Raw genomic sequence first — 118,006 nt, 5'->3', positions numbered from 1 at the left:
GCCTCTCCACTTGCACACAGCCCCCTCCCTCCCCCCTTGAGCTCCATGTTCCTCCTCCTCTCGGGGCTGGGCTCTTGCAGACCGCTGTAACTGCTGCCAGGATTCTGCTGAAGTGCAGCCTCTTTCACTGCCTTCGCTACAACCCAGGTCAACTGTTAATTACCCCCGCCCTAAGAGTAAGGAATAAATGACCACACACTGCAGACTTGACCACTGTCTATTCTGATGACAAACCAGAACAAGAAACTCAGACAGCACAACCTCAGTCCTGCTGAGTACAATGAGCTGGGAAAATGGAGGAGGTGGTAAGAATGCTGCTGCAGGCGGGGAGGCAGGCGCATACATCTTGTGGCAGGAGGACGTGTGGTCTCCACCTAGAGATGCCCCTTCCAGGGGCAGCCTGAGGTTCAAGCAAGGCAGTTAGTGAGAGGGAAGTTCAGCCAGCGAGGAAGATCGGTGCCCTCCATTCTCACAACGTGGCCAAAGGCAGGAAGCATCTGGTCAGAAGGCCTCATCAGGCCCTTGTCTCTATCATGGATTCCAGCAATCGTGCACTGTTAGTGATGGCTGTTGTCAGGAATATAAACCTGAATCCTAGAAGAAGCAAGAAGAGGAGCAAGTGGAAGTGCAAGGCAAACCATAGTCCCTTCTAGAGGCAACCATGAACAAGCCAGGTGGGTCTCAAAAGGTCTGTCTGTGCACCAGCAAGTGAGATCTGGAAAACTTGCCTATGATAACTGCAGGCCCACTGCCCCTTCCCCAGCAACTGGCCCCCACTTCCACTCTGCTCAGTACCTCTTTCTTTTCCCAGGAAGCGGAGAGCGGAGATTTCAGAGAAGGTGCACCCGCCTAAGAAGACGGCCAGGATGATGCGCTGGAAGTCCCTAGGGTTATCCTCTGTTGCTGTATCTGGATGCCATTAAAAAGTGTACACACACACAAAACACCAATTAAGCAGCAAACACCTCTCCTGGAGGGTCTGGCGAGCGACTCGGGACCCCTGTTCCTCTCCAGGAGATTTATCCTTTAGGGCTTGTCGGAGATCAGGTTGGCCCCTCTACTTTTTAACATCTACCCGAGACCTCAGTAAGTGGTCAAGTAAGCTGGAGCTATGGAGTGTAGTGACATCTGCCTCTGACGACAGACCACTCAAGTTCGCCTTCTGAGTGGATGCAGGAGAAATTCTGAACTGTCGGAATTTCATCGTAGAATACTTGATGAAACAACAAACCGAGTCCAGGCAGGACTGCTCAGGAGAGCAGTGTTGGACTCCAGGCCTAATCTGAAAGTAGGTTTTTATTAATTTAGACCTACTTTTTAATTCTAAGTGGCTTGTTTCTGGATCTTTATATAGCTGTAGAATGCCTTCCATAAATATTGTAACATTTTAAAAACCAACTTTTACTTGCTTAGGCCTGACAGATAGCACAAGTTTTTGACACTGGGCAGCCTATAATGGGAGTGGGTTCCATAACTAAGGGGAAGAAGTGACGCGCTGAGCTACAGGCCTGAGCAATGATCACCAGGCTTAAGGGGCTGCTCTTGGTTGGCTGTAGGGGCTGCAGTGAAATGCAGGCAGCTGCAAGACGCACTTGCCTGTGGCAATGAACTCATTTCCGCTGAGCAGCCGTATCACCTCCTCTAGGCCCAGCCAGCTCCTGCGCTCCAGAACCTGACGGATGAGACATGAATCAGGTGGTGCCGCCAACAGCACTTAACCCACACCCCCATAGACCTGCAAGCAGAATCAACAGAGTCTTAGCAGGCACCTGCTCAACTATCTTGCAACTCAGTGGGATATAGGCACCGCTGAAGACGTAGGCCATGTCGCGGGGGACTTTCAAATCGTACTCTCCAGCCACACGTGGGATCTGGGGGAGAACAGGATCATCATTCCACAATGTCAGCTCCCATCACACCCTCTTTCCCCAAACCATTACCCACCAGCCCCAACTTCTTGCTTAAGGCTCGGAAGTTGCTCTTTCTGGCCAGGGAACTGAAGGCATCTGAGAGCTTCCCTGAAAGACAAGAGCAAAAGGGGAGGAGGTTGGAACTTGACGCAACCAGGAGGAATCTCTCCTGGGCGGTCTGGCGAAGGCCACACACTTCTGGTGCTGCAGCAGAGGTGCTTCCCGTTCCTGCGTCACCTCTTGCAGGAATTCAGCTGTTCAGCAGAAGGTGGCCCTTCCCCCACCCCTCACCTGCCGCTCGGTCAGTCACCAGCTTGCTGACTTTGTTCTCCACTGCTGTCAGGGTCTCCCCAGGCACCTGCTCCATCAGCAGCCCCAGGCGCTTGAGGTTGTGAAAGGTGAGCAAGTGTTCTGGTCCGTAGCTCTGAGGGGGAGGATAGAGACTGCATAAGGGCAAAATGCAGGTACAACACAGGAACACTGAAGAGAAGTACACACCGAAAGGGCAGGCTGCAGTGGGACCATCAGGGGATGATGGCTCAACTGTAAGTGGAGGACTCCAGAAGGGACACTGCCCAAATTCCTCACCAAGAAGGAACAGATTCTGTTCCACCCCCCAGGCCGCCTCACCTGTAGGTACTGGGTTTTGAGGGAGCGGTAGTCCTTGGGGGCAAGTCCTAGAGCAGCCGGACACATACAGAGAAGTCAAGGCACAACTGTGCAGCTGGCATGCCCCCAAGGCACCTCCCTCCCCACACCGTGGCACCTACCATTCTCTGTGATGGACAGCAGGCACAGCAAACGCAGGCTCTCTGTGGGGGAGACCTGCCCAACGGGGGAAGACGACGTGAGCAGACCACTTGGCCCCCCAGCCCTTTCCCCAGATGTGGCCCTACCATCTGCTTGTCCTCACCTGCCGGTTGATGTGCTCTTCGATGAAGCCAATGCTCTCTCGGACATCAAACCCTTCCAAAAGAGCTGCAGGGGGTGGAGGAGACAGAGGTCAGCGTCAGAGCCAGCTTCTAGCAGCCACTTGCAAATGGCTCCTTGTTTCGTCATCCTCCAGCTCCAGTAGAGATGCGGTGCAGGACTCACTTTTGGGAGTCAGATAGGTATCACTTTTGATACCTATCTGCCTCCCAGCAATACCCCTGGGAACAAGCACACCTGAAGATGGCAATAGCCCTTTCCTCCTCAAGGGGCCAGAAAGAGCTCTTGGGCTGCTCTCCAGTCTTGAGGGCAGGAATGGCCCAGAGAAAGATTACCTTCTCTGTAAAGTTCTTTCTCCTAGGAGAATGACCAGTTGCAGTAAGGCATCACTTTTGATACCTAGTGTCAGTGCAAACAGCATGCATGGCGGCTGCCACACAGTTGTGGAACTGTTCCAAAACAAGCCCACCACAGTCAGCACTTGACTGCAGAAAACCAGAACAGACCCCACCCCCCAAAAGAACAGATCTCAAAATATTTAGCCAATCAATGATAATGTTGGAGTTTTAAAGCAACCAACACAGTGACTGTTTTCTGCAAGTGATGTGGACAGTTACGTACACACTAATCTCCTCCAGGCTGGGTATCTTTTAATATGCTCTATGCGGGGCTTCCTTTCAAAACAGGGTGGACGAGTCAATCAATGCATAATGCAGCCAGGCTACTGGCTTGGCTAAGAAACGGGGGGCGGGGGGCTGGGGGGGCATGCCTTGCCCGTTTAAACAGATCCTCACTGTCTGATTTGTGTCTGGCCACAAGTGCCAGGGACTCCTCTCTAATGGTGCCTTGATGCCTGGCCACTCACTGCAAGTGTTCCCTTGGGTACTGAACTGGGTTACTTTCTGTTTATTTATTTACGTCGTTTACAGTCCGCCTTTCTCACTGAGACTCAAGGTGGATTACACAGTATGAGGTTAATACAATCAGTATCAAGGAAGAACATTTCAGTACAATACCATAAGGTAAACATATTCAAGTTTAAAGACATAGCATTAGCAAGGATCCAAGACGTAATAGAAAATACTGAAGCAAAGCATAATCAGTTCTAGGACTAACAGACAACATGGAGCGCTGGTTGTACATAGGAGTACGTATTTAAAGAAGCAGGTAATGTATAAGGCAAAAATGGTGATGAAGTCTAGGATCCCCAACTCGTTCGTGAAGCATCTGAGACCCCCATCCCTACAATGCAGCCCTCCCATGCACCACAGAACGATACCAGCATTTCACACAGACGTTTTCTTGGCTTCTACTTGTAATCTTGTTGGGAACTTTATCTCAACGCTCTTGGTTTACCTTGTTTGCCCAACCTAGGATTTGTTTTTATCTGCTTCTGCTGATTTTTATGAACATGCTGCTCAGACTCCACCCCACCTCCAACCCAGAAGGGTACCATAGCTGCTGAGTGGCCCAGGAAAATTCTGTCTATCATGGAAAACCTGGGCAAGCAAGGCAGTCCCAGTCCTGTAACCAAATAATCTGCTTCATCTAAGAACATCCGATCACTCCTTTCAGGCATCCTTTGCTCCCCTCCACCCCCAAGGGAGCAGCCTACCCTTGCACAAGTCAGAAGGATCCAGTTATGGTTTCATTAGAGAAGGCCTGATCACCGGCAGCAAGGAGATGCCTGCTCCTTCAATTAGGACCCTCGTTACTGAGCTGCCCAAATGGTCAACTTCTCCTAAGTGGCTGTAACTCACCAAGAAGGGCAAGGTTGCAGAGAGTGGGTGGTGGAATGAACCTCGCCATGTTCCCCGAAATGAAATGCCTTGGAATTTGTCTAAAGAATTGCCCTTAGCGAAGTCTAGAGGAGGTTCCAGGGCAGACCACTGTATTAGCCAACCCCCTCGCAAAGCAATCGCGGCTGGCTACGGCTGGTTTTGCAGGGCTAACACTCAGAGAGGCTACATGACATTGCCCCGACATAACACTGGCAGAAATGCGACTTCCTTGTTGCAAGCACGGCCACAGATGGAACCTGGGCATGAACTCCACACCTCATCTGGACTCGTTTGGGGTTTCTCGTTATCTGAGCTCGAGCCCCTTTTCATCTCGAGCAGCTCCTCGAAATACCGAGGAACTGATCGACTTCTTTGTGGAGAAAAAAAGCGGCAAGGAAGGTATGCGTCAAAGCGCAGTACTTGGAGAAGCACTGTTTGGTAGAAACTCCAGAAAGGTCTCCTGGAAACTTACCAAACTCACAGCCTGCGGTGGCAAGCCATCAGAATCCGAGTCTCCCATCTTTGCCAGGGTTTGAGGAGCTACTGAAGCCACCCTCCCTCCCCACCAGGGAATTCTCTGTCGCTGCCTCCCCTGCTTCGGAAACCCTTCTTCCAATCCAGTCCTCCAAATGTTCAATCATGTACGTCACCTGCCAGAGACAGACTGGGGTAGTCCGACAGTAACCAGGACTGCCATAAAGTCCTGAGAGGGGCCAGAATGTGCACATCCCCCACTAGTGGAAGAGACAAGGTTAGGAAAGAACTGCCACTCACCCAAACTACAAGCTCTAAGCTCTGACATCAATTGTCATATGCCAGCAGTTTTTGTATCCCTGTAAACAGCAAGAGTCCAAACAGCCTAGGGAAGCAAAAGAATACGAGTGTACAGGAGGGGCACTCACCATGTTCCGTCTTCAGCAACTCCTGGAAATCTTGTTTGGTTTTCTTCTTCATGATGGATTCACAGGCACCAATATCTGCAGGCAAACCAGGGCTGTGGAATTAGGTCTGCAGTGCCTTGATTCTCCTCCCCTGGTTGCTCCTCTTTATCCACCTTAAATACACCTCCCTATCCTTCCCATTGAGCCGTGAGCCACTGAGCTGTGGCGCAGAGTGGTAAGCTGCAGTACTGCAGTCCAAGCTCTGCTCATGACCTGAGTTCGATCCCGGCCGAAGCCAGGTTCAGGTAGCTGGCTCAAGGTTGACTCAGCCTTCCATCCTTCCGAGGTCGGTAAAATGATTACCCAGTTTCCTGGGGGTAAAGTGTAGATGACTGGGGAACGCAATGGCAAACCACTCTGTTAAAAGTCTGCCAAGAAAACGTCGTGATGCAATGTCCCCCCATGGGTCAGTAATGACTCGGTTGCTTTACCCTTCCCATACCAGTCGAGAGGATGGAGGAACAGAAAGACCTACGTAGGCTCAGCAGGCGATGCTCCTGCTTCAAGCCCTTCAGTTCTTGGGACACAAAAGTCTTCATTTGTTTGATATCCATCCCACGGCGTCGCTACAAGGTAAGAGTGCATCTATCTCACTACCAGGATGCTCAGAGATTGCCCCCCCCATCCCCTCACAAGTCCATCTCCCAGGCACTTGCTTCCCCCTCAATCACTTACGTCATACTGGGCCTGCAAGTTCCGTGCCTTCTGGCTCAGGAAGCCAAAAACATTGGAGAAGTGCTCATTGCGGATCTTGCCGAACACCTTTAGAGGAGACACATACATTTACAGGCTTAACTCATCACCAAGACTTGCTGCAGCAGCAGTGTCTCTACAGGGAGCCAAATCCATACCAGACCCTCATGCAAATTTAGGAGGCCACAGCTTCTCCCCTGCCATCACCAGGTAGCCGTTTTGGCTCTCGCAGACCCCTTGGCTTTCTAGCTAAGCTTGCTGGGGGTTTTGTGTGTGTGTGTGTGTGTGTGCGTGCGTGCGTGCGTGCGCACAGAGCTGCAATAAGGTTTACCTTGTCCTGAGCATTCAGCAGGACTTTGATGCTCCGATCAGAGGAAGTAACATCTGGGCCAAAGTCCACACTCCCTAAAGAGAAAGTAAATGAGCCAGAATATTTTCCCCACATATGGGCTGGCCAGCTGGGTGCTGAATTAGCTGTAATAATTTCAGGAGACAGCTCAACCCCCTACTGCCTCCAAAGAGAAGGGCGGGCAGGCAGCTTCAAGGGCTCAGGGCCAGGGCACTTACCACACTTGATGCGGAAGGTATCATCCACCAGGCCTTCATATACAACCTGAGAGCAGAGGGCTGTGATGTAATCCACATCTGCAAAGAAAACAAGCCAGTGGATGCCCCAAAATTTGTAGCCTCCTGCAGTGCCTCACCCATAAAAGTACTTCAGGGCCACCCTGATTGTCAAGGGCTCTTTCTGCCCTGTAAACTGCTGGGCCCATGAACAGCAAAGAGAAGACCACTCCCCTCTCCCCGTGAGTAGACTTTTCGAGCATCCAGGGACCATGGATTTAGTTAAGACAGTGGTGCTTGCTTCATCCAGCAACTGAGCCTGGCTCTCTCAGAGACTGCCAGCCCTGGTCCTCAAGCCCTACTCCACAATGGGACAGCTGCACCCAGCCCTTGCCGCCCTTGAACCTTCTCTCTGCATCCCATCTGGTGGCCAGCACTCCAGTCCAAACACTCTGGCCCTTTACGACACTCCGTGTATGTGCAGGACAAGAGATGGCTCTTGGGGGGAAGGGGAGCCAGGATGGGGCCGGGCTGCCTTGATACTTAGCAGAGAAAGGGAACGAGCCCTTTAGTGTCTCTTTTGCCACTGGCTCATTTATGAAAGTGCTTGGGGAAAGCAGCAGTTCATTTGTTGTAAGTTTGGAAGCTCCCTCACCAAAGGTACTAGGGGAGCACTCCAGGCTGGGTGACAAGAAATTAGCCGGGGTCCCAGGCTCAAGACCCCACTCCAGCTGCCCAACTATCCAAAAGAGCTCCCAGGCTCTTACCTCGGTCCAGGAGGAAAACCTGGCCAATTTCTGGCTTCCGACCCAAGCTGTCGCCTTCACTCTCCTCCGTGACCTCACGCCAGATTTCATGGACCATCTGGGAGAACATGAGATCCTGCTTGTCATCTCAAGCCCCTCCAGGTGTCCTCCTACCAAAGCCCCCTGTACTAGTCAAAGAACTGCCAGAAGACAGGGGACAATCCTGCCTCTGCCCCTTGTCAAGCTGAGGAAACTCAGCAGACCTTGGTTGTACCAGATCTGAAGTGACAGTGGGGAGAAATGCAAGGTGGGGTTTCCAAAATACGTTACATGTGCTTTCCACAGCCTATAACCTGGCCTGTGCCCTCATCTATCAACATAGTTTTTCAGGATCTGGGCCCCCAACCCTTCTCACAGAGGCTAACATTCTGCCAGACCACACCTTGGAACATCGGCCAATCCCGTAGGTCCTGGTAAATGGTCCAAAGAGCGAGTTCAATAAGTGCAAAGCCTTGGCCACGGTACTGATCCAGCACTGATTCCCTTCCTGCTGGGCACAAGAGCAACAAGCAGTGAGTTCAAAGGCCAGCCACCCCACACCCCTGATCTGGAAAGTGAACAACAGAGAGCCCTCCTCAAAAGTGGATTCTCTGTGACCAAGTTGTGGGCCAGGATAGCCAGAAGTAATGGCATGGGCCAAGGAGGGCTTGGCTAGCAGCTCTTTGACCCTGCCTCTCTTCAGGGACAGGTCAGCCACTAGGAGAAAGGGGAAGGGAAGGCAACGGGCTCAAGACTGACCAGGAAGTAGTCACGGAAAAACTCAGGCAGCTCCATGCTGATGATGTCATCATCCAAAGGGAGCAGGTAAAAGGACCACTCATCCCAGGTTACATCTGCAGAGGGAGGGAAGGGCCTTTGGCCGCGATGGCAACTGCACTGCACTGCCTTTCTCTAGTTGCCTGGCATCACCTCAAAGACTCTGAGCCTGGGAATGAGATGCTGGACAACCAGGCATCAGCCGGGCCTGCCACCACCCCATGTCATGCGCAGCTCTTCTTCCTGCTGCTTTGATCCTCACAATTACACCCTGCACAGGAGACACCTGCAAGCCCTCACCTAAGCCAGGTGACCCTCAAACTTACCCCCATAGATCCCCTCTTCTTCCAGGACCATCTCACACGTATAGAACTGCAAGAGAGGGAGCCAGCAGTCAATACCACATATGTGGCTTTAGCAGACACCCAGCCCATCCTCCTTCTTTTACATTGGATGCCTCGGCATATGTACTCTCCCCCACACGCACAGAGCACAGCCTTCAGAAGCCCATGAAGCATAAGACAGACAGGGACACTATGCTGAACTAGACAGGAAAGAAGTAGACATTATTGCCAGGCCACCCCAATGGATTTTACATCTCATTGGACTTGAGCCACCACCACAAGACTGCCTTGTGACTTCCTCTTTAGTATATCCCCATTGTGGGTCTGTTTTGGACATTTATATTATGACTTGGACAACTGAATTGTATTAACTATATTTATTGTGTTCATTGCATGTTATTTATTTGCACTTTGCATGTTTGCACTATTGAAACATTTATATAAAAGTCAGCATTAATTGCATATTTCCGGACTTGTTGCTTGTAGGCCACCCCACAAGGCAAGCCTCCTCCTATACTGCCCAGCCTCCCAGCCGAGCTTTTGCTCCCAGACCTCACCGACAGCAGTGTGGTGGCTGGCAGCGAGAGAAAGGGCTTTTGCAGTCGTGGCTGTAGCCTTCGGAATGCCCTCCTCCTCGAGGCCCTCCTGATGCCTACTTTAGTCATTATTTAGAAAATGTCACTCTAGAGACCTGCTTGAGGTGGCTCACTTGGCATAAACAGTACTATAAAATAATAAAAACAACAATATGAGAACAGGTAATAAAACAAGATTCAATGGCCTAAAAAGATATTCGTAAAACAATCCTCAGGTTAGAAACAGATCACAGAAACAGCTTAAAAAGATAGAACACTTCACCTAAAAGCCTGGATAAAAAAGAAATGCCAAGGACAGCAGAGTAGCATCCAGGGGGGAAGCATTCCAGTGATGACCCACTAAAAAGCCCAGTCTCTGTTCACCATCCACCTGGCATCTATACGCAGGAGTATAGAGAGGACTTGAGATGAGGACCTTAACTGGTGGGCTTGACAGTAAGGGAGAAGACATCATTTCAAGTCCCCCAAACCACCAGCCATTAAGGGATTTAGAGATAAGAACTAGTATTTTGAATGATGCCTGGAAACAGACCAGCAACCAGGGCAGATCGTTCAACTCAAGGGGCGATTCAATCCCCATAACCACCTCCTGACGACAGCCTGGCTGCTGCAATTTGAACCACCTGATGCTTCCATACTGTTTTCAATGGCAGCCCCACACAAAGGGCATTGTGGTAACCTAACCTGGACGTGACCAGAGCCTGGATCACCGTGGTCAGATCACACTTTTTGAGGAATGGCTGTAGCTGGCATATCCTCTGCAGAATAAGAGACACTGCATGCCATGGAGAACTGAGCCTCCTCCCCAGCTGCACCCCCAAGCTATGAACCTGCCCTCCACGGGGACCGTGACACCCTTTCTCTGGGCCACAGCTCACTGTCCTTCAGGTGCAAAGCTAAAACATTTCTCTTTCTCCAGGCTTTTCAACAGCCATTGTCATGGCTGGTTTAGCCTGAGGGCCATATTATGCAGATCTTTATGTCCCTGGCAAACTTGTTTTGTAGCAGATTTTAATGTTGATAATTTTATAATCTTGATTTAATTGTTATTTTACGAACCATCTTGAGCAGGACTCTGGAAAAGCAGCATATTCTGTTCCTAAATAAATCAAGTCTTGACCTGCAGAGCTTCATGGTAAACGAAATCTCACCTTCTGAGGGCTGAAGATAATCTTGTACTTGCGAGTCCTCCCAGTAGCCTTGTCAGCGTTGACGACGTCTGGAAAGAGACACAAGTCAAGATGGCTGCTCAGACAGCCTCCCCAGCCAGTCCAGCACAGAAGCTCCAGGCTCCACTTGCTGGTCTTTGGCTGTGGCCAGGATACAGTGAAATGCAATGCAGACCGGCAAGCCCAATTCCCCAAAAGGCCCACCAACCAGCATTCCCTCAGCTGTTTGTCAAAGAGAAAGTGGTCAGAAATTTTGTCCAATTTTCCATGAAAACTCCCCTCCCCATCCCTGGAATTGAAATCCTTGTACAGCAGCCATTCACAGTTCAAATCCAAGTAATTTTCTATCCCTTTTCTTAAAGTACCTAATAAAATATTAGGGCCGCTATGTGTATAAAATCATATTTTGATTCTTTTGCATGTATCAATTCCTTCATGGCTTTTCTTGAAATTCTGCAGTTATCATATATGTTGAAATCTATCTCTAGCCCTTTTATTTTCATCTTTTCCTGGCAGCCAGGCCAGATTCCTCCAAAATATTGTTCACAGTCACATTTCTAGTAAAATGTGTGCCTAATCTTGTTGCCACAGAAAATGGACTCTTCCTACCACTGTCATTAAGACTGAAATTTGAAAATCTAACAGCTCAGTCCTAAGGGTGTGTGTGCTTTGGGAGCTGACTAGTCCCCACAATGGCATGCCTGCCTGGTATGCCATTGTAAACGGCGAATCTCTTGGTGTCACTCTGCCCAGGTTTTCCACCAACAGGTAGCTGCAGAGGCCAGGTGCTGGTGGATAGGGAGCGTAACTCCTTGCACCAGGCGCTGGTAAGGATGAGGTGGTCCTGAAGTTGTTCTGCTGCAAAAAAGAGCAGCAGTCCAGTGACATCTTGGAGACTGTAACCCCACTTAGCTTCCCTCGCCCACTCTTCCTCCTCAGACACACTGCTGGGACTGGGGCAGGACTTGGAGTGTTGTCCATGTGTCTGCTGGAGTGGGGCTCTATGGGGAAACTGTGCCTGCAGGCAGTGTTTTCACTCAAAATTATCTGTGCCCAAAGCCAAGACCACCACAAGAGCCCCAAAATGGCTCCTGCCAAAGCTCCTAAACCTGCAACCAACCCCAGAGTCCGGCCCAAACATCTGCTAAGCCAGACAGAGGGGTAGTGTGTATGGGGCGGGGGGCGAGGTTGATACGAAGATGTGGCAAGGGGGAGGTTGTGCAGCAATGTACTGGCCAAACCAATGAATGTCAGGGGTGCCTCATTGGCAAAGCCAGCCCTCTCCCTTTTGCTGTTTGCGAGGGAGGGGTGTGTGTTAGACCTCAGCCTGTAGCCTGCCTCTCTTCCCAACATCATCCTATTGGGGTTCACACCATGAGCACCAGGCATGATGTCCCAGCACCTTTCCACTGCGCCATGCTGATCATCATGATAGTCTCTATCTGGCCCCAAGTAGCTGCAGGCGAAAATAGAGTTCAAGAGAGGTCCCCTGTCCCGCCTGGCCTGTTTCTTGGGAGCAGCCCCTCCGGGCTCTGAGATGGATTTGACCCCAGCCATAGATTTCTGGGTCCTGCTGCCTTCCTGTTTTAATTTCTCCAGGAATAGGGTGTACCTATTTTGGAGCAGCAGTGGGGGCGGGGAGTGTTTGAAAGTGGGAGTCCATCAGCACCACCAAGCTGCAAAGCTGCTCACTGGAGTGTAAACCCATCTGGAACAGGAAGCACCTATAATCCTAGGCCAATCCTCACTCACACCAGCTGCACCTCCATTTGGGCAGGATTAAGCTTCGGCTCATTAATTCTCATCTATCCCCAAAGTGCCTTCAGGCACCAGTTCATGGTTTCCATAGCCATGAGAGTATCATTTGCACATTGATAACCACCCAGTCTAACCCTCCAGATGACCTCTCCCAGCAGTTTCAAGAAGATGTTTAAACACATGGGAAATAAGAAAGAACCTTGAATGGTCCAAGACCAAAGGGCTGAGCAGCAATCCTACACCACTGTCTAAAACTTGCCTTCCAGGCAAGATCAAAACTACCAAAAAACAGTGTCATCCCAGTCCTAACCATGAAAGGAGGATACCATGACTGGTGGTATCAAAAGCCTCTGAGAGGTCCCGGAGAAATAATAGGGTTGCACTCCCCACATCCATCTCCTGGCATAGGCTGCCACTGTTTGAGTTCCATAGCCAGGCCTGAGACCAGACTGAAAAGGATTTACACAATCCACTTCATGCAGTAATGCATGGATTTGTCTAGCTACCACATATTCAATCTCCTTGCTCAGGAATGGCACATATGAAATCAGACAATAATTATTAAGTCTCTTGAGTCCAGAGCAGATTTCTCTGCCTGCCTGCTTCAAAGCAAGGATGTGTGTTGTGTCAGTGGGGTATCTTGCCTGCTAGATGCAGGCTGCTTAACACATTCCAGAGTGGTTCCATAGTTAGAGTGTTGGACAACGACTGGAGAGATCTGGGTTCAAATGCCCTGCTTCCCATGAAACTTACTGGTCCATATTGAGACACTAATTCTCTCTGTCTGACCTACATCACAGTTGGGAGGGTAAACTGGAGGACAGAAGAACTCTGTATACTGCCCTGAGCTCTTCCGAATAGAAAAGAATGGAAACACACTGAATAATTACTGTGTAGTGTTGGGATGGCTGACAGAAACTCAGGCACTCTTCCTCAATTATTTTTCAGCTCCCTTTTGAACTCTGTAGCTGCCAAGGTTGAGGGTCACATGTGAAACAAGACAGTGTTTTGGAGGAGAGACTGCAGCTCAGTGGTAGCACATCTGCTTAGCATGCAGAAGGACCCAGGTTCAATCCCTCACACTGAGGAAAAGGGATTAGGCAGTAGATGATGTGCAAGGCCAGTCAAAGGTGACAATATTGATCAAGGTTAGGCTCAGTAGAAGGCAGTTCACATGCCCCGTAAGACCCAGCCTGGTTAGTCTTTTGCTCTACCTGAGAGCGTTGCTCTAGCCAGACCACTCAAAGGAGGCCTGCCCCACAGTCATTTTCATGGATGTTCATCGCCTGCCCAGATGGGCACCTCCTGCCTGGCTTGCATAAGCAAGAGAACTATATGCATACCTGCAGCCAACTTACCTGCCACATACTTTACGCTCCTGATGCGCGGCCGGATTAAGAAACACAACCTCGGGAGAAAAACAGCGGGGTGAAGGCAGGAAGGAAAGAGGCCCCTGACCCCACCCAGGCCCCCCCTCGGCAAGCGGGCGGGCAGACTCACTGGTCGCTGGAGCTGTGGGCCGGCTTGTTCTCCACGCGGTAGAGCTTGTCCACTTCGTGCTGCTGCTCAAGGAGAGAGGAGTGAGCGGCGCCCGAGCCGCCCCGCCTCCCGCCGCCCCGGCCTCCCGCCAGCCAAGCGCACCTTGAGGAGGGAGACGTTGGCGATGCGGTCCAGCGGGCTCATCAGGTCAGCCTCGATGAACAGGTCCTTCTTCCCGGGCAGCTGAGGAGAGGCGAGAGAGGCCGGGTCAGGGCTGGCAGGGCGGAGCGGGGACCCAGCCGAGGCCCTCGCCGCCGCCTCACCTGCTCCAGCAGATACACGAGCTGGTCCCGGGCGAGGCGCTTCAGGAGGCCGAAGTCGGGCAGCTCCGGTGCGTCGCGGTGCCCGGGGGAGGCCATCCCGGAGCGGAACGGAGGCTCAGGGGAGCCTCCCGGAAGCGCAACACTGCTACGGCCGGAAGTGAGATGTATCCATGGCGACGCGGCCTGATTACTTCCGGCCATCCTCCGCAGGGCGCCGAATCCACCGCTGTGCGCCTGCGTGGTTCGAGCCGGCCGGAAGCGGAGCGGCCTCACCTCAGGTCGGCTCCTCGGCGCCTGCAGAAACGAAACGTTCGTGCCGCTTCTCCCAGCGACACAAAGGCCGACTCGGGGTCAAGCTTTGGATGGAGATCCGCATTTTCGGCGCCAGGAGAAGAGGGCGGACTCCTTAGGCCGCCTGGGCTGGGAAGGAGCAGGGGGCACGCGGAGCCCGAGCTGGGCCGCCTTCTTAGCTCCCCCCTCCCATGTCATCTGCCGAGCGGGCCTCAAGTTCTCCTTTCCGAGGCTAGCCAAGAGAGGCCTGGAGCAGGAAGGGCCGGGTTAAGAGCCAGCGCCAGCTGCAGCCCTGCCTCTTGTCGTCTCTGCACTTGAATCTCCCACGAGAGAAGTTCTCTGGGAAAGGGGCCTCGCGGGGGGCGGGGGGGGGGACTGATTCATTTGAAATGTGGTGCTAGAGGATACCATGGACAGCTCAAAAAGAGAAATAAGGGGGTACTAGATCAAATCTAGTACTGAATTCTCGTAGAAGCTAAAATGACAAAATTGAGGTTATCATACTTTGGTCACATCATGAGAAGTCAAGATTCTCTGGAAAAGTCAATAAAACTAGGAAAAGTGGAAAGCAGTAGAAGAGGAAGACCTAAAACGAGATGGCTTGACTCAATAAAAGAAGCCACGCCCTCCAGTCTGCAGGATCTGAGCAAGCCTGTTAATGATAGGACATTCTGGATGTCTCTCATTCATAGGATCGCCCTAGCTCAGAGGCGACTTGATGGCACGTAACACACACACACATGCACACTACTCAGGGACCACTGGACCGGAGCACAGGGTAAATACTGATGAGAGGGTTAGAACGCAACTGGAAACTATCCCCAACACACACATTGAACACTTTCTTTTAAAAATGTTTTTATTTAAATTAATAAACTCAAAAACATGATCATACAATCACCTAAATCATATGTCTTCTATCATCTACTACTATACATAAAACAACCTGTCCAAAGAAACCGGCAGGTTAGAAGCCAACAACGTATACAGACAAACCTAACAGACTGGTAATATCGGTTAAATCACACAAAAACTCCTATAAAACATAGAAACAAACTAATCATATATATAAACATAAAGTCATTCAAATCATAGAGTTCACATATCTATACAGAACTTGCCCTTTATACCGTACTTTATATATTCTTAATTTTTCACTTCTATTCAGATATCTCTATTCTAACTTTACCATCTGGCTTCATAGCTAATAGTGGTTTTGTTACAAACATTAGAAACATATCGCCAATCTCTTTACTTTCTAATTTAAGTTTAAATTTATTCTTACTTATCCTTGATTTCTAACTTAATAGTAAAAAAAATACTTCCCATTTTACTTGAAATTCTAAGATTGGTCTATTATGTATATACATTGTTAGTTTTGCCATATAATTTGTTCTTCCACTCCTGCACATTTAACATTTTCAATCCAGGAGCAGAGCAAAGTCTGTGGTGTCCAAGTGGGACAAGCGAGTGCTCTGCAACGTTACACAGACAGGCCTCTTGCTTTAAACAGCTGCTGTAGCTTCTCTTCTAGCACTGCATTTGTCCCGCTCAAGCCCTTCACGACCTTTGAAGCCCAAAGAAAGTACTCCTGGACCCGTTCTTCAGACCAACCTGTCCAAAGAAAGCTGCAGGTTAGAAGCCTATAAAATATAGAGACAAACCTGACAGTCTGGCAATGCAGTCCTATATGGAGCTATTCCAGTGTTTTGGGACAGCTCCTCTCCTGTAGACATCTCAACAGCAACTGTCAAACTCCAGCCGGCAGGCTGCACAAAAAATCGGCCTTGTGGAATCCTAAAGACTACCACGCTTATTTACACTTGTGCAAGGCAAAGCCTACATCTTCAGTTGGTAGAAATACACATGGATTACCATCATGCACGTCCTTTTCTGTTTGTACCTGTCTACAGGCTAGGTGTTACCATTTGGGGGTGGGGAGGGGTCTGATGGTCTTTGGCTCATGAAACCCACCATGGATCAAGGACTCAAGCTGTTACCCCTGGGGAGGGGGCCAGAACACTTACAGTCATTTCTGACAAAGGATGTAGATCTTGTATTGAGCTGCGTAGAGCTCTTGGATGCTTTCCAGTTGACAACAGCCTGGCTGTGTCTGGCTGTCCACTAAATAAATGCAGTGTTTCTTGACCAGTACCACACTGCAGGTTTTAATCTCCTAGACTCGTGTTATTATCCACCTTGAGCTCATTCATGGGGAGGGTGGAATAAGTTCAATCAATCCTGCCCCAAGGGCTGCTTCCATAATCATTCACAGGACTTTTGTTTCTGTACCTGAGAAGAGTGTCTAATTTGAAAATGCTAGACTTGGCACATCCTGACCTGGATAGCCCAGGCAAGCCTGTTCTTGTCAGACCTTGGGAGCTAAGCACTGTCAACCTTGCTTAGTAGACCAGGGCTCCTATGTACAGACCGGCAATGGCAAAGCACCTCTGTTAGTCTCTTACCTTTAAAACCCCAGCAGGGTCACCATAAGCCAGCTATGACTTGATGGCACTTTTTACCATCACACAAGCTTGGACTATGCAGACTCAAATAGTTTTTAGGGAGGTTCCATGTTTTATTTTCTCCTGTTTCCTTTGAATTGTGCCTTTTAAAAATATGGTACCCCAACCTGAGTCCTAAAGATGGAGACGGTAAAAGTAATGAAATGTTGTATTTAATTGTTCTAAAAGGAAATAATATGGCGACCAAAGTGGGTGTTCCTTGTGCACAAAAGACTGGGAGTGCTTTTGAATCCAGGCTTGTTAGAAAAGCAGGGTGGAGTAGTTGCTAAGAGTACTTCCTATCAGGTTGTGTGTGAGATTCAGCTGGCTTAGACCCACTAGTTCAGGCTATGGTAACCTCTAGGCAGGACTAGTGAAATAAACAGCCTGGAAACCCAGAATGTGGCTGGGTATCTTTAGAGTAGGGCTACCTGTTTTTGGACTGCTTCACCGACCACCTATTTATTTTTGGTTCTATTTACATTTCAGGAACTTCCCTTTAAAGCCCTTCAGAATGTAGTTCTCACACATCATTTTGTGTGTCACGCTCTTCCTGTTCGACTTGTTCACTCCTCATGGCATGGTTGTGGGCTTTTGGGGGACTGCTCTGATCCCATGGAGCAAGATTGGAGATCTCTTCCTGCCCAGCTTTTAGGCAAGCCTTTGGCTGAGCCTGTAGGGCTGTATTTGGTCTAATACTGCTGAGGGTTTTTATTGTGAAGGTTTGTTTAAAGATCATGGTTGCTTGTGATGCACTTTTATGTGCATTTGTAGGGTTTAACTTTTTTTTTGGTTGTTGGGGGTTTTCCGGGCTGTCTTGCCGTGGTCTTGGCATTGTAGTTCCTGACGTCAGGAACTACAATGCCAAGACCACGGCAAGACAGCCCGGAAAACCCCCAACAACCATCGTTCTCCGGCCGTGAAAGCCTTCGACAATACAACTTTTTTTTTCTTTGTAGACATTTGTGGTGAGCCATCTTGGACCTCTGCAGGGAACTGTGGGATAAAAATACTTTAGATGAATAAGCAAACAAAGCCTGTTCCTTGGCCGGTGCTGCCAGCCCAGCTATTTCCCTACTCTGCGATTCACCTTGAGGTGTGCAGCGGTTCAGGTCCCGCAGGTTATAGAGCTTGTCAGCCAGTTTCACCAGCCTAGCAGCTGGGCTCCTCTGGGCGGCGCACTCCACCTGCAGGCGCTTGCGGTCCACTTTGGGCAGGGCCTTGTCGTCCGTCACCTCCTCCACGATGCCCTTCACCTCCTGGCCGAAGCGCTCCTCGATCTCTGGCAGGGAGGTATCGGTGTCTTCCACCGTGTCGTGCAGAAGTGCAGCCTGGGATGGGAGCGGGGAGGGGGAAAACTGGAATTCGGCCTTTCTACTTTTGTTGTTTGCTATCCGCCAACCTGGACCCAAATGATTACATGTGGGATTGTGCAATTGCAAATGCTCTTTTAAATGTCTACATTGTGCATTGTATTGTGTTTTAATTGGATGTTATCTGCTGTCAGCCTGCTGGCAGGGAGCGCGGACTATAAATTGAATTTAATAATAATAATACGTGTCGGAAGGCGGAGGGGGCCCTTCGCAGGCGCTCAGAGGCACACCCGCTCCCGGGGCCAGGGCGGAGCAAGGGCTGGGGTGGGGACCTTACTTGCAGCACCGCGACGTCCGTGACTCCGGCCTCCTGAGCCAATATCCAGGCCACACCTGCGTGGGGCAGAGAAGGGGGTGAGCGGCGGCAGGGGGGAGCCCAAGGGAGGCGCGCCCCGCCCCGCCCCGGGCCGTTGGCTTCACCGATGGGGTGGTTGATGTAGGGCGTGCCCTCCGGGTCCTTGCGCCGCTGGGCCTTGTGCTTGCGGGCGGCGAAGTCCGCGGCGTCGAGCAGGCGGGCGGCGTCGGAGAAGCTCATGGCGGGGCGCCGCCTTCCTAGCTGCGTCCGGCGGGGGCGTGGAGGTGTTTTTTCGGCGGCGACACGCGCCGGAGAGGAGAGCTCCGCGCTCTCCCTCGGGCTTGAAGGGCGGGCTCGGAGGGCGAGCTTTGCCGCCTCCCCTCTGGGTGCCCGCCCGCCCCGCAGTGCTCCCTCCGGCCCGGTAGGTGGCGGGCGGCGGCGCTCGGACTCCTGCGGTTTCGCCCCGTCCCCTTTCGGTTCCCGTGACTTTCAAGGGGGCCGCTCCGTTCCCAGCAGGAAAGCTGCGGGCCTCGCAGGGCCTCCCTCCGGGCTGCCCTTTCCCGACAAGCTCTAGAGCCGGCCGGCCCAAGGGGGTCTGCAGTCGGGCCTCTTGCCTGACCCAAAGGAACGGCGCCCGCGATTCCACCCCGCTGCACCGCCCGTCAGGAAGGATCCCTGGAGCGGGCCAGCGCCTCTGCTGTGCGCACCGCAGACATGTCAGGGCGGAGGCTGCTGTGCCGTAGTCGTGCCTGGCGTGGTGTTAGACGCACATTGCACACTCCATGTATACAGGGGTGTAGTTGCCAGCTCCAGGTTGGGAAATTCCTGGAGGGGGGTTAGGGGATGGAGCCTGGAGAGGGCGGGGTTTAGAGATGGGAGGTGCCCACGCAGGGGTATAATGCTATATCCACTTTCCAGCCCCATCCTACAGTCACTCCATTGGCTACCTGTCAGTTACTCTGCTCAGGTCAAGGTAATGCTTATTACGCACAAAGCTCTTCGCAGCCTTGGTCCAGCATACTTATGGGGCCACCTCCCTATGTTCCTCCACGGCAGCTTCGCTTATTAGAACAGGGTCTCTTGCAGGTGCCAGCCTGTACTTGGTAGAAATCAACAGCAGGTGGCCCCTATCCTATAGAACAGCCTGCCTGAGGTCAGGAGAGCCCCCACGCTCCTGGCTTTCCGCAAACAACGCAAAACTGAATTATTCAGAAGGCCTTTTTCTCACCTAAGAGGGCAGTATTGTAGGAAAGGGGTTAAGAACCATCGGTTTCAGCATTATGTTGGCTTAAATATTACGTTGCTTTAAATATGTTCTCCTGTATACTACCTGTGCTTCATGTTTAATGTAAAGTCCTAGAATTGATTATGTTCCGTTTCCGCAATTCTTCAACCCCATAGTGGATCCTTGCTAATACTGTGTCTTTGTAAACTTGTATTCATTTACCCTATGACATTGTTTATGGAAATGTTTTTGACAATGTATGGAAATGCCAGCCCTTGTCCTTGCCACTGATTGTACTGATCTCACACTATGTAATCTGCCTTGAGTCTCAATGAGAAAGGCGGAATATAAATGACATAAATGAATAAATGGTTGCCATTTTTTCCAGAGGAACTGATCTCCGTGGCCTGGCGATCACTTCTAATTCCAGGAGATCTCCAGCCACTACCCGGAGGCTGGCAATCCTAACTGGGGTGGACTGGGAACAAAATTGCCCTGCAGTACCATATAAACCAGTGAGTGCTACAGGGGCCACTTGGTTCCAGCCTGGCTAACAATGGCAGCGGGAGGGGGGGTGTCAGTTCAGCCATCACCACCTGCACTGTTGCCAATCAGCTCAGCTGTCTGTTACTGCACTTTGGCTGTGTGGTCTGGCAGTAGCCCCCCAGGGCAGCAGCCCACCAAGAACCTACTAAACGTATCCCGATAGTATAGTCTACAGTCCCTGTCCATTTACCAAACCACCTCTCTGCTCCATTTCTGCACTCCTGAATAATTCAGTCTTGCATAGTTTGCAGAAAGCTGGGTAATTGGAGTTTTCCTGATCTCTTCAGGCAGGCCATTCTAGAAGGTGGGGGCAGCTACATAGAATACACAGCTGTTGGTTTGGCCCAGCTCAGGGTGGCATCCGTAGAAGGCCCTGTTCAGATGAGCAAAGCTGCTGTGGCATAGAGGGAGAGGCAGTCCTGCAGATAGGAGGGCCCAAGGCCATGAAGGGCTTTGTATATGATACCCAGAATCTTGATTTGAGCCAGTAGTGACTGCAGAATGTATCCAGAGGAGTTAGCCGTGTTAGTCTGTAGTAGCAAAATTTTGCAGAATGTATGCAAGCAGCGGCATTCTGTGCCAGCTGGAGTCTCCAAGTTGACTCTGAAGGGAGACATTTGTAAATTACATTACAGTAGTTTATTCTGGTTATAACTGTGGTGTGAATCCTGGTGGCCAGATGGGCCATGCCAAGGTAGGAGGCCACCTTCCAGGCTAGTCTGAGTTGGGAGAAGCCTTCTGTCGCAGCTGTTTTGACATTTCCCTAGCAGTCTTACTGAATCGAGTATGACCCCTAAGCTCTTTTCCAAGTCTGTCAGGTCAGCTGAACCCCATCAGAGTAGGAAGCATGATGTCCTTCAAGATCCCCGCCTTCGTGACCAGCCTCACTTCTGTCTTCTCTGGGTTCAGTTTCAATTTGTTTGCTTTCAGCCATCTGACTACAGCTGTCAAGCAGTGACTCGGGCCCTCTACTGCATCACCAGGGGATTAAGATAACAAGACAGCGGGCTGGGTGTCATCTGTGTATTGATGACATCCCTTTCCATAGCTACAAATGATTTCTCCTAAACATTTTACATACTGGTTAAATAAAATGAGTGCTAAGACTGTGCACTGTGGAATCCCACAAGGTAATTCCACCCTGGTCTCCAACAGCAACCTTCTGAGCCCATTCCATGAGGATCAATTTAACCAGTCCAAGGAACATCCCAACACCTTATATGGCACCGTCTACTGTATCAAAGGCTGTGGTCTTTGTCCGGGGTCCACAACCCAGCCCCTGGACTTACCTGGAGGAGGGGAGGCCCTCGGGAGACAACTGCCCAGCTGCCTCAACAGACAGTTGTGCGGGGCTGAGCAGTCCCGGCACCCCAGCAGTAGATTCAGGGTGCCCAGGCTCCAGAAAAGGCAGCACAGCCAGCAGCAAGTGTGAGAGGGGGAGAGCCAGAGGGGAAAGCCAGCCAGGGAAGGGCAGCATCAAGGGACAGGCAGCCCAGACGCTGGCTGGAGTGGCACTGCATGAGCAAGGCCAGAGAAGCGCAGCCACACCCAGCCCCAATGGATAGGTAGTTCAGAAGCTGGCCAGGGCAGCACCTCATGAGCAGAGGCAGAGACAGCCAAGGCACGTCACCTGGAAAGGCCCTGCCAGCCCTGTCCTGTATGAAAGACTGAGGGAGAAGGGAGGAGGAAGAAAAGGAGGCACGCCTGGGGAAGCCTCAGCTGGGATACATTCGCATTTAACCCCACCCTGCTAGAGAGGCAAGGAAGGCCAGGAGGACTTAGTGAAAGGGAAGGAACACCTGAGGGCAGACACAGCTGGGCAGCATCAGGAGAGGGAAGGAGCTTGGAAGGAAGGGCGGGGGCAGGTAAGGGAAACCCTGTAAAAGCTGGCTCAGGAGCAGGTTCATGGTGGGTTGTGCAGGAGTGATGGAGTAGAGAGAAGGAAAGTTGGCAGAGGCCATGGAGGAGATTGAGCAGGCCAGCAAGCAGACTGAGAGGGAGTCCGGGTGATGTATACCGCCCCTCCTTCCATAGAGCAGGATCCTGTAGTATCCCTGACACCCCTTTGAAGTCACAGCCAGGCATGCCGGTGACCCGCCCAGTGGCGAGCTCTGACAGTCTTCACTTATGCAGTTAGACCAGCATGAAGGCCAAGCGCTGGCAAGGGCAACGAGGTCTCAGGGCCACCATAAAATGGCTGTTTGGATGGGGACTCTTTGCCTTCTCTGGGAGCTGGGGGAAGTCTGCCAGTTCAATATATTGGGGTAGAGCAGGTGTGGGATTTTCCCCAGCCCCCTTGCCTTACACGTATTTTAAAAATAAAACTTTAATTAAATAGCTGGAGTGGGGTGCAGGGGAGAGAGTGAAAGGTTATAGCTTGGAACAGAGCCAAGAAAGCTTTCAGGGCATAGTGTAATTGTCAAGATCTACTAATATCCATGTACCTAGCAGCCAAGAGCAGTCCACATGGTAATAAAATAATTTCCTACGTTTGCAAGAAATCAATGGGGAGGAAACTCCTACCCCACAGTTAAAAGTGAAGTCTGCATAAACCCTGCCTGGGGTTTGGGGGGCAACTGTATGTGAGAGGGACACAGCTCAGGAGAGAGGTGGGAAGGCAGCCCTGCCAGCCGAGTGTGGGGTGAAACAGGAGCCAGCAAGAGGGATGTCGCCTCCCCCCACATCACCTGCTCTTCATTATCCTTTACGTTTTGTCAGGATTTTGGATCTCTGGAAGAGGAATCCTGTTGAAAGTCCGTAAGTCTCGGCACATGACATACTTGATGTTGTGTTTGCGTGGTTGTGGCAGTTACTAGAACAGGTGGCTAGCTAAGGAAACGAGAGAGAAAAGGGAAGGCAGGTGCGACGGTGAGGGGTGACAAACAGCAGAACTGAGGGGAAAAAAACAGCAGAACTGGAGTCCACTGACACCTCAGAGACCAACAAGATTTTCAGGGTGTAAACTTCTGAGAGCCAGAGCTCCCTTTTTCAGAAATGAAGAACTGTGAGGCTTTCTTGGCTGAAGGCTTAAGAAGTATTCTGTGCCCTCCAGCTTCTAGTTCTACCTTCTCCCAGTTTTGTACCTGGATGGTTGGTGGTGGGCAAAAGGTTAGTTTTTGTAATGCATAACCCCTTAGTGGGTGGGCAAACGTCAGCCATGTTGGCACAGATTCAGAGCTTTGGTTCTGCCTCTCTGCTGGGAGTGCATCACCGGTGTCGTCGGACTACTACTGACATCACTACAGCAGGCCTTGACTTTCTCTGAATCTTGAAAAAAACTGTATTATCAACAATACTATTTACAATATGTATATTCTAATTTTCACATATGTACATGTCATTTTCACAATGAGCAATGTTAAGGAGTTATTTGAACTAGTATTACATAAATGAATGTAGAAGATTGCTGGCCCCAGCTCCTCCCCAGACGGCTTAAATGTGTGGCGAGCGGGGAGGCTGAGGATTCTAGTTCCCTAAAAGGAAGGGTTTTCCTCCTCTGGTTTCTCTCCACTTGTCATCTGACATCACCATGTTAAAATCAAGAAGCAGACCAAGAACGTTTCACAGAATATTTGTTCACAGGTGTTCAAGATGTAGTCAGCTGGAAATCCTGGTTACTAAGGGTATCAATACAACAGTGTCTTTGACCCTTTTAGGCTACCCACCATAGTCAATGACTATTGGCCACTGATCAAGAAATGGAACTTTCCTATTTGAGAGGCACTATGACCCTGAATACCAGTCGGTGCAGGGCGACGGCACAGGAGACCTACAGCCTCCCTCGCCTGCTCCAGGGTATCTGACTGGCCCTTGTGCAGAAACAGCCTTGACCAAAAATCATCTTCCTTGCTCTCTACATTCATGGAGTATCATAAGTCTTAATTCATTCCTCTAGCCAAACTTTCACAGGCTAATATTTAAAACAAAATCATTCTCCCCAACTATTTTAATGAATTGTAGAAATAAATACATATAAATGCAGATACTTCAGTGCATTCCCTAGTCGTTTAAATCTCCAATTTCTTTTCTCAAAGAAACTCTGGATCCCTCACCCTAAGTGCGGGGGGGGGGGGGTAAGAAAGCCCCAGCAAGTGGCTACAGCTTCAGCGTTGGCTGTCCATGTGGCAGGCTTTTCAAAATAGATAAGGGGTAGCTGATATTATTTTAAAAGTCCAGGCTATGCACATTCACTAGTTCTTGCAGAGGTATAAATAAAGTTTGTTACAATGGGGGGGGGGGTTACTTAAATAAACGTTAGTTACCATGTAAAAAATAGCATTAGTTGGGCCATAGGAATGGAGTAAGACTTGGTAGAATGATACCCTTTGAATGGAACATAATTTTTGGCCTTGGCTCTTGTTGTACAAGGGCCAGCATTTCAGGATATGGATCCAAGCAGTTATTTCACTTCCCAGTATCTCAGAGGAGAATTATAGGAGAACAAACAACAGCAAAAATTCTCTAAGCCCTTTAAATAATAGCACCCAACAACATCCCTTAGGTGGAAAGTCCAAAAATGCCTTAAGTCATACTTCTCTAAAGGTGTGCTACTTTAATTCAAAGGGATTTTCTTACCTATTTTCTACTCCACCTTATGCAAGTACCTGTCAATCCTCCACTGGCTTGGACAGGGGGAGGGGGCTGGGGTCTTCCTGCCCTCCAGCCACAAAGCCCTGCCTTCCAGGACAGGGTGTGCCTTACAAACCCCCAGGGCCGGAGAAGCTGAGCCATGATTCTGATCACCCTGGGACAAGAGGAGAGCCTGGAAATGATCAGTCGAGCTCTCAAGTGATGTGCTGGGGCCAGAAATCATCAAGGGAGAGCAAACTGCGCATTGGCAGAGGAGGGGAGGCAGGCAGGAACCTCTATTGGGGGCCCACCTCTATTGGGGGCAAAGAGAGTCCGGGGTAGACCCCGGGAGGGCAGCCACCTGGCTGCACTGCAGGTCTTCTTGCCTCTGCTCTTAGGCCGGGATTCGGTAGAGAAAGTTGCCATCCCCGTCCACAAATTCCCGGCCCTTCTGCACTACTCGGAGTCGGGGCTGCGGATCCTCAGCGCTGCGTCTCTGCGGCTGGCCGCCTGCGGGCGCAAGGGTGGCGCAGGGGTCCGCTCGCTTCCTCTGAGCCGCCCCGGAGGCCGCCGCCGCCTGGCCCCCCGTGCGGCAGGCCGGCACTAGCTGGACCGCGGCCTCGCGGGCCAAGAGGCCGCCGCCGCTCCGCTGACCCTGCAGCCGGCCGTCCTGCTTCAGGCTCCGTTCCGGGGAAGGCGAGAAGCGGCTCCTCAGGACCCTGCCGACGACGTCGGGGCTCACCTGGAAGCTCCGGGCCAGGCGGGCCACGGGCCACTCCTCCGGCGAGTCCTGGCGAAGGTGCCTGGTAAGGCAGAGCAGGGCCGTTGCGAGGTCGCCCGGGCCGCGGGCCCCGCGCGCTCCCCTCCCTTCCCCGCTCCGCCCCGCGCCACTCACCGTATCTGCTCCATGGCCTGGTGGCTCAGCGTGCGCTCCGGGGGCCCCGACGGCTCCATCAGCCTCTGCACTCTGCGCAGGCGGGCCGCCTTTGCCCGGCGCTGCAGCTCCAGCCTGGGGATACAAGCCTGGTGAGCGGCCGCAGCTCGGCTGGGGAGGGCCAGCCGCCGCCCGCCCGCCGAGTCCTACCTGGCCGCCGCCTCTTCCTCCGTCTCGAGCTCCGCGGGCAGCGTCCGCCGGCCCATGGCCCGCAGCCGCCCCCAGCGCGCCGCCATCTCCAGGCTGCAGCCCGAGATGCCGCGCGCAGGCGAGGAAGGCGGGGCGGAGCCAGCGCGGCCACGGAAGAGCCCTTCGGCCCCCGCCCCTGCCTCGGGCTGTTCCGCGAGGCGAGAAAGAGCAGGAGGAGCCCGGCGGGTAGAACTGTATAAAACTTTAATACAAAGTCGGTTACAAAAGCGCCCCTTCCCCGTCCGAGGCGCGCCGCAGGGATTCGTTCCCGCTGGAGCGCGGCAGGCCGAGCGGCAGCACAGCCCCGGCTGCCGAAACCTCTGCGCAGAGCTCGCTGTTGCCTTGCGAGGAAAGGGCCTCCGTCGGCCGTGCTGGGCGAGCGGGAGAGTGCTGCTTCCCCGGCCGCCGCCGCCGCGGCCTCAGTCCTGGGATCGCCTCCCTGGCCCTCTCGAGTTCTTCTTGCTCCCGGCAGAGCCCCTCCGCGGAGAGGTCAGGCCTCCTTCCTGCAGGAGGGAAAGGCCAAGGCAAGGGGGGCGCCACTGGCTGGGGGCTTTGCTTCTGAGGACCAGCCAGGCTGCAGCTGTCGGGAGCAGGGGGCTACCTGGGCTGCTTGAGGTGCAGTGTGGCCATGGTGGCAGAGCGGTGCGGGCTTGTGCGCTGCAGGAGCGGGGCCGAGGCAGAATTGATCGCCAGCCCGTGCATGTCAGTTCGGCTGAAGGGAAGGGCCCCGGAAGGGAAGGGGAAGCCGCTGTACAGATGGCTCGGGGCCCTTGCTGGCTGAGACAGGCAGGTCAGAGAGCCGGAGCTCAGGTACAGGGGCCTCCTGCTGGCTGGGCTGCCTGAAAGAGAAGCAAGCAGAAGGCTGGCTGAGTGGGCCTGCCCCCCCATAAACATCCCCTTCATTGATTGTCTCTGGGTGTGCACAAGGGGGTGAGGGGGCAGAGAATGCTGTCAGATCAGTCATTTGGCCCCCTTGGACTCTAGCTTGTGTCTCCAAATGCACACCCACAAGGATTCTTGCTTGCCCTTTCCACACTGCTGGCACTCCCCTCTCCCTTACAACTAAAAATCTGCTTTGGCTGAGCTCTCCTGCTCCTTGCAGTTCCTGAACACACTGCTAGCGAACTCCACTGGGTAGTAAGTTGCAGTTGCAGAGAGCCTGTAATACTTACTGCCTTCCGCCTTGTTCTTGGCACTAGTATATCGCCGCCCTCCTGCCTTCAGCATCCGGGCGAGAGTGCAGGGCTCGCCCCCCATGGTTGTACCCAGCCAGCTCATGTGCTTGGGGGGCTGGATGTGGAACTGCGGCTTGAAGTGTGAGGAGTATGAGGCCTCTGGGGCAGGGCCCAGGCCAGACAGGGCACCCAGCAGGGTTGGAATGAAGCCTTGATTGCCCAGGAGCTGGACCCGCTCCGCAGGGGTCTGCTGTGTCATCTGTTGACCAAGCGCTTGGACGGAGCCTCCGAGGAGGGAGAGGGTAATCAGATTCTTGGCTTCTCGGTTACTAAACATATCCTGAAGAAAGTGGGGCTGGGGAAAAAAAAAGCCTTTTGTTTAGGTGACCCTTCTGCTCCTCCTACTCCCCCTTCCTCACTTTCAATCTATGATGCACAGTGCTGAGAATTGCTTCCTGGGTCCATTTTAAAGCTCTCTGAAGCAGGAGCATTTCCACCCCCAAGGCGAGTTGCTGCTATTAAGCATCTACATAACACTTCCGGTGATTGCGCAACAGTTTGCCCTTGAAGGTCAGGCCCGGGGGTCTCTCTTTTACAAAGAGGAATAGGGGTCATTGAAGCGGAGAGCAATACTGTCAGGAGTGTGGGCTCTGTTAAGAGTCCAAACTCCGAATACAGTCACTCAAAACAAAATGGTCAAAGCTGAGACACCAGACTTAAGATGCACCCCGCCCCCCCATTCAGGAATTAATGGTCACATCAGCAGAACTGACTGATGTGGTGGTGGTAGAGGAATCCTTGAAGGACAGCTACTAGGCAGCAGCAGTAGACCATGGCAAAAGATCTTCCATGGACAACAGCAGTGACACTTCAGGTCAGGCCCAGGGCTGGTTAGTTTTGTGTAGAAGACGGCACATCTGATTGTTTCATACATAAAAAAACCCTATGATAAGACAATCCAAAACAAACGATGATATAGCACTGGAATAGAAAGGCACTCAGTTAGCCACTGCAGAACCATACAGAAGTGATGATAGATTTCTTCAAAGAAGCCTCTAGATAAAGAATTTGTACTTTTAGAAAGAAGTGAAAGCTGCACTGAAAGCACTTGGGAGAAACAAGTTGTAGATGGGATATCAGTAGAGCTATTTCAAGCTACAGAAACGATCACCTTTTTAACAAGAATATGCCAACAAATACAGAAAACAAGGCAATGGCCCACAGACTGGAAACTCAGTCTCCACTGATTCCCAAAAAAGGAGACCACAAAGATTGCAGCAACTATTGACCCATCACATTAACTTTCCATGCAACCAAAGTGATGCTCAGAATTTTTTATAACAGACCCTTACCATATATGGAACAAGAAATGCTAGATATTCAAGCTGGATTTAGAAAAGGAAGAGGTACTAAAGTTCATATTGCAAAGTTATGATGGTTACTGGAGCACACCAGAGAATTCCAGAATTTTTGTGTGTGTGTTTTATAGATTACAGCAAAACTTTTGACTGCATATATCAAGAAAAGCTACGAATGGTGTTAAAAGAAATGGGTGTGTCTTAATATCTGATTGGGTTGAACTTGTACTTCAGAAAAGAGGCTACTGTTAGGATAGAGTATGGGGAAATAGAATCATCTCCAACTGACAAAGGTGTCAGACAAAGATATCTTCCTATCTGTTCAACCTATATGCTGAATATATTATAAGGAAAACTGGATTAGATTTAGATTAAGGTGGAGTGAAATTGGTGGAAGGAACATTAACAATTTGAAATACGTAGATGATCCACATTACTGGTGGAAAATAGTGAAGACCAGGGCTTTTTTTCTGGGAAAAAAGGTGGAACTCCGTGGGTTGCCCTCAGAGAAAATGGTCACATGGCTGGTGGCCCCGCCCCCTGATCTCCAGAAAGAGGGGAGTTGAGATTGCCCTCTGCGCCGCTCAGCGCCGCATAGGGCAATATCAACTCCCCTCTGTCTGGAGATCAGGGGGCGGGGCCACCAGCCATGTGACCATTTTCAAGCGGTTCCAGAACTCCATTCCCCCGCGTTCCCCCTGAAAAAAAGCCCTGGTGAAGACTTGAAATGACAATTGGTGAAGGTTAAGGAAGTGAGTGCCAGTGCAGGATAGATCTGCTAGCCTTGGTGAGTTAAAAGAACCTTCATACCCAGAGACTATCGACCTCTGAAGGCCAGCATTAGCAGGCAACATCCAGGAAAGGCCTTAATCTTTATGCCCTGTTGTTGGTCCTCTAGAATAACTGGTTGGTCGCTGGGTGGAATAGGATGCTGGACTAGATGGGCCACTGATCTGATCCTGCAGGGCTCTTATGATGTGAAACGACAGGGTCAACAGGACCCTAAACAAAATCCACTGTGAATTTGGGGGTCTGAGAAGGGTGTGGCTCTTCCCACCTGGGTTTCGGAGATGTTGACGTGGGGTCTATGCATCTCCACGGTTCGTGGCTCAGTGTTCCGGAGTAGGCGGGTCAGCTGATCTACAATGCCCAGCCCCCGAATGAGGTTCTCACGCCGCAAAAGGGCTTTGACTCTCTCCACTTCCTCTTCCTCCACTATTGCTTGGGGAGTCATGCTGTCATATGGCAAGGTTGACATCTGGGGAAGGAAACAATGGGTTTAATGCTGGATCTCAGTCTCGCTTCATTCATTCTATATATCCTCTTTTCTACCTGCAGATTAAGTAAAACTTCCACCATTCACACTCCTGTTTCATCCCCTTAACAACATATGCCTGCTTTTGTGAGGCGAGGAGTCCCAGCTCTTACAGCCCTCCCCTCAAGCCCACTGGGAACGTAGGCCAGCTCTGCGGCAAGCCACATATGACCAGGGCTGGGCCCCAGCACTGGACCAGCAGTTGAGAGAAGGCTGGAAACAGACCATCTCCACAGCTAACGTAAGCTGAATCAACTGCTTATCTCTGCTGTTCTGCTAAATTTGTATGACATATTCATACAAATGGTTTAATTGCTTTAATACTGGAGGGCCCAGGCAGCCACTGTTGCTCTGGGATGGCTCCCCTGGGGTACCTTTGGGTTCCAGGTCTTGCTGTGGCTGTAAGTTATCCGACTGAGAGCAGGCTTTCCTTTGCCCTTCTCCTGGGATTTCTCCCCTGCAGACTCTCCTTGCAAGTTTTCTTTCGCGTCCCTCCTCTTCTTCCCTCCTGTGCCCTCTCTCTGCTCCTGCTTTTGGCGGATCTCCTCCAACTGTTGCCTAGTAGGGAACACAGCATTGTGGGAGTACACGGTGAGGAAACCAACCCCCCCTGGTGGTGGTGGTGGTGGTGGTGGGATGTCCTTGCTCCGTCTTCCCACGGCCTAGATACCTGGCACACTCTTCTCTGGCCTTTGAGGCAACTGTCTCCTGGAAGAGGGATCCACTGTGCTTGAAGAAAGGAGCATACTTTTCTGTGCCACGTGCTGGGAAGATGCGTCGGTAGCCCCCCAAGTGGCTGTTCTCATATTTTTCTGCCTGGGCCAGCAAGGCAGCCTGGCTATTCTCCATCTGTTCACGCCTGCAGACAACAAAGGAGAGGAGACATCCCAAAGACCCTTGGGAGTGCTGCTTTCAGCCCCTTTGCCTCTCCAGGGGACTGGCACCCAGCTTAGTCTCTCATGAGTGCTTTCTTTCCTCTATCCCCACCCCCTGGACCCAGACCTCGTGCCGAGCCATGTAGCCTCTCTCCAGACCAAGGAACAGCGAGGGCTCCTCTTTGCTGCTTCCAGCATTACTCTGCTTCTGGTCTGGCTGTAGAGTTCTGTGCAATGAAGAGAGGGCAGAGGCCAGGCACAGCCACAAAACAGGGCCCAGGCAGGTACCTGGCTTCCCGCGGAGGCTGGTGGGCTTGGAGAAGGCGCTCCTTGACCCGCCTCTTGTCCTCCTCCAGTACTTTCTTCTTGTCACAGGCACGTAGATTAATGAGGTTGATGGCATCAAAAAGCAGGGCATCTTTTACTTCTCGGTCCAGCCGGGAGTCAGTGGTGAAACTAGGCGAGTGGTTGACCTGGAAGATGAGAGCACCTTAGTCCACAGCACACTTAGATAACAAGCGACCAATCTACATGGTGATTCTCCCTCTAAGCCTCTGCTACTTCGGGCTCCTGCCTTTCCCAAGACAAAGCAGTCTGAGTTGCAAAATCGGTTCTGACTTATTGTTCAAGACTACAAAATGCTGTGTTTCAGACTGAAGTGGTAGAAGCAGTTGGATCAAGGTTGTTCATTATGGCAGAAAGTGTATATTCCCTAAGAAACGCAAGCTCTGCAAATCCCCTGCCTGAAACGGGGTGGTGGAGGAGGAAGTTGAAATTTGGTGCCAGCCAGGTGAGCCTGACTCCATATGAAGCGGCTGCTTAGTTCATCTGTGTTAGTCTGAAGACATCCTACAGATGCACCTCAAAATTTAGGGAGCATATGGTGGCACAGACACTCCACACAAGGACCATGTCAGAAAACAGAGCGAGCTAGGAGAGAAGCAAGGCCGAGGCCTAGTGGGATACCTGCCTGGGAGGCTCGCCTCAGGGCAGGAGTACAGTGGGGCACCCATTCACCTCCAAGAGCCAAGGCTTGAGCTTCCTGTCCAGGAGGATGTCGAAGCCGAGGATCTCGAAGCAGGCACACCCAGAGATGTGGTTGGGGAAGCAAGTGCGGTAGTTGTGCTTCAGCACCGGGTGGGCGGCAATCAGGGTCTTGATGATGATGTCCTCAATGTCCCGCCACAGCTCAGCTGTATCGTAGCTGTGCTCCCGCATCCAGGTATTCAGAGTGGACAGCTTCCTATTGGGAGGGGCAAGTGGATGTCAAAGGCTCCAGCTAATGGAACAGCCCCACCTCTGGCCCAGCTTGGACATACAGAGCCTGATCCCAGATCTGGCTCCAAGAGACTTATTAGGATTGCAGGCCTGGTGCCCACCCAAGAGGGCAGGACGGTGCAGTGCATGAAGTGGTAAGCAGAGATGGCTGTAAAACCAGTGCCCAGCAAATGGCTCACAGGGCACAGACCGATCAATCTAGTCATCAGCTAAGCGGTCACTGGAACCCGTGCCTTTCGCTTCCAGTGCTCCACCTACTTGTCTAGCTGTCGCCCCCGGCCCCTGCAAGGGGCACAGCAGCTCCTGAGCACTGATCACCTGCAAATCCTCCCTCCCCAGCTGCAGAAGGCCTTCCTCTCTGCGCATGCTTTGGCAGTGACAGTACCTCTTGCTGCCTGTGTTCTCATCCCGAACAAAGTTCTCATTGTGCTTGTTGATTGCATAGTTGGTCAAGTGCATGCAGATGTCATCCTGAGTGAAAGACAGCAGGCAGGAAGGTTTACTCTTCCCACTCAAGCTCTTGCCTGTCCTCCGTCCCTGACATTCACCCTCCCACACACCCATACCCCATGCCAGAGCCATTCCAGCAGGCTTCCCACCTTCCTCAGTGTTATGTGTTCCAGCTTGAGGGTTACAGCTGTTTGATGCTGTGCCAGAGGCATAGCCCATTTGTATACCAACAGCTTGGCATATGTCAAAGCTTTCTTTGCCCTGGAAGCTGAGGAGCTTGTGATTCCAGGGATGCTATCTTGGACCCTCTCTGACATGCAAAGGGCAACATGGACATTCCCAGCCAGCCCCCTCCAGTACCATTCGTTATGCTACAAAATCTAGGCCATTCCTGGGAAGTGCTCCTTCTTTACCAGGTTGCTGCTGCTGGGCTCGATGTACCTCATGGTGGCAAAGCGGGCCAACCCTTCCTCGTAGATAAAAATTTTCAGTGGGTCGCAGGAAGTGACCAGGACGTAGATGCGCATGTCAAACTTAAAGCCATCGATGAGGAAGGGCTGCCAGGAGACAAGCCAAGTGGGTAATGGTAGATGGGCACTGTCCCAGCCAGCCCCCCCCCCAGGAGTCTTAGACTGAGGCCAAGCAGCAAGCACCCCCTGACCCGGTAAGTGGGCAACGGCTGCTCTCCGGGCCTACCTTGGTGATGTACTGCTGGCAGATCATGTGCTCGCCATGTTTGATCTCCTTGGGGTTGCGAGTAATGAAGATGCCCCTCCCTTGGCAGCCGCTGTCTGGTTTGCAGATGTAAGTCCTGTTCTTCCTCATGCGCCCATAGGCTTGGAAGTCCCCATAGCTGCAAAGGGACAACAAAGCATCGGTGCTGTGAGAGGCTTCCCATCCCTGCGGGATTCTTGTGCTGTCCAGGTGTCCCCCTCCTAAGCTGGATTCCTTGAGGCAGAGGGCTGCCGCACCCTCTCTCTCTCTAGGTCAGCCTGTATCAGTCACTCACTCAGCTGGCAAGCACCAAGTTCGGGGGAAGATGCTGTATTCCCTGGGGAAAAGCTTGAGCATGCGGTTGAGATTGCGTGCCAGGAGGTCCTTGCGGCAGATCTCAGCCATGCCTGGGAAATGGTTGATTTTCTGAAATAAAGTGAGAACAGGAGAGCTAGGGAAGGAAATGAGCCTGTCCGCTTATCTGGTAAAAGGGATGCAAGACGGAAAGGGATTTTTTTTTAACCTAAAAAAGGAGGTCGTCAGGAAATACCGATGGAGAAATTGAGAGAGTTTGGTCTCTGGCAGGTTTTAAAATAAATGATCAGAACACAAGTGTTGACCAAAAATATGGATATTAAACATCAGGAAGAATTTATGAAAATAACAGGTTTTAAGGTTGGAAAAAAGGTAAAATATTTAGGTATTATGCTGATGGGGATGAACTGTATGCTATTTCAAAACAATTATGTTAAGAAATTAAAAAGATATGTTAAGATGTGATGGAGTGCAGTTGTCCTTGTTGGGAAGAATATCAGTTATTAAGATGAATGTTTTACCTAGAATGTTATTCCTCTTCCAGACAATACCTGTGTTAGCTTCAGATGTACCATTTAAGCAATGGCAAAAGGATATTTCAATATTTATATGGCAAGGGAAAAAAAACAAGGGTCAAATATAAAATTTTACAGGATGTGAAGGAGAGAGGTGGACTTGGTTTACTAGACTTGAAAATGTATTATGCCTCTGCATGTCTAACATGGATGAAGGAATGGATGCTTTTGAGAAATGAGAGATTCTTGACATTGGAAGGTTATGACCTGAGATTTGGATGGCATGCCTATTAATGGTATTACAAAGTAAAGGTCAACGCAGACTCCAAAAATCATTATATTAGGAGAGCTGTTTTGAGAATTTGGAATAAATATAAATTGAAACTAACACAGGAGACACCACTTTGGATTTCAACACAAAGTGTTGTATAAAAGGGAGATGACTGTCAAACAGGGATGCTTGACTTATGGAGATTTAATAGAATTTTCACGAGAAGACTGCAAATTGAAGGCAAGGGAGGGGTTAGTAGCTAAGGGTTATAAATGTCAATGGTTTGTATATGCTCAGCCTTTAGAAAGATTTAAATTAGATAAAAAACTATGGGGCTTTGAGCAGGAAAAGACAGAGTTTGAAAAAGAGCTTTGTTCAAATGATGAACATGTTATTTCTAAAACGTATGTTACTAAAATTTGAAATGGAAGAAGAATCTGTGAAAGACTGTATGGTAAAATGGGCAAAAAAAATTGGGTATAATATAAGGATGGACCAATGGGGAAATATGTGGGTAAAGGGGCTTAAATTTACTTTGACTTAAAGGACATTTTTATAAAATGATGTATTGGTGGTTTATGTCTCCTGATAGATTAGCCAAAATGAGCAAAGTTATGTCAAATAAGTGTTGGAAATGTGAGAAACAAGAAGGAAAATTTTATCATATCTAGTGGATCTGCCGTAAAGCTAAAAAAAATTGGACCCAGATGCATATGGTAATACAAAAAATACTAAAGACTACTGTACAGTTTAAACCAGAAGCCTTTTTGTTGGGACTAACAGAGAAACAGTTGGAATATTAGCATGGGATTTTATTTCTATATATGATTACAGCAGCTAGGCTTTTGTATGCACAGAAATGGAAAAATATGGAAATACCTTCAATAGAGGACTGGACTATGAAAATGACAGAGGAGATGGCAAAACTTACAGCTTTGATCAGAGACAAAACATTATCATTTTGGCTAACTGGAAACCCTTTATTGACTTTCTGCATGAAATGAGGAATAGTGACTTGATGGTTTGTGATTTTGAGGGCCAGTTTGGTGTAGTGGTTAAGAGCGTGGGACTCTAATCTGGAGAACTGGGTTTGATTCCCCACTCCTCCACTTGAAGCCAGCTGGGTGACCGTGGGTCAGTTACAGCTTCTAGGAGCTCTCTCAGCCTCACCCACCTCACAGGGTGTTTTGTTGTGGGGATAATAACATACTTTGTAAACCACTCTGAGTGGGCATTAAGTTGTCCTGAAGGGCGGTATATAAATCTAATATTATTATTAAGAAGATAATGGGGGAATATAAAACAAATAGAAGGGAGACAGTAATGGAAAAGAAAATTTTGGAGAGATTGTAACTTTGTTAAAATTAGACAAGTGTAGAGAAGAATGGAAATGAAATATGTATTGTTATTTTTCTTTTCTCTTGCTTGTAAGCTTTTTTTACTATTTTTTTAACTTTTTCTTTATTCTTGTTTTCTGCCCTTTCTATGGGATTTTATTTCTATTAATAAAATAAACTTTGAAAAAAAGGAAATTGCTAAATTAGAACTGATCAGCAAGCTTGATATTAACCAGTTAGGGTTCTCTTGGTATTTTCACTATAGATGTTAAATGAACTGAGTATTGTCTATTGCTATAAATTGTCATAGCGATCAGTTTGCATTTGTTTGTGTTTTGCAGGAAAGCACTGCTGAATATACTTCTTGTCTTTCAGGATTATCCATCTCACCGTTTACATTTTTCCCTGTATGACCTGGTATATGTATCTACCAAAATAACACAAATTACACGCAAGTGAAGGACTTGCGTGTAATTTGTGTAACTTGCATGCATAAAAGAGTATGTCTCATAATGAATCTATTAATCTGTAAAATGCTGCAATGCTTTTTTGCTTAGCTCTCCCTAGGACACTCAACAATGGTGTTGCTGCAGCCCAGAAGCAAAGACTTCTGGTAAGAACAAAGGTACAGAGACAGCATGAATGGGTCTCTGATAAGTGTATCAGCAGAGACGAACAGCACCAGTCACTCCAGCAGCAAGAAGGATAGGTACCATGGCATTTTAAGACTTGCCTACTAACAGAGACTTGTCGAAACTAGACATTCCGTGCCTGCTCCCTCCAGCTCCATGGCAGGTACCTGAAACCTCTTCATGTCCATAACCCTCTCCAGTGAGACAGAGCAGTCAGTCCAGTAAACGGTCCACTCCTCGTCTTCACCCACTTCTTTCAGGCCACAGCGCCGAGCAGCACGCCTCACTGCACCAAATGAGAAGAAAGAGCACAGGTGACTCCCAGAGGAATTCAGCCTTCAAGGGGTCTTATTACAACAGAGGGGGCTGTGACTGTGCCAACACAGCAGAACTGAAAGTAGCATCCCTGGTGAGCATCCCTGGCACTAGAAACTGTTTCTCTAGGGCAGGAATCCCATTGCTCCTAGTCCCAGCCACCAAACAGCTACCAAGTCCATTCCCTGAAGCAAGGCATGAAGTCGCTGTGGAAAACTGAGGAAGGCCCTGTTCCTGTGCAGGGCTGTCCAGCTAGGGGGGAAAGAGCCAATATGAAGCCCTCACTTACCACTCTCATACTTGCAGTTGGATAGGTTGATGGACAGCAGCCTGGAATCAAGAAAGCAGTAGTTCAATGACTGGGCAGAGCTGCAAGTGGCTCTAGAGAGGCAAAGACTTCAAAGCTGCCCCCCACAACTATGTTGAAGGAGGGAGGGGTGCACTCAAAGGGTCACTGTTGGAGACAGTAGAAATCATAGGTTGCTGCCTGACAACTCCGGTCAAACAGCTGAAAGTGAACACACTGAAACTGAACCCAAGACAATAAAGAAGTGATGCTTGTTGGAAAGGCAGAGATCTTGAAGTGCATTATACTCTCCACTTCCGATATATTCCATTTGCCCCTTGGATCCAGTGCTATTACTAGAGAAGCAAGTTAAGGTAACTGCAAAAACCACTTTCTGCAACCTCAGTCTAGCCTGGAAGATGGCCCCCTACCCTGATATAGCCAGTCTGGCCACCTGGATCCATGTCGTGGTAACATCAAGACTATTGTAATGCACTGTCCATTCTCACCTCATGGAATGTTTTTGTATGGGAGCTGAGCAACTTGGGTTGCTGCCCAATGCATTGCTACTGTATTTTATGATTTCAATGCTGTTTTTATTGTAATTTATTTATTCATGTTGTAATCTGCTCTGAGCCTGTTTACGGGGAAAGCAGATGAAAAAATCCAGTAAATAAATAAAATACATAGGTTTCCCCTCTAGGTTAACTTCAGTTGGTGCAGAATACTGCAGCTTGATTATTATTGGGAGCTAGGAAGAGCATGAATATTACTCCCATTCTGCAGTCACTCCACTGGCTACCTGTAAGTTACCAGGCTCAATTCAAGGTGTTGGCTATCACACACAAAGCTTTTCATAGCCTTGGACTAGCATATCTATGGGACTGCCTCTCTCCCTATGTTCTGTCACAGCAGCTTTGCTTATTTGAATAGGGCCTTCTGTAGGTGCCACCTTGTACATGGGCAAAAGCAACAGCTGCCTGTACATGTGCTTTCTCTGTGGTGGCACCCATCTTATGGAATGGCATACCTGAAGAGATCAGGAAAGCTCCCTCCTGACTTATTCAAGAGGGTTTTTTACTAAGATAGGAGGATTGTACTGTAAGGTGGTGATCTGAGAGATACATCAGTAAAGATATAGGAACCATAGACTTTACTACTATGTGCTACTATGTACTATCTGTTTCTTGAAGTATGATCTTACGGGGTAGTTCTATGTTGTTTAATATGTCAATTTTAGAATTGCTGATGCTCTTTTCCAGTATTTCTTCAACTCTGTGTATTGGATTTCTGATGGTTTTAAATCTTTGCGAGTTTGCATTTATATACCATATCACATTGTTTATTGACATGTCCTTGAAATTGACTGTGTAATCCGCCTCAGTGAGAAAGATGGACTATAAATGACATAAATAAATCCCAGTCCATCTCTATATGTGAAGAGAAGGGAACCCACAGCACGCTCCATGGATACTGTGGTGCCTGAGCGGGAATCCTGGGCAAGGAGAGACCACTCGCCTGTACTTTTTCTTTTTCTTCCTCCTTGACTGTTCCAGATCCCACTCCTCCGCCACCTCTTCCTCCATCTGGATCAGGGACAGCCCTGGCTGGTCCTCCTGGCTGCTGGTCTTTCCTAGCTGCCCTGGGCACGGGGTTGGCGGCTTGCTCGGCGAGGCTTCATTTTCCACCTTCAGTCTCCTCGGACATTCGTTCGCCGACTCGTCTGAAAGGCCCTCGTCTTCCTCCTCGTCGTCTTCCTCCTCCTCCTCATCTTCATCCTCGTCTGTTTCGTTCTCGGACTGGCTGCTTGTGTCCGTGCTGGTCGTCATTCTCTCGGGCGCTCTTGCAAAAGAGCAGAGGGAAGGGGGCGTCACCGGGCCAGAGCCTCGCCTCGCGGAATCCCACTCCCACCCACCACCACCACCACCCTTGGCCGGAAAGCCTCGTCTCCTTCCCTCGCCGGCCGGCTAAGGCGGCTGGCCCGTTCGGGCCCTCTGACCGGCGGCGGCCAACTCAGCCACGCGCTGGCAAGGCCCACGGGCCTCTGCCCTCCAGGGGTGGGGGTCGCAACGGCCCCAAGCTGACAGGCGGGCCGAAGGATCTTTGGGGAGGGGGTCCCCCGGTCTGCCCGAAGCAGCTGCCCCGCTCCTCCGCCCCGACCGGCCACCCCCGGCAAGGCCGGCTTCGGCTCGCCCCTCACCCGGCCCCACAGCTCCCCTGAGGCGCCTGGGCCTCAGGCCCGACGCTGTTGCCAGGCCGACGGCTGGCCCCGCCCCTTCGAAGGGAGGGGGTGGGCGCACTCTCCTCGAGCGCCCTCTCTGCGCTGTTGCGCACGCACCTAGCGGCCGCCCGGCTCTCTGTGACGCAAGCGCCGCCTCGCTGGCTCCCCCCCCTCAATCGCCAGGCACGACGCTCAGCAGCAGGATGGGGACACGTGGCTGGTTTCCAGCAGGTGTCCCGGATGTCCGGGAAGGGCTCGCTCAGACCTCTGTTCCTAAAGGTGGTTTCGTTTCACCCCTGCTGAGATTACCCTTCCCTCTGCTGGAGTTTGAGCCAAGCAGACCCCAAACTTTAAAAGCCAGGCTTAGGCTTTAGTTGATATGACCTGTCGTATTTTAAAGCTGACTTTTGAATTAATTGTAAACCTTTGAAATTCCATGGATTTCCGTTTGCTTGTCTGCAAATTCTTTTACTGTTACAAAAATATTTTTCTTTTGTTTATGAGAAGGTATAAATGTAAGCGCAAACCCTTTAGAGGTATTTTAGCTAAAGTGGTAAAATGCATCAGTTTATTCAAGTGTTCTCTCCAACAAACTCTTATTGCCAATTTTTATCTGCCTTGGTTTAATTTAGAGGCTAGAGCCTTGCTTGGAAACTCCCTAAATTGGGACTTTGTGGGAGAAGTCCCCTCACATGGCACCCAGGAGTTCCAGGCGCTTCTGGGTGCCATGCAAGCCTCCCAGGCCTCAGACAAGCATGATTACCCTCTGAAGGGCAAAACCCCCTCAGCAGGGTCGGCTGTAACACCATGAGGAAGTGGAGGCACTGACAGAAGGATAGGGTTTGCCTTGCTGCAAAGATGAAGCTTTGCTGTCTGTTTTCTCCGCCCCTGCTCTACCCTCAGCCCTCCCTTCTAAGCATCCCATACAGGACCAACTATAGTACAGAAAAGAAGGCTCTTTCCCCCCCACCTATGGCAGCGATGGTCTCCTGGAACACTGATTCATGCTCAATTTTTGTGATTTAATGACCAGCAATGTTGCACTGGAATAGGTCGACGACTGCCAGGAGTCACTCCTTGAGGAGGGCCACGAGTTCACATTGCAACTGTGTAAACTGAGGCTCTGGCAGGAGATGCTTCTCAATGATACGGATAGCTGCTGTCTCTGTGAGACCCTTGAAATCCTGGGCAGTTTTGACAGGCAAGTGGCCAGCTAGCTCACAGAGGGCCACATTGAAGGCCGACTGTTCTTTGGCACCAAAGCAGGGTCTCCTCGGCCAGAGAATGACCCGGAGTCCGGGCCGAGCGCCTGAACCCACAGGCCCCTCTGGTGCGGCACCGCGAGTGGCAAAGAGATTGTGTGCAATCTCCTCTTGAACCAGGTAGCTGGTAAGCCTACAGATCTTGTGTGCCAGCTCCTCCAGCTGCTGCCCTTCACTGTAGAACATGAAGCCCGGGGCCGGGACCCCCTGCAGGAGGTAGAGGCTTGCCTCGGGCAGAAGGGGCTTGCAGGGGGCTGATTCCACCAGCAGCTCCCAGTTCAGGTAAAAACCATGTAGGTGCAAATGATTTACAGAGGCAAAAGCTCCAAGGCTGTTGAAGCCAATGCGGAAGCCAGGGTGGGCACTGAGGAGGACAGCATCCAGGCCGAAGTGGAGGACCTCAGGTGTGAGGACCTGGGGCAAGCAGAGTGCCGGCTCAGGGAGGAGAAGGACGTGACCGAACTCTAGGGGGCTGACGTTAATCACTACCAAGACAGAGGCAGGGTGGGAGCCAGGGGCAGGACAGCACCTGGCCAGGGCAAAAAGGATCTCGGCTGGTCTGATCTGGGTGAAATTGAACTGCTGGCGGTCAAATCTCTGTTGGACACTTTGGATCTCTTGGGGCGGCCTTCTGTCTGAGCCTCTCCGGATGTTCAGTTGGGCCACAAAGCCTGCTTTCCCAGGCAGGATCCGTGTCTGCAGGTCCCCCAGGTGATAGCGGAAAAGCCCCTGCTCCTGTCTGTCTTTCCAGCCCTGCTGCAGAATCCTGTCAAAAGGAGATGGGCTGTTGCTGCTTTGCCCCCTAGGGCTGCTCCCCTTCCACTCAACTCCATGTTGGACAAAGTCCTCTATTGTGTAGGCAAAGACTTCAGTGCAGGAGCCAGCCTGGAGGCAAGGCCCATCCTGCAGTGGCGGGTGCAGAGCGGCTTGGGCTGCCGCTGCCATGCCGAAGCCTCAGTTGGGCTGAAACAAAAAAAAAATGCATGTTATACATCGTCTGCCTTTCTCACTGGAACTCAAGGCAGATTATGCAGGTGTACTGATGCAATGAACAAGATGAGACATCCAATAAACAATACAATAGGATTTGTATTGTAGAAACCTAGAACCAAATTGTAATCTAAACATAGATATCAACACGATGTGTTAAGTGGGGCAAAAATTACATAATAGGATTTTACTTACAATAGACTGCAGGAACTACACATCATAGTATAGACCATAGTCCATTTATTGAAGCATCTTTTTGAAACAGTTTGTTACAGTACAGCCCTAATTAGCTGTGTAAAAAACACCTTTCTGAATATTTTTTTTTACATAGTTCCTGGATAGGCAGAAGGTTCAGAGTCTTCCTGACATCATTAGGGAAGATTTATTTATGTTATTTATAATCCACCTTTCTCACTGAGACTCAAGGCGGATTACAGTGTTACTTAGTACATTCAAGATTCAAAGACATTACAATAAACAATGTAATAGGGTCTATAAATGCAAATTCGCAGATTTAAAACCAGCAGAAATCCAATACACAGAGTTGAAGAAATGCAGGAACAGAGCATATTAAAACTGACATATTAACATAGAACTACCCAGTAGGATCATACTTAAAGCAACAGATAGTACATAGTAGTAAAGTCTATGTTTCCTATCTCTTTGCTGATGCATCTTTTTGAGAACACCACCTTACAGTACAGTCCTCCTGTAAAAAGCTCTCTTGAATAAGTCAGTTTTAAATAGTTTGCTATAGGAGAGTGCCAGCTTTTCTGGCCTGTTTAGATACGCCATTCCATAAGATGGGTGCCACCACAGAGAAAACACTGTACAGGCAGCTGTTGATTTTGCCCCTGCGCAAGGTGGCACCTGCAGAAGGCCCTGTTCAGACGAACAAAGTGGTCCCGAAGATATGAGGGGTCAAAGCCTTGTATGTGATAAGCCAAAACTTTGAATTGAGCCTGGTAACTGATGAGCAGCCAATGGGGCGAGGGCGGAATGGGAGCAATGCGCATGCTCCGCTTAGCTACCGAGGCACGGCTCTCTGCACCCGGCATCTCTGCCCGGCGTCCCAGAGGGCGTCCGCCGGAGCGCTGCATCCCTGCCTGGGCAATGGAGTCCCTGAGCAGCCGTCGAAGACTCAGGGGAGCCCCCAGGCGAGGAATTCTGCCAAGAGCCGGCAGCCAGAATCGCTCGCTCGCTCCCTTTTTGGGGGGCTGCAGCGCTTCGCCCTGCCCCACCCGTCTGTCCTCGCCTCCCTCCCCTCCGTCGGGGCTTCTGCCCGATCCACTCGCTTCCTGACCTTCGAAGGTGACCCCGGCGGCTGATCTCCCAGCAGAGCTGCTCCGCGCCCCGCCGGGCTCCCCAGGAAACTGCGGCGAGCGAGCGCCCGCCCAGGCCCGGCGGGAGAAGGGAGGCGGTCGGAGTCCGCAGACCCGCCCCCTTAGAGGGCCGGGCGCTGAGCCGTCGGCGATGCGGGGTGACGCGTTCGCAGCAACAGCGGAGGAGGAAGCGGAGGGAAGTTCCGCCGCGGGGCAGCCATGGGGGGCTCGGGCAGCCACCTGCCCCGGGACTTGCTGGGCGAGTACCAGGTGCGCGGCGCGGCGGGGGTCCCCGGGAAGGAGGGCAGCCCCGCGGGCACCCGGGCCGCCCACCGACGCCCCTCTCTCCCTTCTCCCTAGGAGCTGACCTTCCTGAGCAAGCAGGAGATTCTACTGTGAGTGGTCCTCGCGCGGGAGAGGCGAGCCCGCGGCTCCCACTCTTCCTCGTGGCTCTGCCCCGGTGCGGAGCCCTGGTGGGTAGCGCCTTGCGCCAGCCTTTGCCTGCCCTCCGAGCTCGTCTGGGGTGGGGTGGCAGGGAGCCTGGCCCGGTCTAACGCTCGTTGATCTTGCAGGGCTCACCGGCGGTTCAGCGAGCTTCTGCCCAAAGAGGAGCGGGACCGCGGGTTCCTGAGCAGGTTACCCAGGAGCAAGATTCTGACGCTGCCCGAGCTGCGGGTAGGCGCGGGGGCTGGGAGCCTCGCCGGGCAAGGGGACAGCGATCTCCGCGGGGAAGGGGAGGCCCGGGCCCCGGGGCTGGGGGGGGGGATCCAGCCGTCGAAGACTTCCACCTTGCTTTGGGCAGAACGGCGTTCACTGGGGAGGATTCCAGCTGCCCTTTGGTCTGTAGATCCAGCTGGGCAGTGGCAGAATGGCTGCTGGGTTTTACAGCCTCCAGGTGGCGGCTGGGGATCTCCCGGAATTACAACTGATCTCCACTCGACAGAGATCAGTTCTCCTAGAGACAATGCTGCTTTGGAGGGTGGGCTCCAAATCTCCCCCACCCCAAATCTCCAGGAATTTCCCAACCTGGAGTTGGCAACCCCCAGCTCAGAGACTCGGCTGGAAAGGGGTTTCCAGAAAGCCACCAGTCTGGCCTGAGGGAGAAGGCATGGGGGGCTGGGAGCTAAAGGTTCTGGAAGCCCCTCTCCAAAGTATGGGCTTTGTGACCTCCCCACACCAGTATAGAGAAAAATGAACACTGCCTTAAATACTTTCAGTGGTCAAATAACACAACCATAAAGCTCAGTAGTATAGTTGGATTGACTGTGGGATCTCAAGTGGATGGGGCGGGACTGATATCTTGCTGGGGCTCTTCTCGCCTTGCTAGGCAAATCCCTTCCGCCATCGGATCTGCCAGGTCTTCTCCACAGCTGATGATGGGGAGGGCAGCATGTCCTTCGAGGACTTCCTTGACATGCTGAGCGTCTTCAGTGACACGGCCACCCCAGAGATCAAGTCTCATTATGCTTTCCGGATCTTTGGTGAGTGGCAACCTGGAGAGGCATCCCAGAAGAGGGGAGAGAGACCCCCCACTCACTGTTTGACCTTAGGCAAAATCTACCTCACAAGGCTGTGATTAGAATAGAATGGGAGGAGGGGATCTCCTACACAGCTTGAGCTTCTTGGAGCAGTAGCAAAGAGCAAGAGTCCAGTAGCACCTGTAAGACTAACAAAACTTGTGGTAGGCTATGAACTTTTGCGAGACACAGCTCTCTTCTTCAGATACCAAGAGTCCAGTAGCACCTATAAGACTAACAAAACTGGTGGTAGGGTATGAGCTTTCATGAGTCACAACTCACTTCTTCAGATACGAAGAAGTGAGTTGCGACTCACTTTAGATGCGTCTGAAGAAGTGAGTTGTGACTCATGAAAGCTCATACCCTACCACCAGTTTTGTTAGTCTTATATGTACTACTGGACTCTTGCTCTTTTCTACACCTACAGACAAACATGGCTATCTTGAGCTTCTTGGAGGAAAAGTGAAAGTAAAATGTGATAAACTTGGGGGCTGGGCGCCTCCAGCGCAGCAGATTGCTCCACCACCACCAATCTGTAGAGTCCATTATACAAGCATCGGTGCCGTTCTAACCATGCTCGTGCAAAGTTCAGTTACAGTACCTCCTGTCCAATGTATGAGCAGCGTTAAAGGAATAAGTCTCTAAAGGAGTAAGTCTCTGAACTCAGCACCTTGTTTACAAAGAACTTAGCAGAGTTAGGGCCTCCGAAAGATCTACCCGCAGCCCCTGCAGGCAGAGCTGTCAAGAAGAGAGGGATGGATGCCTGTGTCCCTCTGCTTCCAACAGGACAGGAATGGTGTGTGTGCAGGAGTACCAGGGGCACCCCCTTCTGTAAGCCGTCTACACAAGTAAATCATGCTTTTTAGCTTAGTGAGTGCAGAACTGCCAATTCTCCTTCTTTCTTATATACCCAGGGTAATGCTGATCGCCACTTTGGGGTCAGGAGGGAATTTACCTGCAGGCCCAATTGGCCAGGGATCCTGGATGTTTTTTGCCTCTCTCTGGGCATACAGCAGGGGTCACTGGGGGAGGGGGGTTAACTGAATTTCCTGTGGTGTGCAGGGGTTGGACTAGATGACCTTTGGGATCCCTTCTAGCTCTATGTTTCCTTTCTTGAGATTTTGATGACGACGGGACTCTGGACAAAAAGGATTTGGAGAATTTGGTGAACTGCCTGACTGGGGAAGGAGAAGAAAGCCGCCTGAACCCTGTGGAGATGGACCAGCTCATCCAGAACGTGAGTGCCGAAGAGGTAGTAGACCAGCCACATTTGTTCTGGCCTGGTGAAGGAGAATTGGGGGGGGGGGCTGCTCTCTCTGCTCTTGATCTCCAGGGTATTCTTATTTCCTGCAGATCCTGGAAGAGTCGGATATTGACAAGGACGGAACAATCAACCTCTCTGAATTCCAGCACATCATTTCACGCTCACCAGACTTCCCAAGGTAATTTCTGCTGCTTTGTCCTTTGGGGTGGGGCTGATGATTTTATTCCTCAGTGGCCTGAGCAGCTCTTGCCTGCTTTCTCTTTCAGTTCCTTCAAAATTGTGCTGTGAGGCCCTGCCGTGTCTCCAGCTGCTTCTTGCCCGCTAGAAGCGGATGTGACTCCTTTCAAATCAAGTAGGATGTAGGCAACTGCTCCAGCTGGATAGGAGGCCAACAGTACACTTTCCTCCTACACACACTTTCTCGTGCCCTGATCAGGCCCTCTTTACCTTGGGAGTCTGGCTGCTTGGGCCTTTGGTCCTCTGTTGAGGTAGGGGGTGGGTGGGGCTGCATCGGGCTGGCAATGAAGCGTGTCACTTGAAGAGGAGGAGAGCTGCCGCCAGAACCACCTGCCCCCCAGAGTCCTGGCCTTGCTGGGTCTGTTGCCCCGGGGTTTTGCTGTAGATCATCGCTCTGTGCCTTAACCTCACCTGTCGTGTTCGGTGCTAGCTTCTCTACCTTCCACTGTGGGGTTATTTCTTACAAGTGAAGCCGGCACCGCTTCCCCTTTGTACAGCTTCAGTCCCGTGTGATTTAAGGGCATTCTTTTTCTAGAAGAGAAAAAAGTGTTGCCTGGGCAACTTGTTTTACACACTCACTTATAACCCTGTCTGGCCTCTGCCCATAACCCAAAATACTAATAAAGCTCAGGAGCTAAACCTGTTGAGTCTCGTCTTTCTCCTGTTCCCAGCCAATCCAGCAGCTGGTGTTGAGTGCCAAGGCTTCATTTGTGATGAAATTTGGGAGGGGGTGTTAACGGCAGAGACGTGACTTCCTTTTTTCACAATCTGAACTAGCTCCAGCCCTAATCGGGGAGGTGCAGGGCTTTTTTTCAGCGGGAACGCGGTGGAACGGAGTTCCGGAACCTCTTGAAAATGGTCACATGGCTGGTGGCCCCGCCCCCTGATCTCCAGACAGAGGGGAGTTGAGATGGCCCTCCGCGCCGCCAAGCGGCGCGGAGGGCAATCTCAACTCCCCTCTGTCTGGAGATCAGGGGGCGGGGCCACCAGCCATGTGACCGTTTTCTCTGAGGGTAACCCACTGAGTTCCACCACCTCTTTTCCCAGAAAAAAAAAGCCCTTTGGAGGTGTATCTGAGGGCTGCTTGAGACAAAAGCAATTGTGGCAGGACACAGGGCTGGGAAAAGCTGCACCTCTTTTCAGGAAAGACAGTCAAAAAGTCATAAGAAGACTCCCCGCCCCCCCCCCCCAAGCAAATGAGTGAGGGTTGGGCCCCAAGAGAAGTTAGGCTCATGCAACTGCCAAAGAAAACGTGCTTGCTTTATGTAAAAACACACAACAAATAAAACCTCTTGTGGAAGATCGTTGGGGGGGGGGCGAAGGGGTGCAGCAGCACCTGCTTGTCTCCTGCCCAAGGTCCTGGAGAGGCTTTGGCCAGGAATAATTCACATTTTGGGACCTTCAAGTAACGAGGCAAGTCAAAGGGGGGCGTACAGCACTTGACATTCCTAGACACAGACTTCACTTGCCCCCCACACACACAAATGCATTTTCTCTCCTACAACAAATCCGCAAACTCGCCAGGCCACCTTCAGCATACGCTCCCCTGTCCCTCCTTCAAAGGGTGCAGCAGCCAGATCTTTCTTAGCAGGGGGGGCCAGGTTGGGTCTTTCCTTCTGTGTAGGTTCCAGGGGCCCTGCAGGATGGGTCGTTTCTCCTGCTGCTGTCCCAGAAGGTGAAGTTTTACCACCCTAGAAGTGCAGCCCTAGAATTTTCCTTTAGGAACTTCAGCTTTCCTTCTTAGCAAAGATGAACGGTTTCCGGTCGGGTGTGTGCTTTCTTGTCCTTAGGGGCGCTGTGGCAGCGGCACAAAAGCCTGGCGCAGTACTAAATCCACTGCCTGACCCTATAGGGGCGCCACAGTTCATTCTAGTGCTGGGCTTGGAGATGCTGGAGGGCACTAGAAGCCCAGCCCCTGGGCAGCACCGCAAGACCGCTTGGAGTTGGGTTTAAGAACGAATCACACAACCGAATCCCGGATCTCAGAGCCAAGGCGCACGCGGAGCCGCTGCGAAGGAACCAACACCTCCACAAAGCTTTCGTGCATGCTGAGCGGCTGCTGGTCAGGCTCCAGAAAGGCCGTGCTGGGGGGGCCCAGGGCGTCACGCACGGGTGTGCTTACCGTGTGCCTGTCGTCAAGGGTCTGGTAGCCTTTGTGGTCTGGCAAGGCAGTGGGCATGTTGGTGCCATTGAGGGGCAGGCTCTCCGTGGGTAGCCCTGCCTTGCGCAGCTTCTTGCCGCGGCTGTTGGTGCCTTTGCCCTGCTTCAGGAAGGCCTTCATGGTGTTGTGGTGCCGGTGCAAGAGGAAGAGCGTCAAGAGAGTCAGAGTGAGGCCAAAGAGCACACACATCACCAGGAACTCCGTCCAGTAGGTTTTCGCCTCCAGCAGGGCTGCAATGCCTCCAGCCGCCACAGGCGAGGTGCTCCGGGACGTGCTGATGGTCTCCAGGGGGTCCTGGGCTGGCACAAGCCAGCCTGGCGCTGCCGGCTCTACCCTCACACAGTAGTTGGCTATCAGCTGGCGGAAGCTGTCCTCCTGAGACCAACACTCGTAGTGCCCGGCTTGGTCTGGCCTGCCCACCAGCACCAGCTCCCCTTTGGGCAGCACCAGAAAGGATGCGTTGAGCGCAGCACCCTTGTGCACCCACTGGCGGGATGCCAGGTTGGAGAGCAGGGGGCACGGGAGCATCTTGACGGCGTTGGAGCTCAGCCACACGGGCTGGCACGTTGCAGCTGAAGGGGCAGAAAAGGGGCATTTAAGGCAGGGTCCTGCTTCAGGCAGGAGTCAGCAAGTCTTGGCCCTCTCTCGATGAGACAAGGAAGTGCCCCCCTTTCTCAGAGCTAGGTTGTGTGCCCCACCCCCTGGCCCGGTTTTTGTACCTGTTGAGTGGTTCAGCCCTGCTCTGCTGCTCCGGCAAAGCTGCATTGCGGCGGCTGTTTCAATATCCTGAGCCCAGGGCCTGGACAGAGAGGGAAGACAACAGAGCCAGTTGAGACAGGTGTGTGTGTGGGGGGGGCAAACAGCACAAAGGGGACAAAAGCCCATTGGTGAGGGAGGGACTGGAGGCCAGTGCCCCAGCTTTGTGGCAGGTCAAGCCTGAAATGCCACCCTGGAGCCCTTGTGGCGGTGAGTGAAGGAGTGACCCTGGATGCCCTCTGAGCACGATGGTTCCCCCCGGGTACTCTGAGGGGGTACCCAGCCAGAGGGGATCAGGCAGCTGCTGCTGTTCATGATCACATTTGGGCCGGGCACCAAGGGACCAAGAATACGTTCGCCTGGATTACAGCCCACTTCTGGCCCACAGTGGCTTGGGACGCCCAGTGGTTCTGCCAGGCATGCCCCGTTTGCCAGCAGGCCTCAAACCTGGCTGCTTCCACTAGCCCCCTTGGCCCCCCCTTCTGGTGATGCAAGACCCCCTTTGAACAAGTTGCAAGGGACTTTATAGGGCCCCTACAGCGAGCCCCACGGCGGTTTAGGTGCAGGAAAGACGCACTTACGTTGTGGGCTCCTTGTGCAGGGCCACAGGCAGGCAAGCTTCCCCGTTCCAGGCACAGTAGGGGTCCCGAGCCAGGATGCATTCCCCACAACTCTGGTACAGGCTGCAGTTGGCAACCGGCAGCTGCACCAGCGCAGAATAGGAAGCAGCGTACAGAAGGCCCTGCAGGGGGGGAAGAGGGGCAGGACTGAGCGGGGCCGGTTCCTGGGGAGCACAGCAGAAGCCCCCTGATCCAAGCCGTCCCTCCTCTGGGCCGAGAGGGCCTGGGAGGAGCTCAGCCCCCTGCCCCGCAAGGAGCCGGGGTAGGGGTGGGCTCTCTTGCTTCGCAGCCTTGCCTTGGTCGGGTCCAGCAGCAGCTTGAGAACAGGCTGCCCTGGGGGGAAGAGCTGGATCTCCTCGATGATATGAACCTGCTGGCCTGTTGTCACCACGGCCTTGTGGAGCCGCCCGTCACCTGCAAAGCACAAGGGCGTCCTGTTTTTATTGTACAGGTGGATGTGCACTGAAAAATATACGTACCCACTACTTTCATAACAAACAGTTCCCACTTTTTAGTCCTCCAAGGAACTCGGCCAAATAGTTCTCCGAGGCAGAAAGGGATCTCTGCTTTCCATTTGATCCTTGGAACAAGAAGCTAAGCTTAGAGTCCGTGACTGGCCCAAGGTAACCTTCTGAACTTTATGGCTGGGTGTGGAGTTGAATTTTGGTCTTCCCAGTCCTACACCGGACACCACGTCACAGTGGCTCTCAATACAGCCTCATCACCCTGCTGGCAGCGTAGTACAGAGTCCCCCCTGGATACCATCTACGCTCAGAAGAGAAAGGGGAGGGTGTGAGAAACAGAACCAACAACTCTATCCTCAGAAATCAGGAAGTACTATCAGGAAGTAGCAGAAAATTACAGGCATGTGTCAGCCTATGAAAAGGATTTTTTTCCCTAATGGATACACATATATGCCTGCAATTTTCTGCTGCTTCCTGTTTTAAATAACAGTAGGGTAGTAGGGTAGCCCAGGTGAGCCTGATCTCAGAAGCTAAGCAGAGTCGGCCTTGGTCAGCAATTGGATGGGAGACCTCCAGTGAAGACCAGGGTTGCAGAGGCAGGCAATGGCAAAACCACCTCTGTTACTTGCCATGAAAACCCTGCCAGGGGTCGCCATAAGTCAGCTATGACTTGAGGGCACTCTCCACAGGGTATTATCTTTTATTATGACCATGACAGTAAGCAAACCTTTGAGCTTCCCCCATCATCTCTCTCCCCAGTGCCGAAGAATGAAATTCAGAAAAGGATGAGACCAGGGGGCGAGTCAGAGCAAATCAACTTTGGACCACAGACTGAACACTGTGTACTTCTGAGTCACTGGAGCATCATCGCCACAGCTTTCAGCAGGTGGCCCCGCTCTGCAGATTCTGTTTCCCTAATGAAGAGAGCTTAGAAAAAACCCCAACACACGAGCTGTTGACTGCACATGTGCAGCAACAGCCTCTCTTGCAATATGGCTCCCCGTGCCTCTCCCAGCCGTGGGGGGAAGCCACCGCTGCTGAACCGGTGAATCTTTGCAGGGGGGAGAGTTGCAGCCACCAAGGGGAAGGAACGTGGGCAGCCAGGAAGTAGAGCGGGAGCGCCGTTGCCACCCCTACCGCATAGGTGAAACGGCAAGGTGACTGAGGAGGTCGCTGCTGTGTTGCAGCTGGTGAAACTGCAGGTGGGCAGACAGGACAGCAGCTAGTCCAGTGGGGGAGGGGGCAGGAGAGTCCCCACTGTGGTGGTAGTGAAGTGGGGGGGTGCCTGGAAATGTCGTTGCTGCCACTTCCTTGGATCTGCAAGGCAGCCGAGAGGTTCACTGCCACGGCGGCAGTAAACCTGGAGGTGGGCTGGGCGGGGAATGCTGCTGTGGTCAGCCGGGCGAGGTGCAGAGGAGCCAGTCACAGTGGTGGAGCTTGAGGTACCTTGGCTGGAGGGGAGGATGCAATCCCACCGCCACAATCATTGCGTCTCCCCATTTGTCTACGCACTAATAGTGCATGGAAAATACACAAGATGAGCTGGAACCCCTAGCGTGGGAAGGGATGGGCTTCCATGACTTGTGCATACAAAGCTGATTGATATACCTTGTTTAAGAATAGGAGGGAGAACAGCATTGTATGTCCAAATGTGAAGCACGGTGGTTAAGTGGTTTGGCTGCGAATCAGCACTCTACTGGTTCGAATCCCACTACCACCAGGAGCTAAGTAGGTGACTTCGGGTAAGCCCCTCCTCTTAGCCCCAGTTCCCCAGCTGCATTGTGGGGATAATAATAACACTAACTTGTTCTCTGCTCTGGGTGGGGCACTAATCTGTCTAGAGGAGCAGTATATAAGCACAGTTGTTGTTGTTGTTATTACATCTGCACAGAAATCCAAGAGGGTGGGACACAGTAGCCCTGTAAACAGTTTCTGGGTAAAAACTCAACAAGAAAACAAGCAAAACAGCATTGTGGCTGTTCAGTACAGAGTGAATGGAGACAATGCTTTCCTGAAACAAATTATTGATATTTCAAGGAACAAGAATCCATGCCCATAACGCTGGCGTTCTTGATCTTATGGAAAGCTGGAGGCAAACACAGTCAAACAAGTTCTTTCACCTTTAGGAAAGCTGATTTTGATACACCAAGATTTCATAACTAGATAATCTCTTAGAAAAAGGAATCCAAGATGGGTGTGACTTCCTGAAAAAGGAGTTGCTGACACAGTGCAGATGACGAAGACAAAAAAGGAAGACGTCTAAAGAAGCTAATTTGGCTACAGAAAAAGTTCAAGGATGAGCTGAACATCAAAAATGGAAGCAGGGACAGGTCACTAGGGGCATCTATGGATTTTTAGCATTAGGGTCAGGAAAGCTCAAGCTAAAAAATACGGTTTTTCCAGGTATGTCTGAAGTAAACGAGGAAGGAAATGGTAGTCCTGTGGCTCAGTGAGGAAGGCGGAATGTTAACAAGTGATAAAGAGAAGGTTGAACAGCTCCACTCATTTGCCTCGGTCTTCTCCGAAAAAGGGGAACTGTGTACAACCTTGCAGAAGAAGCATGAGTGGGTGAGGGGCCAAGATTACAGCTGCAGAACAGTGAGTGAGTCAGGGAAGAGAACTTGGTATAAACACGTTCAAGGCTCAGGGCCGGATCTAGGGCTGCTGGCGCCCAGGGAAACCCAAGTCGCGCGTGTGCTCCTGGCGCTGCGTGATGATGTCACTTCTGTGATGCAGGGTGGAGCACGCTGCCCCACAGCAAGCCAGCTGCCCTAGCATGCTGTGGAGCTGGCGGTGGCGGCGGCAGCTAGGTGGCCGCCCATGCCATTCACCTGCCCCACTGAGGGGGCAGCCGGCTTGCCACGCGCCCCCTGTCCTGCGGGCCAGGCGAATGGCGCGGGTGGCCTCCCAGCCACCCACGCTGCTGTTGCTACTGCCAGCTACGCGGCGCACCGGGACAGCAGGCTTGCCGCACGCCCCCTGCCCTTGGGGCAGGCGAATGGCGCAAGCTGGCTCTCAACCCTCTGCTCAGCCGCCCGCACGCTCCTGGCAGCTGCGCCCGGTGCCCCCTCTCTGGCGGCGGTGGGGGCAAACTACCCCCCTTGTCCCCCCGTCGATCCGGCCCTGTCTAGGCTGGATGAATGGTCTTCTTGGATACTAAAGGAACTTGATGGTGTGTTCTCAGAACTTCCCTCCATCATATCTGAGAAACACTGGATGGCCAGGGAGGCTGCAGAAAAGCAAAGTTGGCCAAATCTTCAAAAGGAGAAAAAAAGGTGGATCCTGGGAACAACAGACCAGTTGGTCTGACTTCAGTCCCAAGGTGTGGAGAAACACCCTCCACCCAAGAATTCACCTTAAACATTTCAATTATTATGACTGCTCTCCGCCCATGGACAGCAGCCCTGCTGCAGGAGGAGAGCTGGCAGAAAGGAGGGGGATTCGAAATAGTACCCTTTAAGCTCTTGGTGATGCTAACGGCTTACTACCCCAAGCCCTGCTAGTAGGTCACACCTAGAGCTGCAAAGTTAGGAAAACGAAGAGCTAAACTACACGAGACGCCCAGCACATGTTTTTCACGTGTTGGGTTCCCACACGTTTACCTGGGAAGTGTAGTCGGGCCTTGTGTTTGGGGCAGGGCATGTCAGAGCAGTAGCGACAGAGCCAGAAGGACGGGGGGGGGGGGGAACAGTCAGCAAGGGGAGCCCAAAGACAGCCAAGCCCGAAGCTGACAGGCGGCGGAGCCCGACTACATTTCCCAAGTAAACTTGCGGGAACCTGAAACATGAAGAACACGTGCCAGGCGTCTTGTGTAGTTTAGCTCTAAAGTGACAGAAGGAAAATTCTTCCATTGGCACAGGAAGGCCATGGGGGCGGACTTTATAAAGACTCTCATATCCTGCAAACTCACCTCCTATGGACAAGAGTTCCCCAGGAAGAGTGCCACATCTTGGAAAGCCCTATCCCTGGCAAGTCACTCACTTAACCTTCTATTGTCCCTGGAGCAAGTCTTTTGACTGGTGTATAGGATTGGTGTGGCCCTTTCAAAGGCAAGTCCGGCGCCTCTATCCGCTCATTCCGTCATTCACCTGAACCCCTCATCCCTCAAGGGCCTTGTCCATTCCACTTTCTAACTACAAGACTTTTTTTCTAATCTGGCCACCCACCTGTACCCAGGAAGAGGACGTCGTAGACGCGGTGCAGGCCCTGCACTCGCTGCACGCTGATTTGCTGGTAGCGGGCATGGCTCTGCAGCAGAAGCGGCTGGCTCCGTACAGCGCTGTCCATCAGGAAGTGGTCTTTCAGGTAGTTGAGCACCCGGTCTGGCATCTGAAGTGAGGAGGTGATCTTCAGGTGGCGGGCATGGCTGGTGATGCACTGTGGAGGGATTATGGAGAGGGCTGGATCAGTGGCTGCGCAGGGCACAGCTGTCCCCGCCCTCCCAGGTCTAAAGCAGCCATGTAATTGTCATCTAGAATTGGTGGGGAATGTCACAGGCAGAAGAGGGCAGGGCGAAAAGAGACAGCAAGAGCCACCCACTTCAGTGCCCAAAGGATAGGGGACCTATGAAAGCTACGCACCGCTCCAGGCCGGGGCTCTGGCACCGGGTGGGTGTCTGTGTACCACTGCTGTGTCTCTCGGTTGACTTCCTTGTACAGGCCATTGAAGGCTTCCTTCACATCAGACATGGAGAAGGCACACACGGCAGTACCCACACTGCCCTTCCTATCCCTGGAGGAAAGGAACAGAGGTCCCGATCAGGCAATTAGGTGCCCCCAGAAAGCACGGAGCCCCAAATATCCCTCTTGCTGACACCCGCAAACTGGGAGCCAATAACGTCTCTGAGCCATTGCCCTGATATGCCCACCACATGGCCCGCATGCTCCATTCTCGACTCACACCTCAGTGCCCCCACCCACTTCCTGGTGGAGAGACCGTGATCACCTCTGCTCCCACGTCTCACCACTGAGAGGAGAAGATCCCGTAAAAGACCGTCTCCGGCCAGTGCTCGCCCGGAGTCAATGTAAACATGTCCTGCAGCACATTGAAGGGGAAGCCATCTCCGGGACGCGAGCACAGTAGCTGGGCTTTCAGGAAGCTTGTCCACCGCCTCTGGAGCACACGTTCTCCTCCCACATCTCCCTAGCAGGAAGGAGGAAAGGGCAGGAAAGACAGCAAAGGTGAAACAGCCCAACATCAGAGCAACAGAACCTACATTTCAGAATACCTCCAAAGATGACTGGGGAAGACTGGGCCCAGGCAAGATTTCGATAAAAGGTTTTTCCGTATCTTAAGTGTAGGGAGGGGGTCTCAGATGCTTCGTTAATGAGTTAGGGACCACAGACTTCACCACTATGTTGCCTTGCATATTTTGTATTGCTTTGAATATGTATTGCTATATACTACCTGTGCTTCATGTTATCTAAGTCAGTCCTAGAACTGATTGTGTTCTGTTTCAGCAATTCTTCAACTTTGTCTTGGTTCTTTGCTAATGCTATATCTTAGTAAAATCCTATGGCATTGTTTCTGGAAATGTCCTTGATACTGATTGTACTAATCTCACACTATGTAATCCACCCTGAGTCCCAGTGAGAAAGGCGGACTATAAATGACATAAATAAATACATAAAATAAACTTGGAACTAAGCTGGGGCCAAAGTTCCAATGAGAACTCCAGGGTCACCAGCACTCAGCACCTCTATGAGAACCCTGCTCAGCTGCCACTGTTGAGGGCTGGTGGAGTCCTTTGGATGAAGTTCTACCATCTGTCTCTATAATCTGTAATTACTATACTTTTGTAGATGCAGCTCCAAAATCACATTTGCCTTTTTTAGCTACCGCAACATTTTCATTGAGCTTTCTGCTACAAACCCAAGTTTAGTCTTCCCTAGCGTTACTCACACTGAATCTCATTTGGAAAGATCCTTTAGGAGCTCTTCACATGCCACTTCAGGTTCCTGAATAATTCCTCTGTACTCATCAGAATGTGGTTTTACATAGAGAGTCACCCATTACCATGGCCAAATTCCAAAAAGCTTGCTTACCATCAGCACACATGGCCCTCACCTTGCACACACGTGCGATGCGCGACACAATGGTGTCCTCAAAGAAGTCAAACTCCTTGCCGCTCTCGCTGAAGAAGAAGTAGATCTTGTCATCGTCTCCCTGGGGATCAGTGGGTGGGAGACTCTCACGTAGGAAAGCTGAGCCCACGAAGGAAGGATCTATGCCCCAACCACAGCAAAGATAGGCCTGTAAGGAGCTGCTCCCCTCCAAATGCCAAGAGCCCCACCAAAAGAGGTCCCCACCCAGGGCAAAACACTTGGCTAGCTCAACAGAAGGGCCACAACTCATTGATCACCATGCCTGATCAGTACCACCTTTAAGACTAACTCACTTTATTGGAGCATAAACTTTAGAGAACCACAGCTCTCTTTGTCAGATGCAACCGTCAGGTTGCACCTGACGAAGAGAGCTGTGGTTCTCGAAAGCTTAAGCTCCAATAAAGTTGCACCTGACGAAGAGAGCTGTGGTTCTCGAAAGCTTATGCTCCAATAAAGTTGCACCTGATGAAGAGAGCTGTGGTTCTCGAAAGCTTATGCTCCAATAAAGTTGCACCTGATGAAGAGAGCTGTGGTTCTCAAAAGCTTATGCTACAATAAAGTTGCATCTGATGAAGAGAGCTGTGGTTCTCAAAAGCTTATGCTCCAATAAAGTTGCACCTGATGAAGAGAGCTGTGGTTCTCGAAAGCTTATGCTCCAATAAAGTTGCACCTGACGAAGAGAGCTGTGGTTCTCAAAAAAGCTTATGCTACAATAAAGTTGCATCTGATGAAGAGAGCTGTGGTTCTCAAAAGCTTATGCTACAATAAAGTTGCACCTGATGAAGAGAGCTGTGGTTCTCGAAAGCTTATGCTACAATAAAGTTGCACCTGACGAAGAGAGCTGTGGTTCTCGAAAGCTTATGCTCCAATAAAGTGGGTTAGTCTTAAAGGTGCTACTGTACTCTTTACTATTTTGCAACTACAAACGAACACAGCTAACTCCTCTGGATCTATGACCATGCCTGATCTGACCATCGCCGGCCGCTCTGACAGCTGAGCGGTGGGCCTTTTTGGTTCCCCATCACCTTTCCCAACACACACCTTGTAGCCAGCTGAGGGAGTTTTCCGTCTTGACAGCCACACGGCTGCTGTGACTGCGGGAGATGGTTGGCTCGTTGCCCTGGAAGTTGCTTACTGTCCCCGTGTACAGTTCCCCATCTGCGGAAAATATCCCCATTAGAGCCCGTGGAATCGGCCCCTGCGCCTCCCTCCCACTCACTCTTCACAGCAGAGCCGCTTATCCATGGGATGCCAGGTCTTCCCTGCAAGGCGAAGAAGGCCGATGGGCGAGAAATCTAGGAGGGGTGAAAATAGCTCTCAGCCCCAGCCTGCCCCACCCCACAGCTTGGCTACCTTCTCTTGTCCTTCTTGTTCCCAGGTGGCCTGGTCCCCCTATTCCCTTGTCCCCAGGATGAGGGCCAGCCGTCCACCTGGAGCACCTTACCAGCTAGGAGGGCTGTGGATTTGTATTCAGGATCAAACGGGCATCGGCCTTTCCCGTCCTCCAGTAGGAGCTTCCCAGAAGTCTCCCGTATCAGGCTGAAGTCTGGAATGCTCTGTAAGGGAGACAGTGTGGAGGAAAAGTTACCCAGAAGGACAAGATGGGCTCTGGTAGGCCCAGAAATCGCTTTCTCATGAACCCACTGTGGAATCCCAATGCTAAGACATTCTGCACAAGTTCAGAGGCCCTGCTCTGTTCTTTCTTAATGCTTCTAATGACTGAGACCTGGCATCAAAACAGGTTAGGGACGCAACCACTGGCTCAAAAACACTGGGCAGAGGTCATGCAAGGGCAGGCAAGGCTTTTCTCTTCCCCCCTACATCTTTGGGGGCAGCCTGTGCTCCTTGGCCACGGATGGAGAGAAACTCTTCCCTTGCAAATCCTGCTAGCCTGATGGGGGACCGAAGAGAGTATTTAGGGCTGGAGCTTCTCAGAAATGGGCTTCAGGCCAGCATCTCTCCCCTGCAGCAGCTCAACGCTGCCACTGGAAACGGGCTCTGTCCAACGCAAGGCACTCAGCACTAGAGTAAACATCCCCAAGGATTGGGGGGGGGGGAGATGAGCTACATGGCCCAGTTCAGCAGTCCTCCAGGTCTACTATTCTAGGAGATCACTTAGACCCCCACCCACCCACCCCCACCCAGTCCTCACAATGTAGGTGCAGGCAGGGCTGAAGGCGCTGGTGCCACAGGTGTAGAGGTGGGTGTCGTTCATCTGTAGCAGGATCTTGATATAGTTGTGGCAGTCTTTCTGCAAGGGACAGCAGAGCACAGGGGTTCAGCCCGTCAGCTGCCCACACTCCCTGTGCCCTTCTGCCCAGCCCCAGCCTTTCAATGCCCAAAGTGGCCACTGCCCATCTGGTGCTGGACTGGCAGCCTCAACTCCACCCCAGCCAGGCAGGTGGGAGAAGCACTCACCTGAGGGTCCTTGCCCTTGAAGACACACTGTTGCTTCTTTTCCTCCTCAGCAGCCCACGGCAGCTGGAGACAAGAAAGGACACTGATCACAAGGCCCTAGGCAGGTGCTGTTGCCCTCGCCTGTCTCCCTTGGAGCGTTTCCTCGCATGGCATGGGAAGAGATTTCTCCAGCTCCCAAATCTGCCTCAATTCTATGTCAAGAACACCATAACAACAACAACAACAACAACAACGCTAACTCCGAGATTCTTGGATAAAATCCGAATCAGTGAAGGTCTCACAGTGAACACCTGGTGGACTGTGATAACATTACATAATAATAGAAATAAGAAAACAGGAGTATGTTCTTTCTGCTTCCATCTTGCCAGGGGTAAGGAAAAGGAAGGCGCGCTCTCAAACCAACTCCCCTGAAAGTGCAGCCTATGCTCTCTGGGAAACAAAATACATTTTCTGGCTGCAGGACCCAAAATCAAAGTTTTATGCTGAAGCAAGGAGACTGCAGAGACACAGAGCAGGTGCCGCCCAGGCAACTCCTGGAGGGTGAAGGCCAGAGAGCACCGACAAGCTCCAGCCTCACTCTTGCTACCCAGATTTGTCCCAGGACGACGACAGCATTTGGAAAAGAACCAGCCCACTGGGCCCTGCAGAAGTCTTCGCCAACACAGCAGGGGGGATAAGCCAGGGAAGGCAGAGAAATGGTTGCCTCATACTTACGCTTCGCTGTTGGGGCCCGGGGGAGAAGGAGGTGGTGCTGAGGGCGAGGAGTGTCTCGCGGGCCCCCACGTACAAGGTGCTTCCATCCCGACTCAGCAGCATCGTGGTGTAGTTGGCGACGCCAGGCATTTCAAAGCGGTTCAGGAGCCGGCCAGGGGAGTCTGGAAGAAGGCACACAAAGGCCAGCTTGACTGCTGGTTGCCCATGCAATCCTTTGCCCTGCCCAGCCCAGCCCACGAAAGCCCCAGGCCTTCCTTGAATGCCCCCATTGCCCCACCACCAGGAACAGTGGCCAGGGTGGCCTGAGACAATACAGCACTCTGATCAGTTCCCATCCTGTTTTCCCTTTCCTCAAGGCTTCTTTTCTGGGAAAAGAGGTGGTGGAACTCAGTGGGTTGCCCTTGGAGAAAATGGTCACATGGCTGTTGGCCCCGCCCCCTGATCTCCAGACAGAGGGGAGTTGAGATTGCCCTCCGCGCCACCAAGCTCCCCTCTGTCTGGAGATCAGGGGACGGGGCCGCCGGCCATGTGACCATTTTCAAGAGGTTCCAGAACTCTGTTCCCCCGCGTTCCTGCTGAAAAAAAGCCCTGCCTTTCCTTATCTACTCTGGTCTGCTGAGGGGCTCAACATAAGTTCTGCCAGATGGGGCTCATTGCTGCTTTCAAAGGCACCTGCCCCCTGTACGTGCCCTGGGGGGCTGGCTCTGAAAGGAGGGGGACTGTGGGAGCAGGCCCCTTCTGATTCCTTCCATTTGCTGGGCCCTTGGCTCACAGCCAGAGACCTTGAGTGGATTCAGGAAAGCCTGTCATGTTTGTTTATCTCAGTTGTTTTGGTGTTTTGCGTAAGCCCTTTGGATCCTGCCCTGACCTGGATAGCCCAAGTGAACCCGATCTTGTCAGCTCAGGGAAGCTAAGCAGGGTCGGCCTTGGTTAATAATTGGAGGGGAGACCTCCAATGAAGACGAGGGTTGCAGAGGCGGGCAATGGCAAGCCACCTCTGTTAGTCTCTTGCCATGAAAACTCCGCCAGGGGTCGCCATTATGCCAGCTATGGTTTGAGGGCAGGATTTCATTTAGAGCCCTGACCTGGATCTATCATGTGAGAATACCTTTTCTTTTTGACATTATTTATTTATTACTAAGACTCAAACCAGATTACACAATGTAAGTCAATAAAATCAACAAACGGGACATCCAAGGAAGAATGCAATAGGGTTTGGGTTGCAGAGTGGGGATTCGAACCTGGGTCTCCCAGATCCTAGCCCAGCACTCTAAGCACTACTCCATGCTGGCTACTCCCGTCCATCAGGAGGGGCATCTTCTGCCCAGCCTCGAGCTTCTTCTACGGAAAGCAAGTCTTGTTAATGGGCCATTCTTGTGATGTCTTAGCAATTCAGGCAGCAGGCAGGGGAGCAAGGAAGGAGTTCTCCCTCCCAAGCAAAAGTGAAGAAAGGAGGCCCAGCTGCGGTGGTTCTGGGACCGGCCCGCCCAGGTGTGGCACCCATCCCCAAACCCACACTGGGAGTTTGCTTCAGGAGCCTGGGAACCGCCCAGCCCCAATGACCTCGGGTGACCTTCCCTGGCACATGCAAAGCCTGTTCTGTTTGCTCAAAGCAAGTTTGTGCCTGATCCCGGCATGGGAACTTGCTCCAGCCTGCTGCCGCCGCCGCTGTTTACAGAAGGCAGCTGATGAAAAACTCTTCCTGGATGGCAAAGAAGTGGCTCTCCGACACCCCGAGCAGGAACAGCTGCCAAGCACTAAACTTGCCCACCCCAACAGAGCCTGGGGGAGCCCTGCTGTCTCAGCCTGGCCCCCCCCCACAAAGTTCAGAAGACCCTCCTGTCTCTACCTCCCTTTGCCAAGGAGACCCCAAGGAAGAGCAGCTTGTTTGAGGGCCAAGCTGGGAAACTCCTGCCAGTGTGGGAAGGCCACAGCCTCACCCCTCCCATCCAGGCCTCTGCACTACCACCAGGTCTCCCCTTCACACACCATCTCTCCTCGCTCAGTCCCCTTGGGTCCCACATCCCCCTCGCACAATGCAAGCCTCCTCCCGCCATGTCCCACTGCAGGGCGCTGCAGAAGACCATTTCCTTGAATGTAGCGCAAATCTGAGACGGGAAAAATGAGACAGACCCCTTGAACACCACTGTGAGCCAAGCTACAAGTGACGCCTGACACAGCTTGGACACTTGTCAGCTTCCCTCAAGTTTTGATGGGAAATGTAGGCGTCCTGGTTTTACAGCTTGGCTCTCCATTACAGCTGCAAGACCAGGATGCCTACATTTCCCATCAAAACTTGAGGGAAGCTGACAAGTGTCCAACCTGTGTAAGGCGTTACTTGTAGCTTGGCTCTGAGAAGCCAATGAGATGTGTTTCCCTATCAGCTGCGGCCAGCACAAGGCTCCTGGGGGAAGGGGAGACAGCTGGTTCTAGGCAGGGCTCAAGGGGACAGCCCAGATTTGGAGTCTAGGCTTCCATCTCCCTTGTCAAATGCCCAGCAGGGAGCTTGGACTGAGGCCTAGTCCTGAGTGAGAAAAAGCCTGCTGGTGGGAGCCTTGCCTCAGCAGAAAAGATCGTGGTGTGTGGGGCAGCACTCTATTTGGCTTCCTTGTGTGAAAGAGCTGATTTACGTGCTGAAGTGAAGGAGAGAGGGGCTGCGCCAGGGCTGCTGACTTGGTGAAGAGGCCCTTGGCCAAAACAGGACAAGGGGGCCCTATCATTCCCCTTTGGACAGGTACAACCACCAGAGAGTCCCTGCCTCTTGCCTCCTCCTCCTCCTTCATAAACTCAGGCCAACACACATTTCCTCATGCCCACTAGGGACACCCTTCCCTGCCAGCTCTGGAACTAGGAGAAGCAGCGCTCCAGGGCTAGGAGGTCAGCCCTGATGCCCCCCGTCTGCCACCTTCCTCTGCCTTAAAAAGTAGTACCAGCTGCACTGAAGCTGACTGCTCACTTCTGTGGCACCCTCCTTTTCGGCACACAGTGGCTGGACCTGTACTGGCCATCAGTGGCTTCCCGACTCACCTGTTAGCAGCCTAGCACGTATACCAGCCGGGCAATTTGGGCCTGCTCTCCCCTCTAAGAATCTTGCCACAAAAGGAATGTAGGTAGCCAGGAATGTCAGGCAAGTGACAGGCTTGGTGTAGGCCATGAAGCCAGCAGCAACAGACTAAGCTGGGGGCAGACTCCTTTGCACATCATAGTAAAGAGTCCAGTAGCACCTTTAAGACTACCCAACTTTATTGTAGCATAAGCTTGCAAAAAACACAGCTCTCTTTGTCAGATGCATTTGACGAACAGAGCTGTGGTTCTCAAAAGCTTATGCTACAATAAAGTTGGGTAGTCTTAAAGGTGCTACTGGACTCTTTACTATTTTTGCAACTACAGACTAACATGGCTAACTCCTCTGGACCTTTACACATTAGAGGGAGAAGGTTGCAGCTGACCCCTTGTTCATTAGAGCCAACCAATCCATTGGCACACCCAAGGGGAACAGTAGTGTATAGTGGTTAAAGTATCAGACTACGATCTGGGAGACCCAGGTCTGAATCCCCACTTGGCCACGGACACATGCTACATAACCTTGGGCCAGTCACACACACACACACAATCAGCTTAACCCACCTCACAGGGTTGTTCCCGAAAGCATAAAATGGAGAAAGAGAAGTTATATACAGGATCCGCAGGGGAGAGAGAAGTGGGGTACAAACAGGGCTTTTTTTCTGGGAAAAGAGGTGGTGGAACTCAGCGGGTCGCCCTCGGAGAAAATGGTCACATGGGTGGTGGCCCCGCCCCCTGATCTCCAGACAGAGGGGGGTTGAGATTGCCCTCTGCGCCATGGCGCAGAGAGCAATCTCAACTCCCCTCTGTCTGGAGATCAGGGGGCGGGGCCACCAGCCATGTGACCATTTCCAAGATGTTCCGGAACTCCGGAACTCTGTTCCACCGCGTTCCAGCTGAAAAAAAGCTCTGGGTGCAAATATCTCAAAAAATAATCTGGATGAATGCTCATCTCTCCCATGGAACCGCTAAGGACGATCTCAGGACCAGGCAAACCTTGCCACCTGGCAACAGATTGGCAAGCCAAGAGCACTGCCCAAGTTTTGCTCCGAACAGTGCTCTTCTTGGCATGCTGATGAGCACATGGGATCGAGCATGGGGGCTGGACCGGCATGAAGCTTGGGAGGCTACAGGAACGGAGCCCCAAAAGTTGCGACAGCTGCTGCAGCTTCTCCGTCTACTTTTTTCCCCAAGGTAGATTCTCCTGCTGGCTGTATTCCACATGAAGCAGCAGATCGGGATTTGGTTATTCAAGAACTCCCACACTAGAGATGTGTTAACACTTGGGTGCAAACATGGCCAGAGAAGAGGACTCAGGACATGAAAGAGAAGGAAGTGTTTACTCGTCATTTCCCAGCAACAGCTCCTGCGAAGGCTCTCTGGGGAAGGGTGATGCCGGCCCAATTCTAATCTCAAAAGCATAGCATAGAGGGACTCTGTTGTATCCTTACCAGGCCAGGGATAGTCCTGCTATTTCTGAACAGGGTCTCCTGCAGGTGCCACCACCAGCTAAATCAACAGCATCCCATACACAGGCTTTCTCTGTGGTGGCCCCCTACCCTGTGGAACAGCCTGCCTGAGGAGGTCAGGAGAGCCCCCACTTTCCTGGCTTTCCGCAAAGGATGCAAAACCGAATTATTCAAATTCGGCTTTTTACTCAGATAGGAGGGCTGTATTGTAGGGAGGGGAAACTCAGATGACCCGCTAATGAGTTAGACTTCACCACTATGTTGTATTGGATTCCTGCTAATGCTTGTGTCTTTGTGAACTTGTATCTATTTACCCTACGGCATTGTTTGTGGAATTGTTCTTGATACTGACTGTACTAATCTCACACTGTATAATCCGCCTCGAGTCTCCGTGAGATAATAAAAATAAATAAATACTGAAAAAAGCGATCCAAGCAGTTCTTCAGGGCGACAGTGGACAGAGCTGCAAGAGCTCCCCCAGCTGAGACCCCCCCCCCAAGGGCCTTTGCAACATCAGCATGCTTGTTGAGACATCATAACACATTGGCATAAAGAGGCGGAGCTGCGCCATGCACCAGCGGGGGCAGAAATATGTCTGGAGGCAGCCCTGCACCTAACTTTCCTTTTCCTCTTGGAAGGAAAATGGGAGAATCGGCTCCTGGCTGCAAAGAAGATGTCACAGAGGTTACTCATTGTCTACTCAATGACCCAAATTGTTCTTGTGAACTCATCTGGAACACAGGCACAAGGTCCTGAAGTTTGTGCTTCCCTGCCACGACTGATTTCCCTGCAGCAGACTGGGACAGGTCAGGGCAGCAGGAAACAGCAGCAGATTCAAGAACAGTCATACCTGCCAGCCCAGGTGAGCAATCCTTTCAGACTGCAGGCTCTGACTTGAGTCACTGGGGCACACCGTGACTCTCTGCCTCGTCACTGGGCTGGGTGTTTTTGCTCCCTTGCTTGTGTGGGGGCCCTCATCAGAAGGACTGGAGGAGGCACACGCCCACCCTGCAAGGAACAGGTCAGAGTCCGGACCAGCTGCAGCTGGCCAGCCCTCTGATCTCTTGTCTCCTAGGGTATGCTCTGTGGTCTGTTTAGGATTGATCTCGCTACTGTGAAGGACTGCGACAAAATCCTGGGATCTGTGCAGGCCACCATATAATACTCTGGTTCCCAGTCCGTCCTGGTTGCTGAAATCAAGCAAGGATGACATCAATGAATTCCTGACTTGGGGGTGGGGGGCCTTTTGTTGGGCTCTAAAACAGGTGGTCATCCATTCGCTACCTTAGAAAGCAGCACTAGAGAAGAATGGATGTGGCCAATGATCATCCGGTCTTTAATTGGCTCTTTGTGAGCAAATTAGAAGAGCAACTCCCAGTCTTCCTGGGTGACTCATCTGCCCTAGACTGCCTTCAGTCTACCTTCAGTCTAGAACGAGTCTGGAGACAGCGCTGGTGGCCTTAGCAGATGATCTCCGTCGGAATATAGACAAAGCCCAGGCCCCTTTGTTGCTCCTCCTGGAGCAGCCTTTGATACTGTGGTCCATGCCGTTCTATTGAGGCATTTGGAGGTAGACGTAGGGATTATGGAGGTGCTTTGGATAGGTGTAGATTGTTCCGTATGGACAAGATCGCCTTGACCTGGATAGCCCCGGTAAGCCTGATCTCATCAGACCGCAGAAGCTAAGCAGGGTCGGCCTTGGTTAGTAATTGGATGGGAGACCTCCAGCAAAGACCAGGGTTGCAGAGGCAAGCAACGGCAAACCACTTGCGTTAGTATCTTGCCTTGAAAACCCCACCAGGGGTTGCCATAAGTCAGCTATGGTTTGATGGCACTTTCCACCACCACATGGATAGGATCAGCGTGGAACTTGTCTGAGGCTTATTGTTATCTCCCATGCGACTGAATCTGTCTCCCATTAGGAGAAATCATTACTGGTAGGTTGTCCTCGATGTGCTAATGATACCCAAGCTGTATCTCTCTTTATCCAGAGGCCACTGCCTGGCCACTCTGCTTCAAAGGCTACGGCTGAACGAGTTGAATCTGAATGCTGACAAGTGGAGTGTGGTGCTGGTTAGGAAAGAGCAGGGCTTGAAGGGTGCTGTGCTTCCCACGTGTGATGGGATCCAGCTGCAACTCGCTGACTCGGTTCAGAGCCCGGGGGTTATACTGGATCCAGCATTATTACTGGAAGAGCAAGTTGATGCAGCTGCAAAAAACACTTTTTTCCAGGTCAGGAAGGCCCTCACGCTTCCGTCCGTTCACAGAATGTACAAAGCCGAAATGTTCAGGGGAGCATTTCGATGAAGGGATTAGAACTGTAGCAGAATGGAACCGTCCAAGAGGGCTTTTTTACAATGGAATAGGACTGTAGACCACTGGAATCATTATTCCAGATACCATCTAGCCCTGCTGCACTGTCTCTTCTACTTCTGTCTCCTATACCTTGCTTAGGCATCATGTAGCAAATTCTGATGCGGTCCCAACCCAAGCGGATCTTTAAATACAGTGCCTGGGACACTACAACAAAAGCTTTTCCTGCAAACAGGGTGTAGCGCCCCCCCCCCAGCAGAAAAGCCTCAAAACTGAAGAGAGTACATTGGGGCGGTTGAAGCCCCCTCCCCAAAAGACTGTCAGCAACAACATTTTCTATGCATGAGCAAAAACTGCAAATCTTGGCCCCGGGGTAGCTCTGTGCAGGCCGGTAGCAGGCAGCACAGTGGTGTGGCAAGCCAGGCTGGAATGGGGCCAACACCATGGAGCCCACAATGGCTCCAGGAAGCATCACAGGGTGCCTACACAGGCTAAACCCAGGCAGCCCCACAATGTGGCAAACCAAACAAGCGATGGAAGGCACTACAGCACACTTACCTAAGTGGGCAACATGACAAACATAAGTGAATGGGTGGGGCGGGGGGGGAACTCTATTTGAAAGGCAGGGAGGCAAATGAAAAGGATGTGAGGGAGGAAGGGGGAATGGGGAAAACGAAGCCGGGAAGAGCAGCAACAGGGGGCTGGGAGCCTGGCGTGACTCCTGGACCCCCTCCCCGTGATTTTTGTGGGGAGCCCCGCTGTCTTCTAATTCTGTGATCCTAGCCTAGGCAGTACTGGGGGGAAATGATAAGAGCAATAAGTGAGATTTTACAATTTCAAATTAATAAGAACCCAGAACTCCTGCTACTGAACTTGGGAATGGAGGATATTCCAGTTCAACACAGGACATTGTTATTTTACATGACAGCAGCGGCCAGACTTTTGTATGCGCAAAAATGGAAAGTACAAGAAGTGCCAACTTTCGAGGACTGGATATACAAATTGCTGTATATGGCGGAAATGGATAAAATGACAAGAAAACTGAGAAACTCTGATCCAGGACAGTTTAACACGGACTGGGAGAAGCTGAAACAATATCTAATTAAGAAATGGGAAGTGGGAGGAGAACTGTGGCAGTTTGAGAACTACTGAAATATATTAAATGCAGAGGGAGGTGACTTTACCGGGGGGGGGGGGGAGAGATAAATGTGAATTTCTAAGCAGTTATTTTATTAGACTATTATATATAGTATAACAATAGAAAATAATTAACTATAAGGATAGACTAATTAATATTATTGCTGGTAAGAATTGTATAATGTACTAAACTGAATGAGTTGGTTTGAAGATATATATGGGTCAAATTGGTTGACGATTTTTGATGATAATTATATAGTTGCATAATTGAAGTAATATAATAATACAATTAAAGCAGAATGAAGATAAGATACGAAGAAAAAGTAATATATAGAGTATAAGTTAAATTGTTGATCTATGTGAATGTATTGTTTATGGAAGTATTTTGAAAATATGTAAAAAGGGATAAATTGTTTGTCCCATATTGAAGAAGGGATTATAAGATAGAGTATAGAGTATTAAAAATAGTTAAAGGATTATTACTAAAAGAAAGATATTATTCAGTTAGGTATTATTATTATTATTAATTAGTTGTTAAAGTAAGTAAGAAGACAGAAAGAATATTGTGTTATATAGATATATAGATAAGCTTAGAAGAAAGTGAAAGTATATGTTTGTTAGATAGAAGGAATTTAAAATGAGTAAGGGAAAAGGGACAAAGGGTTGGAAAACTGTTGGAAGTCAACAAAAGGGGGGAAAGGGAGGGGGTTAGAATTTGGATATAGGGAAATTGATTGTAATTTGAAACTAAATGATATCTAATCCAATAAAATTTTATTAAAAAAATAATAATAATTCTGTGATCCTAGCCTGATAGCGTTGTTTGTTGCATGTCTTCTACTGCATGCATGCATTTATTTACTTATTTTAACGAGATTCTTCATAACCCTCCTTTCTCACTGATTATAGAGTACAGAGAGAGAAAGAAGGAAAAGTAATCATACAGTCCAGGATATCAAATGGATAATGCAACAGGAATACAAAATGGAATAAAGCGAGCACTAATGTGACCATACAGTATAAGACAAATAATAGACAATGCAACTGAACAATGCAATCAGGGTAGGAATATAAAATTAAATGATAGAGAGAACAGCCAACTGCCCAGTAATCCACCTTGAGTCTCAGCAAGAAAAGTGGACTAACAAGCAAGCAAGCAAGCAAACTTTGTTGAGAGTTCTGTAATTTGGGCTGTATTAAGGTTTTTTGGTTTTGCCTTGCTGGCGTTGGTTTTGAGCTGCCTTGTGTTATTTGGGAAATGGTATATAAAAATATTTTTAAGAAATAAATTTCTATGCCAGCAATGGGAGTCTAAGAAAGGCACATACACACGACTAGAACACCCACCCACCCAAATCAGAAATGGACGGTCAACTAATTTTCCCACTAACTCTCCTTAGCATCCCCCTGTCTGCCAACTGGACCAAGATATCCTGCCACATCACAAAGCTGCAGCTCATCTGTGTAGGAAAATTAGCAAAGTTTAAGGCAGAGATTGCGCATTGGCATTAATGAGAACAGATACACACTCCAGTATAGCTCTGTAAGAATCCTTTACTACTTAAAGGATAAAAATACGGTTACATTGGACGAAAATAATAAATTGCTAGACTGACTACATCTTGCTAGAAAAGGTAACTTAAGTCTGCCTAAGAAAGTCTGAACAAAGAGCAATACATTTTCAGTATACAGCATCACTTAATTCCCCCCCCCCAATAAACAGGTTGCCCAATAGAAAACCCTAATTCTACTTCATTAAGTCTAGTGACTCCCCCTTCCTTGGTGGGAATCCTTATTTGAGGCCTAAGTGGTTACATGCAAATAAGTTTACTTACTAAGTAACGCAAACAGTTTAACTCTTTCATGACTGAAACGAAAACACTTGCTAAATCCCAACAATCGGTTAACAAGCGTGACCCAGGATGGCTTCACACCACTTGAAGAGAAAAGGGGGATGGGCACTGGCGGCCTCCATCCCCACTGGCAGGAGAAGCCGATCAATGGCCAACAGCGGATTCTGCATTACCAAAGGCCCAGCCTGGTGTTACCAGGGACCCCCTCTCCAGATGTGTGTTGTCTGCTCTGATTCCATCTTGGCTAAATTTGTTTTGGCAGCCATTTTAGGAGCTAGCAATGCCATACTTTGGGGAAGGTAAGGCCCTCTGTAGGCTATGCTAACAAGTGGCCAAAACTCTGGGCAGGACACAGATTCACTGATGGGACATTTGCGTGCCTACCCTTTGCCACGGGGGCTTGCACCCACCGAGATCCGTCAATGCCATCTCATCAGCAACAATAAGACTCCCTGAGATCAAACTCAAATTACTATCAAGCAACCTTGTCTGTCTCCTACCAAGCGGCTACAAGCATGAGTGAAGGCTCCAACCTGCCAGCCCCTTCTGTCCACTCTGCCAAGATGCAATTACCTTTTGTTACCTTTCTGGGAAGGCCCCCTTCCTAATTCACTCAAACTTGGAAAACCCACAGATTCTCATCCTGGGCTCGCTCTGAATTCCTGGATGTCACAATTATTTCTTTTGTGCAGGTGCCTATAAACTGTCGCTGTTCTGCCAGCTTAAAGCAGGCAGTCTAATCCCCTCTGCTGGCTCAGAGGCTATACCCACTCCACGCTTCTCTTCTCTTCTGGAACCAGCCAACCTTTTCCTTGGGATCTTCAGAATCTCTGCTTGAGATCCTCCTCTCTCAATCTCTGGACCATCAAAGCAGACAACATATCCTACATAGTTCAGCAGTGAATACAGGTAAACTCTATTCACTCATTTCCTCTGAAAAATCTCCTTTTCTCCTTCTTTAAATCTCTCTCTCCTTCCTCCTTGCAGTCATTCCCAGGTGCAGAATTCCCTTTCAGCCAGAGGCCCAGTTTCCTTTTACTTTCTTCCCTCTCATGTAATTCTCTGTATGGATGTCCCTCTGAAGACAACAATTGCATCATGCTTGAGTTCTTTTACTCCCTGTACCACTCTATTTCCCTCAATAAATTCTAAAGCTTGCTTTGGAAAAGAGCTGGTCGTTTTGTGGTCACTGATAGTCTATTCGAGGCGGTTGGAGCCTGCTTGCCCACTACCCAGGTACAAGACCCCCTACATCACATGTTCTGCTCCCCCTAATCGACACGTGTCGGTTTTCCAGCTAGCCAGGCTATGGAAGCAGGAAGAGGGTTCCCCCAGACACTGAGTTTAATTCCCCCCAGTCGATTGCAGACCTGGGTGAGTATCCCAAACCCAAGTTCGAGGGTCCACAGGTGTCTAAAGATACACATGAAAGGGAGCGCGTGTGGTATCCCCCACTAGGAGAGGCAAGCACCTTGGGGCTGCTGCCAGTGTGGTAGACTCCTGACCCCGCAGGGCCACGCACTCCACACTGACCAGTTAGAGCAGCACATGCAGGGAGTGCAGCGAAGAGCGCATCAACCACAGCTTCCTGCAGCCTCAGCCAGGGATGCCTTCCTCTCCTTGCCCTGAGGGCTCAGTCCCGTTGGAGCTCTACCCAGGGAAGGGTCATAGCCTCTTCCAGCTTCCTGCCATCCTTACGGGGCAAGCCCGTCCCGTCTCGCAGCGCTGCTCTAAGCTCAGGGGTCAGGCTACAGGACCTCATGGGTACCCTTCCCACTCTTGTGCTGCCTTCAGAAGAGATGCCAAGGGCGGCGGGGGGAGGCCCCCCAGTGCACCTTGCAAGCGTCTTTCCATGCGCACGGGTGGCAAGACCACTTAGTGGCTCCTCCTTTACCCCAAAATGCTGGGCAAACGCCCCGACCTTCTCCGAGCCAGCGAGCAGAGCCAGGCTCGAATCCCTGCCGGGCTGGGCAGCCTTAGGCCGAGCGCTCTCTCGGCCGAGCCCACCTCACAGGTGGGTTGTTGTTACCTTTCTGGCAAACCCAGAAAGAAAGCGCCTCGCCGTGAGACGCTCCGGGGTCTCGATTGGGAAGAGAGGCGGGGCGGCAGCAGCTCGATGCCCGAAGAAACGGCGAAATCGCCCCCCAGTGGAACGCCAGACGGCCCGCGGGCTGCCCCTGCCGGGCCGAGACCCCTGCGCCGCCCGCCCGCTTACCGTAGCTCAGACTCAGCCGCGGCCCGGTCTTCCCCGCCGCCGCCAGCAGGAGCGGCAGCGCCGCCACCCAGACAGCGCGGATCCCCAGGGCGCCCGGCCCCATGGCGCAGCTTCGACGGCCGCCCGAGTTGCCCAACTCGCCCGGCGCTTGGTCCGCTTCGGCACAGCCCCCGGGGAGGGACGGGGGGCCGGGCCGGAGCCCGGAGAGGCGAGAGGCGGACGGGCGGGCGGGCGCGCTCCGTGGGCGCTCCCAGCCGCGCCGCGCCCTGCTCCGGGCGCCTCCCCTGTGGCACTCCCCCGCGGGGCGGGGCTCTTCCCAGGCCCGGCCAAGCCGGCCCGCCCCTGCCTGCCCGCCCGCTGCCCGCTGCCCGCCGCGCGCCAGCCTGGACGGGGCGCCACACCCCGCCCGGCTTGGCTGCGCCCAACTCCCGCACCGACCCTCCCACCCCGTCCCCCGTCGGCGCAGCTCGCTGAGCTTTAGCCGCAGACTGCCGCGGGCTTTTCCAGACTCAAGCCACTCTGACCCCTCCCCGGCGGGGGCGGGGGGGGGATGCAAATGGGAAGTTGGCTTCCATTCAAGAGCAGCGTTCGGATTAGCCACCTGCCTCCCGCGGGGAGGAGGCGGCGATAGGGCAGCCGCAGGCCTCTCCCCCTTTGTTCCTGGCCCGGTGCCTGTGAGACAGCCCCCCCTTTCGCTTAGGAGCTGGGCTGCCCCATCACGGTCTCAATGATATCCAGGTATTATAAGGAGGACAGGGCAGAGGGTGCCCCCCCCCGCAAAAAAACCCTTGGCCCTGTGATCTTCCACCTTGGGGCAGGCAACTGCAACCAGCCCTGACTTGAACCCCATGGAACTGGCAAACGGTAAGAGATGCTGGAGCAAAGCCAGCCCTTTCGTGCCAGCCTTGCCACAGGCCCTTTCTTGCTCCCCTGGAAACTGGCCGTGCCTGCTGAACTCGGGAAGCTGGCTCGACAGGGCCCAGCCCTTCGCAAATGCAGCTCTGCAGCCTGGGCAGGCATAGATGGGCTTGTTTTTTCTCATCCCCGGTGGCAAAGCGCTCCCTAACAATTGCAGTTCTGGGTCAGACCAGAAGTCCACTTTCTCTACCACTCTCCACCACATGGCATAGTGGTAAGTTTCTGTCCCGGATCAGGGAGCCCCAGGTTCAAACTCCCACTCTGCCATGGGAGTTCACTGGGTGACATTGGGTCAGACACTCAGTCCAAGGTATTGGTTATCACATACAAAGCTCTTCAGGGTCTTGGTATGGCACACCTACAGGACCACAACAAAAAAGAAAAAGAAGTGAATACGGGCACAACAATAAATGCTGAGTGTAATTATATGTGTCCACTAGAACTTATACAGTGAAACATAAATGAACAGTCCACAGTCAATATAGTAATAACGTTCAAGGTCCAGCCGTATTACAGTAGTTCAATGGCGTAAACTGGTAACAGCCTCCGCAGCTGTGGGAAATCAAGCTGTGAAGACATCCATGTGGATTAGAAGCGTTGTTGAAGGAAGACAGAGCTGAAGTAGGTAAGTGGCAACGAGTACGAGCTGGCAAATTCCTCTTCGCTCGTTTCAGACCTACGTATCTTTCCTCAGGCCACAATATATCTTGAAGTTAAATGATTCAATTCAATTCCTGTTCTGCACCAATCATTCCATAGATTTGCTAGAGGAGGAGAGGGACTTAAAGGTCACTGTAGTTCAACAGAAACCTTTCAAAAACAAAATCCAAGGGGAGGCTGCTGAATTGGAATTCATATGCAAATTTGACTCTGTCAAGCTGGGACTGAATAGGGACTATGAATGGTTATCTCATTATCACAGGTAACTGATTTCCTTTACAGAGGCGGGGTCAGGGGGAGTCCAGTGGAACCTGGCGTGGGCTTTCGAGGACCACGGTTCTCTTTGTCAGATGCATCTAACGGGGAGGACTGTGGTTATCGAGGGCTTGTGCTGCAGTGCTGCTGAACTCTTTTTGATTTTGCTACTACAGACTAACACGGCAAACTCCTTTGAATCTTTACACAAGCAAACTGATCCCCACACCAAAAGGAGCTGTCTGCATCTCCATATCAAAGGAGTTGTTTACATCCCCCCTCTCCTCCTTCCTCCCTTCCCCCCCCCTCTATATTTGGCCAGTTTCCTTCTGCCCTCCATGCATCTGACGAAGAGAACGTGATTCTCAAAAGCTTATGCTACAATAAAATTGGTTAGTCTTAAAGGTGCTACTGGACTCTTTTTGATCTGGCCTTGCAGTGCGTCCAGAGCTCTGTTGCTCACTCGCTCACCTGCCCAGCCCACTCATCAAGCCCCCTGTGTGACAGGGGAATGACCAGCCTGCTTGCCCGTGCCCTGCCACCTTGCCCCGCAAATGAGCTGAAAAGGCTGCTGCTGCAGTGGTGGCCCTACAGGGCTGGGCAGGCAGAGGCAAGGGCAAGCAGGCTCTCCGGAAGTCAAGTCCCTTGCTAAAGCAGCCTAGCTGCCACTGCATGTGGCAGATGACATCAGTTCCAGAAGTGATGTCTTCATGCCAGGGCCAGGAGCGCATGCATGGTTCCCTCTGTCCAGTATTTTTTAACTCTACCCAGGAGGCAAACATAGAGCATGGGGGATAATCATCATGCATTGTGTCCCCAGATAGATCCTTCTCCAAAAACAACAACTTTTTGGCGAAAGAAATCAAGGAGGGCAAGTTGTAATAGTTGTGCTAAAGCAATTAAGCCACACCTGGCTAGTAGACAGAGAAACCGCTCCCCGTATTGTCCTTTACATGGTAATGCAATCATGAGTTACTTAACACAATTCATATTTGAGCGTCTTGTGACAGCTGGGAACATCCGATTCAAGTCTTCCCATTGTCCCAAAATTCCGGCCAAAGGTTTGACTCGGTGTCATGACTTCAGTTTTCTAACTTTGTCTTTGTGCTCGTCCCAGGGCTTTTTTTCAGCGAGAACGCGGTGGAACGGAGTTCTGGAACCTCTTGAAAATAGTCACATGGGCTGGTGGCCCCGCCCCCTGATATCCAGACAGAGGGCAATCTCAACTCCCCTCTGTCTGGAGATCAGGGGGCGGGGCCACCAGCCCATGTGACCATTTTCTCCAAGGGCAACCCACTAAGTTCCACCACCTCTTTTCCCAGAAAAAAAGCCCCGGCTGGTCCCATGAATTCAGTCAGTATTCTGCCCAGTGTACTGCCTTTCCTTGGCAATTCAATCAATACATTCCCATTTCTGCGGTTCTCTCCCCAAACTCCCAAGCTAGCACCGTTCTTTGTGTTGGTACTAGAGACAGACTAGGGCTACTGCTGCTTTCCTGTCCACCTAGCTTACCTGCACACACCCCCTAGGCTAATTTGTTAGAGGTGGTGTTGAAAGCTGAGGACTCGCAGGCAGTCTGCTCCCTTGTCTGGCTGTTCTCAAGTCTTCTCGGCCACCATGGCAATTATGGAGCTATCCCAAATAGTTATTGGCCCAACTAAGGTTTTTTTTTCTGGGAAAAGAGGTGGTGGAACTCTCAAGAGGGAAATGAGGAAGAAACACATGGGATTCTTTGAAATCATATTATTTTCAAGCACTATTGCCGAGTATTTTCAAGAGGTGCCGGAACTCCGTTCCGCCACGTTCCCCCTGAAAAAAAGCCCTGGGCCCAACACATGAAAAATATCATAGTCTGCTGGATCTTCTTTTTTGTACAACGCAAGTTCCTCATGATCTAATAAGCAGCAGTAGCCCTAGTTACTGGAAGTGCTGTGCAAATTTTATTAACTGATTGGATCCCATTCACTTCCTCGCAGTGGAAGATGCTGGCAGTGCCACCTAAGACCAAGGAGCGGAGGAAGCCATCATGGACGGAGCCCTGAGGGAGGAGAGAGCGCCAGGGCTCCTGAGAGAGGAGAGGGCTGCTCAGCAAGGGCATGCGGCTTGGCAGAGCAGGTCGAAGGTGGGGTTGAGCCAATCCTCAATCCCCCGTTCTTGCCATTGCGGGGAGCCCATTCCAGGGACAGCCATTACTCCGTCCTTACTTCAAGGGGCAACAACAAATTGTGCCGCAAAAGGGCAAGGGGCTTCCGTCCCCTGTGCTTGTCCTTTGGGCGAGGAGACCTGGCTCTGGCATGCTGGAGCAGGACGGAGAGGAAAGCAGCAACAGGACTCAGCAAGCAGAGGCCCCTTGAAAAACCACCAACAGGCACCCGTCCAACAGTTACCACAGCAACCAGTTACTAGTGACAGAGACATCTTTTGCCATGGCAACAGAAGCCTGAGAGAATGGCCCTGGGTTGTGACAGCTGAAAACCTGTGAGGGGGTCAAGGTACCAGGTCACTGAACACACACATTTGGGAGAAAAGGTTCCTGACAGTGTGTGTAGGGGGGAGAACAGAATAGACAGAAGCTGCCAGAAGCCATGATTTCAGGGAAATGGCCCAAGAGGAAGGGCTCAGAAGACCTGGGAGGGGATCTGGCTTGCTCCAGTTACGCCAGCAAGGAGTGGGCAAAACTCAGGGCAAAAGCCTCTGCTGACCTCCCCTCCCCAAGTGGTCCACAGTGCCAGCCCTGTAGGGAAAAGAGAACTTCCCCTCCAGCTGGTGGGCCCGGTTTACAGCATCACTGAACGGAACCCTTGTCAAGCCAGTGCAGACTGGGTGAATCGGGGTCAGGTCTGCTCACTGCACGGACACCTCCAAACAGAGGGTTCTTGGCCCGCTGCCAGCATCCCTGGATGTTGCTGTTTCCAGAGGCAAGGAGAGGAGCTGTACTGTAACCAGAATAGGAGCCAAGTGCCAGCTGGAAGAGAGGTGGGTCCACCTGTGTAATTTTGGGCAGCTCCTTCTCTCTGTGCCGCAGGTCCCCAATAGGCAGCTGTCTCCCTAACAGGGTGACTGTCAGGGCAAATCCCATTAAGAGGGCAAAGCTCTGCCCTCTTACAGAGCACACTCTTGGCGTCTCACAGCACCTTTGTGGTGTGCTGCCCCTGGTTTTCCTTCCTTTCCAGAATGGCTAAGCAGACGTCCACCCCCCACACACACACACACCCCACCAAATGGAACATTTGGTCTGCTCCCTGCCCAAGAGTCAAGCTGCTCCAGTTCTTGGGCCCTCTCCTTTGCTTAGGTAAAGGCACAGCAAAGCTGCCTGGAGGTCTGGGCGGCAGAGAGCAAGAGGGGCTGCCTCAGGCTATGAGTAGAAAGCAGAGAATAAACCTTGGACTCCCAGGGGGCAACTGCAGGGCCAGGGCTCATCCCTTGACCCCTTCTGGGTGCTGGAGCTTAGTCCCAAATAGTGATCAATAAGGGACTGCCCACAAATGCTTTCCTCATCTCCCCAAGTGGAACTTTGGGCAACCTCTACCTAGCACGGGGAGGGGGATGACAACATTTTTTGCCGCACAGACCTGAATCCCAGCATTGGCCAGAGAGCTGAGCTTATGCAGGGCTGTCCAAAATTCCCCCATGGAGGCGGAAAGGGACAGCCCCATGGGGGTGGAATAGTGCAGGTGTTTCAGCAGTATGCAACTTGTCTTTTCTACTCTCTCCTCTCTCCAGATATATTGATAAAAAAATCTGTAGCTACTGGGCGGGGCCGGTTTCACATTCAGGGGCAAAGCTCCACCCGCTCAGGAAGCAGCAGCCAGAAGAGCTCTTTCACTACAGAGGAAAAAGTTCTCAGGAGTTCTTTTTTGCCGAAGTGGAAAGGTTAGTTGCTGAGTAGAATCCTCCCTGCCCCACTAGACACATGCCTCTCCTGTCCATGATCTGTGCAGAAGAAAGCAGGGAAAGGCAACCCATCTTTAAAGGATAGCTGACAAACAGACAAACAAAGAAGAAAGGCTTGTTACAAACAAGAAAAAGTGGAGGGTGGGGAAATGTTAATAGAGGTCAGCATAAATCAGATCCCAAGAGAAATCAGCCCAAGAGTTATTGTTCTACTGAGCCTGCAAATGTTTTACTGAATCTAGAAAGGACTTCTTCAGAGATCCTGCCACCTGAAATTTTGGGAACTGGAGATACCCTGGATCAACCTGGATTATTCAAAAGGGCTTTTTACTCAGATTGGAAGTCTGTACTGTAAGGAAAAGATGTATTAGTAAAGAGATAAGATCCATAGACTTTATTACTATGTACTGTTGCTTTAAGTATGAGCCTAATGGGTAGTTCTATGTTGTTTAATGTTTGAATCTTAGAATTTGTAATTATATATCCTATTACATTGTTTATTGAAATGTCTTCAAAATTGACTGGACTAACACCGTGTAAATAACACAAATAAATACATAAAAATCAAACCTGGGACTTTTGGCATGCAAAGCAATGACTTTAAGACCTGGTGATGCATAATAAACCTATTAAATGGGGTGGGTGGTGGGAGTGAGGTTTGGTCCAAAAAGATGTAAGGCAAACAGATCATCCATGCCTGAGCAGGTGTTTATTGTGAACATTATTTTTGTTTATTTATGTTTATTGTGAACATTAACAGGTGTTTATTGTGAACATAATGCATACAAAGAATGTGACTTCTGACAATTTCACATTGTTGTTGAAACTGAAGGAGGGTGAAACCAGTCAGTATGCCTTAGGCAGTTGAAAAGTTGTTCGGTTCGACAGCAACAGGGACTAGCAGCTTGTTGCCTGCTCTAACTGGGGGCAGTGGAGCAGTCTTCCACTGCTCAGTCATCAGCTGTCATCTGGAACATATATGAATCTAAACCCAACATCTAAATCCTATAAAAGATAAACTTATTGAATAAACTGTTAATTCAAATTGTTAATTGAATTACACACACTCACACACTAAACGTTGGGCGGGGTGTGTGTGTTAATCTTGTTGATTCCTATCATCTGAGGGGCACACAACCAAAAGTAGCATCAAAGCAGGGAAGACATTCCCCCCCCCCTAAACTGGCACAATAAGGAGGCCTTCCCCATATCCTGGAACTATCTGGGGAATACACAGCCTAGGTGAGCCTGATCCTCTCAGAGCTCAGAAGCTAAGCAGGCTTGGCCTTACTTAGTAATTGGATGGGAGACCTCCAATGAAGACCAGGGTTGCAGAGGCAAGCAATGGCCAGGCACCTCTGGTAGTCTCTTGCCATGAAAACCCTACTAGAGTCGCCATAAGTCAGCTATGACTTGAGGGCAGGATTTCATTTCCGCACAGTTGCAACGAAAATTGTATTTCAAACTGTCCCCTTCCTTCTCCGCCAGGCTTCTTCCTCAGTTAAGGGTGTTTAATATCCAAGGATCAGTATTGAATGGTGAATATTTAATATTCAACAAATAATATTTAATGTGTAATGTTTATATCTAATGTTTCATGGAGCTAAAATACTTCAGAATGCTTTAGAATTTGTGTATAAAAGTTGTACTGGTTCATAAAGGTACTGTTTTAAGATGAGTAGCAGTGTGAAGAAGTGTGCTGACTCAGGAAAGCTCATACCATAAAACTTTTGTTTGTTTTATAGGTGCTGCTGGACTCTTAGTACCTGAAGAAGTGAGCTGTGATTCACAAAAGCTCACACCCTACAAAAAATTGTGTTAGTCTTATGGGTGCTACTGACTCTCGCTCTTTGGTACTGTTTTGTGTTAGTTTTATGCAGCTGTTCAATTTGAAATGTTTTATGACTTTGTATGGTAAAAGAATTTTTCATTTTTGTATGTAGAAAGGTTTGTACAAAAAAATCTGTTTTCTCAAAAATCTGTTTTCTCAGTTCTTGCCCGCTGCTGAATCAAATCCTCCAAACCGTTACCCGCCTGTCATGACAGACCGCGTCTGAACTCAGCGGCGACCTTCCGCGTGCGCATGACCACGCGAGGGGAGGGAGGGGGGAAGAAAGAGGAGCCCAGCGAGAAGAGCGTGACGCATGCGTACATAGAAAGGCACGTGCGCCGCGGCAGGGAACTGGGAGGCGGGCGAGCAAGGGTGAGGTCACGCCCCCTCCTGTCTGTCTGCCCAGCGATTGAAGGCGGGCGGCGGGCTGCTCTAGGAAGGGGGAGGGGCTTTGCTGGCAGGTGCTCATTTCCTGTTTGTGCTCATTTTCGCAGGTGGCGCCAGGGATCGATCTCGCGACCTTCTCTGTGCAGAAGTGCAGCAGAGGGAGGCAAAACAGGCGGGCCTTCCCCTGCCACACTGGCTGCGCTTGCCCTTTCCCAGCGCTGCGCGCTCCATCCCAAGCCAAGCATTCATTCCCAGCTGGTGCACCGACGGCTGGGAATGAATATTAAAGAGTCCAGTAGCACCGTTTAAGACTAATCAACTTTATTGTAACATAAGCTTTCGAGAACCACAGCTCTCTTCGTCAGATGCAGAGCAGTGGTTCTCCAAAGCTTATGCTACAATTAAGTTGGTTAGTTTTGAAGGTGCTACTGGTCGCCTAACTCCACTGGACCTATGACCCTCACAACTTCAAGTTCCCTTTCAGCATAGCCAGGTTAAGCACAGGGCACTGCAGATATCTGCCTGCCTTGTCCTCCAAGGCCAAGTGCCTCCACCTATGGTTGCCAACAGGCCCGGAGAAAAATGTCCTGTCACTGAACAGAGGCTGAATGCTGGAAATGGGCAGTTGAAGCTTTTCATGGTATGAAGGGAAGTAACACCGCCTGTTCGATAACTTCCCATTGGGGGTGGAAAGTGCCGTCAAGTAATGGCTGACTTATGGAGACCCCTGCTGGGCTTTCAAGGCAAGAGACTAACAGAGGTGGTTCGCCATGGCCTGCCTCTGTAACTGGTATTTGTTGGAGGGCTCCCATCCAAGTACTAACCAAGGCTGACCCTACTTAGCTTCTGAGATCTGACAAGATCAGGCTTGCCTGGGCTCTCTGGGTCAGGGCCTGCACGCATGCTTCGTGATGGAGAGTGCTGTCAAGTCATAGCTTGCTTATGGTGACGCCCCCCCCCCCCAGCTCCGGGTTTTCAAGGCAAGAGACTAACAGCGGTGGCTTGCCTTTGGCTGCCTCTGCAACCCTGCTCTTTGCTGGAGGTCTCCCATCCAATTACTAACCGAGGCTGAGATCTGAAATGGGACTTGCCTGGGCTACCCAAGTCAGGGTAACAGTCCCTTCCGTCTCCATTAATGAGACCGGACGCTTTCCTCCAGGCTGTTGGCAATCCTGTAGCAAACTTGACTGGTTTTCTGCCGTCCCACCCCATAGCTGGCGGCAGTAAGAAGGGGGCCCAACTCTGACCCTAGGAAACGGGCTGCAGGAGCGTCGCTCGCCCCCGAGGGACAAACCGCCCTGGGGCGCGCACAGCCCAAGCCCGCCGCCTTCGCTCTCCGCACGGCTTGCGTTGCACCTCCTGGGCCGCCCAAGAACGCCCCCTCCCGGTTCGGCAGTGAAACGCCCAGTCCGTCTCGGGGCTCCTTTGTCCTGGTGGTGCCGCAGCCTTTTCCTCCTTCACGCCCCCCCCCCACTACCGCCCAACCTTATCCGCCTTTCCCTTGGCGGACGCCGCTGCCCGCGCCGTCTGGAGCCGTCCGAGCAGCGCTGATGTCGGGGAGGGGGCAGCGGGCGGCTCCTGCTGCACTGGACCCCGGACCCCCGCCCGCTAAGTCGCTGCGCCCCCGCCTGTCTGCACAGCCGCCAGAGGCAGGAGCCTATGGAGGCCGGCCCAGGTTGCTGAGAAATTCCTGGAGATTTGGGGCTGATGCCTGGAGACGGTGCGTTTCAGGACCGCAGCAGGGTGCAACGCCATAGAGTTCCCCCTCCAAAGCAGTCACTTTCTCCAGGGGGACTGATCTTCGACCCAGAGATCAGCAGCTGCAATTCTGGGAGTTCTCCAGCCACCACCTGGAGGTTGGCAACTCCTCATGACCACTTTTCTTGCTGCAGCTTTGCCTTGGAGCCCTTGAAGGTGTGGCGGACACACTCTCTGGCCTGGGCCAGCTCAAGGTCGGCGGGTGTTGGCAAGTGCCCGCCAGCGCTGCAGGTGCCAGCTCTTCCCCCAAGGGCCTGCACTGGGGCCTGGATTGCAGGGGAGGGTTCCTGCAGGAGGGAAAGGCCGAGCCCGTGACCTTGGCAGAGTCTGTTGGTTCCCAGCCCCTTATGTGCACTTCCTAGGTCCTTATTCCTGAATCCAGCCACAAGTATGGATGAGATTTCAAAAGCTCTGCACCCAAAGGGAAGCTTTGGCCCACCACAAATCATACTCCCCAACACTTAGGAGATTACAAGGTCCAAAGCGTAGTTTTTGTGTAAACTGAAGTGTGTGTTTCTCTGGGTATCCCCAGAGAAATACAGATAAAGAAACTATCCCCCCATCAGACCCCCCCACACGGGAATCGCCCCTTCAAAGGGACATGCATGGTGTCTGGTCCAAACACCGATTCTGGCCCCAAGAGCTTCTCTTTGGGGTGCCCCCGGGAAGTCTATAGAATTATGTTGAAAATCCCCTGAATGAGGTGGGACAGCTGCTGTGTGGGGGGGGGGGAAGTAAATAGGTTTTCTGGGGATACCCCAAAGAGAAGCTCTTGGGGTCAAGAGTGTGGGGGCTCTCCTGACCCCCTCCCCCAGGCAGGCCATTCCAAAGGACAGGGGCCACCACAGAGAATGCATGTCTACAGGCAGCTGTTGATTTCGCCCCTATGCAGGGTGGCACCTGCAAGACCGACACACACACACACCCCGCCCCAAGCATGCAGATCTCCCACAGCTGTTAACCTTTCAAGATCCTTCGACTATACTGCCGGAGATAAAAGATAAAATAACCAGCTTGATATTAAATTGGGGGACTCTGTAACTGGCAGGAATATCTCCCCTCCAACACTAAAAAGGCCCATCTTTCACCCACCTGCTGAAGTGCTCTACGCAGTTCATAGATAAAAGGCCTTTTGTCTCCCCAGAGCTCCATCCCACCCCAACTACAGATAATGGACTCCAGCTTGCTGGCAACGACTGAGGCTCTGGACTCTGCCATTATCTGAGGCAGAATCTCCAGCCATTATCAGCCTGAGTCCATCTCACTGACATCTTGACTTCATTTTGTAACTCGATCTCTGGGTATTTTAGCGAGTGTGATCCCTTCCATCATGGAAGAGTTAAGCTGGTATTTATGTTTAGCTAATGACAGCTACTTTGCGTAAGATCCTTTGGAAGTCGAGTTCTTCCCTCCAGTGAAAAGGGGAGGTTTATGCTCAATAAGGTGACCCTAAGATTGACTATTGGGTGATCAGTTTTATTGGGAGGCAATTAGGATTCCTAGACTGCTCAGGGATCAATTGCAGTGTCCAGTTGCAGTTAGAGCAGAGAGATGTAAAAGTTAGAGAGAGCAAAGAAACAAGACGGAGTGTAGTTAGCCATTCATTGTTTTCTATCCGTGTAACCTTTTACCTTTATATGTAGCAAGCTCTTTTTATAGAAGCTAAAACACACAAGTGTCTGCGCTGCTTATTTCTGCTGTGCATTTTTATTGACCGTGCTACACAATCGCTATCAAGTCCCCAGCTCCCCCTAAGGGCATCCTGAGCAGTTATTTTCAAACTCTCCAATATTTCAAGCTTCTGTTTGGTAAGTCTACACCCATCCCTGCAAAGCCACCTGCTGGTATAAGCTCGTTTTTGGACCCAAGCCTCCTTCCCCATCTTTAGGGTTGCTTCACTTTCCAGACTCCCCTCTCCACTCTTTACCTGAAATCACTGGACTTTCCCCTCCTTTGGACCCTGGATCTACTTCTCATCATCCACTCTCAGACTGGACTCTCACTCACTTTTCAGGATCAGGCGCTTAGGTTTTCTTTCTTCCCTCAAAGCACACCCAGCTTGCCTAACTGCTAACCCTTTCCCCCCAGGTTTCCCCCCAACAGACAATAGCTCATGTTTAGGTAGGCTTACACAAAGGTTTTGCATTTGTTTATTGCATAAAATTATTCCATTTTCTCATGATGCTATTCTTGCAATTCCATTTTCCATTCTATATCTTGTTAGGGGAAAGAAAGCAGGCAGAAAATTTTTAAACCAGAGAGACTTAAAGCTGGCTTTTTAAAGTAAGGCCTCAGCACCGCCTCTTCTAAAACCAGAGGCAATAGTTCTTCCTTCCGAGAGGCATTGCTAACTGGAGTTCTCCACGGAGACTCTTCTTCTGGCAAGGAGAACATGGATTTGCAGGTCAAGCGGTAGACTGGCTCTGTCTCACTAAGTCTTCTGTCCACATCCTAAGATTCTGCAAACAGCATCGGTCAAAACATGACTGTTTTACAGCTGTTTTTCTCTGTGAACTTTGTCTACCTTATGCCTTTCCATTCCACTGCATCAGTCTCTTCCACAGGCAAGTGTGTGAGGATTCTTCGGCTCCATGGAGATTTCTGCTGCCACATGCAGGGTTCAGTAGACTAGACTGCTGGTTCAACACTGATAACAGGAGAGACACGGGGAACTTTCAGTACAGTAGAAGACAGCAGTTGCCCTTGGTCCAGTTGGGACGGGGACATGGTCATCCTGGAGAGCAAGGTCCACAGGCTCCAGCTCTGGCACTGCGCCAGGCCAGAGGCAAATGACCACCAGCAACAGAAATAGCAGGGGACAAGCAAAGCGCTGCTGTCTGTACATGCACAATGCAGCAAAACATGGACAAGAGACCAGCATGAAAAACACGGGGGCTACACCACTGGGCCGCTGCGCCTCGAAACACCCACAGCCAGTCTTTGCAGATGGGTGCAGGGGGCAGCCGTGAATGTTGTGTTCCTCCCTGAATGTTGGGCACCGTCTCTGCCTACCCTGCAGTTTGAAGAACTCCTGGACTGCAGAGGTCAACCATTTTTCCTGAGGATCCCTCTGGATTCAGCTGAGGAATCTTTTCCCCACTGTGATCCACACGGGTGCCATGCTAAAAGGGGCTACTATGTACCCACCCGAAAGAAGAAGGCAGACTTCCTCGCCCTGCCCCTCTGGGCTGGCCAGAAGGCAGAGAAGGCCCGTGCCAGCTTAGCCGGCGGGGCCCGCAGCTTAAGAGCCACGAGGGCGAGAGGAAGGCGAGGCGCAGCCGCGGGCCCCAAGCGAGCCAAGGCGGCCAGGGCGAGCCGCCAGCGCGCTGCCTTCGGCGCCTGCAGGCCAGCCGGGAGCTCCGCGGGCAGTAGCGAGGCGCCCGCTGCCCTTTGCCTCCCCGCTGGCGCTTCTTATCAGCCGCGGCGCCCGGCCTTGGCCTTCCCGGCTCCAGCTGTCCAAACACGGCGGGGAGGCCTGCCGGGGCCTCTGCGGAGGCGGCGCCACGAGAGGAAGGCGGGAGGCAGCCCCGGCCTGCCCGCCCCGCCCCGGCCTCGCGCAGCGGCCGAATCCGGCTGGAGGCGCTGCCCGGCAGGGGCGGGCGAGGCGAGGGAACAAAGGCGCACGTGGCGGCCGGCGGCGCGGCCCTCCCTGCCCCCTTCTCCTTCCCCGGCGTCTCCCGGCCGGCCCCGATTCCGCCCCACCCCGCCCCGGGGAGGAGGGCCGAGGGCGCGGGGCCCGAGGGGCAGGCCGGCCACCCAGGCGGCCGGGGGGCGGCTCCCTCTGTCGCGCCCGCCCGGTGCCATCGGCTGCTGCCGGCGCGCTCGCCGCCCTTTCCTTCCTCGCCTGCCTCCGCCGCGCAATGGCCCTCCGCTTCCGCGCCGCAGTCCCCGCCGTGGCCTGGGCGGCCTGGGGCCGCGCTCCTGCCGCGCTCCTGCCGGCGCTGAGCGCCCATCGCCCGCCGCGGCGGCACTGTGAGTCGGGGCGGGAGGGCAGCGGGCGGGAGCGGGCGGGAGCGGGCGGGGGGCTCCCAGGGGCGCCCGGGCCGTGCAGGGCAATGCCCAGCCCGGCCTGCCTGCCTGCCTACCCGCTGCCTCTGCGCCAGCTCACCAGCCCGGCCGTGCCTTTCTGGGCCGCCCCGGGCTATATTTAGCGCTGCCCGCTGCGCTGGGGCCCGGCCGGGGAGGAGCCGCTCCTGCCCAGCCGGCAGCCCCGCGCTTGGGCGGAGGGCGCAAAGGCCCCTCGGGGGACGCCTGCCTCGGCGGCCGCGCTCCAGCCAGCGCCAGCAGCCGCGGGGCGCGCCTAGTGGTCCGGGGATGGCGCTCTTTGGCCGGGCTGCCCTCTCCGGGGAGCCGGCCCCGCGTCCCCCCGGCTTCCAGGGGCCGCCTCTGCAGCGTGGGCAGCCTGTCCGGCTCGGACGTGACTCCCTGCACTGGCACCTGGCTGGAGCGGAGCACGGCGCAGGCCGCTGCCCGGAGAGGAGAGGAGAGCGGGCGGCGCGCCTGTGCCCCCGATGTCCTCTAAGGGTGACCTTGTCTCGCGGCCAGCCGGGCTCGGACGGGCCCTCGGGCTGCCCCGGCACAGGCCCTGCCCGGCCTTGGATTTGCACGCGGATTATGGCCGGGGAAAGTGAGACCTGTGGGCTAAGCCAGGCAGCGATTAATTCACTTTCCCTTCTGCCAGGGTCACCGCCAGGCCTGTCTGCCTGCCACGCCGGCAGGACCGCCAATGCTTAAAGCGCAGCTGGCACTTGTGAAACGCCTAAAGACAGAGATGTGCAAGCCTCCAGGAGGCACAATTTATTTAGGTTTGCTAATCTTTCAGATTTCTGAGAGGAGCAATATGTGAGTGTAGGAAGGAGACTCTTAATAATAATAATGATAACATTCGATTTCTATACTGCCAGGACAACTTAACACCTACCCAGAGCAGTTTACAAAGTGTGTTGTTATCCCCAGAACAATCACCCTGTGAGGTGGGTGAGGCTGAGAGAGCCCTGAAAGAGCTGGGACTGACCCAAGGTCACCCAGCTGGCTTCAAGGGGAGGAGAGGGGAATCAGACCCAGAGTCTTGCCCCTCTCAGCCACTACACCAAACTGGCTGTTGGGATAAGCAGCTCAGTGGCTGGTTAAAAGATTGGAAGCCAGAGGTAAGGGAATGTGATAGAGTTCCCCTTTCCCCAAAATATGGATTGGGAGGGACGTGCCAGATGGATTATGCATTCTCAGTCATCAGTGACTTCTTGGGCCAGGTTTATCTTGGTCCCACGTGGTTGTTGGATACGTGACCCTGCTGAAGCTCTTGAGTAAAGGGGAAGTCAGACCTCTCAGATTGGCCCAGGAAAGTATTGCACACGTGCATGCACCCCCACCCTCCAAGTATCTGCAACGGATTGTGATTCCTGGGCAACTTGACGCCTCCTTGATCACACCTTTCTGTACCACGATGGGGCCAAAGGGATAATGGTAGCAAATGACAGGAAGGATTTGAATCGGGGGGGGGGGGGGAGCTCCAGAACAGGGCCTGCTTGGAGGCCTCTTGCTTCAGCAACCCAAATCTCCTTCCGCAGATGCCGATAAACGGATCAAGGTTGCCAACCCAGTGGTGGAGATGGATGGCGATGAAATGACACGTATCATTTGGGCGTTCATTAAGGAGAAGGTACTGTGAAGACTGAAACTCCGTTGATGAGGGACTGAAAAGGAATAGCAACAACAGGAGATGCTCTCAGCTGGATTAGATAGGTGCTCTGTCTGGCCCAGCATGCTGGTTTATAACCATTTGCCCTGAAGGACCAACAAACAGGGTGCAGAGGTCAAGGGCTTCCCCAGATGCTGCCATCTAGTGCTGGTAGTCAGTATTTTGCTGATTTTGTATATGGCGGTTCCCTTATGAAACCATGGCTAGTAGCTATTCGTGGAGCTCCATGAATCTAACTCCTTTTTAAAGATCAAGATGGGTAGCAGGAGAAAAGAGCAAGAATCTCTTTTAAAGTACATTCAGTGGCAGTGAATTCTACAATATAATTACTTGTTACGAAGTATTTCCTTTTTTTTTCACCTTGACCTGGATAGTCCATGCTTAGTCCATGCTTGCCTGATCACATCAGATCTTGGAAGCTAAGCAGGATCAGCCCTGGTTAGTACTTATAATAATAACATTCGATTTATATACCGCCCTTCAGGACAACTTAATGCCCACTCAGAGCGGTTTACAAAGTATGTCATTATTATCCCCACAACAAACACCCTGTGAGGTAGGTGAGGCTGAGAGAGCTCCAGAGAGCTGTGACTAGCCCAAGGTCACCCAGCTGGCTTCAAGAGGAGGAGTGGGGAATCAAATCCGGCTCTCCAGATTAGAGTCCCGCGCTCTTAACCACTACACCAAACTGGCTCTTGGACAGGAGCCCACCAAAGAAGTTCAGGGTCAATACACAGAGGCAAGCAATGGCAAACCTCCTCTGAATGTCTGTTGCCTTGAAAACCCTACGGGGTTGCTATAGGTCAGTGGCAACTTGATGGCAAAATTATCCCTCCTTTTTTTCTCTCTGTCCTGATCCCAGTGCCCGTCAACTTCATTGGCTGCCCCTGAGTTGTAATATTATTGGAGAGGAGACAAAGCTCTAACACTTTCTCCACACCATGATTGATTTTATAAACCTCTACCGTGACCCTCATTGTCTTCTTTCTAAACTGACTCCTTGCTCTTTCCGCATAGGAAAGGCACTCCAAGCCCTTAACCGTCACGTTTGCTCTCGTCTGCACTTTTTTGTGCTCTGCAGTATCTTTTTTGATACATGGGGAAATGATTTGCAGGGTTGGGGGACCCGTGCAGAGGAATAGCTGTGCAGGTTGGAAGCTGGTGTGAGAAGGGACCAGGAGGTGAAATTATTCCTTCTGCAAGCATCACTTCTCTCAGAAGGGGGGTTTAGTTCATCCCCTTGCTCCTCCTCAATTCAGCCCACTTACCCGAATGGCTATTCCTCCGCACAATCCAGCAAACCTGGAAACAGTATTTCTGGGGGTCGCAGAGGCTTCAGGAATGCAGAGAAAGCTCCATTTGTCTTCCCCAGACACAGATGGTTGTATGCATACCAGTATTCCCAATGAGGCTGCAACACAAAAAGGGCATTGCAATACCAGCAGTTTTGTATTCAGCCTTTCCTCTAATAATTCTTAGCAGAGATCTCTTTTTTCACCACTGCCACAAATGTGAGTTGATGTATAACTCAGCTAAACTGCTATAATGTCTTTTTCTCTCAGCTTGCGTCAGTATCATAATATTATATACATTTATGGCGTGGCCGTGTTTAAAACATGCCCTGTGGGTGTGGGAAAAGTAAAGGGCAATTAACAGAAGGAAGATGGGAGCATGGCCACTTTGAGGTCAGGCGAATGAGCTTGGATTCCTGGAACTGGGAGTGTTCTAGCAAAAGTTTAATTGAGTGGGTTGGAGAGATGTTCTTCTCTTGCAGTGTTGGAACATCATTGATAACATTGCAGTATATCAAAGAGGTTGCTGTTCGGCCACTCATGCAACCCACCTGTGACCTTGACAATGAGTATGTGGTGGTGGAACATGACCTTTCTCCATTTCGCTCAAGTGGCAAAGCCTCTGCTTTGCATGCAGAAAGCCCCAGGTTCAGTCTTTGGCAGCATCTCCAGTGAAATGGATCAGGTAGGAGGTGGTCTGAAAGACCTCTGCCGGAGACCCCAGACAGCGGTGATAATACTGACCTCGATAGACTGATGGTCTGATTCAGTAAAATCCAACTTCAGGTGTTCATGTGTTGGGCTTGTAAAACGATGTCATTACTGCAACAGAAATGCTGTTTTGAAGGAAGGCATGTGACTTGTGCAAGTAATTAAAAGGTTGTGTATGTAAATAAACTGATCGCGTGGGCAGGGCCCTTGGTAACATGGAACCTCTAAGGTGTCTATGATCACATGGCCTGAGGCTTGTGGGTCTTTGTGCTCACTGCTGTTGGTTGGGTGACCTGCCGATTTCTGCAGCGAGGGTGCATGTACTTGTCCTCAGTAGATCTCTCCTGGCTCCCACCACAGTTGATCCTATCCAATGTGGATGTTCAGCTGAAGTACTTTGACTTGGGCCTGCCCCATCGGGACCAGACAGACGACCAGGTCACCATCGACTCTGCACTGGCTACGCAGAAGTACAGCGTGGCTGTCAAGTGTGCCACCATCACCCCGGATGAGGCACGAGTGGAAGGTAGGTGGAGAATGCAGGGCCAGGTCATGTCTTAGAGTCCAGAAAAATATACAGAGCCTGTAGGGCAACACCTCATCCTGAGATCAGGGCCATCCAGTCTGTCCAGGTGAGAGCAGGTGCCTCATGGGGCGGGAGGTGGCGGTGGACGTGCCTGCAGTGCCATGAACTCCAGGTGATGCAAACAGCTTTCCTGGGAAGGGAGCATTTCGGTATGTATTTATTTACATTATTTATAGTCCACCTTTCTTACTGGGACTCGAGGCAAGTCAATTCAATCAACTGGATGGGACATCCCGATCAACATTGCAGTAAGATTTGTATTGCACAAATCTGGAACCAACCTGAAAAGAGAACTGAAACAAGTATTGACATGTTAAGTTAAATTATGCAAGAATTACATATGAACAGAATGGCCTGCCTGACGAAATCAAGCAGGCGCCTGGCTTTCTGCAAACTATGCAAAGGAGAATTATTCAGGAAGACTTTTTTACCCATGTAGAACTGTACTGTAAGGAAATATTTCAAAGAGGTGCTTTGTTAAAGAGATGGGGACAATAGACGAAGCTAACGTATACTCTCTTGCTGAAAATAATGTTCCTTCTTAGTGGGTCATTTTCACACTGCTTAATATGTCAGGTTAAATTACTTATGCTTTGGGTCAGCATTGTTTTGGCTCTGTATTAGATTTCAGCTTGTTTTCAAATTTATGCAGATTTTGTATTTGCATACCCTATTGCATTGTTTATTCAACATCCCGGCTTTTGATTGTATTGACTTACACTGCGTAATTCAGCTTGGGTCTCAGTGGGCAAGACAGACTGTACATACATACATACTTACATAATAAATGATAGGATCCTACTTGCAGCATGAGCTGTACGTAGTAGTATAAACCACAGCCCCTGGATACCTGGAGAAAGATTTCCTGTTTTCTCTAGGAAGGGCCAAGGTTGAGAGGTTGCTCGCTGCTGCTGAAAGTCAGAAGCTGGTTCTGGAGTGATGGAAACCTGCTCTCCCTCTGACCTCACTTCCTCTTCCCTCCAATCTTCCTAGAGTTCAAGCTGAAGAAAATGTGGAAGAGCCCGAATGGCACTATCAGGAATATCCTGGGTGGGACCGTCTTCAGAGAACCAATCATCTGCAAGAACATTCCTCGCCTGGTCCCAGGTTGGACGAAGCCTATCACCATTGGCAGACATGCCCATGGCGACCAGGTTGGTTGGAGGGGAGTGGACCTGTGGGAAAGTGCATGCCGTGAAAAGTACAGCTGGTCTATGAGAGAAGATGACCACAGAGGTAGAGGTTGCGCACCCTTTGATGGGGAGCGGTAGGTGGTCTGTCTCCCTCCATTTCTTGGCATTTGTGTTTTTATGGCCTGGACATGGGTGGCTTCCCATCTGTCTATCCACCTAGACAAATTTGCTGCAGTCAAAATAATGTGTGCTGATGGACGCAGGTTGGCTCTTTTGCACAAATGTGTGTCGTTTTGACTGTTTCTGCAGAACCCAACATTGTGCTTTTGCAAGAATGCAAGTGAGGAAAAGAGGCTGGAATTGTGCCCATACAGATGGCGCACATCCTGGGCACTTGCCTGTGTGGGCCAGAGACTCATTTATAGTGTAATTCTCTCGTATTCACATTCTGCACAATATTCCATTGTGCCAAGGAAAAGAGAATTACTTCTGTGGACAGCCTGCGTAGTGGGCCACTATAGGGAGAGAGTGTAGAAGGGTGAGAGAAGAGGATAATTGGGGGTCAGCTGGTGGAGATGGGAGCCTTCTGGATTTGTTGGGCTTTCCTAATCTTTGGGACTTTGCTTTACAGTACAAAGCCACAGATTTTGTTGTGGACAAGCCTGGGACGTTCAAGATGGTTTTCACTCCCAAGGACGGCAGTGGACCCAAGGAGTGGGAGGTGTATAACTTCCCCGGCGGGGGTGTCGGCATGGGAATGTACAACACCGACGAGGTGAGGGCATTGCTGGTTGGCTCTGGCTTGCAGAAGCCCGCAGCCTTGGAGGGTGGTGGCATACCTGAATCTTGTGTTAGAACCAGGGCTTTTTTTCTGGGGAAAGAGGTGGTGGAACTCAGTGGGTTGCCCTCGGAGAAAATGGTCACATGGCCGGTGGCCCCACCCCCTGATCTCCTGACAGAGGGGAGCTTAGATCTCCAGCAGCGCGGAGGTCAATCTCAACTCCCCTCTGTCTGGAGATCAGGGGGCGGGGCCACCACCCATGTGACCATTTTCAAGAGGTTCTGGAACTCCGTTCCCCCGCGTTCCCCCTCAAAAAAAGCCCTGGTTAGAACCTTGCCTAGGGAGTCTGCGGTCTCCCGTTCTGAAGCACAACTGAAGTGACTGTTACGGAGGCCCTCCGCTCTGAATCACGAGGCTGGGGAGGGGGCCATGCTTTGCTTCCTGAGCGTCTCTCACCGAGGGCCTGTCTGCCCCCTGCAGTCCATTTCAGGCTTTGCTCATAGCTGCTTCCAGTACGCCATCCAGAAAAAGTGGCCCCTTTACCTGAGCACCAAGAACACCATCCTCAAGGGCTACGATGGGCGCTTCAAGGACATCTTCCAGGAGGTCTTTGACAAGTAAGCTCTTCCGGCTCCCTCTTGGCCTGTGCTCTGGTGGGGTGGGCAGCGTTTCCCTCTCCAGCGTGGCTCGCTGGGATCCTTGGCACCACCCGCTGCAGCTTTTTCTTGCTGCAGGGGTGGTCAGTGTGTGCCGGATTGGGGCTGCCCTTTTCTTAGAACCTCCCAGTTTTTATTTGCAACCTTTATTTATTTCTACCCCACCTTTCTCCCTGATGGGGACACAAAGGCAGCTTACAACATTCTCTGCTCCTCCGTCCTTACAACAAACCTGCAAGGTAGTTTGGACTGCAAGTGTCTGACTGGCTCAAGGTCGCCCAGCAAGCTTCCAGGGTAGAGGGGATGCAAGCCGGGGTCTCCCAGAGCCGTCTGACACTAACCACTACACCACACTGACTGCATCCTACCTTGCTCCCAAAGGACCCTGAGGCAGCTTACAGTAAAACAAAAAAGCATACAGACAACACCTTTAAAACATGTAAAGCAGAATTTAAAAGAAGCTAAATCTACAGCCCATGCTTTTTTTGACTGCAGCCCTCTCTTCTCCCTGCCAGGCACTACAAGACCGAATTTGACAAACTCCGGATCTGGTACGAGCACCGGCTCATCGATGACATGGTGGCCCAGGTGCTGAAGTCAGTGGGGGGCTTTGTCTGGGCTTGCAAGAATTATGATGGGGATGTCCAGTCCGACATCTTGGCCCAAGGTACGTCGCTGGAGGGATGTGTCCCATTCTGAAAGGGTGGCCCTAGCAGGGGGTCAGCTTTGCCCAGGGCCACCCCTGTGCTGTGTGGCTGCGCGAGCTTGGCCACACACAGCTTCCCGTCTGACTCCGGAACTCTCCAATAAAGAATTGACTGGGACTGGATAAAACCAGCATTCCTAAAGGCCTCTGAGATGAGAGATTTTGCGCTGAGTGTGTGTGTGGGTGGTGTACCAGGCACTGCAAGAACTTTCATACTGCCCACCTTCCAGTGTGACCCTTGCTCACCTCCCCATAATTGGTGTCCCAGATCTGGATTCCCCCTTATTGTACTTCTTTCGGAGAATCTTAGACACTTGCTTGACATGCAGAAAGTCCCAGGTTCAATGCCCAGCATCTCCCAACCTGAAAAACGACCAGGCAGTAGGAGATGTGAAAGGTCTGAGATTCTGGAGAGCTGTTGCCCATAGGCAATACTGACTTTGATGGACCAAGGTCCCGATCTGGTACAAGACAGCTTAAGTTGTTCGTTCTCTCTTGGCTCTCGCACCAAGAGTCTTTCTTCAAGAGACATGTTACATAGGGGATGCTCAAGTGTAGGGAGATGCAATGTTAGCTGAGAAGCATAGTTTAAAAAGACACAGCCAAAGCCTCTGTCAATTTCATCTCTCTACACTAGGGTAATTTAAAAAGACAGAGCAGGCGGAGATTGCTCCTCAGAGGGTTTGTTAATTTCATCTTCCCCTGAAAGGGAGGTGAAATTGACAGAGCCTTTGGGGAGGCGATGAAATTAACAAACCCGGAGAAGGCTCTCTGCCAGCTCTGTCTTTGTAAACTACCCTGGTGTATAGAGATGAAATTGACAGAGCCTTTGGCTCTGTCTTTTTAAACTACGCTTCCTGGCTAACGTTGTAAATCCCTACATTTAAGCATCCTCATGTAGACAGAGACTGAGTGACTGTGACTTTGTAGGCCGTATGTCAGTTGCTCTTCAAGGTGAACATTCATTTTTCGGCTGCAAGAAAGCTGGCCTTTAGGATGGGTGTGTGTAGGGTGGGAGAGGCTTAGTCCCTTGACGGAGCACTCCCTTGTGATGCTGGCTGCATCAGGGTGCTTTCTCTGCAGCAGGGAGATGAGGTTTGCAGGGGCTTCTGAAAGAAGTTTGGCTTCATTTCTAGGATTTGGCTCGCTGGGCTTGATGACTTCTGTCCTTGTCTGCCCGGATGGAAAGACCATTGAAGCAGAGGCAGCTCACGGCACAGTCACTCGCCATTACAGGGAGCACCAGAAGGTGGGGAAGCTGAATGGCCATTTTAGGGGGGGGGGAGAGCCCCCCTGGGACCGAAGGAAGGCAATGGGGGTTTGTGCTCCCTGTTGTCGACAAGTGTGATACATCCCTTTCTTGCCTCACTTGGTTGGTCTGGATGGTCCTGGTGGAGGTTTTGCCCACACGGAACTCAAGGTTGATTCTCCCCCACTCCCACAGGGCAACCCCACTAGCACCAACCCCATTGCCAGCATCTTTGCCTGGACGCGTGGCCTGGAGCACCGAGGCAAACTGGACGGCAATCCTGATCTCATCAAGTAAGGAGTGGGTCCAGCAGGATTGGGGTCCAGAACTGCTGCAGGAATTGGGATGGTGCTGGGCACAGCACCAGGAATGTGGAAGTACAGGTGCATTGGACATGCGTGCGAGCGACCGACATGCTGCAATGGGGGCAGTAGTCCGAACCATGCCGTCCTCTGGGTACCCAGAGAGGACGACTTAGCACCAGCAGAGCAGAAGAGGCAGCCGGTGGCCCAGGGTGCCCGACATGAGGCAGGGAGTGGATCTGGCTTGCTTTCCATGGGAGACTGGCCTTAGCCTGGCTGGTCGCTGAGAGCAGCAGTTGCCCGTAGTGGGTTGGGTGGAATGGCCCCGCCCCTCCTTGATGCAGGCAATGGTCCCACCCTTCCTTTCACCCTGCTCACCTATTAGGTTTGCTCAGACGTTGGAGAAGGTCTGTGTTGCAACCGTGGAGGGGGGGACCATGACAAAGGACTTAGCTGGCTGCATCCATGGAGGACTAAGCAAGTAAGTCTGGGGATGGGGGGGGGGCAGAATACCTAAGTGATTGGGGGTGGGGGGGCCTGTGGGGGGCCTAGCAGTTCCTGTCCTTCGTGGGCTTGGGGCAGAGAGGAGTTTGGCCGCTGTGGGGGTTTCCCTCCTCCTCTTCCTCCTCCCTGACGAAACCTTCCTTCCTCTTTTCTGCATTTCCAGTGTGAAGCTGAACGAGCACTTTGTGAACACCACTGATTTTCTGGACGCCATTAAGAACAACCTGGACAAAGCCCTGGGCAAGCAGTAGGCGGGGGGGGGCACTTGGAGCGTTTGCATGGGGGGGGGCAACAGAGGAAGGCGGTTTACCTCATTTTTAATAGAACAAACTCTGGCTGCTCATACCGTCAACTAGGAAAACATTTTTGTCATCTGTTTTCCACTGGCTGTTTTTTAGAACTGTTTTTAGCTGTCCCGAGAATACCCTCTCCTCACCTTACTACTGCTGTGACATGGGAACGTGGGAGGGGGGAGGGCAGGGCTGGCTGCCCCACCTTCCTGGCCGGTGATGAAGATGATGGTTTTGTGCTGTAATTTATGTACTGTCATTTGGGCCTTGTGGTTGCTATTAAAACATAGCTCTCGCCCCCTTGTTGTGTCTTGCTTTCTGACGTGGACAGTCCTTTGCACACACACACACACAAAAGGCAAGCGCTGCCCCCGCAGTGACGCTTCCCCTCCACCAACCACTTGCGTCAGCCAAAGACTATTCCTTTATTGCCGAACTTCTTCAGAACAGGAAAATAAACACAGTAGATCTATGCACATGTGGGGCAATGGTCCATTTCGTGGAGATGATGCTATAATTTCACTGAGCGACATCCTCTTCGGTACAGCAGTTTTGCCATCAAAGGGACAGGGCAGGGGTGCTCTCTTGCTCCACAGGCCTTTGGGCAAGCCCACTGCCCTAGGACCACTTCTTTTTTGGTGTGGGGCAGAGGTAGTTCATAAGGGAGAGCTGCACGACCTGGCAGCTTGGGGTGGGAGAGGGGCACCCCTGGAGCCTTTTGTTGCCGGCCTTGGTCTGCCTCGAACCCTCCCTGGGACCAGCTGCTCCTCCTGGTACTGATGCAGAGAGGGGCTTTGCTGTTGCGGGAGGCTCTGGGAGGTAGTAAGACAAAAGGCCCATTCCAGTGGGAGGAGAAGAGTCTCTCGCTAAAGGGACTCTCAGAGGGGTCCACGGCCAATGCAGAGGAGCTGGAGCTATGGGGGCAAAGTGCCCCCCTCCACCGCTCAGAAGCGGTTCCTGCCCAGCAAAACCCAGACGGGGGCACTGGTGGCTCTTCCTCGCCAAGCCCAGCACCCGCCCTCCAGCCCACTACAGCATGCTGTAATAGGCCATTTCCTTCATGGCTTGCTCTGCCAAGGCTGACTCACTCGTGGGGTTCCCCCCCACCCCGTACTCATAGGGATTCTCCTCCTCCTCGTAGTCATCCATCTCCTGCTGCCCATCCAGGTCCGTGTGGTCTCCAGTGGTCAACTCCAGCATGGGATCTGGTGGGGGAACAACAGAAAACAGGCTGAAGGGCAGCGCCAGGGGAAGGGTTGTAGGTTCCGCTGCTGGCCTTTGGCAAGCGACCCTTAAGGTGGCCTCCAAAGGGAGCTGCAGCACAGCTGTTCTGTTCCTGCCTTGCAAGGCTGCTGGGAGGGAGGTCCTTACCAGCTGCTGGCTCACCTCTCCCTGTACCTACCTTGGCTGTCCAGGCCAATGTCCATCACACCGTGCTTGACCTTCATGTGGCGGCTGAGGTTCCCCTTCAGGTTGAACTTGCTGGAGCAATAAGGGCACTTGAAGGGCTTGCTGCCCGCGTGGAGGTGCATGTGGCCCAGCAGGTTGTACATGCGGTTGAAAGATTTCCCACACACCTGGGAGAGGGAAAGAAGAGGAGCCCAGGCTTGCTTCTGAAGCACAACAGACTTCACACCGGCAGATTCCTCTGCCAACTCCTAGCTCCAACCACCGAGTTCAAAATCCCGGCTCAGCCCTATGTGGCTTGGGAAGCCCAGCACTCCAGGATCTGTACAGGTGGTGTACACTGCAGCATGCTCTAGACATGGCCCTTCATTGCCTGGAGGCTCTTGTTGGCTTCTGCAGGCAAGCCAATTTCCCCCTGAGTTGCCACTGTACACAGCCCTGGCTTGCTGCCAGCCTGGGCCACCTATATCCACCACCACCACCCCCAGCCCTGCCTTGGCTCCTGCTCACTGCATGCCACCATCCGGTGGGCAACCTCTACCTTGCACTTGAACGGCTTGACTGGCGAATGCACAATCATGTGGGTCTTGAGTGTCTGCTTTTGCACAAAAGTCTTGAAGCAGATGTGGCACTGGTAGGGGCGCACGCTGGTATGGATCAGCATGTGCCGCTTCATGTTTGCCTGCAACGTGAACTCCCGGCCACACACTTCACACTTGAATTCTTTCACGCCCTGAAAGCAGCAACAGACAGACGTTGAGCACCGGAACAGCCAGGCAGCTTCTGCCCGAGGGCAGCAATGCTCACAGTGGCTTCTGGAGCCGTGAGGAGAGAGCCCAGGAGCCCGGCAGCTCCAGCTCCCCCTTGAGGGCCCGCTCCGAAGGCAGAAGGGACACAAGCAGGCCTCACCTTAGGGGCTGGAGAAGGTGGGCTGCGGCTCTTTCCCGAGAAGCCAACTCTGCTTTGGAGGAGCAGCTCCCAGTTTCAGGGGACTGCAGAGGCCACGGCTCACTTTTGAGCTCTAAGTAACAGACCGTGCCTTCTCCAGGGTCCTTGCTACAGCCCCATCACAAACACACAAGCACAGTTTTCCATGTCCTTCTATGGGGCAGCGGAGGAAGCCTTTGGGCCCTCAGCCAAGGATTCTCTCATCCCCAGATCCAACCCAAACACATGAAACAAATTGTGCAGTTTGCCTCACCCCCCTCTTGCCCCAACCCCCCTCTCCCCATTGGCCCTGGGTCTTCCACCCCCTATGCAGCAATGGCAGGGCTGGTTCCTTGCCCCGTGGGCTCCTTGTGTCCCTGCCTGCCTACCTTATGGGTCAGCGAGTGCTGCTTGAGATGGTGGATCTGGCTAAACTCCATGCCACATTCAGTGCAGACAAAGGGGCGCACGTTCTGGTGCTTGAGCATGTGGTTCTGCAGCTGGCTGCGATAGTGGAAGGCTTTGTTGCACTCTGGGCAGGGGTAGAGGGTGGGCCCCTGATGTGTAGCCAGGTGGCGCTTCAGCTGGGGGAGAGTGGAGAAATCCAGGCCGCACTCCACGCAGACATGGCAGCGCCCACTTTCATGCTTGCCTTCGTGGGCCTTTAGCTCACTGGGGTAGGCAAAGCCTCGGCCACAGAAGCGGCAGCTGTAGGGCTTGATGTCGGAGTGCAGGAGCATGTGGCGCTTGAGGTGGCTGGTCTGGGTGAAGGCCTTGTGGCACACCTGGCACTTGTGGGGCCGGGTGCCCTGGTGGGTGAGCAGGTGGGTCTGCAGGTGGCTAGGCTGCTTGAAGAGCTTGCTGCAGTGCGGGCAGGAGTGGGGTTTGATGCCATTGTGGCCCAGGATGTGCGTCACCAGGTTGTACTTGGAGGTATACGACTTCTCGCACAGGCGGCACTGCCACCGCTTCTCCACCAGGTACGAGTCGTCAATCTGCACGTTGATGTCCAAGCGGTCCAGCTGGGCCTTCTTGCTGTGTTCGCCGTGGGACTCTGCCTCGAAGTCCAGGGGCTCCTGCCACGCAAAGCCTGGCTTACTCTTGTCATGCTCTGGGAGCGAGTCCAGCGTGTGCTCCTCTGCATGGCTCAAGGCAGGCATATTGCCCTGGAAGCCATAGTCACTGGGCAGGGCCTCTACACTCTCTGGTGCACTGGCCAGAGGCGGACTGGGGGGGCTCTCCTGGAGCTCTGCAGGGGACAGTTCATGGCGTGGGGGCCTTCGTAGGGGCCGGAGGCGCCGTGGCTTCCGGCTGAACGTGCTGAGATCAATCATTTTGGTGGTGCTGCTCTGGACAGCTTGCTCATGGCTGGGCTCTTCCACACCCACAGCAGGGCTATCTGGCTGCTCTTTGTCTTCACTTGGGACGGCCGACTCGGCCCCCACCTCGCTCTGCTCCCCCTCCCTTTTCTCGTGCTTCACTTTGGGCACCAGCCTCACGGGGGGGCGCTTCCTCCTCCGGGCATGTTTCCCAAAGAGCGTCTCTGCCTCCAGGCCCTCCTCCTCAGGCAGGTCTGCCGGCCCGCGGCCCTCGCTCTCCTGGGCACAGTCCTTGCCCAGTTGCTCTGGCTCAACCGTTGCAGCGTCATCCAGCTCGCTAGCAAAGCCTGGAAAAAAGCCTCCGGGACTGACCGTAGCACCGAACACCTCGTTCTCAGTCACCAAGCCAAGGACTGCAGCTTGGGCCAGAGACAAAACCACAACAGCCTCTGTCTGTGTTCCAGAGTCGGCAAACCGGTCCATATTGCACACCATCAAGCAGAGCTTCAGTGTCTGCAAAAATGAGGAAGTAAAGCCATCAGTCATCTTGCCAGATATGCACGTTGGGCCAGGAGAATCTATTTACGCTGGCTCACCAAAACAACTGTGTCACGACTCCCTTCCTATCATATCGTTCAATTTGGTGCCTTAAACCCTCTTGTTATTTTACCCTCTGGAATTCAATTCACCACCAGGAATTCAATTCCAAACTAGTTAATTTAATTTTTCCCTGAATAATATGCCCCAGTGTTAGGCCCTGGGGATAAGACTAGGATATATCGAAAACACATATGCTCTGGGGTGAACAAAAAAACCAAAATAAACCTTATTACATGAAGTGTATTAGTTTCACACTATTTCTTAAGCTTGGTGGTTTCAAAGATAGTTATCTGTTCTTATAGTTTCTTTACATAGGCTCAGTCACACAAACTTATTTTCTGTACAGGTATTCTTTAAGAGAATAAACTCCACACAGATTTAGATTCATTCAGGCCTTTCCACAAAGCTTGCCTGATTTAGATAATCTCTCACTCAGATTTACACAGACTTACTCTTGCAGGTGCACACACAGTTTGCCTGACTTAGACAGAATTAATATTTTCTCACAGAAACACACATTCATGCTTCACAGAGATGGCCTGACTGAGCTAGAATGAGGGTCCTTTCAGGCTTCCACACAGGTTGCCTGCTTTGCCCAGAATGAATATTTTTCTCTCAGAAACACACAATTCATGCTTCACAGAGATGGCCTGACTGAGCTAGAATGAGGGTCCTTTCAGGCTTCCACACAGGTTGCCTGCTTTGCCCAGAATGAATATTTTTCTCTCAGAAACACACAATTCATGCTTCACACAGATGGCCTGACTGAGCTAGAATGAGGGTCCTTTCAGGCTTCCACACAGGTTGCCTGCTTTGCCCAGAATGAATATTTTTCTCTCAGAAACACAGTTCAGGCTTCACACAAATGGCCTGACTGAGCTAGAATGAGGGTCCTTTCAGGCTTCCACACAGGTTGCCTGCTTTGCCCAGAATGAATATTTTTCTCTCAGAAACACAGTTCAGGCTTCACACAAATGGCTTGACTGAACTAGAATGAGGGTCCTTTCAGGCTTCCACACAGGTTGCCTGCTTTGCCCAGAATGAATACTTTTCTCTCCGCTCAGTAACTAAAAAAACTGCAGTTCACTCTGCCCCTAGAGTACTGCAGCTGTCCAATCAGATTTCACTCCACTCACACTTCTTAACTCCACCTATACTCTCAGAACTGAGAGCGGGACCACAAGTGACACCTGACACAGGTTGGACACTAGTCAGCTTCCCTCAAGTTTTGATGGGAAATGTAGGCATCCTGGTCTTGCAGCTTGACTCTCTGACTGCTGTCCAATGGACTTTTCAACTGTCACTTGTCCAACATTCCGCCAAGCTGCCTACATTTCCCATCAAAACTTGAGGGAAGTTGACAAGTGTCCAACCTGTGTCAGGCGTCACTTGTGGTCCTGCTCTTAGAGGACACACGTCAGTTTCCCACAAGTTTCCACTAGCAGAGGTTCTTTCTATAGGCGTCTCATCTAGTTTGTTTGGCTCCTGAGTGCATTTGGGGGTTGCCTTGCTCCTTCTACTCCTAGGCACTGTGGCTCTTCTCCAGGCTGCCTCCCACCAGGCCTCTGCCACTCCCCAGCAGCCCCACACAGCTGCCAGCCTCCTCCTCCTCGCCCTTCATGCTGCCCAAGCATAAGCAGCCCAAGCAGCCGCTGCCACCACTGGCCCTTGCAGAGGAGGAGGATCCTGGTGGGTACCATTCACCCCAGCCTCGCTGCACTGCCACAGCCTGGCCTGGCCCTCCACTGCCTGTCACAGCAGCAGCGCAGCCAGCCGCCGACTGGAGGGCAGGGAAAGAGGAGGCAACCTCACCTCTTCTGCTGTCCAGCCAAAGGGGAGGCTGGCTCCAGGGGCGTCCCTGGGATGCCAGGGCTGAGCCTTGTGGGCAACTAAGAGCCGGTTTGCCGGGAGAGAGGCTCCAGGGACGGTCAGCAATGTCCTTGTTCCCCCTTGGGGCTGCCCAGCAAGGACAGCGGCTCCAAAGTGAAGCCCGTTGGTGGGGCTTACTTTCCCTCTCGCCGCTGCCAGCGTGCTCCCCTTGCTCCCCTAAATGCATTCGGGAGCCGAGGGCATTGGCAATGATGAGAAGGAGCCAGGCAGACTAGATGAGACGCCTAGAGAAAGAACCTCTGCCAGGGAGGGGGGATTCTCTCTCTTCTCTCTGACAGGGGTTCCTTCTCACTACATTTCCCATGGAAACTTAGGGGAAATTGACACATGTCCTCCACGTGTCAGGCATCTCTTGTAGTTTGGCTCTCAGTCATCAACCAATCACCTCACTCACTCATCCCTCTCTTTCACCCCCATTCTTCTTCTGTAACACACCAAGCATTTAAAGCACACACACACTTAAAATCATTACAAACTGCTATGTTGCAGCGGGCGGGGTTGGGTCAAAGAAGTTATTGTAAAACTAGCGATTCTCTGGTAAACTTTTTTAATCCTAAAAACGTCAATCGTGCCAAACCTTTTAAGGACCAACCAAAATAATCAGTGAGCAAGCTTTGGAGTTCCATAAAACTTCACTGGACTGCATGTCGTTATGTGTGAGTGTGTATGCATGGGATAGAGATCTGATTGATTTCTGGGTATGATGGAAGAGCCCAAATTCTCCAGTTTGCAGCCTTCAGAAAAACCTCAGCAGGCCTGAGAATTTTTGTGTATTATGCCATCTTTCAGCTGATAATGTCAGAAATGGCGTTAAATCAGCTTTTTTCATGATTGCCTTCTTTAAATAAAGAATCACACCCTTCAGTTTCCCCTGATCTCTCCTTCTGCATGTGGGAATTTTTCATTTCAATTATCGTGGTCTTAAAAATGGCGAAAGCTTGCAGAGTCGGGCAGGGTGGTGGAGTGAGTTTGGAGCACAGCTGACAAAACAGTGAAGGGAATCGTAAAACAAAGCTCTCCTCCTTTACAAGGAAACTTTCCTGCCTCAAACGTAAAAGCCTAAAAAGATTCTTAGGTGTTGGAGGGGGGGGGAGGATAGACAGTGCACCTACTGGCCCTACCCTGGCTACAGCTTTGCTCTGACATAAATTGCTGTCCTCCAGGAATCGCAGATCCTTTGGTCAATTTTTTAGCCCTTGAAAAGGACTCTTTAATTTATCCATGCTTCAGGTAAACCAAAGAACTCAACCAAATGAAAAGCTTTCAATGACCGGTACGCAAGGAAGCACACAACTTCAGGTAAGAAAGGTATGACCATAGGAGAGGAAGGGAGGGGAATTTCTGTCCAAGCATTCCGGCCAAGTCCAGTTTCAGAGTCAGAGCTAGTAAGTTGAGGAGAAAGATGGGCTTCTCAGTAGCAACATAAATCCAAGAAACAAAGGCTGGCTGGAGTCTATCCATTTTTTCAATAAAAGGCAAAATGCTACAAGAGTTTGATGTAAATCCCTATGTACTAGATGCCAATGCACTGCTGACCTGGGGCTGGTGCCGTGCTGGAATAGCTAGTTAGCCTCCTCAGATGAGGAAATCCCCCAAAGGACCATCTCCAACAAGCTGAGAGCTTAGCAACAGCACTGGGGCCCATAGTGACATCACTCACAACCATCAAGTGGCAAGCCAACAATGCTCTTGTGTCAGCCGTCTTTGGAAGCAACCAACCGACCCAGACTCTCCAATGTCACCCTGCCCCAAATCACCCTTTGCAACACCAGCTCCTGGCCCCTCTGCAGACTGGAAACCTAGGGGGTCTTTAAGGTCTTTCCGCAAATGATGCAAAACAGAATTACTCAAAAAGGCCTTTTTGCTCAGGTAGGAGGACTGTATTGTAGGGAGGAGGTCTCAGATGCTTCGCTAATGAGTTAGGGACCATAGACTTCACCACTATGTCGCTTTACGTACTGTTGCTTTAGGTACGTGCTACCTGTGCTTTAAGTATGACTGTACTGCATGGTTATATGTTGTCTAATGTCAGTCCTCGAATTGCTTATGCTCTGTTTCATCATTTCTTCAACCCTGTATTGGATTCCTGCTAATGCTATGTCTTTGTAAACTTGTATTTATTTACCCTCTGGCATTGTTTATGGAAATGTCCATGATATTGACTGTACAAATCTCATGCTGTGTAATCTGCCTTGAGTCTCTGTGAGAAAGGTGGACTATAAATAACACAAACAATGTGTTGCTGGACCCAAATCTTGCCCTGTCTCCTCCTGTTGTTGTCTTCTGACTGCAGGTGAAGACGTTATTTCATTTGGGGTTTCCCTCTTATTGGCTTCCGCTCTGATTTGTAAAATCAAAAAGAGTCCAGTAGCACCTTTAAGACTAACCAATTTTATTTTAGCATAAGCTTTCGAGAATCAAGTTCTCTTCTTCAGATGCCTCTGCAGCTCTGATTTGTGTGTGTGTTTATGTTTTTATTGCATTTACATATACATTTTAAACGTTATTTTAATGTTTTCATATTTGTTGTTCGCTGCCTTGGGGACCCTATTTTGGGTGGAAAGGGGGCATATAAATATTTTAAATCCATACTCAGGTAGAGAGGACTTTCACACTGGAGATGCCAGAGACTGAACCAGAGACGTTCTGCATGCCAAGCCGGCACTCTCCCCTATCCTTGCCCATATAACCCGGGGCTCTCGCATGTTATCCAGGAACAAGAAAAAGCAACCCTCTACACGTGACCCACAGTGTGACCTCGATGCCTGACCCATTTTTGAGCATTCTCAGCTGCAGTGCTAGGAAAAGTATCTACATCTCAACAAACTTCACACACAAAGAGAAACAGCTTTGCTTCCCCTTCCCCTCCTGGGACAGCATTCACGGACAATCCAAGAGCACTCTGTGACCCAGCCCCCAGCCCAGCCCCTGAGACCTTCCCCTCTCTGCACAGCCTGCCTCCCCCCCCCCACACCAGCAGTGCCACTTCAGGGTTTCTAATTCACTTTCCATTGCAACCCCCTCCTGCCAAACGCTGCTGTCTTTGAATCCAGTCTCCCTTCTCTGCTGCATTTCTGAGCCTCCTCTCTCCTTTGGTTCTCTGCTTCTCTCATTCTTTCTGTTTCCCTAGCAACACCTCTCTCCGCTTGGTGATTCTGCTGTCCTCTCTGCCTCTTATCTCTCTCTTTTCTCTCTTTCGTCAGTCTCCCCCAGCCCTCCCTTCTTCCTTACTCTAGAGGAAAGCCTGACATTCTTCTTGAATCTTGCTCCAGGAAGCCCTTCCAGACCTGGCCAGGTTTGCCTTCCAGGGTCTCCTTCAGTCTTCCTAACCTTGGCTCACTCTCCCTGCTCAGCTCAGAAGACAGACAGACAGCCTCATGCCCCACAGCAGCACTCTTCCACACATCCACATTTCAGCCTTACAGGCTCCTCCACGTGGCTGCCAAGGTGCACAGAGAGATTGAGTGCTCCCTCTCCCTGGCTTTACCTTCTTTACATAAACTAGGCTTGCTCAACCTTTTGGTCTTGTTTTACAGAATTCGCACGTATACCCCCTGCCCTCAAACACCACCCTCCCTCCAGGAACATCCCTTTTATGCCTGCATACTAACCACCACATGAAAAGGTAAAGGTAGTCCCCTGTGCAAGCACCGAGACATTACTGACCCATGGAGGGTCATTGCATCATGACGTTTTCTTGGCAGACTTGTTAAACACATCCGAATCGTTGCCTCCCTGGATCAAGTCTTGCTAATCTGGCACTTTGTTTCCAAAAGTCCAGTCTTACATCGTGGTGTGCGCGTGTGCATTCCTTAGATGCTTTTCTCTCTCTCATCAGGCAACGCAGAGAGACCCCCCCATTCCAGTCCACATATGACAGCTCCACTCTTAGCAACTAAGGCCAGCTGTTTGAGAAGCCCTATTGATTGAATCGCCCTTCTCGCATCCATATTTCTGCCCCTCCTCTTCCTCCCAGGTGAAAAGGGCTGATACGTTTGTGAAGGGCCAGGATTCTATGATGGACACATAGAGTAGAAGAACCATCTCGGGAAGGGTGAGGCTTTCTTGTACCAGGCAGAATCAGGACCAAAGATTGTGCTGTTGTCACGTCTAGACAGGGTCAGCCAACATAAAACGTTGGTCATCTCCAAAAGTTTACCAAGATCAGAAACAGGACTGTAGTTTGCAACTCCTGAAAATACCTTTGGTAGAACCAAAATATAGAGCCTGCTGCACAATGTCTCCCAGCTCTACCACCTGCAAGCCAGACATCTCTGTTAGGAATGGAGAATCTGAATCCTTTCCCCAAAGCGAAGAATTATCAGCACTACAAAAGGCACCTAATTACTCCTAAGAGGCTGTAATTCAACAATGAAATTCAAGCGCTGGTAACTGGCTGAGATGTCATTGTAAAGAACAAAGGAGGGCCTGTATCCATGGCGTTCTGCCAGAGCTTGCCTAATTACTAAATTCTGATTAACATGAACTAGCCAACGCTTTAAGCAATGTAGATCTCAAAAGTCTCTAAGTCTCAGGGCACCCCTCCTTAGTGCTGGCACCCCTCCCCAACACAAAAGCCATCCATACAATCCAAGTATCCTAAGTCCCCATCTCCTTGCCCCCCCACCCACATACATGCACTGTCACCCAAGCCAAGTGGAGCCACCCTGGAGACAGTGTCCCCCATGCCTCCTGCTCCCTTGCTTGTGGCTGCCGTTGGTGCAGAGGCACAACAGGCAAAGCCAATCTTACCAGCGGTGAAAATGTCAGAAGCTGCCAAGAGAATAGGCAGGTGTGAGCCTCTTTTCCCCATTCTTGTTTTGTGTACCAAAGAAAAGAAAGCAGGACACACAGAGGCCTGCCTCTGAGCATCATAGCAGCGTGCTTTGCAAATTTCTTGGGAGAAGGAGACACCATCTCCTTTTTGGGTAGGACGCAACTTGGGAGGGTGGGATGGAGCTCTGAAAATGGATCTTCTCGTATTTTCTTTAATACAGAAAGGCAGCTGAGCAAGGCGTGGAATGGATCCAAATTGGATTGGGGCTGTGGGTCTAGTGGGGTGGGGGACTGAGCCACTCCCCCAGTGTAAATACCCTCCAAGCTGCTGCATGCCTTGATAGGGAGAAAAGACATGGGGTCACAAGAGAAGGGAAGAGGGGCTTTGCTTTCTTGCAAAATCCTGTTCAAAGACACCTAGTTCTCTGCCTTGAATATTTTTTTTGTTGAAATAAATGGAAAGAAAGGAAGAGAAAGAGAGACTTTCAAGTCCCCCCTTGCATAAATGACTTCTCTTCCTTCATGTTCCCTGTCCGCTCTGAAAATAGAAAAGCTATTCAAAAGGGAAGGGGGGGAACTGAATAGAGGAACAAGGAAAGAAGAAAAAATGGAGCCTCAAGGGGGTGGAGAGAAACAGAATGAAAAGGGAAGAAAAATAAAGGAGAGGGGGAAGGGAGGGAGAGAGAGAAGCAGAGCAGCTCTGAAAAGAAAGAATGCTTCCAGGCTGTACCCAGCGTACATGGAAGCGGGGAAAGAGGGAGGGAGGGAGAACCCTTGAAAAGAAACAGCTACACAAAATGACCTCTGCTTCACATGGTGTGCCACTCACTGTCAACTTTTTCTTTTTTACATTCTCCCTCTTTTGCAGGATGGTGGTGGGGGGGGGGGAGGAAAGTGAATTCTCAACCGGGTAGAAAACCAATCTGGCCAAATGAGAGACAAAGCCATTTTTAAGAATCCCCCTCTTAGCCTTCCCCCACAAAAACACAATAAATAAAATGCTCTACGGCTTCTTAAACAGACAAAGCATCCTACACATTATGGGAAATGCTCTCCTTTATAAATAGTTGGATAGAGATTCTGAGGATATAAGAAACAGCCCCCAGGTAAAGAAAAGGCCATCAGCAACTCCAGGCAGGTTGCCTCCCCTGAAACTTCCCGGTCAGACAGGGGAGGCCTCGATCTGACCCTCAAAGGACTCACAGAGTCAAGAAGGAAAAAGTTCAAACCCCACAAGTGGTTCAGCAGCTCACCTCCTCACCGGCCCATCTACCTTTCAATGAATACTTCTGGCTCACCGCAGAATGCTTGGTTAACCAGGTGGGATCCAAAGCCAGCTGGATAACTTGGGAGGCGTTCAGTTGCTTATGCAGGCAGCTGCCCCTAACCTTCCAAGGGCCCAGGAAGCAGGCACAGAAGGCTGGTGGGGCTGGAACAGCCTGCAAAGGACAGCTGGTGTGCACCTCCAAAAAGCTAGCTTCAGAGCACCAGAGCTTTGGAGAGAGCTCGTTGTGGGTTCTGGAGTTCGGGGAGCAGGGGGGGTCATGGATCCGAGGGATCCAGAATTCACACAAGGACAATCTCACAAACTCTTATCCAGGGAGTTCAATAGCCTCCGAGACAACTGGGGATTGGTTTAATGCTTATAAGTGAAACCATAAGAATTTGTTTACAAAATGTTGGATACTTTAAATTTTTTTAAAACAAATGTCTGACTTTACTGTACTTTATAACATGTTATTACATTAAAGCTCAGCCATATTGGGACATAAGTTCTCCTCTAGGCCAAGATTTCTGTTTCGCTTCCCCACCCCAGGCCAGCCCAACTTTCAAGGGCCAAGAGGGAAGGAAGTCCCCCTCATTCTTCCACCTCTGGTTTCAGTGCAGCGCCCGTAGCTGCTCCTTCTCAAGGGAGACAAGAGATGCCACTAAGTTGCTCAAGAACAATCTTGGGCAACCCGTTAGTAGAGATGGCCAATGCCCGTGCGCACTGCTCACGAACAGGACGAGGCAGCCGGGAGGAAAGCCTCTGCTCTGGTGAAGTGGGCTAGCCCTTCTAAAACACATGAATCACTCCTATTTTCATTTTGCCTCTGGTTTGCAAGACTAGGCGTTCTTGAGAAGGGTCAGTTTCCTGACGGAAGACTCAGGATCACAGGAGTTGCTTTAGGAGCAGCCGCATAAATATTGACACTGCTGGTCTGAACATCAGAGGGCATCAAATCAACTACTTAACCAAGGACTAAAGAGGCCTTCTTCTCATTTTCAGTCTGTGACCCACTAGCCTCTGGCACAAAATAGCCAGAATTCTATGATGCCTGCCCTAAGCTAAGCAGAGGTGGACGAGTGAGAACACTGGACAAGAGTAGTAAAACTCGAAGAGCCAAGGCAAAGACACTTTCCTTTCTGCAGCAGGGCCAACAGAGCCCAAGCAGACCTCTATCACCTAGTGCCCTTCCCACTGGCCTCAAGGAATACTGTACTCCTCTTCTTCATGAAGAATCCACAGGTGGGTAGCAGAGCTTCAAGAAGGCAACTGGTGGGCAGGACATGAAGCTAGGCCAATCACTTGCAACATGTTCTTCGCTTAACCTCTTGTGAGGATCACGTTTGACTTGTGTTGTTCCGTAATGAACACGACTTTTGCATTACTTGAGCTTCATTTGGCCAGAGCCGAATCCCTGGAGGTGGCATCGGGAGCCAGCTCAGCAGCTGAGCCCACCAGCCAGAAATGCCTGAGGCTCCCCAAGGCAAAGTCTCTCTCTCTCCCCCCTACCCACCCAAGGGAGCACATTTCAAAATACTGAACATCCTTCATCAAATGCCTTTTCCAGTGCCACACCCAACACAGACAGAAGGTCTAATCCATGAGGGGCAAGATACAGAAGGAAGACTGCCATGCAGGTGTGTACTGGTTAAGGTTTGATGGAATGTGAATGTCTAGCTCAAGAGCATAGGCTTAGATAACTTACATCTATCTAGACTTTTGCAAGGCGCTGAAATCTGGTTTTCAGCCTTAAAGCTGAAGGGCATCTTCTCATTTTCAGAAAAGTGCCCGAGAAGTTCATAAGAGCAAAAATAAATTAATAATTTGAATAATAATGATGTGCTTATATACCACCCTTCTGGGCAGATTAGTACCCCACTCAGAGAAGTAAATAGAGTCAGTATTATTATCATCCTCAAATCCAACTTAGGGAGCTGGGTCTGAGAGGAGTGGCTTACCCAAGGCTGCCTGCTGAGCTCATGGCAGTAGTGGGATTCGAACCAGCAGAGTGCTGATTTACAGTCCAATCACTTAATCACACAGTCCAAATATGAGATTTACTTTACTTAAGCTTGCTACAGCAGTCACAGCTTATGTAGGGAAAAGCTTATATTTGAACAGACACAAAGGTAATTAGTTATCCTATGCAATTGTGAAAATGATTCCCAAAGACCTGAATAAACTGTCTTTTTATTCTATACTTCCTCTACACGGTGAGGGGCACACGTGGTTCTCCAATTCTGCCATTTTATCCTCAATTATCACTCTGCGAAGAATATTAGGCTCAGGGAAAGTAGCTGGTCTCCCCATGACTTCATCGCAGAGTAGGAATTTGAATCCAGGTCTTTCCAGATTGAATCTGACATTGTGCCTACTAGACCACAATGAGATGAAGTTGTGCTTGGAGGTGGGGAGAACGCTTGGAAAGAGAACTTTTTCTCAGGGGCACCCAGCAAAGTCAGAATACACAAAAGAAATGTTAGCGTCCTTATGGAATTCACTGCTGCGGAATGTACAGATGTCCCATCCACTTACATGGCATTAAAAGGGGAGTAGGCAAATGAATAAGAACAGCCGTACGCTGCTCAAAGCACTGAACTGCGGCACTCAGAGAGCACCAGAGCCAAGGGACAGCCATAGAGAAGGTGTCGCAGACAGAATCTACCCGACTGCTGAACAAAGGATTCCTGTATTGTCGAAGGCTTTCACGGCCGGAGAACGATGGTTGTTGTGGATTTTCCGGGCTGTATAGCCGTGGTCTTGGCATTGCAGTTCCTGACATTTCGCCAGCAGCTGTGGCTGGCATCTTCAGAGGTGTAGCACCAAAAGACAGAGACCCTGTGACACAGAGGTGTAGCACCAAGACACTCCCTGTGACACTGAGAGATCTCTGTCTTTTGGTGCTACACCTCTGAAGATGCCAATCACAGCTGCTGGCGAAACGTCAGGAACTGCAATGCCAAGACCACGGCTATACAGCCCGGAAAATCCACAACAACCAAAGGATTCCTAGTTTATCTCACCTTTCCAGTTTATAGGTTATCATCAAGATTTTTCAATCGGAAGGATAACTCACCCACAACAGACAGCCTATCAGCCATTGCCTTGAAACCAAAGAGTTTAGATACTTCCACAAGAGTATCTAAAGCGTCTACAGAAGAGTGTCTACACTCTAGCCAAAAATAGCCACTCACAGAATAGCGGGGGGTATCCTTTGGGAAAGAAACCTGTGCAAAGGGGCTCGCGCTCAAAAGTCTAGTTAAGGAATGAGCTCGGGGGAAAGACTCAGCAAAATAACGCGAATAAATGAACGTGAGTCAGAAAAGGGAGCTACTGGGCTCAATTCAAGGTTTTGGCCCTCACATACAAAGCCCTTTGTGGCCTTGGTCCCTCGTATCTGCAGGACTGCCTCTCACCCTGTGCTCTGCCACGGCAGCTTTGCTCAACTGAACGGGGCCTTCTGCAGGTGCCTTCCCGCAAATGGGCAAAACCAACCGCTCTCTGCACACGTGCATTCTCTGCAGCGGCCCCCACCTTACAGAATGGCCTGCCTGAAGAGGTCAGGACAGCTCCTGTTCTCCTGGCTTTCCACAAACATTGCAAAACCGAATTATTCCGGAGGGCCTTCTTACACAGGTAATAGGGCTGTGCTGTAAGGAAATAGTTCAGAGAGTTGCTTTGGTTAAGGAACAAGGACTGTAGACTATACTACCGAGTCCTGTCTGTGGATATAGACCTATTCTTACTGAATAGTTTCTGCGTCTTCTAATAGGTCACGTTAAATTATTCTGCATCCCTGTGTTTGAATGGCATGCTTCTTTTCAATTTTTTGCTGTGCGTACCTTACTGTATTGTTTATTGAATGACCCCAGCTGTTGATTACACTGTGCAATCTGCCCTGAGTCTCAGTGAGAAGGGCAGATTATAAATAGCATAAATAGCATAAATAAATAAAGCATCCCTGCTTCAGCCTTTTAGAGCAATAAAGCCATAGAACGACCTCTCCAAGACAGACCTTTCTTTTCCGTCCCTCTCCTTCCTTTTAACTGCATTGCTGTCCCCCAGCAACACACAGAACCCCAAGTGACCTTCCCCCCCCCAAGAAGATTCATGGAACAGCTGCCAGATTGGACCCTGGAAAGAATCCTGCTCCGATGGAACCTCTCCTGACCACCCCCAGCAGGCACTGCTAGGGAACGGCTGGGCTGACACTTCTGCCAGGCAGAACCCACAGGACAGAGGGAAGGCGACAAGAAGCAAGAACGCTACAAAGGGGGCAGGAGAGAAAAGGCTCAGCAGCTAGGCAGAAGGCAGGCAAACGTATCCAAATGCAAAACAACCCAAAGGCAATCAACACAGCAAATGCTCCTGCTAGGCAAGGGGAGGGGTGCTGCAAAATATGAGATGTCCATGCAGGAACTGCCTTGTAGACAGGCACAGGCAGAGCTAAGCAGAGTGGAACAGGAAAGATAAAATTAGAACAAGCAAGCAGCCCTCCTTCTGTCTTTCTAGCACCTTCCTCCCCTTTGCATTCCTGCATCTGATCACCTGGGGTGGCCAATGCGAACTAGAGCCTTTGGTCACAGTTCCAATATTATTCCAAAGATGGAAAAAGGGGCGGGGGGCGTTATGGGATCAGCTGGGAAGGCCAGGAAAACAGCTGCAGTTTCACACGTGTCCCAGTTATTGTGAGAGCCTCAACATGCATTTCAAGACCCAAGCCTCTGACATTCTGAACTCCTGATCCGTTTCAAGTTTCAAATAACAGGGACGTGCATTCAAAAATCAGCTAATGAAAGTCAGAGCTGAATCACCTCTGTTCTTTCATATATTTACTATACTAAATCCAATTACTAAAAATAAATAATAGCAGTAGGTAATTTCTGGAAATCTTCGGGATGGAAATTATTCTGGTGTTTTGGTGTCTGCTTTCACCACTGCACATGGGAAAGACGTTGAGGGGACAGCACAACCTAGCAGACACAGGCATATCTTGCAGCCAGAGAAGTTCGCCAACATTTCCACCAGTGAGAACAGTCCCAATAGGTATTTCTGTGCAGTGTTTCCACTTTCTCCCACTAGTTTGAGGACGATTTCCTTGATTCTACATAAGCAAAAGCAAGTACTGTTTGCCTGATATTCTGTTCTCACTGGCCAGCCAGTCAGCCAGGGCAAACATTTGGCGTGTACTCCCTGAAAACAAGTTCTGCAGACTGGGGAAGAGAGGAGAGTCGGAAGCTACACTACAACAGGCACACTACAACACTACAGCACACTACAACAGGCAACGGAGAGAGGCACGTGCTTTGCTTGAACCCCTGAAAAGCAGGCAGAAGACAAGCCTCTGCAGAGTGCATGGAGGGGGAAACAAAACCAGACGCTCCCCATTGGGACAAATCCAGGAGGGCAAATGGCAGAGAGCTGCTGCAGGGAAAGGGAGCTGTCCAGTCAGGATCCAGGCAAGATGACGGAAGCGCAGAGAAGCTGCTCTCTCAAAGTTGGGAGGAGAGAGTACAACTGCACAGCCAAGGATGCTACTAAGGAGCCTTAGCCAGCTCTGCAGCCCAGCTTTAGCAGCCCTGATCTGGGCCTTCAGGTAGATGCCTGTCCTCAGAAGGACCACTAGACACGCGGCCTTGTGTGTCAGTTGGGACATCTGCCCACGGCTTCCGTTTGGGCCCCCCAGCTGCTCTGCCCTTGGCATACTGCGGCTACTCTGAAGGGTCCTGAGCAGGGGGGGGGGCACTCTGACAGGTGCACCTCTGGCTTCCAGGGCTGAGCAGAGTCTAGGGCTTCTGTGTCTTGGGATGAGCTGCTGTGACCTCCTCAGGTCCCAACAGGTTGACAGCCTCCTGGCCCTCACTGCTATTGAATCCTAAATTGGTTTGATGATTGCCTCCTCCTCACAGGGTGAACTTTCTGAGACGCTCTGGCAGTTTAAAGGAGGGACTCCTGCTCCCCCTAATTCCAATAAAAAGAAGGGGGGAGGAACCATGAGAGAGCTGTGAACAAGCGCTGACAGCTATATGTGACAGATGACTGAGGAATCTCAAATTTCCGAGATCGCTCCTTTTACTTAAAAGGAGGCAATGACTGGATGTTGGCCAAGGGAAGAGAAGCGTCCGTATACTGTTCAGGAGCAATTGGGGAGATTTATGTATCATTCACAGGGGGGGGGGGCTAGCCTGTCCTTACACGAAAACAGAACCTGGATTGCAATGGGAACTAAGTCTCATCCCTCCTGCCCCTTAAGCTTGTTACTGAGAGTTTCATTTCTGCATTCTCTCTCCACTAGGCTTCAAGGCAGGAAGTCAGGCCAGCTGGGAGGAAATTTTTGAAATGGAGTGCAGAGAGGTACGCCAGGGCTGGGCTCCCCTTACCCGTGTTCCTTAACCCGTTTCAAGATTCCAGGAAAGGATGAAAAGTTCATTTACACCTTCCTGAGCCAGCTGTGCAAGAAAAGAGGATGCTATCTGAAGCTTAGCAGGGAGGAGCTTTTACCGAAGGGGAGATATTCCCAGAGAACATCACCCTATTTCTATACCCTATTTCTGCAATCGATACTCTGTTGTATTGTTTATTGGAGGTCCCAGCCACGGATCGTACTGACTTACACAGTGCCATCTGCCTTGAGTCTCAGTGAGAAAGGTGCCGACTGTAAATAACACATGTAAATAAATAAAATAAAATCCCAATTGAAACAGGAGAGGAAGTTGCAAGCAAAAAAAAAAGTGTTTTCTATTGAAGAGACTAAAGAAAATTTGTGCTAACTACACACAAAGAATAAACAATGTTTAAAATTGATTCTCCCTGACCCCTATGAAACAATGAATGAAACTGGAACAGATAGAAGGTGCTTTACTTGGAGAAAGCCGTGCTTTTTGATCGTTGTACAAAGAAGCAAAGAAAAAAAGAGAAAGGGGGTGGGGGGGGTGGGGAGAAACACAACTCAACAAAAGGGTAACAAAAAGGCTGAAGCAGAAAAACAAAATCGAGTATTGCTCCAAATGTAGTAAAAATCAGTAAGGAACTAGTACTAAAATTTAATCAAATAATAACAGAAAAATGAGATTAAAAACAGTAAAGGTGTGATTCAAAGTATTAGTAGCATATCATTGTATAATAACATTAACAGTATAAAAATATACAGGTATTATTATATATTTATCAAATATTTCATCTTCCCATGAAACTCCTTCGGCCTTGTCAAGAACATTCATATCAAACAGAGAGTGCATAACCATATCAGAAAAGGTTCATTATGTAAGGAGAATCATGGGTAAATGCAGGGTTTTTTTCCTGGGAAAAGAGGTGGTGGAACTCAGTGGGTTGGCCTCAGAGAAAATGGTCACATGGCTGGTGGCCCCAACCCCTGATCTCCAGACAGAGGGGAGTTGAGATTGCCCTCTGCGCCATGCCTCCGTGCCCTCCACGCTCAGCGGCATGGAGGGCCATCTCAACTCCCCTCTGTCTGGAGATCAGGGGGCGGGGCCACCAGCTATGTGACCATTTTCAAGAGGTTCTGGAACTCCATTCCACTGTGTTCCGGCTGAAAAAAAGCCCTGGGTAAATGAAAATATTACCATTTCTATGAGCTGCCCATGTTGAACTTTTTTTTGTGGGAGGGTTGGAATATATTCATTCCACGACTATACAACATCTCTATGCCCACTTTGTGCACAATCAGGCTTTTTATATTTAATGGTTATATTTATGGAGTGCATCTCCTGAGATCATACCATAGAGGAAGGCCTTAAGCGGACACACATTTGATTCTAATACATATAGTGACATGTAGTGAATTCTCCCTAGAAGCTAAAATGACAAAACTGAGGCTATCGTACTTTGGTCACATCATGAGAAGACAAGATTCTCTGGAAAAGTCAATAATGCTACAAAAAGTAGAAGGCAGTAGGAAAAGAGGAAGACCTAAAACAAGATGGCTGGACTCAATAAAAGAAGCCACGCCCTCCAGTTTGCAGGATCTGAGCCAGTCTGTTCATGATAGGATGTTTTGGAGGTCTTTCATTCACAGGGCTGCCATAGGTTGGAGGAGACTTGACAGCATATAACACATACACAATAACCATATAGTTGTAAACTGTTCATTTTAATATACAATCAGGCCTTTTTTTGAGCTGGAACGCAGTTGAATGTTCTGGCACCTCTTGAAAATGGTCGCATGGCCGGTGGCCCCACCCCCTGATCTCCAGACAGAAGGGAGTTTACATTGCCCTCCGCACCGCTCACGGCGCGCAGGGCAATCTAAACTCCCCTCTGTCTGGAGATAAGGGGGCGGGGCCACCAGCCATGTGACCATTTTCTCCGAGGGCGCTTTAAACTTTTAAAAACTCCCCCCTTGTTCCAGCTGACCCGAAGTGACGTCATTGTGCGGTCCTGGGAGAGTGTGCACACTTTGCGTGCATGCATGTGGTACCGGGGCACCACCTCCTGCCAGGAGTTGCCCCCTGTGCTTGCAACCTAATGAGTTCCACCACCTCCGAGAAAAAAAGCCCAGTATACAATGATATAGTACTAATATGTTGAACCACACCTGTTACGGTTTTTAACTGCATTTTGGTATTAATTACTGTTTGATTAAACTCGTATACTGGTTCTTTATTGATTTGTACAACATTTGGAGCAATACTCAATTGTGGTTCTCTGTCTCAACCTTTACACAAAAAAGCCCTGCTCTCCACACCAGGACCACCACAATTGACTCTCTAGCCACCAGGTCATCTGATTTCCTCTCTCACTATGTCACAGAAGAAGGGAAAGCGGGCAGTGGGGTCCAACTCTTCCTTTACAAAGAGATGCCAACTGCCCCTCCTACAGTAGTTTCTCCCTCCTCATCTTAGACCTGCTCTACTGGCCCAGGAGGCAGCAACCTAGTTGTTCAGCAGCCAAGATTACAGAAGCCCATCTGCATTCCAGGGCTACGTAAGATCCTGCGGATTGGCCCACCAATGTTAGAAAAGGGCCATTTACAACTTCCTTCCAAAACCAGCCAGCTAGGGAAGGAGAGGCTGCGCTGGGTAACTGCTCCCTCCGCTTCAATGGCTCTTTGCTGCTCCCACAGTTAACAGAGTTCTCAAAGCTGCAGCACTGAAGCTCTGCCACACGCACCCCTAGCATTTCACTCTCCATGTACCCCAGGGAGGCCTCCCCTCATACCTGGGGAGCCCTCTTGTCTCACAGGCTCTCTCCTTGCTACGCATTGCTATGCTCAGAGAACTCTGCAGAGGCCAAAGAAAGAAAGAAAAAACATTTTTGTGACAAATGAAATTGCAACTTTACCCATGAAAGGAGTCCAGCCGCTTGCCACTTAATAGCCAAATTATAGGGAACCCCAAAAGAAGCAGAGAAGGTTTTGGTTTGTGCCCTCTCATGCAAGTGGCCTTTGGATTTTCCAAAGCGATGCACATCTCCTGCGGCTGCCGCTTTCTTATTAGCTGTAAAATTTCCCTTCAGAGCCAAGAGATACGGACTTGGGACACCCCGTGGAGCCTCTGTGCCGTTCTCTATGAGGGAGAAACTGAGATCACGTAGACAACGTGCTTTGAGCAATGAGACCACGTTGTACAGGAATATTAACGGATTACTATTGCTCCAAAATCTATCTGGCTGAAACCTCCTCTAGTCTTGGTATCTGAAGAAGTGAGCTGTGACTCACAAACGCTCATCCCTTACCACAACTTTTGTGAGTCTTATAGGTGCTACTGGACTCTTGCTCTTTTCCGCTGCTATAGACAGACTAACACGGCTACCCATCTTGACCTATTTCTTCTCGTTTTGCTAGTCTTGCCCCCCTTGCTTGCCAGGGCTTCTCCTCTTCTGCTGTTAGAGAGGCCTGAGTCTGTGGTCTGCATCTTCCTACTTTTCCATCTTTGGGTACATCTGGAAAGAGGAAGAGGGCAGAGAGGGGCAGCAGTGCGGACCAGCCTTCGCTGGGAAAGCCTTGCTCCCAGTGGGGCAGGCAGCGAAAGGGCTGCAGCCGTTGCTCAAGCCCTTTGTCCCCCGCGCTGGAAACCCGAGGTCCGGGGAAGTCTTTCCCTTAGGACAGGGGAGTCCACCAGGCCCGCCTAACATCGCCAGAAGGGAGGCACTGGGGGCGCCGCGGGGCCTCGTCCTCTGCCGGTCCTCGCCAACCCCTTTCCGCGGCTCTTTCGGGCCAGCCCGGGGCTTTCCCCGCAGAGCCCGAGCGCACAGGGCTGCCCGGCTGCATTTACGCGCACGGCCGCAGCGCTGCTGGCACAGGAGCGAGCGGGTCTGCCTTCCCAGCGAGCCCCCCAAGCCCGGGGCAGAGTTCCAGGGAAAGTTGGCCTGCCCTGCGGCCGCGGCTGGGCGGCCTCTCGGCGGGCCTCGCCCCCTCCCGCCGGCCCTGGCGAGCGGCAACAGGTCCCGCGCCCAGCCCGCCGGAGCCTCCCGGGCCCTCCCCGGCCCAGCCAAACTTCGCGGCCGCGCCGAGGCACCCGCGGGGCGGGAAGGGGCCGAGCGGCGTGGGCGCCCCCACGTGCCGGGCGCTGGAGCCGGGCCAGGCGAGGCGAGGCCGGCGGGACGCGCGCGCCGCTCCGTCCGCCCTCTCGCCGGGCGCCATGGCTGCTCCCGGCTCCCCCTCGCCTTCCCCGCCGGCGCTCCGGGGAGCGCGCCCCTCGGGCCTGTTGCCGCAGGCCCTCGCTCGCTCGCTCGCTCCCCCCCTCACTCACCCTGGGGCCGGCGAAGAGGCTTGGCGAGGGGGCGGGCAAGCCTACTTCGGGGACGGGAGGCCGGCCGGCCGGCGGGGCTCGCCTCGCCTCGCCCGGCCTGGCCTCCTGGGGCGGCTCCGGCTCCGGGCGCCGCTGGCTGGCTGGCTGGCTGCGCGGTGGGCTGGCTCCCTTTCTCCGCTCGCTTTTCTCTCTGGCAGGAAGGAAGGAAGGAAGAAGGGAACGAGGCAGGGCTGACGTGAAGGGATGCAAAACAGCCCCTCCTCGCCCAGCGCCGAGGAAAAGAAAGCGCCGCCGCAGCCCTTTCATCCGCGCGCTTTTGTCTCCCACTTCCTCTCCCTCGCCGGCCCTCGCCAAGCGCGCTCCGGCCTCTCCCTCCAGCCCGCCGAGCGCCCGGCCTCTCCCCGGGCCCCTTGGCTGGTCGGGCCGGCGCCCCCCTCGCCCCCTGCCTGCCTTCGGCCCGCGGAGAGAGAGGCTCGGAGCGGCCGCCACCCCGCCAGGCCTGCCTCCGCCCGGCCTTTGCTGGCCCTCCCGGCTGCCACCCTCAGTGGACGCCCCGTGGAGGCCGCAGCGGAATCCAAGGCCCGGGCC

The 118,006-nt window shown here is 51.5% G+C and overlaps 9 protein-coding genes across 9 annotated transcripts; 2 read left to right on the top strand and 7 right to left on the bottom strand.

Moving 5' to 3' along the window:
• Positions 1–203: 203 nt before the first annotated feature.
• VPS33B (VPS33B late endosome and lysosome associated) lies at positions 204–14,184 on the bottom strand. The gene is made up of 23 exons (XM_055003061.1): positions 14,051–14,184; positions 13,890–13,970; positions 13,749–13,810; positions 13,607–13,656; positions 10,473–10,540; positions 8,708–8,753; positions 8,364–8,458; positions 8,008–8,112; positions 7,587–7,683; positions 6,823–6,900; positions 6,587–6,660; positions 6,238–6,324; positions 6,038–6,128; positions 5,524–5,598; positions 2,824–2,888; positions 2,681–2,735; positions 2,541–2,587; positions 2,202–2,334; positions 1,945–2,018; positions 1,770–1,871; positions 1,597–1,672; positions 796–909; positions 204–594 (listed from the first exon to the last, which is right to left on the bottom strand). Exons 1-23 carry the CDS (start codon positions 14,144–14,146, stop codon positions 515–517), a joined length of 1,851 nt encoding a protein of 616 aa, XP_054859036.1. The 5' UTR covers positions 14,147–14,184; the 3' UTR covers positions 204–514.
• Positions 14,185–15,182: 998 nt separating this feature from the next.
• Positions 15,183–19,222, bottom strand: HDDC3 (HD domain containing 3). The gene is made up of 4 exons (XM_055002143.1): positions 18,639–19,222; positions 18,496–18,551; positions 17,936–18,176; positions 15,183–15,955 (listed from the first exon to the last, which is right to left on the bottom strand). Exons 1-4 carry the CDS (start codon positions 18,751–18,753, stop codon positions 15,825–15,827), a joined length of 543 nt encoding a protein of 180 aa, XP_054858118.1. The 5' UTR covers positions 18,754–19,222; the 3' UTR covers positions 15,183–15,824.
• A 4,357-nt stretch (positions 19,223–23,579) lies between these two features.
• NGRN (neugrin, neurite outgrowth associated) lies at positions 23,580–26,394 on the bottom strand. Its single transcript, XM_055002989.1, has 3 exons — positions 25,938–26,394; positions 25,749–25,862; positions 23,580–25,656 (listed from the first exon to the last, which is right to left on the bottom strand). The coding sequence occupies exons 1-3, from the start codon at positions 26,021–26,023 to the stop codon at positions 25,248–25,250; spliced, it is 609 nt and encodes a 202-aa protein (XP_054858964.1). The 5' UTR covers positions 26,024–26,394; the 3' UTR covers positions 23,580–25,247.
• Positions 26,394–39,074, bottom strand: TTLL13 (tubulin tyrosine ligase like 13). Its single transcript, XM_055002988.1, has 16 exons — positions 39,013–39,074; positions 38,331–38,654; positions 36,816–36,856; positions 36,379–36,497; positions 33,437–33,567; positions 33,124–33,280; positions 32,841–32,984; positions 32,363–32,448; positions 31,717–31,942; positions 30,988–31,172; positions 30,495–30,683; positions 30,199–30,382; positions 29,567–29,767; positions 27,149–27,506; positions 26,578–26,815; positions 26,394–26,479 (listed from the first exon to the last, which is right to left on the bottom strand). Exons 2-16 carry the CDS (start codon positions 38,639–38,641, stop codon positions 26,467–26,469), a joined length of 2,583 nt encoding a protein of 860 aa, XP_054858963.1. The 5' UTR covers positions 38,642–38,654; positions 39,013–39,074; the 3' UTR covers positions 26,394–26,466.
• Positions 39,075–39,655: 581 nt separating this feature from the next.
• On the bottom strand, positions 39,656–42,658 carry GDPGP1 (GDP-D-glucose phosphorylase 1). The gene is made up of 2 exons (XM_055002993.1): positions 42,589–42,658; positions 39,656–41,258 (listed from the first exon to the last, which is right to left on the bottom strand). Exon 2 carries the CDS (start codon positions 41,238–41,240, stop codon positions 40,104–40,106), a length of 1,137 nt encoding a protein of 378 aa, XP_054858968.1. The 5' UTR covers positions 41,241–41,258; positions 42,589–42,658; the 3' UTR covers positions 39,656–40,103.
• An 84-nt stretch (positions 42,659–42,742) lies between these two features.
• CIB1 (calcium and integrin binding 1) lies at positions 42,743–46,264 on the top strand. Its single transcript, XM_055002994.1, has 7 exons — positions 42,743–42,877; positions 42,968–43,002; positions 43,180–43,282; positions 43,935–44,088; positions 45,243–45,361; positions 45,478–45,566; positions 45,655–46,264. Exons 1-7 carry the CDS (start codon positions 42,827–42,829, stop codon positions 45,674–45,676), a joined length of 573 nt encoding a protein of 190 aa, XP_054858969.1. The 5' UTR covers positions 42,743–42,826; the 3' UTR covers positions 45,677–46,264.
• A 603-nt stretch (positions 46,265–46,867) lies between these two features.
• SEMA4B (semaphorin 4B) lies at positions 46,868–71,154 on the bottom strand. Its single transcript, XM_055002820.1, has 14 exons — positions 70,913–71,154; positions 58,863–59,023; positions 58,149–58,211; positions 57,883–57,981; positions 57,175–57,286; positions 56,772–56,888; positions 55,693–55,850; positions 54,590–54,768; positions 54,207–54,357; positions 53,793–54,003; positions 49,458–49,576; positions 49,124–49,284; positions 48,506–48,585; positions 46,868–48,358 (listed from the first exon to the last, which is right to left on the bottom strand). The coding sequence occupies exons 1-14, from the start codon at positions 71,013–71,015 to the stop codon at positions 47,586–47,588; spliced, it is 2,487 nt and encodes an 828-aa protein (XP_054858795.1). The 5' UTR covers positions 71,016–71,154; the 3' UTR covers positions 46,868–47,585.
• A 13,053-nt stretch (positions 71,155–84,207) lies between these two features.
• On the top strand, positions 84,208–94,819 carry IDH2 (isocitrate dehydrogenase (NADP(+)) 2). Its single transcript, XM_055002608.1, has 11 exons — positions 84,208–84,587; positions 86,183–86,274; positions 88,677–88,842; positions 89,896–90,056; positions 90,667–90,810; positions 91,297–91,433; positions 91,988–92,139; positions 93,315–93,427; positions 93,623–93,720; positions 94,115–94,210; positions 94,397–94,819. Exons 1-11 carry the CDS (start codon positions 84,476–84,478, stop codon positions 94,482–94,484), a joined length of 1,359 nt encoding a protein of 452 aa, XP_054858583.1. The 5' UTR covers positions 84,208–84,475; the 3' UTR covers positions 94,485–94,819.
• A 118-nt stretch (positions 94,820–94,937) lies between these two features.
• Positions 94,938–117,580, bottom strand: ZNF710 (zinc finger protein 710). Its single transcript, XM_055002787.1, has 5 exons — positions 117,419–117,580; positions 97,247–98,689; positions 96,472–96,663; positions 95,926–96,100; positions 94,938–95,728 (listed from the first exon to the last, which is right to left on the bottom strand). The coding sequence occupies exons 2-5, from the start codon at positions 98,669–98,671 to the stop codon at positions 95,553–95,555; spliced, it is 1,968 nt and encodes a 655-aa protein (XP_054858762.1). The 5' UTR covers positions 98,672–98,689; positions 117,419–117,580; the 3' UTR covers positions 94,938–95,552.
• Between the last annotated feature and the right edge of the window lie 426 nt (positions 117,581–118,006).

The sequence above is a fragment of the Eublepharis macularius genome, chromosome 18 (genome assembly GCF_028583425.1).
Source record: "Eublepharis macularius isolate TG4126 chromosome 18, MPM_Emac_v1.0, whole genome shotgun sequence".
NCBI lineage: Eukaryota > Metazoa > Chordata > Lepidosauria > Squamata > Eublepharidae > Eublepharis > Eublepharis macularius.
Note: the sequence above shows the minus strand (reverse complement) of the source record. Positions and strands in the feature narration are given on the sequence as shown.

Coding starts and splice junctions, on each gene's coding strand:
- VPS33B (XM_055003061.1), bottom strand. CDS start 14,146: ATGGCCTCCCCCGGGCACCGCGACGCACCGGAGCTGCCCGACTTCGGC. Junction 13,971..14,050: donor TCGTGTATCTGCTGGAGCAG/GTGAGGCGGCGG, acceptor GCCTCTCCTCAG/CTGCCCGGGAAGAAGGACCT. Junction 910..1,596: donor AAATGAGTTCATTGCCACAG/GCAAGTGCGTCT, acceptor AATGGCATCCAG/ATACAGCAACAGAGGATAAC.
- TTLL13 (XM_055002988.1), bottom strand. CDS start 38,641: ATGACGACCAGCACGGACACAAGCAGCCAGTCCGAGAACGAAACAGAC. Junction 32,985..33,123: donor GCCAGCAGTACATCACCAAG/GTAGGCCCGGAG, acceptor GTCTCCTGGCAG/CCCTTCCTCATCGATGGCTT. Junction 30,684..30,987: donor CAGCCTCCGCGGGAAGCCAG/GTACCTGCCTGG, acceptor TGTTGTCTGCAG/GCGTGAACAGATGGAGAATA.
- CIB1 (XM_055002994.1), top strand. CDS start 42,827: ATGGGGGGCTCGGGCAGCCACCTGCCCCGGGACTTGCTGGGCGAGTAC. Junction 43,003..43,179: donor AGCAAGCAGGAGATTCTACT/GTGAGTGGTCCT, acceptor TTGATCTTGCAG/GGCTCACCGGCGGTTCAGCG. Junction 44,089..45,242: donor TTATGCTTTCCGGATCTTTG/GTGAGTGGCAAC, acceptor TCCTTTCTTGAG/ATTTTGATGACGACGGGACT.
- GDPGP1 (XM_055002993.1), bottom strand. CDS start 41,240: ATGGCAGCGGCAGCCCAAGCCGCTCTGCACCCGCCACTGCAGGATGGG.
- ZNF710 (XM_055002787.1), bottom strand. CDS start 98,671: ATGGTGTGCAATATGGACCGGTTTGCCGACTCTGGAACACAGACAGAG. Junction 96,664..97,246: donor AGCACTCGCTGACCCATAAG/GTAGGCAGGCAG, acceptor TGCTGCTTTCAG/GGCGTGAAAGAATTCAAGTG. Junction 96,101..96,471: donor TCAAGCCGTTCAAGTGCAAG/GTAGAGGTTGCC, acceptor TCCCTCTCCCAG/GTGTGTGGGAAATCTTTCAA.
- SEMA4B (XM_055002820.1), bottom strand. CDS start 71,015: ATGGGGCCGGGCGCCCTGGGGATCCGCGCTGTCTGGGTGGCGGCGCTG. Junction 54,769..55,692: donor GCATCGCACGTGTGTGCAAG/GTGAGGGCCATG, acceptor CCTTCCTGCTAG/GGAGATGTGGGAGGAGAACG. Junction 48,359..48,505: donor AGGGCTGAACCACTCAACAG/GTACAAAAACCG, acceptor CTGCCCCTTCAG/CTGCAACGTGCCAGCCCGTG.
- IDH2 (XM_055002608.1), top strand. CDS start 84,476: ATGGCCCTCCGCTTCCGCGCCGCAGTCCCCGCCGTGGCCTGGGCGGCC. Junction 84,588..86,182: donor TCGCCCGCCGCGGCGGCACT/GTGAGTCGGGGC, acceptor CTCCTTCCGCAG/ATGCCGATAAACGGATCAAG. Junction 94,211..94,396: donor ATCCATGGAGGACTAAGCAA/GTAAGTCTGGGG, acceptor CTGCATTTCCAG/TGTGAAGCTGAACGAGCACT.
- HDDC3 (XM_055002143.1), bottom strand. CDS start 18,753: ATGAGCTTCTCCGACGCCGCCCGCCTGCTCGACGCCGCGGACTTCGCC. Junction 18,552..18,638: donor CTACATCAACCACCCCATCG/GTGAAGCCAACG, acceptor TGCCCCACGCAG/GTGTGGCCTGGATATTGGCT. Junction 18,177..18,495: donor CGGACGTCGCGGTGCTGCAA/GTAAGGTCCCCA, acceptor CTCCCATCCCAG/GCTGCACTTCTGCACGACAC.
- NGRN (XM_055002989.1), bottom strand. CDS start 26,023: ATGGCGGCGCGCTGGGGGCGGCTGCGGGCCATGGGCCGGCGGACGCTG. Junction 25,863..25,937: donor GAGGAAGAGGCGGCGGCCAG/GTAGGACTCGGC, acceptor TTGTATCCCCAG/GCTGGAGCTGCAGCGCCGGG. Junction 25,657..25,748: donor CAGGCCATGGAGCAGATACG/GTGAGTGGCGCG, acceptor CTGCCTTACCAG/GCACCTTCGCCAGGACTCGC.